This window comes from Mauremys reevesii, linkage group 4 (genome assembly GCF_016161935.1).
Source record: "Mauremys reevesii isolate NIE-2019 linkage group 4, ASM1616193v1, whole genome shotgun sequence".
Lineage (NCBI taxonomy): Eukaryota > Metazoa > Chordata > Testudines > Geoemydidae > Mauremys > Mauremys reevesii.
In genome coordinates, this window is record NC_052626.1 from 12350271 (window position 1) to 12494449 (window position 144179).

At 46.6% G+C, this 144179-nt stretch overlaps 2 long non-coding RNA genes across 2 annotated transcripts; one reads left to right on the top strand and one right to left on the bottom strand.

Annotated features, from left to right (window-relative positions):
* Window positions 1-25505: 25505 nt before the first annotated feature.
* LOC120405322 lies at window positions 25506-91154 on the bottom strand. Its single transcript, XR_005598494.1, has 3 exons — window positions 91059-91154; window positions 84354-84471; window positions 25506-26175 (listed from the first exon to the last, which is right to left on the bottom strand). It is a non-coding gene; the product is annotated as an uncharacterized LOC120405322 (long non-coding RNA).
* On the top strand, window positions 48135-53870 carry LOC120405323. Its single transcript, XR_005598495.1, has 2 exons — window positions 48135-48694; window positions 53682-53870. It is a non-coding gene; the product is annotated as an uncharacterized LOC120405323 (long non-coding RNA).
* Window positions 91155-144179: the final 53025 nt, after the last annotated feature.

Below are 144179 nucleotides of genomic sequence, written 5' to 3' on the forward strand. Positions count from 1 at the left end.
TCTGACAAACAGAGGCTAGGGACACCATTCCTTACTCTGCATCTTGAAACAGTACTGTATACATGCTGATGATGCGAATACATCCCAGGCTTACAAGGCATTAGCATTCTTCCTCATGCAGTGTATTTCATGGCTAATATTACTGGCACTCGTCAAGGAGTCAAGCCAAACCCGCTGATCAAAGCATCCTGGAGTTTTGGAAAAGTCTGGATCTGGATCAGGATCTGCACTTTGCATTAGGCCCCCATCTTTATAATGTGACAAACCAAAACTTCAGGCCGATTGCACAAAAATGGGCTATACCTGGAACCAGTTAGAGCAAATGGCCCAGGATAGAGGACTCTGGAGATCTGTTGTTGGCGGCCCATATCCCGACTGGGGTGACGGGCATGAATGAATGAATGATGATGAATGAAACCAAAACCCGTGTCCAAGACTCCTGACATTTTTGAATAGTTGGGATTCCCGTCCAAATGCTGCAGCTCAGGCCCAGCTGAACTCTGCGCTAGCTCTTGATGTTTGTTCTTCTGAACTGCTCTACTAACCTGCAGTGCAACACAGCTTCTCCTTAGACTTTATATTCTGTGGGCCTCCCTGAGCCTGGGTGAATAAATGGGGCCTTTGAGGGGTGCCAGTTATTGAGGGAAGATCTTGCCTACTTAGGGTTACGTTTTCACAGGGCCTGGCCTCTCAATTTGTGTCCAAAAATGCAAACATGCAGCATTGTTCTAACAATGTTAGTGGCTGCTCTTAGAAATGTGGCCCTGAGAATATGCAAGAGCTCTGCCTCTGTTATCCCCTTCCTGTGTTAGTTTGTGATGTTAGCTCCATTAAACTCTAAGGATCACATTTGTCTTTGGGAGTGCTTAGCACTCGTCCGCATGCAGTGTATTGCCTGGCGAATATTACTGACTCTAGTCAAGGGGGCCAGCCAAACCCTCTGATCAAAGCATCCTTGAGTTCTGGAAAAGTTTGGGGCATGTTTACATCTGCTTCCATTAAATGCACCTGCCGTGTTTGTGTTTGCATGCAAAGCTGGTAACGGTGCTGTCAGGCCAGTTCGTACGTGCAGTCCTGCAGGTAAGAGCACAGTCTGCCATCTTTGACATGCAACTGTAGATTCTGGGTTTGCAGGGTCAACGTTCTCACAAATTTTATGGGTTCAATTTAGGAAGCCCCTGAAAAATCCACACACCCACCTCAGCACAACGTTGTTGCTTTATTTGGTTTGCTGTCATTGCCTGAGCTGTAATAATATTTGGCCTGTCAAGAGACTTGCCCCATGCGCACAGTACAAGCATTGCGTGTTGTTCTTGGCCATGTAGCGAGGCTGTAATGCAGCAGTAACTGAGTGGTTGTATTTCATATTTGTATTAGTAAATCATGTTAGAGGAATTTGTATCCTTTCCAAGCGCTACAGGCTGGCAGGAGAGCCATGTCCTGTAAGGGGAGGGCTAGCTTAATGGTTTGAGCATTGGCCTGCTAAACCCAGGGTTGTGAGTTTAATCCTTGAGGGGGCCACTTAGGGATCTGGGGCAAAATCAGTACTTGGTCCTGCTAGTGAAGGCAGGGGGCTGGACTCGATGACCTTTCAGGGTCCCTTCCAGTTCTAGGAGATAGGTATAGTGGTCCCAGAGGAGAATAGCACTTGAGTTTCTCCCCTGCACCCGCTGGCCTGTGAGGACAGCAGGTGTGTGTGTTGCAGTGCCTTTGCCACTCAGCTCAACCACTGGAGATCCTGGGTTTGCAATCGGTGTGCAATGCCCTTGTCCATGGAAAGTCCTGCAGGCCTTCTGGACTGGGTGGGGAAGAGAGAGAGCACTCAACCTGAACCTGCTCATCCGGGACTCATCCGAAGCCCCAGGCTCATGCTGAAGAGAGTGGTATACACCACCAAGGCCCTATCACGGGCAGCACATCCTGGGCTTCCGCATTGCCATAGCGAGAGACATGTCGGTTCTGGTCAGTCATAACTAATGTGGAATGAACTTCCACAGGAGCTCAGGAGCACCACAGACCTGCCCACCTTCTGCTCTACGGGTAAGGTGCACTTCTTCAACCTGCCTTCTCTGTCCATCCCCCTGGGCATTTACAAAAAAACCCTACCAAAACAAAACGCGCCACTGCACACACAATTCTCCCCAAGGGAGAGGATAAGAGGGAACGAAGCACACGTGACAGATGTTAGTCACGTCGCTTAATGCATGACTGGGAAATGCTAGCTCCTGCGGTGATGAGGACTGGAGAAGAATCTATGTGGAACAGACCGATATAGCATTTGCCATCAATTTACAGAGTTTAAAAAATTGCCATAAATGCGTCTATTACTTTTGAATCCTGAATAAATGTGAGGAAGTTGCAATGTGCAGGTGGATTTTCCATGGAAAGAAAAAGATGATTAAATCTGCTCCGGTTGATAATGCTGAACTGGACTGTGACCAGTATTTGAGGTTTTACCGGTAGTGCAATGCTAGAGGGCACGAATCCTTAGAAAAAATATAGTCATGATACTATCTTGGGAAATCATAGAGAAGAGGACTCCCGAGTGTCTTTATTTTGCCTCTTGCTTACTATATCGTAATTGTTAATTTTGTAAAATGCTGAAATGCTCTTTTCATTGATAAAGCCAGTGTTATGCCAAAATCCTGGGAATTATATTCCAGCTGTGGGGCTCTGGGGACCATGCCTGTGTAGTCTTTTTCCAGTGTAGTTAAAATGCATCCATCATCTTTTATTTCCCCCAAAGAAAAACGTAACCTTTGTTGACGTATTATTATTCTGTTTAATGGGTGAGACACAAAACATTTGCATTTGCTGCCTGCAGCATCACTCTCTGGCTCGAACTGCTCTGAATGTCTCTGCTGAGTCTGGTGCCAATGGGTTATGGATCGGGAAGTTCTATGTGGAAACCACCTGTCAGGAATATTTGTTGTGAGGCAGGCAGTGTGGTCTACTGGTCAGAGCGGGAGACTGCGAGACAGACCTGTGTTCTGTTCCTGACTGCCACTGCCTCACCTGGGAAAGGACATAATTTCCGTTCACTTATTTGCTCACCTGTAAAACAGGGATCCACCTTTGTAAATTGCTTTGAGATCCTCAGACGAAATGTATTACAGAAGGGCAAAGAATTAGTCTCCTGCATTCTCCGCTCTCCTTTTGATCACTTTGTTACTGATTTATTCTTCTCTTCCTTTACTATCTCCACCTTCTTTCATTTCCTTTGGCCCCTCATCTTTGTCCTCCTCTGTTCCCCCCCACACACCCGTATCGTGCATTCCTGTCCAGGTGTCTCCCTCTCTATTTCGCTCATCTTCTTTTCCTCCTTCTGTTTTTACAGGTGTTATTGCAATCACATCTGACACTCTGCTGCCCCTTCATTCTCCTCTGCCTGATTTCGCTGCCAGGCAAACTGTTTGCTCAGGGACAACAAGGGAAGAGAGCCAAGTTTCAATTGTGCTCATATATTTACAGTACCGGCTTTTCTTTGGACCTCTCGTGCACACATGGAGCTGGATGAAATTTTTCAGCCAAAGCCTTTTTTTCCACTGAAAAATGCAGATTCAGGAAGATGGAAATATTTCATGAGTTTGTGCTGAATCCTCCATGTTGAAACATTTTTTGCTTTGAATTTTGAAATGAAACGTTTCTATTTTTCGATTCAAAACATCATTTTGTTTAGAACTTTACTTCAATTTTATTTTTAAAGAAGGGAAAAAGAAAATAACAGCCCTGAAAACTAAAAGAAACATTTAATTTTGGGTTGCATTTCATTCGACCCCAAACCATTTTTATTTTTCACATTTTGGTTCACAGATTTTTTTTTTTTTTGTTAAGTTTCATTTTGGGTCAATCCAAAACAATTGTTTTTTGGTTTGGCCAGTGAATTGAAAAATCAGTTATTTGTACAGCTGTAGCTACACATGTGGGCTTTCTCTCGTGTTGGTGCCGATAGTCACTGCCACATCTTAAATAGATGACCAGAACATTAAAAAACAGCTATTCCTTGCTGGCCTGATTCCCCATTACCCTGCACCATGTGTTGCTAGTTACACGAGTCTGATTTGGAAACATTTTCCACTCATAGCATTGCCAAACCCAAGCATTCAAAAATTGTTAGTCATCCCCCCCAAAATCATGATCAAGATCAAGACTTTTGTTTCTAAAGTTGGGTTTTTTTATTCATCTTTAGGTTTCTGAGCCTGTAGGGTATGTTTGGATCACATTTTCCAGCTTTTTCTCTGCAGCCATGAGGGTGACACACTGACTATTTTTTTAATGAATGCTGAAATTCTCACATAATCACATGACTCCAGGAGCTGGGACTTTAACAAAAACACGGAATCTCTTTTCCTGCTGACACTAATGCAGCCCTGTGAATCGGAGCTCCCCAGTCCTACAGTTTCTGCAAGGGCTAATGCATTTTGCAGCTAGTGAGGGAGGTGGAGAGAGTGCGTTTGCCCAGCAGGCTGCCTCCTTTCTTCGGTATCAAAGAGGCTGCCATCAGCCAAACATTTGCAGAGGTTTCCAGGGACTAATCATAATTATTCTTAATCCCTTTAGCTCCATGGTGAGCATGGCATGAACCACTGCTATGGGCTGCATGATGTAGGGAAGTCCCAGCCAGAAGCTTATTTAAAAGAGCCCCTGGGAAGAAAGCAGTTTTCTGATAGGACAGCGAGGGGCTTAGAGCCAATCTGTTGGAATCCTGCCATTTTCTTCTTAGCGACACCCCAAACCCCTGCTGCCTGTTCTCTGCTACTTCCCTCTGCTCTCAGGATGTGCTCTGCTCTCACGCCCTTCCCCTCGTGCCTGCCTGGCATTTCCGACATCCCCTTTCTAGCTCACCTGGCGGCCCCTACCCTTCTTGCTGAATCACCTTCTAGGCTTTCCTCCTCCCAGGTTTCTTTTGCAGCCTCTTCCTTCCCCAGCTGCCTGCCGGGTACTGTAATACCTGGTACACAAATGGTAATACAGGCTTCAGTCCTGCCTGTGCATGGGTGCAACCCCGGGAGTTATAATGCGCCAGCAACTTGAGAGGAATAGACCGTCTGCAAAGGCGAAGGCCATGGCTACACGTTCAGCGCTGCAGCAGCAAAGTGGTACTGAGACTGATGAAGACGCTCCATGCTGACGGGAGGAAAAAACCACCCCCGCAAATGGCATAAGTTACGTTGGCAGGAGAAGCTCTCCTGCCGACATAGCGCTGTGCACACTAGCGCTTCTCTCGCTGTCACTTACGTGGCTCGGGGTGGAATAGTCACATCCCTGAGTGACATAAGTGGTAGTGTAGACATAGCTTAAGAGAGGAGGAGAAAGAAAGAAACTTTCCAGAGGGCAGTTGCTTTGAATCGCCTTCAGGACAGAATGAGCCTGGCATTGCCAGATGCAACTGTCTGAGATTCACGGGGTCCTCCCAGGTGCATGCATTTGCAGGATCAGGGCAATGGACTGTTACACAATTCTGCATTCAGTTTGGAGGTGGGTAGTTAACATTTTATCGAGCAATCTAGTGCAATCTTGGATCACGCAAGCGATTGCTGACACAATGGGTGTCCGAGTGCCAGTCACATGTTGTGTATGTTGCTGCATAATAGATGATCCTATTTTTACAGGCAAATAGGAGCCCACACATACGTGTTTGGTTGACCAGATGGTACCATGTGAAAAGCATGTTTTCAGAAACAGCAATCATGGCAGTATGTGGGAGTTTCTCTGAGGGGTGGGGTAGATTGGGGAGCATAGCAGCTGCACTGTTAGGAGTAGAGCTGATTAAAAGATACTAATTTTTTGCAAAATAATTTTGGTGCTGCAGAAAAGGACCACATAATGTTGTTGTTTTTTTTAAATTTGTGAAAAAGAATTAACCAAAAAAGTTCAAAATGAAATTTTTCAGGCCTCGTCTGCACTAAAAACTTAGGTCAACATAACTACATTGTCGGGGGTGTGAATAATCCACCCCCCGATATGACAAGCTAACCTCTGAGGTAGATGCAGCAGGGTGGACAGAACACATCTGTCAGCCCGGCTAACGTCATCTGGGGAGGTGATCTGATGCTGACAAAAAAGCCTCTTCTGTGGCTGTGGGCTGCGTTTTCCCCTGTGCGGTTGTGCTGGCACAGCTCTGGCACTGTAGTGTAGTGTATATGGCCTCAGTATTTTCTCCCCCCTCCCCTTTTTTTCCTTCCCCCTTTCTATTTTGCCGCTAAAAAAAGAGGAGGGGCAGGGGTCAGAAATCCCCTAAACCATAAAACCAAAATTGAAAACGGAACCCCACCCCCTCCAAGCTTTAGTCTTATTGGAAAGGGGGTGAATTTTAAAACTTCAAGTTTCTGGTGAAAAATGTTGAAAAAAGGCCATTTTTCATTTACAAAAAAATGTTTCAGGCAAAATAAATGAGAACCGGCTCCAGTCAGGAGGGACCATTCCCCCTTCCCCACATTTCCCCAGCAGCGAGGTTCATTGGTTACTGTTTGTTTCTGAGTTTTGGGGGGCCCTCATGACTGAGCAGGATTGTGCCCGTAAACTGGACATATGTAATAATCTATGATCCTGATTGTGCAACTGCACATGCAGGCTGGACCTCGAGGATCTCAGAAGGTGACATCTGGTGTTGCTCTGCTGAGCCTGTCTTGACTCCAGAGAAGCATGAAAGCCAATGGGAGTTTTGCCACTGATTTCTGTGGGCACAGGAGCAGGGCCCATATTACTTATAAATGAGATGGTATCCGATGGAGATAACAGGAGCAAAGGCAAAGCTTGGGGGCCGCCCGATCCATGTTGTGATGGCTTCCTTTTTTTTTTTTTTACTTCGTGCATCATTCTTTAGCTGTGCCATAACACCAGGTTTTGGCTTATCTTGCAAACCCAGTTGACACAGCTCTAAAGTTACTTAAAGCCTTTGGTTTCCCAGCAGTCTTCTCAATCTGCTCTCCTATTTTATTTTCTCTTTGAATTTGACGAAACTCCTGGCTGTGATAAGACAACAAAGAGTGAAATATTCAAATCCGCTCGTTTGTTTGTTTTTGGGCCAAATTTGGAGTGAGAAAACCAGAGCTTAGAGGTGCTAGTGGGAATGGGATCACCTGGGAAAATATAGTTGCCTTTCATCTTGGCTCTGTCCCCTGTGGCTATGAGATCTTTCTGCTCCCAGCTGGTCTAACAGCCCTCCTCCCTTTTAGCAGTGGCTGTTTCATCACTGTGTCTGGGGAGGAACATTTAGCAGGGACCATATGACATGGAGCAAAAGTCGAGGGAACAGATGTTTCTCTCTCAGGGCGTGTGTGAGACAGGGGGAGGGGGGTTCTTTGCAAAGTGTTGAAAAGGGTATAAAATGCCTTTCAAGAGTTTAAAATCAAAGCCTGGAACAGCTTTTTTTTTTTTTTTTTTTGGTTGTTGACCACTATGTGAACCTGCTGACAACTACACACACACACACATTCATGAGTGCGAGCAGAGCTGCTTCTGGCTATTTGTGGGTGGTTTCATACAACTTTCATAACCTTAGACATTTGATTTTTGGCCCTGGAGTAATTCTGGGCCAAATTGGGGGTGTAAACTCCATATTAAGTGGTGGTGGAACCTCCACTGACTTTGACTGAGTTTCGCCCGTTTACATTAGCAAAGAATTTACCCTCAATTTCACTTCTTTCCTAACCCAGGGCCCCTCCCTAGAACACAGCAGGAGTGATTATTGGTATGAAACCTTGGTGGCTTCCATTAGCGAGTTGCCCTGTTAACTAATGGTGATACTCTCCCATCCCTGAGCCTTTCACTGATTTCCCTTCTCCTGATTCCTTTTATTTATGGGGTGTTTTTCTAGTGATAAGCATTTTGTTTCACACAAACTCCCTCTCCAAACCCTTACTTCTCCCCGATCGCTTCAGTTTCTTTTATAAAACTTTGTTTTCTTCTCTTTTTCTGCCTTCTTTTCATTCACAGCTCTTTCAAAAGAGCATTTTTGGTTTGTTTAGTGCAGTATTTTAGAATGCAGATCTGCTACAGACTGGCGGGTGGACTCTCTCCTGCAGATGTACGTTATTCTTAGCTAGTGGTTCACATAAGCTTAGCCCAGTGGCCTCAGGTTCTCGTCCGTTTTTAGTGTTTTTCCTCAAGATACAGGCCAAATTCCTCAGTTGATTTTTCTCGCAGTCACTGCTGAATTAGTTTCAGATCATGCACAAACCGGTCCCCGAGAAGAGGACACTGACTGTTCTTTAAAATCTCATTTTCCAGCTGCAAATTCAGCCATTCTACACTCAGATTCATAATACACTCAGCTGTATTAAGGGTTTGATCCTACATGATGCTGAGCATCTTCTGGAGGTGCTGAATGCTCTCATTTCCCAGTGAAGTCAGTTGATTCTAAGTTTCCATCTCAATACAGTCATTCAAAACTTAAAGTTGTTCTCGTTTTAGCTACTAATAAGCGCTTTCTCCTGTGGTCCCCTTTTTGTCTTCCATCTCTAAGAGCCTGTCCACAATGTGTCTGGAATGTGCTTTAACAAGGTTAGGCTAATCCACACTGACCGGCCAAACTGTGTTAGCCGAACCAGGGATCTCTTTGTCTAGTCTGAGTGCGGCTGGGGGTCAGACTGCTTAATCCGAATGTGGAAGGTGCTCTAGACTCAGCCTGTGTTTATACTGGACTTCTGTTTTCTTACCGTTTTTCCTGCCACATTAGCTCCGGTGGGAAACATTAAGAGAAAAGCCTAGTAGGACACAGTCCGTAGAGCACAATTTCCAAAGTTTGTTTAAACTAGATATGGGGCCCAAGCCAAAACCCCAGATCTAGATGCCACAGACTTTAATATCATTCAGAAACTAAACTGGGTTTCAGGTCTGAATCCATGTCCAAAACCCCTCCATTTCTGCTGAGTTCAAAATCAGCTCTGGAGCCAGACCTAGATTTTGCAGCTTCCACCCATCTCTACTTTAAACATTTTTATTCCCTGCTCGTATCATGCCAAAAGTGTTCTCAATGCTTCACGCACAGTTTTGAAGACAATTGCCCCAGCCCAAAGAGTTGACAATTTAGACCGACAATATAAACAGACAAACACAGGCTGGCTGGTTGACACAGCAGGTATGTGGGTAGAGAGATCACTGCAACTTATCATATGCCCTACTAGTTTTGCAGCTTTTGGTTGGTTGGAATTTTTCTGAAGGAGTAAAGAATTCCATCTGGTATCTAGACCCATGCCTGAGGACAAGGGCTAAGGAGGACATGTCTTTTGGAAGAAGTGGTTTGAAAAAGGGACTTGGAGGAGGAGAGGCTGAGACGCACACAAACACTCCTTCCTGATGGTGTTTAATAATGTTAGCTTGAAATGGTTTAAAACTTTTAACATTGGGCCAGATCCTCGTCTGGTATAAATCAGTGCAAACTCCATTGATGGATCTAAGCCAGTTTACATCCGCAGAGGATCTGGCCCAGTGTCCTTGCCCCAGAGAAGTCTGTGCCTTAATCTAGCTCCTATTCTTTTAACTTCTCTCTCTCTCTCTCCAGACTATGGTTCCTGTAGACGTCTGTTTTCCTTCATTCCTTGCAAACCTTCCTCAGAGCTAAGCTGCTCTTTCCTATGCGTATTGAGAACGGACTGTATTTGCATACTTCCACTATATCAAGCAGCACTAACTCGCTGAGCTTGAGTAATTTTATTTGAATCAATTTTGGGGTGAAATTTGTCTTTATAGGGCACAGGGGGGCTGGAACGTGACCCCCCACTTTTGAACATCCGTAAGAGCGAGCGATGGGAAGAGGGGGAAGGAGTGGAGAGGGGGGCGGGGTCTTGTGGCGAAGAGGTGGCGCAGGAGTGATGCCTTGGTGTGGGAGCAGGGTCCTGAGGGAAGGGGCAGTGCAAGGCAGGGGGCTTGGAGAGAAGGGGCGGTGCGGGGGGCGGGCAGGGCGATGATTCAGGCACCTGTGGCCCCCCTCACTTTCAGGGCACTGCTGGTGCTCCTGATGGGGCCCCTTTCATGAATGTGGGTTATAAACTGGCCAGTTTCTTAGCAAGCAGCAAATGGCAAGCTATGCTAGGCTCCTGATTACTGACATTACAACAGCAGTGAGTGAGCCCAGCTGAGATCAGGTGTTGTACAACTGCAGAGTAAAAGCCTGTCTCTGTCCTGAAGAGTTTCCAGTCTAAGGAGACCGAACAGGCAAGGGGGGAGAAGAAATGAAACATTATCTCCATTCTGTAGATGGAGACACAGAGATTAAGACCCAGATCTTCCAAGGGGGTTAGGTGCATAAGTCCCCTTGACCTCAATGAGAATTAGGCACCTAAACACCTTTGAGGATCTTGTTTAAGGTCCCAGAGGAAGTATATGATAGAGTCAGAGCCTTAAATCCTTTATCTCATGAGTCCCACAAGGCCATCCTCCCTGGGCCTCAGCCAGCCCACTGGCGTTGGAATATTCCAGATGATCTCAGCTAATCTGCAATGCTCTTGCTTGGATTTACTCCTAGTCACTGGAGACAATGAACTTCACTAGTTAAGGATGAGCACAGGCAGGCCAAGGTCAGTGTTTGGCTGAGCCTATAGGCCAGGTGGTTTTATGCTCCACCTCCTGAACTTTTTCAAACATCACGAAAACTCTAGTGGTGTACAGTGCTGCAACGAAGAGAGCTAGTACTCTGGAGAAGGAGGTCAGTTAATAGCACTGATAGTTCATATATATATTTAATGTGAATTCATTTTGTTTTGAAGGACCGGGTTCTAAAATGTAAAGGTTTCTACTGTGGGAAAAGCTGTGTTGCAATGCCAGTCTTTGGCTAGTGAGGTAACCAGCTTTAAGTACACCCTGAAGAGTTTCGCTAAAGTTAGGACATTCTTGGCACTTTCTTTTTCAGTATTTTTAGGAAATCTGATCTGCACAGCAGTTTGTCTTTGTTCCTGGTGTCTTGGACACGAATGTCAATTTCATTCCTTGCGCCTTTCTATGCTGCTGGCGGAGGCGGTATTATGGCAGAGGCAGGGACAGATGTGGACACCTTTGTCGATGCATAGGAGCTCTGCTCCTTCCCCTCCAGCACCTGAAGAGACAGACAGTGAGAATCCGAACTCTCCCTAGGGCAGTAGAAAGCAGGCAGGAGTGATAGTGAAAAGAGGAGCTTGACTAGCAAGCATAGGCACTGACTCTGTGGGTGCTCTGGGACTGGAGCACCCATGGAAAGAAAGTGGGTGCTCAGCACCCACCAGCAGCCCCACTGATCAGTGCCTCCCCCTCCCTCCCAGTGCCTCCCACCCACCACAATCAGCTGTTCAGCAGCATTCAGGAGGTGCTGGGGGATGGAGGAAGAGCGGGGCAGGAAGAGGTGGGGAAGGGGCGGAATGGGGCAGGAAGAGGTGGGCGGGGGCAGGAAGAGGCAGGGCTTGAGGGAAGGGGTGGAGTTGGGTGCAGGGCCTAGGGCAGAGCAGGGGTCGAGCACCCCCTGAGAACTGGGGAAGTTGGCACCTCTGCTATCAAGTATTGTCTGTGGGTTTCCCCTCATTCAACTTTGAGGATCACCCCTGTACCTTGCTTTCACTCGGCACCCCTCTTAGTAGGCACTGCCCCTGCTTTTCGGGTTGAGGGGCACTGGCTGGAATTCTCTCTGGGATTTAGCAGGCCGCAGTCTCTAGTTGGGTGGAGCTGCCAAGCCTGTTCTGAAATGTCGAGGCGCTCCCTGCCCGGCCTGCCTTTGAAGTGCTTTTGGGGAAAGCACAGGACATAAAACGCAAGGGTGATTCGCTGCAGCTGCACGGAAGGTCATGAAATGGGGGCTGAAACCCTTCCTGCAGCTGCAGCAGCACACGTTCCCATTTCATACGCTCCTCGAAAAGCTCTCTGAGGAGGCACGTGCCTTCCTGGCAATGTACACACCACTTCTCAAGAGTACTGGCAAAAGCAGGAACTGAGGGGTAGGAGTGGGAGGGGATAGCGAGGAAACATGCTCGATGAGGTACATCAGCACTGCACCTTTAAGAACTGAAGCCCAGATCCTAACTTCAATTGCAATTAACAGGTTAGGGGCGTATAGACCTCTGAGGATCTGGGCCTGACTGTTTAGTTGAACTGTCAATCAATAGTATAACTTCTGATTGGACGGGAAGCTCTGCAGCTCATCCCCAGTCACTGATCAGAGCAGACATAGGCAGCAATGTCATCCCCATGCACTGAAATATCATGATATTGGTTTAAAATAATGAGATTTAAAAAAAAATCCTTTTTGGGGTCTCTTGATTTGCCTTCTCTTTTTTGAGACTTTAGGGTTCATAGTTCCAAGCTTTTCTTTGCAACCATGAGGGTTAGCAACTTTTTGTACACACAGTGAAAGCTGAGCTTCTTATGAAATCACATGACTCCAGCAGCTCTGGCTTTAAGCAAAAGCACCAAATACAGTGAGAGTTTCTTTCTTAGAAGCTGTGTGAGCTCTCTCTAGTGGCGGGGGGAAAAAAAAGGTAATTGAGGGCACTTCGGCGGCAGCTCAATCGTGCTGCACCATTCTTCAGTGGCGGGTCCTTCACTCCCTCTCTTCCTCTTCGGCGGCACTTTGGCGGCAGCTCGCAGAGGAAGAGAGGGACTGAGGGATCCGCCGCTGAATTTCCGCTGAAGACCCAGACGTGCCGCCCCAGTAGTGGACGGAGCGCCGCCCCTTTGCATTGGCCACCTCAAGCACCTGCTTCCTTAGCTGGGGCCTGGAGCCGGCCCTGACTGGAACTGGTTCTGACTGTGATAAGAGTGTGATACACACAGTGCTTGAAAGAGACTGATCTTCATTTCCTGGACTCAGTCACATGACCAGCAGAGCCTATGTCAGGGTGCTGGAGAGGAGGTTATGCCTGTTAGCTGAACCTCAGATTGCGGAGGAACAATGCGGATTCTGTCCCAGCCATTGAACAATGGACCAACTCTTTGCTGTCTTGCAGATACTTGAGGGTCATGGGAGTTTGCTAATCTGGTCTTCCTCTGTTTTGTAGACTGGAGAAGGCATATGACCATGTTCCCAGAGATGTCTTGTGGGAAGTGCCATGGGAATATGAGTTGCTGGTGCCACTTTTGTGTGCTATCCGGTCCCTCTATTCTTGGAGTGAGAATTGTGCAGGGCTGCCCAGAGGAGGGGGGGGGCAAGTGGGGCAATTTGCCCCGGGTCCTGCAGGGCCCCCTATGAGAATATAGTATTCTATAGTATTGCAACTTTTTTTATGGAACGGGCCCCCAAAATTGCTTTGCCCCAGGCCCCCTAATCCTCTGGGCAGCCCTGCTGTTGTGTTCATATTCTTGACATTAGGTCTAGTTCATTCAAGGTGGGTGTTGGACTCTGCCGAGGGTGTGTCTTGTCCCTAGTCCTGTTTGTGATTTTCCTGGATAAGATATCAAGGCACAGCCAAGCTGTAGAGTGCATCCGGTATGGGGACTCGAAGGTGGCATCGCCGCTGTTTGCAGATGATGATGCCCTTCTTACTACGTCAGACTGCGATTTCCGACGTGCACTCGAACATTTCGCTGCTGAGTGTGAAGCAGCTGGGATGAGACTTAGCACCTCCAAATCAGAGGTCATGGTCCTCTCCTTGAAGGAAGGGGGCTGCTCTTTCCAGGTGAAGGGGGAGCAGCTGGCCTTATTGAACAAGTTCTTGTATGTGAGTGACAGCAAGCGTGAGTGTGAGATCAACCCGTGGACTGGTGCAGTGGCGGCAGCAATGTGGGCGTTTGTACTGATGTGTAATGGGGAAGCGAGAGCTGAGTTCTCGAACAACGCTCTCAGTTTACAGGTCACTCTACATCCCCATCCTCACCTATGGTCATGAACTTTGGGTAATGACTGAAAGGATGAGATCATGGGTAAGAGTGGCAGAAATGAAGTTTCTCTGCAGGGTGGTTGGGCTTACTCTCCAAGATAGAGTGAGAAGCTCGGTTACTTGGGAGGGCTTCAGAGTAGAGCCGCTACTCCTCCAGACCAAGAGGAGCCAGTTGAGGTGATTCGGGCATCTGATAAGGATGCCCCCTGGGAGGCTTCCGTTGGAGCTATAGCGGGCACATCCACTGGACAGAGGCCCCGAGGCCGATCCAGGACACACTGGAGGGATTATATCTCCCAGCTGGCCTGGGAACACTGGGGCATCCCCCAGGAAGAGCTGGAACCTGTTGCAGAGAAAAAGGAGGTCTGGTCCTCCCTACTCTCCATGCTGTCACCACGACCCTCTCCAGGAAAAGTGGCACAAAGGAAAAAGAAGAAGAAAGTCACATGACCAGGGTCAGCATGTTAGAAGATGAATACCTCCGTCACATCCACTGCCTCCCATTGCAATAACTGGAGCTACTGTAATGTACATCTTGGAAAGTCCACATTACAGACAGTAAAAAGAATGAGGAATACCTGTGGCACCTTAGAGACTAACAAATGTATTTGGGCATAAGCTTTTGTGGGCTAAAACCCACTACATCAGATGCATAACGAGACTAATCAATTAAGATGGGCTATTATCAGCAGGAGAAAAAAAACTTTTGTAGTAATCAGGATGGCCCATTTCAAACAATTGACTAGAAGGTGCGAGTAACGGTAGGGGGGAAATTAGCATGGGGAAATAGTTTTTACTTTGTGTAATGTCCCATCCACTCCCAGTCTTTATGCAAGCCTAGTTTAATGGTGTCCAGTTTGCAAATTAATTCCAGTTCTGCAGTTTCTCATTGAAGTCTTTTTTTTTTGAAGGTTTTTTTTGTTGAAGAATTGCAACTTTGAGTTCTGTAATTGAGTGTCCAGGGAGACTGAAGTGTTCTCCGACTGGTTTTTGAATGTTATAATTCTTGACGTCTGATTTGTGTCCATTTATTCTTTTGCATGGAGACTGTCCAGTTTGGCCAATGTACATGGCAGAGAGGCATTGCTGGCACATGATGGCATATATCACGTTGGTAGATGTGCAAGTGAACGAGCCTCTGATGGCAGGGCTGATGTGATTAGGTCCTATGATGGTGTCCCTTGAACAGATATGTGGACAGAGTAACCATGGGGGGTGTGAGTGATTGCTGGACCCAGACTAGAAGGGGACCAGTCTGTAAAAGGAAGCTCACTGGAACACCTCTGAGGGTGAGGTTTTATCTGTATTCAGTTTTCTTACTGTATTAGGCACACACTTGTGTGTTTTATTTTATTTTGCTTGGTAATTCACTTTGTTCTGCCTGTTACTACTTGGAATCACTTAAATCCTACTTTCTGTATTTAATAAAATCACTTTTTACTTATTTAACCCAGAGTATGTAGTAATACCTGAGGGGCGGGGAAGCAAACAGCTGTGCATCTCTCTCTATCGGTGTTACAGAGGGCGAACAATTTATGAGTTTACCCTGTATAAGCTTTATACAGGGTAAAACAAATTTATTTGGACCCCAATGGGAGTTGGGCATCTGAGTGTTAAAGACAGGAACACTTAAGCCGCTTTCAGTTCAGCTTGCAGTTTGTGGGACGTGGTTCAGACCTGGGTCTGTGTTTGTGGCCAGCAAGCATGTCTGGCACAACGAGGCAGGGCTCTGGAGTCCCAAGCTGGCAGAGAAAGCAGAGGCAGAAGTAGTCTTGGCACATCAGTTGGCAGCTCCCAAGGGGGTCTCTGTGATCCAACCCGCCACAGTGGTTACTCTGTCCACATATCTATCAACCAAAACGCCATTTACGGCGTCATCTTTTTGAGCCTGCAGTTTTGCTGCTGCAGCTTCAATCTGAGCTGGACCTTTGTCAGAAGCCAGGTCTGCAAACCATTTGAGGAATTCACACCATCGAGGTTAAGCTGATAATTTATCGGAGAAGTGTAAAACGCTTCTCCAGTGTACAAGGGGCCATAGTTCATCCGTGAATTACAGTCCTGGCATAAATTCTGCCACACAGTGAGTATCATCTTATTGACAGCCACTTTGCATACAACTTGTCAGCTCCAATGTGCCTGACAGGGGCCCGGAACATGCCTGTTTGCTGCTGAGAAATGCTTTCTCTTGACAATATTTTGGTTTGGTGCTGTTCATTTAACCACCCCTTTCCCCCCAATTTTTGCTGTAGGAACAATCTTATGACACAGCACCTTTTAGCGTTAATGTAATAAAGCTCCTAGTGGGTAAGTGATGCAGTAATAGCACTGCAAGTCTTTCTCGTAAATTACCTTTGAAGCAGTAATATCTTCAATGGGCGATTCTGTCACTAGACTAGAAATCCATTCACATTTCAAGGAGCCACCAGTGTACAGATCTGTGTCCATCAGCGGCAGCCCAAAGGCCATTGTAAATTCATTAGCTTCCTCTATGTAACTAACTGTGTATTGTAGTGGGCTTTCCCTATACACTGGAGTTAAATTACCAACACTAACATAGGGTGAGATTAAGGATTTCAAGCACTGCCCTGGAATCCTATGAGAGCTATTCAGTTCTTGGCTTCCTTTCTGAGTCACTGTTGACTCTCAATGTAATGGCCAAATCCCTGTAGCCAGCTGTCGATCCTAAAACCCCTCTTGAGCAGTGGTTGATAATGACTTTGGCCACCAACTGGCTGGACTGATGACCCTCCCTCTGAGAAAAAGAGGTGATTGATGCTTTCCACCAGCCTCCCTTTGGAAATCAAAGGCCTAGCATAGAGATAATGCGGAACCCAGCCAGGCTTTCATCTCAGAGCTCCCTAATGATGTGCTCCTAATGAACAGACCTTTGCTATGCAGATTCGCACATTGTCCTTCTTAATATTGTTGTATGCAGCCTTGTTGTAGCCTGTGGGTCCCAGGATATTAGAGAGACAAGGTGATATTTTTTTTATTGGACCAAGGTTGGTTGGTGAGTGAGACAAGCTTTTGTGCTACACAGAGCTCTTCTTCAGGTCCGGGACAGCTAAATACAAGGTGGAGCTGATTGTTTAGCATAAGTAGTTACCACAGATTTCAAGGGACTGTTCCATTCACCTCACCCACTTTGTCTCTCTGTATTGTTGTAGCAGCTCTAGGGGGTGGGGTGGGACCCTTAGCATATGAAAGCTGCCTCTTGCCCAGGACTACAAGCATGGCACATTTCAGCCATCCGGAGCCACAAGCTTCTGCCAAGTCGTGATGTATGAGGCATAAAGGTCAAAAGTTCTATTTGACAATCTGCAAGAGTCCGGAGGTTAGCTGATGGTCACTTCATTTGTGGTTGTTTGTCCCCAAATTGTCAAGCCGGTGTTCAGGGTTTGGTGATGGATCTGACTCCTCAATTAAAGCCTGACATTTGCCCCTTTGTTTCTATTTCTAAAGGGCCCAATCCAAAGCCCAGTGAAGTCTTCCCATAGACTCCAATGGGTTTTGAGTCCATCCTACATGGAATATGCAGCTTTCTAGAGCCTGCTTTTCCATGTTTGGCGTTATGAATATCTTACAGTTCCATGGGATGCTGCTGTTGCTGGGGAGAGCCTATGCTCCTGAGTACGGTCTGAAATATATGTGTCCTGTTTCTTGTTTACATCTCAGGTTCCTTTCCCTCGTCACCACACAATATTTACAACAGAGCTTCTTTGGATGGCAGATTGGAACAAATCTGAGTTGTACCAAGCGTATTCCGAGTCTGATGTGTCATAATCCCTTCTTTTAGCTTATCTAAACAAATAGCTAATACTTCTTGCGAGGCAGTCTGCTTCCTTGATGACACTGTTCTTTTAAACAAAAACCAAACAAAAATCTCTTAAATATTTCACTGTTTTATCAGAGTGGGGAGGAGTTATTCATCCAAGGGCTCAATCCTGCAGAATACTCAGCAGCCAGGGTCCAATCCAGAAAAGCACGTAAGCATGAACATCACCCTATAGAAGTCAATGGGACTACGTGGATGCCTGAATTACACACATGCTCATATGGTGTGCTGGATCACGGCCAGCGGGCTCAGCACCTTGCAGGATGGAGCCCTGGGTGAATAACTTGTTAATTGCCAATTTAATGAGTTTATTTGGTGAGATTTGGCTAATCTGATTAAATGCCAGTTTGTCCCCTCTGAGGTTTGCGCTACGTGCAGTTTTTGAACCAGTTAGAGGGTGTGATTTTAAAAAACAAACAAATTAGTTATATTGCTACAACGGCTAGTGTTATCCTTCCCAAAACCTCTTGACTGCTGACACCGAGGAGCCTGTGTGTTAGTGTGTATGTGTGTCTCGAAGATTCTGTGTGTGCCTTCTTGCTGCTGTGAGGGGGTGTGTCTCTATTATTCTACTCCTGTCCCCGTCCCCAGTATTTACGCCTCCTCCCCAGTTAACAGCTCCAGCACCTGCCTTTCATGCTGCTCCTGAATTTCCCAAGAAGTAGAGTGAAATTGACAGTCTGTTTCATTGCTGCCCATAGGGTTTTAGACAGCAGCAGTGAAAATGGACTGGACTGGTCAGCTTTCACTTGGCAGAGCTCTGAGCAGCAGCAGAGACACGGCAGCTGTCTGCCTGCAGACTCAGGATGGCAGCACTGCAATGATCTAAACACAGATCCCATTTTTGCTAGTGCAGGGGACTCGTCTATGCAAAGCATTAATTCTTTAAGAGCTTTTTTGTGATATGCATCTAAGTCTAGTACCTGACTGTGCCACAACACCCCTGCAAAGTAGGGAAATATCATCACTCCCATTTTACAGGTCCCAAAGTTGAAGCACAGAGAAATTAAGAGCCTGATTTCTGGAAGTCACTAGGAGCTGTGGGTTCCCAACAACTTTTGCTGAAGGTCAAACAGAGCCCGTCGCAGGTCCAGGAATACAGCCTAGATTCACGGAGTCCCAGGGGCGTGTTTTAAGCACAAGGACATCCCTCTCTCACTGTGGGGGGATTTAAGGCTGCTCAGCACCTGAGAAAGTCAAGCCTAGAAGGACTGGCTCATTAGAAATGATATGGAGCCTTTCTTAGTGACCTACAAATGGAGCCAGAATAAGCTCTGGCAAATTCGGACTCCGCAGAGGCGAGACCGCCCTGCAAGTTGCAGAAATATATTTTAAAGCCAGTTTCCTGGGGCTTTCTGCAGAGGGCTGCGAGGGGACTGACATTTCATTAGCGAACATCTCTGCTCGACTCACCGCTAATCTTAACCCTCCAGAGGCAAAATCTCAGTGTTACGTGGATAGAAATGCCGTTTTCCCCTTGACGGCAGTGAAACTGGGAGGCAAAGTAGAGATTGCTGCTTTCCTTAACTCTAGATGTAGAAGTTTAGGGCTGTGTGATTCCTTAATGTTTCTCACTGAAAAATCCTGCCTTAAAAACAGCACAGGTTTTGGGCATACATGGCATGGGACGTTGTCTTCCAAGGTTGTGGCACAGGATATTTCTACTTATGGAGACTATACCGGGCATAGACCCGTAGTGTAGATGCAGCCTATGCTGACAGAAGGAATTTTTCTGCTGATGTAGGAACACTGCCACCCTGAATGACATTAGCTATGCTGACAGAAGCACTCTTCCCTCCACATAGCTGTGTCTACACTGGGGGGTTGTGTTAGTTTAGTTACATTGGTCAGGAGCAACGAAAGCTCCCTAGAAGTGAGGGGGTCACTGGTGCCTGAACTGTGGCCCCGCCCCCATGGCATCCCTTCTCACTGAGGCTCTGCCCCCACTCGCTCCTCTCCACCTTCTCCCCACTGTTACTCACCCAGGGGTGGCTCCAGGCCCAGCACGCCAAGCGCGTGCTTGGGGCAGCAAGCCGCGGGGGGCCCTCTGCTGGCGCTGCGAGGGCGGCGGGCAGGGTGCCTTCGGCGGCTTGCCTGCGAAGGGTCCACGGGTCCCACAGCTTCAGTGGACGTCCCGCAGGTGTGCCTGTGGAGGGTGCCTGTGAGAGGTCCGCCGAAGCCGCGGGACCAGCGGACCCTCCGCAGGCGCCGGCAGAGCAGCCTCTGCACCTTGCCGCCCCGTGCTTGGGGCAGCAAAATTCCTAGAGCTGCCCCTGTACTCACCCTTATGGCTTAAAAAGTGGTGGGGCCCTGTCCCCCCTCCCCTGTTCCAGCGCCCCTGACATTAGTCAGGGGTGTGGATTTTTCATGCCCCTGACTGACCTAGTTATGATGATATCACTTTCAGGTGTAGCCCAAAACCTGTGTGTTAAATTGGCCACAGACTCCATGGCTGGGGAGGAAGGATGATGATGTGGTCTGCAAATCAGATCTGGGTTCCACAAACCTCCTCTCCGGTGTGACCGTGGGCAAGTTACCCCACCTCCCTGTGCCTCCATCCTCCATTTGTAAACTGGGGGTGATGATGTTGACTTCCTAGCCTCGCGTTGTCAATATTTCCATGTAGTTCCATAGACTGATGTGTACAACAAAATGATTTTATTTTTTTGCAAGCAGCCTGATTATCTTGTCATTTCCTTGGTACCAGAAAATCTGGAGGTAGAAAAACAGGCCTCTCGTATTTTCTTGCCGATACAATTTTGTTTGCAAAGTCATAGGGGTGTGAGAGCTGTAATTAAATGCGTCCAATCATAGAATACTATGTACAAGAAATAATATAATCAGATCTCCAGTTAAAATCATGAAAGCACAGATAGGTAGATGATAATCTCTGCAGGACAATGAATATTGGCAATGTCAGGCTGGGTCAGAGGAAGAAAATGAACCAACAAATCTCCCTAGAGGAAAGATATAATGCTAGTCACACCCCTCTGTGCAGAGAGTCCCAGCGGAAAAGGAAAATTAGCAGTTTTCACGGGCTTCTCCTGCGAAACAAAATTCAGAACCAAATGCTGCAGGGAACCATTTTCATTCTTCTGGAAAAGTTCCAAATTGAAAAACCTCAGGTCTCATGTGATAAAATTGATGAAAGACATAGCAGAGGGATAGAGTTCCCAAATCACTGTCGGCATGGTGGAAAGGAACTGTCCTGCTTTGCTGAAATTAAAGACAGATACTTGTTCTGAATCTTTGTGACTTCGGCCAACACATATGTTATTCCGATGGTAGCAAAAAAGCATCACCAACCAAATACTTGCTAAAAAGAACATAGAATCATAGAATATCAGGGTTGGAAGGGACCTCAGGAGGCCATTTAGTCCAACCCCCTGCTCGAAGCAGGACCAACCCCAACTAAATCTGTGAACATGGTTCACAAAAAGAAGAGAAATGGACAGGCTTCCTGTCTCAATAAAGGCAAACTACTGAACTACTGAAGGAGAAAGAGAGCACACTAATGCTCTCCATACTTACTGTAACCTTTGCTGTATTCAATTAGAGTCAACCTCCTGGCCCACCCAAGTAAATAGGCTTTGCAAAATCTGACTTGCCTGCCTGGTGCAAAGGTTGCGGATCTCTCGAGACATCTAGATAGACTTATGTGTAGTGCTGGGGAGGAGCGGGTGGTCATGGTACATGTAGGTACCAGTGATATAGTGGGGGATAGGAGAGAGGTCCTGGAAGCCAAATTTAGGCATCTAGGTAAGAGACTGAAATCCAGGACCTCCATGGTAGCATTCTCTGAAATGCTTCCAGTTCCATGCGCAGGGCCAGTTGGACAGGTAGAACTGCAGGGTCTCAATGTGTGGATGAGATGATGGTGTAGGGAGGAGGGGTTTAGATTTATTAGGAACTGGGGAAACTTTTGGGAAAGGGGGAGCATACAGGAAGGATGGGCTCTGCCTAAACCAAAATGGAACCAGATTGCTGGCACTTAAAATTAAAAAGAGCAGTTTTTTAAACTAAAGGCTGTGGGAAAGCCGACAGGTGCGGAGGAGCACGTGGTTCGGACAGAGACATCCCATAGGGGAGGATCTACTAATGGAGATTGTCTATGTCCTAGTAAGAAGGAGAGTATGGAAGATAAAATACAGGTAGGATCTGATGAGAAACAGTCAAATGAAAAAAAGTCTCATTCAATTATATCATGTAACGGGAGACAGCTAAAAAGTGACACGTTTTTAAAGTGCTTATATACCAATGCTAGAGCTCTAAATAATAAGATGGGTGAACTAGAGTGCCTCTTATTACATGAGGATAGTGATATAATAGGCATCACAGAAACTTGGTGGAATGAGGATAATCAATGGGACACAGTAATACCAGGGTATAAAATATATCGGAAGGACAGAATAGGTCATGCTGGGGGGGAGTGGCACTATATGTGAAAGAAAGCATAGAATCAAATGAAGTAAAAATCTTAAATGAACCAACCTCTACCATAGAATTTCTATGGATAGTAATTCCATGCTAGAATAATAAGAATATAGTAGTATGGATATATTACCAACCACCTGACCAGGATGGTGATAGAGACTGTGAAATGCTCAGGGAGATTAGTGAGACTATTAAAATAAAAACCTCAATAATAATGGGGGATTTCAATTACCCCCATATTGACTGTGTACATATCACCTCAGGATGGGAAGCAGAGATAGTTTCTTGGTACCTTACATGACTGCTTCTTGGAGCAGCTGGCAATTCTTGATTTAGTCCTAAGTGGAGCTCAGGATCTGGTCCAAGAGATGAATATAGCTGAACCACTTGGTAATAGTGACCATATCGTTAAATTTAACACCCCTGTGGCAGGGAAAACACCACAGCAGCCTAACACTGTAGCATTTAATTTCAGAAAGGGGAACTACACAAAAGTGAGGAGGTACAACATCAAAAGTAAAATCCCTGCAAGCTGCATGGAAACTTTTGAAAGACATCATAATAGAGGCTTAACTTATATGTATACCCCAAATTAAAAAAAACGTAGTAAGAGAATAAAAAAAGAGCCACTGTGGCTAAACAACAAAGTAAATGAGAGGCAAAAAGGTATCTTTTAAAATGTGGAAGTTAAATACTAGTGAGGAAAATAGAAAGGAGCATAAACGCTGGCAAATGAAGTGTTAAATATTATTAGGAAGGCCAAAAAAAAATTTGAAGAACAGTTAGCCAAAGACTCAAAAAATAATAGCAGGTTTTTTTTAAAGTACATCAGAAGCAGGAAGCCTGCTAAACAACCAGTGGGGCCGCTGGCGATTGAGGTGCTAAAGGAGCACTCAAGGACGATAAAGCCATTGCAGAGAAACTAAATGAATTCTGTGCATCGGACTTCACGATTGAGGATGTGAGGGACAGCGCCGTCCAGAGGATTCAGGGGGCCTGGGGTCTTTGGCGGCAGGGGCCCCCTGCCACCAAATTGCCACCGAAGACCCGGCACTTCGGTGGTGGGTCCTGGAGTGGAAGGACCCCCCGCCACCGAATTGCCGCCAAAGACCCGGAGCTGACCAAGCTCCGGGGGCCCGGGGCCTGCATGAGTTTTCCAGGCCCCCCGGAGCGAGTGAAGGACCCTGCTCCAGGGGCCCCAAAAAACTCTCGTGGAAGCCCCTGTGGGGCCCGGGGCCTGGGACAAATTGCCCCACTCCCCTCCCCCCCCGGATGGCCCTGGCGAGGGAGATTCCCAAACATGAGCCATTCTTTTTAGGTGACAAATCGGAGGAAATGTCCCAGATTGAGGTGTCATTAGAGGCGGTTTGGGAACAAACTGATGAACTAAACAGTAATAAGTCACCAGGACCAGATGGTATCACCCAAGAGTTCTGAAGGAACTCAAATGTGAAACTTCAGGACTACTGACTGTAGTCTAGAAACTATCATTTAAATCAGGTTCTGTACCAAATGACTGGAGGATAGTTAATGTGACACCAATTTCATAAAGGGCTCCAGAAGTGACCCCGACAATTACAGGACGGTAAGCCTGATTTCAGTACTGGGCAAACTGGTTGAAACTATAGTAAAGAACAAAATTGTCAGACACATAGATGAACATAATTTGTTGGGGACGAGTCAACACAGTTTTAGTAAAGGGAAATCATGCCTCACCAATCCACCAGAATTCTTTGAGAGGGTCAACAAACATGTGGACAAGGGGGATCCAGTGGATATAGTGTATTTGGATTTTCAGAAAGCCTTTGATAAGGTCCCTCACCAAAGGCTATTAAGCAAAGTAAGCAGTCATGGGATAAGAGGGAAGGTTCTCTCATGGATTGGTAACTGGTTAAAAGATAGGAAACAAAGGGTAGGAATAAATGGTCAGTTTTCAGAATGGAGAGAGGTAAATAGTGGTGTCTCTCAAGGGTCTGTGCTGGGCCAAGTCCTATTCAACATATTGATAAATAATCTGTAAAAATGGATAAACAGTGAGGTGTCAAAATTTGCAGATGATACAAAACTACTCAAGATAGTTAAGTCCCAGGCAGACTGTGAAGAGCTACAGAAGGATCTCTCAAAACTGGGTGACTGGGCAACAAAATGGCCGATGAAATTCAGTGTTGATAAATGCAAAGTAATGCACATTGGAAAACATAATCCCAACTACATATATATAAAATGATGGGGTCTAAATTAGCTGTTACCACTCAGTTGTGGATAGTTCTCTGAAAACATCCACTTAGTGTGCAGCCGCAGTCAAAAATCTAACAGAATGTTGGGAATCATTAAGAAAGGGATAGATAATAAGACAGAAAATATCATACTGCCTCTATATAAATCCATGGTATGCCCACATCTTGAATACTGTGTGCAGATGTGGTCGCCCCATCTCAAAAATGATATTTTGGAATTGGAAAAGATTCCGGAAAGGGCAACAAAAATGGTTAGAGGCATGGCGCATCTGTCATATGAGGTGAAATTAAGAAGACTGGGACTTTTCAGCTTGGAAAAAAGACAATTAAGAGGGTATATGATAGAGGTCTATAAAATCATGACTGGTGTGGAGAAAGTAAATAAGGAAGTGTTATTTACTCCTTCTCATAACATAAGAACTAGGGGTCACCAAATGAAATGAATAGGCAGCAGGTTTAAAACAAACAAAAGGAAGTATTTTTTCACACAATGCACAGTCAACCTGTGGAGCTCCTTGCTAGAGGATGTTGTGAAGGCCAAGACTATAACATGGTTAAAAAAAGAACTAGATAAATTCATGGAGGATAGGTCCATCAATGGCTATTAGCCAGGATGGGCAGGGATGGTGTCCCTAGCCTCTGTTTTCCAGAAGCTGGGAATGGATGACAGGAGATGGATCACTTGATGATTACCTATTCTGTTCATTTCATGTGGGGCACCTGGCACTGGCCACTGTTGGAAGACAGGATACTGGGCTAGATGGACCTTTGGTCTGACCCAGTATGGCCGTTCTTATGTGTTTGCACCATGTGGCTAGAGTACAGAATCCTTCCACCACCTCCACTGGAATGCCATTGGGGAGGTGCTCTGCAGCTGCTACAGCTACCAGTTCCACTACATAAAGATAGGGTTAGCTGGTAGATCCATGTAGCTATAGTATACACTGGTCATTGCATCACACCTGCCAACTTCCTCTGCACTGCCCTGGCTGGAACCCAGGAGTTCAGCACCATGCTGTGCCTGGGTGCAGAACCTGCTCCATGGGTTGTCCTTGGCTTTCCCACCCTTGCAATGGTGGAATCACACAAGTTCTGCTGCTTTTTGTGTTGGAGTGTGTGTGTTATTTTGTACATCGATTTCTCTCCTGATATAAAAAAATACCACGTGTGATCAGTGGTTCTCTTTTCCTCTAATTAAAACTGGTGCAGATGTGCCAGTTACAGCCACACAGGAATTTTTATTTATCTCAAAATGGCAATGTATTGTTTCCTCCAAGCAGCAGCATCTTGAAGCATCGTCTTCCAGCCTCCCGCAGGGCCCAGCTTTGAATGACAGCTCTACGCTCTGCCAAGAAAAATCAGTCTGCAGAAAACTCCCCACAGACTGGAGGTTTTCCCAAGGATTCAGCTGGGTGGCCCTGGGGAGCACGTCTCAGGGCAGACAAAAGAGAAAAGAATACCTGCCTCTCCGCTATCATGTCGGTGCGGGATAGTTTGCAGATGTGAGCTGTGCAAGGTCAGAGGTTAATAGAGATAAGTACTGTCCCTCTTGCCACTCAGCAGAGAAACACCCGACTTAGCGAGTGGCAAACGCTCCCCACAGAGCAGTATGCAGCTGTGCTAATGGCTGGTGCCGAGCATCCTGTATGTGAGGATTCAAAGGGGTTCTGCTGTAGCCCTTCCTTCGCCTCTCTGAATGGTTGACTTTCACTCTGGCTCTCTGCTGTTCCCAGTGTGAAATGGCCAGGCTAGGCCGCTGCAGTGGGCTGGGCCACTCTTCCCTGCTGGCTTGTGTGTAGGTCAGACCTGCTTCCCAGGAACGAGGGCTTTGATCCAGCACTGCTGCAGGGCACAAGCACCGTTTTGTCTCTAGGCATCTTGTCTGCATCTGGGAAGAGAAGGAAATTTCTGTACATGAGCCTTTCATCTGTGCTGAATGGGGCTTTGCAGCATGTTGACATAGTAGAAGGTGGTTATTTACGTAATGGGAAAAGGGATTGAAAAACCTCACAGGATTTTTGGTTTATTTGGGGGGGGGGTGGATCGGGGGGTTATTTTTAAAATGACGGTTCCTTGTTTTTCAGACATTTTGGGCTGATTTTTACCAGCTGAGAATCTGGCCTTTTATATTAACAGATCTATGGCATGGGCGTTTGTGTGCCTATAATACCATGTCGGATTAGCCAGGCATGTGTGACAGAGCTGAGTTTTCACACGTTTTTCATTTGATTTTTATCACTAGCTTGAGCACAGAAATTTCCATGCAATTAATCAGACGATGACATATATTTACTAGCAGCCAACGATTAATTCACTCATGGTTCTGATTATGCTGATGGCAAATGTATCCACTGCACGTGTAAAACTGAGCTAAAAGATGGAACAAGAGCTGAATTTCCTACTGACCTGACTGTGAGAAGCACATAGATCATCTGTCTGTATAGAATGCCGAGGGTACAACCGTGTCCCAAATTTTACAGTAATACATAGCTGCTTCATTAGCCCCTAAAACTGAATCAAAAGTTATTGATAATTAAAAGCAATAACCAGGCCTAAAGTACAAATGTGCTACGCCAGACCCTTTATTGTTTTCGTTCATTCATTCATATTATGGTAGGATCTAGGAGTCCCAGTCAAGAATTGGGGCCACATTTTGCTAGATGTAGTCAAATAGGAAAAGAGACTGTCCCTGCCCTAGGCAGCTCTCAGTCTGAATGTCAGGCAGGACTCACACAGACACACACACGTGCACCCCCCAGTCTCCTTCTGATCCGGATACTGTGGAAATGTAAGATCTGCAAAGAAGCCTCTGCTTTTCCAAACAAAGGCAAGACAAACACAGGACACCAAAGTCTAGAAGTGAACTCACGACATCACTGTAGCAAGCCCAACAGTTTAGAATTTAAAATCCCTGGAGCAGAGATGGAATCAAAATGCAATCGGCCCCTATGAATAAAAACGTACAGTTGTGGCATGCTGAAAGCATCCTTTGGGGATCATCTGGGAAGGTGATTTATGCTAAATACAAAATGCTTTTCTGCTCTTCCCACCTGAAATTGCCAGAACTGAACTCTGATTATTTCGCTGACTGTGGCAGTGAAAATATAGCAATTTTACTGTGTGAGAAGCTTTGGTTTGCTAGCCGTCCCTTCCTACTATAAATCAACGACGGGCAGCTGCATCCACTTGCTCCTTGGGATAGAAAAATATACCCTGCTGCTAGACAGCAACATAGGCTCCAAAAACATCATGGGATCAAAGGGCACTGAGACTTATCCCAGGCATAATCAAAACAAGCCCGCCAGCTCTCCTGAACAGTTTGTTTGTTTTAGCAGTGGCCATCCGTGTCTGTCCCAGCTGCAGGTGATGGATTTACCGGCATCATTTGTTCCATATCTTAGCTCATCATTAAAGTCTCTTCTTCATACATGAGCACCCTGATTGCAGGTATCTTCCTATAAATCTGTATATAGCGTGACTACGAGGATCAAAGTTTCAGATGTAATGCAAAGACAGCTCTAATCTATTTTCTGAACATGCTGGGGTCCATCTGGTCTATTTCATATGGGATGAAAGTGTAACCTTTCATTCCTCTTTATCTACCCACGAGGCCCTTCTTAAGGAATATCTATAGTGTTGCCCAAACTCTGTTTCCGGATGTACCAACAGCTGGGAATAGTCTTGGTGAAAAAGTACTGGGTTTTTTTCACTCCACTTAGACTTACTCCTCGGCAGGAAAAAGCATGTCCCTGATCTGTCCTGCTATTTTCTTCTATTGGCAATGCTTTATCCAGTGTATGAATTGCTCTTCATACTTTCTAAAATTAGATTACGCTTTCTTTGGAAGCAGAGAGTGAATGCTGTGCTTGTCTCCAGGAGGTCAAGCATCATTCCGGCTTCCCAGGAACAATCTGCGGAGCTGCCAAGTCGATTGTTTTTCCATGTAGTTTGCAGACTTTTGGCCTGTTCTACAGGGGAATGTACTGTTGTTTTCTGATGCTGCAAGCTTGGGGCTCAGAGCAGGGAGATTTCATGGGACCTCAGAAAATGACTGGTGTGTGGGAAGAAATAGCCCCAGCACTAAAATGTTTCAAAGCTGTCCTTCCCTCTGTCAATTTCACTCATGATTCTTGTTATTCTTTTGACTGTATCCCTGTTATATGAAAATAACCGGCAGCTCTTTAAATGTTGGTTATATAGTAATTGACTAATAGGCCCATGCTAACTCTAACATGACCAAAACAATATTTTCTATCAGGGATGGCTTTAGGCCGATTCCCCCCTATTCCCTGGAATCGGGCCCTGCGCCTTAGGCGCCTTTTTAATTTTTTTTTTACTCACCCGGTCTGCTCCGGGTCTTCGGCAGCATTTTGGTGGCGGGGGGGTCCTTCGGTGCCGCAGAAGACCTGGAGCGAGGGAAGGACCCCCTGCCGCTGAAGTGCTGCCAAGGCCCCGGACCGCCGCCGTTCATAAAGCCAGCCCTGTTTTCTATAGTGCTAGGGCTACAGTATACAGATCCCAAATGTCATAGAGCAAAGTATGTGTCCATCAAAAAGTGAAAATCAGGGCTTGTCTACACTGGCACTTTACAGCATTGCAACTTTCTCGCTCGGGGGGGTGAAAAAACAACCCCCTGAGTGCAGCAAGTTTCAGTGATATAAAGCGCCAGTGTAGACAGTGCCCCAGCCCTGGTAGCTACGCCCCTCATGGAGGTGGGTTTTTTTAGAGCGCTGGGAGAGCTCTCTCCCGGCGCTCTGCTGCAACTACACAAGCCATGTTAAAGCGCTTTAACGTTGCCAGTATAGACTAGCCCTTAGCCAATGGCTTGTACCACTGATGTTTAACTCCAGATACTCACAGGGCCCAGCTCTGCACTTATCCTACTGACCTGGGTATGAATGGGAAACTTGTTTAACTCCCCCATGTCAATTTCACTGAACAAGACCTTAATTGAGATGTGAAGCATGAAAAGAGATGCACACATGGAGTGCACATGCACACGCAGAGTCCTTGCACAACCATTAATAATCACAGGTTAGCTTACAGCGTCCTGGTAGAGCTGACTTGCACTCTTCATTTCTACATTTCATGGTACATTTTGGAAAGATAACTGTAGGCAAGCCCTGTCTCCTCAGTACCACTGGCTCCAGGCTTCAGCAGGCCTCTTCACTGGACTTACACAGAATACACCTAAGTGAGGAGGCTTTTGCATGAATTTTATTTCCCATTTCATTGATATATTGAATTTTTATGGGCTACAGTGTGGCGTGTTGGGGCCTGAGCCACCACTGACTAGTTAAAGAAACAGCCCTGACTGTGGGTAATATTGATTCTGGGTTTTTTGACTTGATGCCTAAAGACTGTAAAAGCTCTGGGTCAAAATCACTGCTAGCATAAGTGGGCAGAGCATCCGGATGTCCATGGAATGGCCTCTATGTCCCACCGGTGAGATGTACATTGTAGGCAGGCTGAGCTAGTAGAGGATAACGGCCTACTATTGTTACTAGTTAGGAAAACTGCTCCGTTGGCTAAAGGGTTATGCTTTGCTGATGAAGGTTGTAGGTTCAAACCCTCTTGATGGCTATAGTGGGGCATTGTTACACACCCACTGAGGCAAGTAGTGAATTTTCTCAAGAGGCAAACTGACCATTTGGATTTGATTGTCCAAGGCTTTGCTTTGTAACTTCTTGATCTAACGCAGCACTGTCCTTTCGTAATTAAAGCAGCAGACAACTGTTTATCAGATATAAACACTATTGCTACTAATTATTAGCAGTACAATTGTGCAGCGAGGACCCACACCAGATTAGCACTCCATTGCGCTTGGTGTTACGTACATGCCCCGTGTACAGTAAGAAACAGTCCCTGCCCCCAAGAGTTTACAGTCTTAGTAGACAAGACAGACAAAGGATTAATTAATCCCATATGACAGAAGGGAAAATGAGGGACACAGGGATTAGGTGAGTTGCCGAGGACACCCAGGAAGTCTGTGCCAGTGCCAGGAATTGACTCTAAAGTCTTGAGTCTCGGCACTAGTAGACGAACGACTCTAGTCTCGCTTTAAAATAAATCTCAGCTCAGGTCTCTGGTCATCACAACAGCAACACACAATTTCTTTCTTTGGGGCACTCAGTGGGCCAAGAGAGGAAAGTGCAGTTTCCATTGATGTAACTGACCTCGCTCGGGGTGACAGCTGGGTTTGAACCCTGGGACCTGCAGAAGTGAAAACGTGAACCTCACCTGCTCAGGCTAAAAGCTTACGCCCATTAGCTTACAGGACCTGCTGGAGAGGAGGCTCAGTAGTACATTTTATAAGTGTATTACACAGTCATGGGAGGAAGTACAGCATGGTGGTCGAGGCGCTGGCCTAGGAGGCTCAGGTTTGATTCCCTGCTTTGCCACTGACTTCCTGTGTGAGTATAGGCCTCAGTTTCCCCCTCTGTAAAAATGGGGTTCCTGGAAAGGAGAGGGGCAAAGTTAGGCTAAAATCTACTCGTTGAAATGATGCCCCGATGACTGAGTTGGTTGTGGGGGTGTCTACACAGTTGTCACTCTACTGCTGGAGAGATCTGAAGTTATGAGGTGAAGAGCAAAGGAAGAAGATTCCTTCAGGCTACGTCTTTACAGCTGGCCTCTTTTCGGCCCTTCCTCTGTCTGGTCAGCAGCAGCCATGCATACTTTAACAAACAATTTCTAAATTTTCAGTTAGCTGAATATTTTGAGCTCATGTGTTTAAGAGGAACGAGAAGGGTCATGTTAGCATCTCTCTATTCAACACAGATACTGTTCAGCCATCTCTCGCTTTTCTTATGGTGGTTACGGCAAATACATCAATTTCAAATGTGACTGTGTAAGATGTAATGGATCAGAGCCAGTATTTCAATAGTGCAATGAGTTCTCCCTCCTGGAGTCTCTATTGCCTGGCTTTGTAGAAAACCACAGGTAGACTATTTCATAAACAGCTGCTCCACAAGCTTCTAACATCACTAGGTAATAGTTATAATAGCAAATCAAAAGCAATTTCCGATTCTCAACGCATAAATGTGGTGAATTAGGCCCTAGATAATCCTTAGCTTGTTCAGATCCCAGCCCTGGGAGCATGTGAGGTGCGCACACTGTGTAAGAGAGAAAGCCTTCCTTTATCTGAGCCCTAGCGCGACAGGAAACCGGCGCGTAGCAATTAAATCACATGTTGCTGCAGCGAGCACAATACAATTAGAAATCTCTGCTGCAGGATGGACCCAAAGTCAATCAGCTAATACAGATAAAAACAGGCGTGCAGCTGCAGCAGGCTGAGCGCGTCCTTGGGAGACCTTCCCGAACGGTGACTGTGCTAAACGGAACGCTTTGCTGCTCCCCACCTGAACTCCCAGGAGTGATCCTCATTTCACGGACTGCAAGTGAAAATAAGGCAGCTTTATTGTTAGAACATCCTTGGTTTATCACTGCTCATTTCCTTGTCTCAATCAGCCATAGGCAGCTGTACGGTGCTCAAATTTAGGGGGACCCTGTTGTTCATCTTAGCCACACACGTGCTCATAGAAGCCTTTCTTTAGCCCTTGAAAATGCCTCTCAGAGCTCTGCTGTGTTGTTTAATGATGTCTGGATGGTGGTGATTTGGAGCCACCTGTTGGAAAGGGGGGTACATGTGGACTATGCAGCCTGGGACACCTTAGCAACTGCCATGCCTTGGTTCCTGCCAGGGGAAGAGCCAGTCTCTTCCATTCGCAGCTGTGCATGGTGTATAGAATTGGGATGAGTTGTTTGAGCTTTGTTTGATTTTCCCGTCCCCCCACCCCCCGAGTGGGGCAGCGCCACGCTTGTTCCAATGGCAGGACTACAATTGCAGCAGCATCCGCTTGCTTTGTGGGTAGAAAAGTATGCCCTGCTGATAGCACAGGAATTAGGGTACTGACATCAGAGGTTAGTGGCAATTTGTCCCAGGAATTAAGATACTTGCATGAGGTACATGGGAACTGTATTTCATTTTGCTAGCAGCACTGATACCCCTTCCCCAGAGATTGACCCTAGATCTACAGGTGCTCAGTTGGTGGAGCGCATCGGGAGAGGTGTTTGTACAGTGGTAGGTGCAATGGAGTTCTGATCATGAGTGGGGTTTCAAGGCACTGCTGGAGTGTAAATAACAAGAATGTTCCTTGTTCCTGACATTTGTGTTGGAGGGTCTGATGCTTTGATTTACAGAAGCTCAGAGCAGAAAATAGGGGAAACAAACAAACAAACCCTTAAACTAAGAGGATAAAAAGGCAGGATGAGACTTTAGTAAAAGCTAGCTGAAGCCTGTGTTATGAAGAATGTCAATTTCTAGTAACTACCAATAATGCTAGGATGAGGAAGGATGGCCCAGAGGTTAGGGCACTACTTGAGGCCTTAGAAGGCCTGGGTTCAAGTCCTTGCTCTATCATAGATTTCCTGGGTGACCTTGGGGCAGTTTCTGTGCCTCAGTTTCCCTCTGTCTAATGACAATAATAGCATTGCCCTAACTCAGAGGGGTCTTATGAGAATATACACATTATCGATTGTGAGGCACCCAGATACTATTCTGATGGGGATAGCTAGAAGACTGAGTTCAGGTTTTAGGCCCATGTGTGAGCCCCATGGCTAATGCCAGGCATGCAGTCTCTGGGAAATAAACCATAGTGTCTGTTTTAGCTGATGGGCCTTGATTTTTGCTATTTTTTGACTTGTGTAAATGGAGCTGAGGAGGTGTCAGAGAGACAGGCTGAGTTTTCAGTTGGGCCAGGAGACAAGTTGGGAGGAAATATCTGAGGAATCTCTCTGAATAGCATAGAAATTTTTGTGTTGTTGTTTTGGATGACCCAGAGCTAAAGTACAGAGGAGAAGAAGAGAAGAAGAAGAGAGAGGAGTGAGAAGCTGGAGGGAGGAGGGGAGAGAGGGGAGGAGGGGAGAGAGAGGCCAGGAGGAATGATGGAACAGTGCATGCTGAGTGCTAGAGAAGAGAGGAGATGGGAGAGATGAGATGAGAGCTGAGCTGAAGAGGCAAGTGGGTTTTTTTTTTGGGGAGAGACTTGTGTTGTGAGAGTGTGGTGTGGGTGTCCACGTGGGGGTAGAGGGGGTTGGTAGAGGCTCTGAAAATAGCTGCTGAATGTTGCATGTTGCATGATGGCTGCTGCTCAGGCTCCCTCAGGCTCCCCCCCAGCCCGCCCTGCAGCCCCAGGCCAAGCCACACAGCCAGCACCACCATTTTTACACACACACACTGCTGGCACAAGGCTGTGCTGTGGGTGAACTGTGCACTGTCACTCCAGACATGTCTGGGTCCCAGGGCCAGGAGAGGTGGGCCCCCCCTGCTTTGTTTAATCAGCAGCATCTGCTCTGTAAAGGCAGGAAGGCAGGACGGGCGGGCGGTAGTATTTAGTATGGCCCTCATAATAAAAAGGCTGGAGAGAAAACAGTTGAGGAGGAAGCTGTGGTAGAGGCTACAGATAGCTGGAGGCTTCTGCCCGGAGAGAACCTACAGGGAGCAGCTTAGGCTCCTGTGGGAGTCCCTAGGCTAGGGCCTGTTAAAAGCTAGCTCAGAAGGGACAAGAGCTGAGGCCAGATGGTGGGCTGAAGAATAGCCAAAGAGGGGAAGAAGCATGGCTGGTTGGGTTGGACTTTTGATGCCCCAGAAGGGGACTGAACGTGAAGTGTGACCTGGCCAGAGGGCTGAGTCCCCCAGAAGGAGAGAGCTACAGAACCCGATCGGCTGACAGGAGAGCACTGGAGCGGGAAGCATCCCTGCAATGCCGTGTTGTGGTGAGCATGCCTTATTGCAGAGAGGTGACTAGTAAGGGAAGGAACGAGCGCGGGCACAAGGGAGATCGGGAGAGGGGATGGGATGGAGTGAATGGGGGAAAGGGAGGAGCTAGAGGAGGAGAGCAGGCGACACACTTCTGGGGCTGTGATGGGGGGAAAAGATGAGAGTTGTAGGAGGGGAAGGGAAGGTGAGCCAAGGGGAGGGGCAATGTCATGTTGTATTTTGTCAAGTATCTTTTAGAAGAAATGGGTGAGATCCTGTTCAGAGAGAGAAGTGGAGGGAGGAGGAACGGAGGGTTTGAGGAGTGAGTCGAAGGTGGTGAGAAGGCAGCTGGGACCGCAGACAGATGGGACTGAACTGAGTCGGAGGCAGAGCTGTTTAGCGAGGACGAGGGCAGAGCTGAAGGAGGAGAGGATGAATGCGCAGCGGAGAAAGTCGGCCTGGTCACAGGATTTCCGCCAGAGATGCTCAAGCAGGAATGGAGGAATTGAATGGGGAGAAGGGGGTGAGCCAGGGCTGGGAGTTGGCAGGGCCTTGTGATGGGAGAGAGGGGCAGAGAGTCAAGGGTGGTGGAGAGTGAAATCAACAACTGGCTCAATAGAAGAAAGGGAGGGGAAGGCTGAGAGCAGATAAGACGTCCTCAGTGCTGATAGACTGGAAGTCCTGGAAAGGCCGAGCGACAGGATGTGGTGGCGTGATGGTGCTGCTGAAAGAGAGACCAGGTGCTGGCTGGGAGGGGGAGCTCACTGACAGATCAGAGAGAGCAGTGCTTTGTGAGGACTCAATCAAGTGAGTGGTCCTTTCGATGAGTGGGCACGTTGAACCAGGGCGTCAGGCCGAATGGAGAGGTGAGGGCGAGGGAGTGTGCAGCTCATAGGTTGTATGGGCCATCGACATGGAAGCTGAAGTCACTCAGGATGAGTGTGGCAGTTCCATGGATGCTGAGCAAGGTCGTTGTTTGAACAAACAATGTGCATTCCATTCTCCATTGGACAAGGGATAGAGGAGTCAGGAAATGGAAAAGCTGATCCAATCTTCAGAGAGAAGATGAGGGAAAAAGGATGTGAAACAACAACTCTGCATTCCATAGAAAAGAAATGAGGATGGATCACAGAAGGAACAAGCACCAGAGAGAAGCCAGTGAGGAAAATTCAGAGCAGAGAGAAGAGAAGAGGGGACAGAGAAGAGCAGGTGAATGCACTGACAGAGAACAGGTACAATGCAGACTTCCAGACAGAAGAAAGTACCAGAAACAACCACATAAAGGACAGAAGATCGGAGAGTACAGTTCTCTCCACATCTCACCAGACACAGAGGGAGGATGGAGCATCTGGGGAACAGAGCACAGGGAGACTCACAGATTGGAGACACTGATGGATGCAGGACCTAGAGCAGGTTGGGGGTGTGATTCCACATCTGAGGAGGGATTCATGATAGGGGAGAGGGTTCTGGACTCATCACTCTCTGGGTGGATGCTGGGCCCTGGGCGTCAGGTCACTCTGTGACGGAGGCGAGGATGGCTTTCTGCAGGCTCGACTCGCCACGCTGTGACGGAGCCATCCTGCCCTTTCCCTTTGCCCAAAGGCGGGAGATGCCAGAAACTCCTTGGGCGCAGACCTTCTGGACTGCCGAGAATGACCTTGAGCATATCACTGCCCCAAGGAGAGGGAGAGGGTAACCTGGGGGAAAAGCCAGGAGAGCAGGGAGGGGCAGGAGAGGAGGAAAGGAGGAGAAGGGGAGGGGGAGGAAGAGGAAGAGGAAGGAGAGAGGAGGCGGGGGAGGAGGGGAGGAAGGGAGGCTGGAGACTGACCTGGAGAAGCAAGGAGAAGGGGAGGAGAAGGACAGGGAAGGACAGGCCAGGGCTGGACTGCCCAGAGCTGGCCCAGGAGAGGGAGCTGCAGAGGGCTGGCTGGAGAGGCCGGGCACTGGGACTCAGGTGGGGGAATAAGGAGAGGGGGGCTGGGGCTGTTAGTGGGAGAGGTGGCTCTGTGGGGCTTACGGAGGGCAGGAGGGGCTCAGTGGGTTTGGGAGCAGACTGTGGAGAAGAGGCAACTGCAGCACCTGAGCTGAGTTCACTGGACTGGAAGACTGGAAGGTGCTCAGGGGGACTGGAAGGCAGCTTGCCTTTTTTGCTCACTGGTTGACTGCACTGTGCATTCTCTGCCCACTGGGGCTCTTGTAGCAGTCTGATTTGTTCCTGGCCGCCTGCCCTTACTATTTGCCTGTGTTTTCTCTCCTCCTCTCAGCCCTTTGTTAAATGTATACCCTTCCCATATCCCTCTTTTCTTCCTTCCGGTGGGTGTTGTGTTCTGTGGCTCCTGAGGGTGGTGGGTGTTAGTGGCTGTCTTGGTGTGCATCATTTTGGGGTGCTGCCCTGCTGCCTGCTTGCTCTGTGCCAGACTGTCTCTCCATCTTGCTAAATGGTGCACTGCAGACTCACCGCAGACTACAGAAGGGAAAGGGAGTTTGAAAGGGGGTGAGGCGCAAGGGATCCATCCAAAAATCTCCTCCCTTCAGGAGTGAGGAGAAGGAAGAGGAATCGTCGGTTCAGGAAAGGCCAGGGTAGAGACCCGAGAGGAGAAGGGCTGGGAGATTGGAGATGGGCTCCTGTCAAAGAAGGAGAGAAGAGCATCTTGCGGAAGGCAGGAATACTCCACCTCAAGAGTGGGAAAGCAAGGAGAGTGCAGGAGGGCTAGGCAGGAGTGAGGAGAGCTTTAAACTAGGTTCACCGGGGAGGGAGACCAGGGAGAGTAGGCTAAGGGAGAGGGGGGAGGACAGACCGGGAGGGAGGAGAAGAGGAAGGAGAGGAGGGAGGGACCTAACTCAAAATGCAAAGCGGGACAATCAGCGTGAGTTATCCTAGACGCCAATGCACGAAGCAGGAGAAATGACGGGAACAAGACAAGAGAGTCTTGGGGAACAAGCAGGAGAACTTGGTGTGATTGGAGGAACAGATAAAGACTGTTGTCTAGGATGGATAAAATGAGTACTGTCAGGGATGGATATACGTTGAATCAACAGGCAGGGCAGCTGCTCATGGGGGACATATGACTTAAAAGGGGCCACAGGTATGACTGTGCAAAATTCTGGAGTGAAACTGCAGAAAATCCTGAGTGTCTCTGGAGAGAGTAATGGACCAAAGAACCAGGTGGATTAGGCACGGACCAGGGGATGAGACAGGGCGAGAGGTGCAGAGGTTGGTTCCAGCAACTAACACAGATTGGACCGATGCACAGGTCCCTGCTGGGAAGCAAATTGGTGCACAGACATCTCAGCCCTGGAGCAATGGGGACACTTGCTGGGTTCTGCTAGGAAGTTTCTGCTGGAACAAGGGGGGGAAGAAACTCTGCAGGCTGTGCTGGTGGAAGTGCTGGAAGGGAAATAGTAGGGGAAGGCTGCTCACAAACAGGAGGAAATAGCAGAGGAGGAAATAGTGGATAGGGAACAGGTAGAAAAGGAAATGAGTAGAAAGCAGTGGCTGGGGACAAACAAAAACACAAAGAAGAAACAGATAGAACAACCAGGGGAACTGAGCAGACTGGACTGGGCTGGAACAGAAGGAGGGAAAGGAGAGGACTGGAATAACATGGGGAAGAAAGTAAGGAACCTGGGGCAGTAAAGAAAGACAGAAAACTGAGGAAGAAAAAGAAAAACAATTGTATGTGTAGGAAGAATAACGAAGTTGATGTTGCAACACTAACAAACAAAAGAAACGGAAAAGAAGAAGTGCTGACACAAAAGAAAAGCTTACAAAAAAAAGAAGACTAACAAGGGCAGGCAGGCAGGGTAAAAAGGCAGAGTGGGCAATAAGGTGTTGGGCAGGTGCTGAGTATACTTGGAGTTGCAGGGAGTTTGGGCTAAATTAGGAGTGCTAAGTTAGGGAAGGTATGTAAGAAAGTATGTTAAGGGAGATTGAAAGTGCAGGCCTAGTGATAGAATGTGGGAGAAAGGGAGTGTAGTCATGACAGAGAATGAGAGAGATGGTGTCACGCTTTTTTTGCTTCTCAGACAGCTTGCCTTAGGTCATGTTTTCAGACAGAGCTCACAGCTGGGTATGGGTGGAGGAGGAGTGGCTCTCTCTCTGTGGAAGAACAGGAAAGACGGGGCTAAGTCGCTGCATCGGGGGGTGCATGGGGGCTGATGCGCGATGCGCGAGTTGGCGATGAGGGCGGAGCCTTGATTGGATGAGATTGCAGAGCCATTGGCCCATTATTGAAAAAAAGGCATATGGAAAAGGGAAAAATGGTGGAAAAAGCTAAGAAAGGGGATGAAGATTGAAGGAAAGGAAGAGATCCAGGGGGGAGTCAAAAAACAGTCAGTCCTGGAGGGTCAGGAAAAGAAATCCAGGATCAATCTTCATCAATCAGGAAGAGAATCAATGGAGGGGGAGGGAAATCCAGGAACAGTCCACTCATCAATTCACAAAGTCTAGAACTACTAACATTAACAGATAATGCTTCACTGGTGGGAGATAACTGTCTGTGTGGGATGAAGTGGGACATGGATGACTATTACTTTTGAGTCGAAGCTTAAGTTTGATACAGAAAGATGCTGGACATTAAGGTGTGGATTGGAAGAATGTAATGTGGAAATGGACTGGGTAGTGATCAATGGTTCCATGTCTAGTTGGCTAGGGATCAATGGTGAGTTGGCCCAAGGTGGTGGCTGGGGCGGGCCCCAGGAGTAGTGCCAGGGGCGGTGTTGTGGGGGAGTTTTTAATATCTTCATTAGCTTGATCTGGAGGATGGTGTGGACTGGGGGAGGAGAGGTTGATAACTGGGAGGAGTGACTGAGGGGAGTGGGAGGGATTGGAGGTGATACAGAGGATAGAGGAAGACAACAGAGGAAGATTGGGCCAGAAATATGATGAGGAGGTTCACAAGGACAGTGCAGAGTCACTGCTGCAGACTGAAGGGGACTATGCACTGGCTGCTACAGACTAGGGACAGAATGGCTGGGCAGCAGTGCAGAAAGGACCTAAGGGGAGTCGGGTGTATGAATGAAAATGAGTCAAGGAGTCTAATGGCATTTTGGGTAATGGAAGGCTAATGGCATCCAGCAGATCAGGGATCATCATTTCAGCAGATCAAGGATGTGATCATCTCATTTCAGCAACTGTGAGTGTCAGTTTTGGGTACTTACCAGTTTTGGGCCCACACTACAAAAAGGATGATAAATTGGAGAGGGCAACAAAATGAGGCAGAAAAGAACAAAGCCGTGTTAGTCTGGTGTTAGTAAAGCAGCAAAAAATCCTGTGAAAAGCAAGAATATAACAGACGTTCTGCAGCAGGCTGTTTCACCTTCACTTCTTCAGATGCAAAGATACCCTTCTCAAAGAAGAAGGCTTGCATCTGACAAATGCTCTGCAACATTGCTACACATCATAGCAATCATGCCAGATGCTTCTACAAAAAATGATAAAAAATGAGGGGGGGGAGCTTATGAGGTGATGAGAGGTGAGGCTGGGGTTTAGTCTGCAGAAGAAGAAAGAGAAGAGAGAATGAATGGGAGCTTTTAGCTACCTGAAAAACTAAAAGAAGAAAGAGGATGGATCTAGACTGTTCTCAGTGGTAGAAGATGACAGAACAGAACAACAAGTAATGGTCTTGCAGAGCAGAGGAGGGTTAGGCTGCTGGATAAAAAAACTTTTTTCACTAGTAGGGTGGAATGAACTGGGAATGGAGGGTAGAGGAGGTAGTGTCCTCTCCTTCCTTAGATTAGAGGTTTTCAGGTGACACAAGCCTGGCTGGGATGATTTAGTTAGGTTTGGTCCTGCTTTGAGCAGGGGGTTGGACTAGATGACCTCCCGAGGTCCCTTCCAGCCCTGAGATTCTATGATTCTATGGTGAGTCAGGCCCAGCCCTAGATATTTCGCCATGTAGGATGGAAAACATTTCTGCCCCCCTCCTCATTTTCCCCCAAAAGGTGCAAACAAACAAACATAAAAGTCAAGCAAAACTGTTGTGCAACCTTCCCTGTGAAATAAACAGTGATGGTCGCCCCCGAATGTTGACTCCCAGCGTGGCCGTGCTGATCACCAGCCCCTCAGGCCAACCTGTGGTGAGGCGAGGAAGAGCCGGGAGGTGAGATCAGAGAGGAAGGCTGATGGGGAGGAATTGGGTGGCTGGCAGATGGCAGAGGGGGAGAGGAGAGAAGTGCCGGTGTGGTGCTGCTCAAAAGAGGACAAAAAGTGGGGATGAGGAGGAAGGTGGACTGGAAGTGACAGAGAGGAAAGAGGAGAAGCCCAACAACTCCTTCATGGTCTGATCCAAGCTGGGGAATGTGGGAGGAGAGGCCTCCACAAGAGAGGGGCGCTGGAGCAGTCGTGTCAGACAAAGGGATCGGGCTCTCTCTGAGGGCCAGGAGTGGGAGGAGACGTTGTGGATGGCTGTGCTATTTGAGAGATAGGGTGGGCATTCCAGAGATGACAAGAGAAGGGGAGTGGGGAAAGAGGGGTCTGAGCATGAGGGTAAGGATGGTACATGAGAGGGTCAGAGGTGATGGTGGGGACGGATGTGGGAGGGTGGGGAGGACCGGGAGGGGCAAATGTCACCAAAGTGAGGAGGAGGAGGAGCAGGGTATGGGATCTGGATTTGAGCTGGTAGGAGGAGGGGAGAGATTGGAGGGGAAGGGTAGGTAGAGCTGGTGGGTACTGTGGGGGGGAAGGCTAACCAGGAGGGGGGAATTCTACCAGTGGGGGGAAGGGAGGAGGAAGGAGGCAGAGTGATGCTGTGATTGCAGAAGAGGGGTGTGGTGAGGGCCATGGGTGAGTGGCAGATGGACAAATACTCAAGCCTGTGCCCTCGTAACACAGAGGAGGTTGATACCTCTCCCAGCGTTCACTGGACGCTCCCTTTGATGCGACTCTCCTGACTTCTGCAAGCTGGGCTTTCAGGAGAGCAAAGCATCTCAAAATAGATGTCAGGCCTTATCCAGTGTCGTCATTCTGGTATATTGCATCAGGATGTCCCAAGTGTATCCTACAGGAGGACATAATCTTAAAGGTAGCAGCCTCTGCTTGGGTTGGGGTTTCCTTTCACTGTATTGCAATGAACCCTTTAATCCTTATTGGTGCAAGTTGTCCCACATCTTAGCGTACACGGTGCAGTACCTCCCTGAGCTCACTGCTCAGCTCCCCACTTAGGAGGTGACATAGGTTTACTCTGGAAAGCTCAGATCTGATGCTGCATGTATTTCAGCCTGGGCCTCCTTTTTCCATCTGGGTTTCATTGTGGCATAAAGAAGCATAATGGCTCCTTTGTGAAACCAAGGTAACACCCCTACTCCAGACTCCATTTTGCTGTAATTTTCCACGGTAAGGACAAAGAGGTTCTTACACCTGGAAAAGCCTATATAAGGCTGATGCATCATCTCCATCTTGTCTTCAATCCTGCTTCTTACCTCTGGAGGGACTTTGCTACAACTGAAGCTCTGCACAAAGGACTGACTGACCCATCCCAGTGGGGGATGTACTCCAGAGACTTGATTTGAACCTGCAGTTTATTCCATCACTGCTACAAGCCTGAACTAAGAACTTTGCCATTACTGTATGTAATTGATTCCATTTAACCAATTCTAGCTCTCATCTCTACCTTTTTCCCTTTATGAATAAACCTTTAGATTTTAGATTCTAAAAAAAAAAAAAGAGCTTCTGCTGGGTTTAGTACCAAAAATCCTCCTAGCACCCAGCCTGGTGCTCTAACCTATCAAGCACACAGCCTCCTTAAACTTGGGTCGTGACAAGAAAACACTCTCAGGCATAGTGGAGCCTGTAACCATTCCTGTGCTAAACTGCAGATGCTCGTGCAACCAGCCAAGCCTGGGTTTGAGGTCCTGTGCTCTGGCTGCGTCTGTTATTGTGATCTGTACTGCCTAAGCCCTGAAAACCAGCCTGGGGACAGAGACAACTGACAATGTGTGAAACCACTGATTCCCTTGCAAACCACTGCTTCAGCCTCCTCTGCTGCACGCTGGTAAAGGACCAAGCAGGCCTAAGGAACACGTGCTTGTTCTGCGGAGATGCTGGGTGTGTGTGTGTGTGTGTGTGCGCCAGAAACCATCTCCCACCCAGTTGTGAGGGGAGCAGCAGACAGTGAGTCAGCGTCAGGAGGGGACGAGGACGCGCTGGGTCAAGCCTTCTGCCTGTGGAGAAGGATTAATGGACTCGACCTCTCTGTGCAACAGCTCCCACCCCTTCGCTTTCGGAATGCTGCAGCTGGCTAGTGGCTGACTGCAAAATCAGACACATGTGCGTAGGCTGGGTCTGTGGGCTTCTCCTGAGCCATCTGTGGCGTGTGTCACAGGCTGGTGGCTTTACAGTGCCTCAGATGGGCTGGAGGCAGGGCATCAGAGGACAATGAAGAAACATGTCTTGCCTTTTCACAGCTCTCCCCGCTCCCCCCAGCCTCCTCCTTCCCACATGCTGTGGCAGCGTTGCTAAATGCTGATGAGGCAATCTTTGGCCTCCCTCCAAGCTGTCATTTTGGGGATAATTATTTCAGGTTCTGAACAACGGACAGGCATTTTTGTGGGAAATGTTGGGGGCTCTGGTCCTGGCCTGCCTCTGTCTCTCTCTTTGCGAGAAGGACTGGGATGATTCCCTCCCCCCAACTCCCTTTCCCTTTTGCCCTTTCTCCATCCGTAGGGAGATGAGGGAGGGGCGGTGATCTGTCCAAAATCAAAGAAAAGTAAAATCGAGACCTCCCCCCAACTTCCTGCCCATTTCTAAATACTCCCCTCATCCAGCAAATGCAGAGAAAATCCCCTCTACTCTTTTTCTTGGCTGACAGAGGAATAAGCGCTAGCTAATCAAATAAGCACTGGAGGACTTTGCCTCTTAGCAGGACCGTGTGCTTATTTCTCAGAGCTTTCCTTACAAGACGCGAGCACAGCCTCCTCTCACGCCTGCCCTGAGCAACTCCCATCTCATGTGCAAAAGCCGCTGTGGTAAATTTCGGCTGAGAAGCCAGGAGAGGCCGCCCAGCTCCTTCTCCAGCCATCGTACGCCTGGCATTGGTTTCACGCGGCGTCAAGGACATTTGGCTTGCCAAGACCTCGTCAGCGTCTGCTGGAATGCTAGTTGGTGAAGCAATTTTGTGAGCAAGCTGACCAAGAAAGGAAGCGAAAAGACTATTGGTTATATGGATTTGCCATAAAGCATTTTCCATGGTATGGTTCTTAATAAGACACGTGGGGCCAGGTTTCCCGGAGGGCGCCGCTCCCTGTGTGACTCGGTATCTAGTGTATACTGAGCTTTTAAAACACTGTCTCTCAAGGCTTGATCCTGTATGTTGACTTTGATGCACATTCTGGCACTTATATACTTATATGCCCCCCCCCATTATCACAGTATCTGAGCACCTCACAGTCTCTACTGTATTTATCCTTACTGCGTTTCTGTGAAGAAAGGAAGTGCTATTATACCCATTTTACAGATGGGGAACGGAGGCACAGGCACAGAGGAGACTAAGGCCCAGATTCTCAAAGATACGTAGGCACCAGACTCCCATAGGTGCTGGAACTAGGGGTGTTGCTGCACCCCCTGGCTTCAAGTGATTTTCATCATATACACGGTTTACAGTTTGGTTCCATGGCTCTCAGCACTCCCACTGTACAACTTGTTCCCACACCACTGCAAACTCCTATTGAAACAATGGGAACTAGGCACCAAAACACTTTTGAGGATCTAGGCTTAAGCTTCTTGCCCAAGGTCACCCAGGAATTCTGTAGCATAGCAAGGAATCAAACCTGGTTATTCCCCAAATCCTAGACTAGTACCTAACCACTGGACTATGCCTCTTCTCCTACATGTCACTAAACAGGCTCTCTGGACGGAGTAATACAGGGATGCTATTTAGTCTGTTAAGGCATGATTTTAACCAGGGCTGCCCAGTGACGTTTTCATGCAGCCCTGCAAACGGCTGGAATGAAAACGCACTGGAATGGTCAACGCACTGGAAATCAATGAACGTCAATGGTACAAAATACAATTTTCTAATGTCTTCCAGCTTGGATGAATGTATCAATCCCTCCCCAGCACAGGGGCTGCCCCAAGGGAAAAGCCTGTTTGTCGCCCTTGATAACTTTAAGGCCAAGGTCAAATGTAGCACAAAATACAGGTTTGATCTTTCCTAAGCTGCTGGTCTCTCAGCCAGGGGTGGCTCTAGCAATTTCGCCGCCCCAAGCACGGCGGCATGCTGCAGGGGGCGCTCTGGCAGTTGCCGGTCCCGCGGCTCCGGTGGACCTCCTGCAGACGTGCCTGTGGAGGGTCCGCTGGTCCCGCGGCTCTGGTGGAGCATCCGCAGGCACGCCTGCGGGAGGTCCACCGGAGCCGCCTGCCGCCCTCCCGGCGACCGGCAGAGCGTCCCCCGCGGCATGCCACCCCAAGCATGTGCTTGGCATGCTGGGGCCTGGAGCTGGCCCTGCTCTCAGCGCTCTCCTGCCGGCCACGCCTCCTTGGCTATGGGGATCTGAGCTCCTCTGTGTGTGCTAGTGGCAGCTATGTGCGGTGATCGTACCTCTCTGAGTGACCCAGAAGTGACAATCCCCTGGGGGACTGGGGCCTTTCTGTTCCCCATCTTGAGTAAGGAGAGGGGGATCACCTGGTGCCATCTTGGGGGTGGGGTAAGACAGCAAAGGCTGGAGTAGTGTGAGCATTGGAACAGGGCTATGCAATGAGCAGAGAGGCTGGGACATTGTGAGCACTTAGCAAATAATACTGATACTAGTCAGTAGGCTGAGTGTGCTTCGGGGGAGTGTTTTGGGCGCAGCAGTGCATACATCAGCTCTAGCCCATGGCCTCCGCAGCTAATTCCAGTAAGAGGGATCTGATTTGTGAGCTGTTTCCCGAGGGTAAAAGCCTGAGGTCAAAAATCTGGAAGCTGTTAGTTTATAAGGTCTTTCATCAGTGTTCATCGATCATACCCTGCACGGTAGGGATTTGCAGACCTGAGCTCGCCTGAATGCAGGGGCTGCTCCCTCCGAGTGCCTCCCAGGCTGCTAGACATCCAGTAGGGGAGGGAAAAAGCAAAGCCATGGCCCTATCCAGCTGCCACACCAGCTGCAGAGCCTAGTGCAAGCTGCACCCTACTAAGGGCTGATGCAGCAGTCGTGCGCTCCTGGGAGCTCCCAGAGGTGCTGTGCCAGGCCAGCTTGAAATATAATACCTCCTGGAGGTCACCCTGGGGCAATGCAGCTTTGTGCCATCCCTGTAGCAGGCCTGTGCCTCTCATGCAAAATCCAGCCCACTGGTTGCAGAGGTCTCCACTAGTGGTGTTCAAGTCTGGTGTCTGGAAGCCTCTCCCCTAAACTTCCTGTGCTGGGAGTGCTGTTTCCTCTGGGTCTCTTGGAATAACAAGAACATCGTTTTTACGTGGGTGAAAGAGTAACTTTCACATGGTGAACTGCATTCCCGCTAACGCAGAGAAATTAGGGAAGAGCTGCATTATAGGAACCAATGTCTTGAGCTGCATAACTGGGCACACTCTCCCTTTTAGGGCCAACACTATTTCTCAAACAGTGATGAGAAGTTCCTTGAACCACTCTGATGACACAGCCTTTCAACAGGATAACCGACTGTCAGACAGTGCCCAGAATTTCCGTGGGATTAGATTTAAGGTGATGTCTGTTCTTCCATTATAAAATGCCTCTCCTACTCTCTCCCACCCTAAGGACCACAACAATTTGACCTACGGTTGCAACTGGCTATTTAAAGTCTTGGTCTCACGGTTTCCACACCAAGTTAAACAGTGTGATGGTACTTAGCACACTTCTGTATGGAGCAGCGAGTGGCTAACAAAAAGAGGTTGGAGGCTGCCCATCACATGGGGCTGAGGAAAACACTACACATTTCCTGGGAAGACAAAACAACACATGCAAGACAGAAGGGAGCTGCCACAGAAGGACACGTTAAATATCATAAAAGAAAGAAGCTTAGGTGGTTGGGACATGAATCCCATACAGAAGGTAAGAGACATGCTAAGTAAGCGTTAAACTGGGTGCCGGAGGTGGGAAAGTGAAAACAAGGAAGGCCAAAACCAGCAGAAGACAGTGACAGAGGATACAGAACATACTGGCATCCCCCGGGAAGAAGTACCACAAGTAGCGAGCGACCATAATCAGAGGAGGAACTGGACTGCCCGACGTGGCAGCGGCACAGAAGGAGCTAAGGTCTCTCTAACTCCAGGAGAGGTCCCTCACTCACACAGGATCAGGCAAACTGGGGGTCTAGGCACCTCCCACACAGTTGGCCCTGCCCCTCCTTGGAGGTTTCAGAGTAAAGATTAATTGGGTAGTTTACACCTCTTGGAGCTGTTGTCCTGGTCTCTGACAGGATTCTAGGTGCTACCATAGTAAAAAAAAATAGTAATATTGTATCCAGCTCGCTGCAGACTTTGGCATCTTTTATGCTCATGTCACATTTTCAAGTTTTATTTTGCAAAAAGGCTAGAAATGTATCTTTTTAAAGTGAAAGTTGAGACTCGGATCTCATCACATGACTCCAGAAGCTAGGGCCTTAAGCACAGGCATATGCCTTAATCTGGCCCTGACTCAGCAGTGTCCATGTAAACGGATGATGTGCAAGCCGCAGTACACTGACACCGGGCCTCAGCTCTGGCTTCGCGGGACCAACGACTGGATCAGCTCAGTCCTTCGCCTCTCTGCTGCGCCGACTGATATAGATATCAGCTGTCACTATGGTTCTGTGCCCATGCCTGATGCAAATGCCCCCTGACTTCAAGCCCATAAGGAGCTGAGACACCGACTCTTTTCGTATAGGCCAAACTGCCATCAGATGGCGGTGACTTGCATTCACTTGCTTCCAGCTGAGGCTATGTGCAAACTGATGACCTGGAGGTGAAGGGCTCTGCAAATTATAACCAGTCCCCTGAGACTTCCACCCCAAGTATGGATGTTAGGAATCATTAAAAAGGGGATAGAGAATAAGACGGAGAATATCTTACTGCCCTTATATAAATCCATGGTACGCCCACATCTTGAATACTGCGTACAGATGTGATCTCTTCATCTCATAAAAGATATTCTGGCATTAGAAAAGGTTCAGAGAAGGGCAACTAAAATGATTGGGGGTTTGGAGCGGGTCCCATATGAGGAGAAATTAAAGAGGCTAGGACTTTTCAGCTTGGAAAAGAGGAGACTAAGGGGGGATATGATTGAGGTATATAAAATCATGAGTGGTGTGGAGAAAGTGAATAAGGAAAAGTTATTTACTTGTTCCCATAATATAAGAACTAGGGACCACCAAATGAAATTAATGGGCAGCAGGTTTAAAACAAATAAAAGGAAGTTCTTCTTCACGCAGCACACAGTCAACTTGTGGAACTCCTTGCCTGAGGAAGTTGTGAAGGCTAGGAGCATAACAGGGTTTAAAAGAGAACTGATAAATTCATGGAGGTTAAGTCCATTGATGGCTATTAGCCAGGATGGGTAAGGAATGGTGTCCCTAGCCTCTGTTTGTCAGAGGGTGGTGATGGACAGCAGAAGAGATCATTACCTGTTAGATTCACTCCCTCTGGGGCACCTGGCATTGGCCACTGTCAGTAGACAAGATACTGGGCTGGATGGACCTTTGATCTGACCCAGCACGGCCATTCTTATGTTCTTATGAGTACAGGAGAATCCCAAGTTCACAAAAGCCTTGGGGGGCCACCCAAACCTTTTCTAAAAGGGGGGAAATGCCCAATAATTAATTTTCAGACCATGGAGGGGAGAGAGACACTGATTCAAAAATGCTAATGGAGCTTTGTTAAATGGGGTTTACATAGGGGGATTAAGGCAAATCTGGGGCTGTAGGCACAGCACGACATACCCCCATGTTCCCAGACCTGTACCATGGCTCTACTCCCTTTTTCTGGAGTGGCGAGGGCCTCCTCTCTCTGAGAGGCAGCCACAAGGGACTTTCCTATAACCCCCAAGAAGGGTAGCAGGACCCCTTCATCCACCGGGGAGCAACAGGGTTTTCCTTCCCCCCTCCCCACCTACTCTAGAAGTAGGGATGGGAGCAGGGGGAGGGGGGTTCTGGAACACTTACATCTGACTGTTGGGGTATCTACTGGGGTAGGTGGGCTCAGCCCACTTCCCTCTTCTCCTGCCACACAGAGTCCTACTGGGCTGTTATTGGTGGAGGACCCTCAAAGCAGTGGCTCTTGGCGTTAACACCTGTAGTGAGGCGGCCTGGTTCCCAGGCACCCCGGAGGACGAAGAACCCAGCAGAAGGCCGGACTGGGCGGAGCTATGGAGCTCTGATCCCGCCCCGCAAAGGGTCAAGCGCCGACCCGGAAGTATAAAGGTGGGACCTCCGAGCTCAGTAAGGCGCCAGCCGTCAGAGGGACCGGATGTCTGCGATCGAGCTCCTGCTGGGGAGGCAGCAGAAGGCAGCGACCGGCCTAGCCTTCCCCTCGCTCACTATCCCAGGGAGGCCTGGCCGAGCCTGCCCCGCGCTCGCTACCCCGAGGAGGACTGGCCGGGATCGCCCCGCTCCAGCTACCCCGACGAGGAGCCGAACCTACCTTTTGCCACCTACCCCGAGGACCCGCTGAACCCGTCCGTGGACACCCACGTTGAGGAGCCGATGGTGGTTGACCCCTATGCTGACACCACGACGACTCAGGTACTCGGTGAGGGGCAGTAGCCCGGGGGTAGCCGACCCCAGTCTGGCTGCAACACTGCCTGAACCAATGTCAGTGTGTTGTGGCCAGGATCCCCACTGACACAGCAGCAGGCTGTCTGCCGCTGTTAGGGCCCCGGGCTGGGACGCATAGGGAGTGGGCGGGCCTGCGTCCCCCCTGCCCAGGGGCGGCTCTAGGCACCAGCAAAACAAGCTGGTGCCTAGGGCGGCAAAATGTAGGGGGCGTCCCCTGCCGCCGGGGAGGGCGGGAGGCTGGGCCGGCGGACCATGGCTGCGGCAGGTCGACCGGAGCCCGGGACGAGTGGACCTGCCGCAGGCATGACTGCGGAGGGGGCGCTCGTCCCGCGGCTCGGCTGGACCTCCCGCAGGCATGCCTGCGGCACGTCAACCGGAGCCGCGGGACCACGGCACCCGCCACAGTCATGCCTGCAGCAGGTCCTCTCGTCCCGGGCTCCGGTCGACCTGCCGCAGGCATGCCTGCGGGAGCTCAACCGGAGCCGCGGGAAGAGGGGACCCGCCGCAGGACCGGGGAAGGGCGGCGCAGCGCACCGCGCTGCTTGGGGCAGTGTGATTTCTAGAGCCGCCCCTGCCCCTGCCACCCCACTCATGGGTGGCAGTCTCCCCCTCGCCCCGACGCTCAGGTCTAGGAGCCTGGGCTTAATGTACTGAACTATTGTTTGCTGCCCCACCCTGACCAAAGGCCTGGGCTTATATACTGAACTGCTTGCTCAGCCCCTGCCTGAGGGTCTGAGCCCCTGAACTAGTGTTTGCTGCCCCGCCCTGCCTCAGGGCCTGGGCTAAAGTACTGAACTGTTTGCTCAACCCTGCCTAAAGGCCTGAGCCTAGTTGACCTGCTGTGTTTGTTGCCCCGCCCTAAACCCAGGGCCTGGGCTTTAGAGGCTGAACTGCTTGCTCAGCGTAGTGAGGCGGCCTGGTTCCCAGGCACCCCGGAGGACGAAGAGCCCCCTCTCCTGACAGCGGACCCCCCTACACGACCCTATTGAGATGAATGGGGCTCTTGACGTGTCTCGGAGCTATTGTTTCAGGCTGTCTGCAGACTCAGACAGACACTGCTGTATCACTTATGCTTGGGTCACATGTTCAAGCTTTTCTGTGCACTCATGTGGGCTAGAAACCTATTTTTTTTTTTTAAATGAACATTAAAATTCTGCCCACATTGTATGATTCCAGGAAGTAGGGCCTAGGCACAAGCTTATTGTACCTATGGCTTAATCTGGCCCTGGCTAAAATTAGGGTTCTGCTGTACCTAAAAATATTCAGCAGAAGCTGAATCGACTGAACGTATGCTGGCTAGCAGAGGACATTCATTATACAATGAATTCTGCATTGCCATGACTATAATCCATGCAAAGCTATGCGCACTGGCAAGCGTAGCGCAGGAGGCAGAGGGACTTCTGATAATTTATACATGGTTACTGTTGCCAGGGAAACCACTTCACCTTTTTATTTCATGTGCCATCTCAATGCTCCACAATAACGGGCCTCTTCTGGAACTACACACAATCCAAAGGCGTGTCGAAAGAATTTATTAGTATAGTTGCCATTACAAGAAAAGGCAGATAAAAACACTCACTGTGTAGGAAATCAGAGGGGCTTTGGCCCTTTGTAGCTGGTGGCCTGATGGTTGGCCTACACTTCTTGTTCTGAATTCAGGCTTCAGAGCGACATGGCTGCATAGCAGCGCTTAGAATATCACGGTTGGAAGAGACCTCAGGAGGTCATCTAGTCCAACCCCCTGCTCAAAGCAGGACCAACCCCAACTAAATCATCCCAGCCAGGGCTTTGTCAAACCTGGCCTTAAGAAGCTCGAACGATGGAGATTCCACCACCTCCCTAGGGAACCCATTCCAGTGCTTCACCACCCTCCCAGGGAAATAATGTTTCCTAATATCCAACCTAAACCTTCCCCACTGCAACTTGAGACCATTGCTTCTTGTTCTGTCATCTGCCACCACTTAAACAAGGAATAAACAGCTAAAACAATCCCCAAATAAACTGAAGGTATTAAGCTCTGGCTAACACATTCCAAGGGCTTTTATTTAATTTGAGGAGGGGATTATTAGGAAAAATATTAGAAATTTGGGTTGGGGTGGAACGTAAAGTCAATTTGTCTCCTATTTTATCAAGTATCTATATAGATATGCTGAAGTGGACCAAAATGGAAAAAGATTCCTATAAATCCTTCAAGTCAGGGGGAAACTCAGCAGAAACTTAGCTGTGATGGGAAGTTTCACCAATACCAAATCATGTCAGGGCATCTTCTTCTGAAAAATCACCTGCCTAGATTTAAGGTTCTGTGGAAACAAAGTCTCAGTGTAGTGAGCATGTAAAGATGATGATGTCATGGGTCCTGCAAAGTGAAAAGAACTAGTGGAACAAAAATGGTAGTTGCGTGCCAAAAAACCAAAGCAAAACAGGCTTAAATGAAAGTGAACTTGCTGATGGAGTTTCTCTTTTTCCACAAGGATCCAGTGGGCTCTCTCTTTGGAAAGGTTTTGGCTCTGTAGCAATCCTCTACATTATTGTCCCTTAAATAGAAAATATTCCAGGTTTCTGACAAGTTGGCGACTGCTGGGTTGGATGGTTACAGGTGTTTTCTGAATTACAGCCCTTGGGTAGGGTGCCAACTTTCTAATTGCACAAAACCGAACACCCCATCCCGCCCCCCTGCCTCGCCTCTTCCCTGAGGCCCTGCCCCCACTCGCTCCATCCCCCCTCCATCCGTCACTCGCTCTCCCCCACCCTCACTTAATTACACCGGGCTGGAACAAGGGGTTGAGGTGAGGGTCTCTGGCTGGGGGTGCAGACTCTGGGGTGGGGCTGAGAATGAAGGGTTTGGGGTTCAGCAGGGGGCTCAGGGCTGGGGTAGGGTGTTGGGGTGTTGGAGGAATGTGGGGTGCAGGAGTTTGGGTGCAGGAGGGGACTCCAAGCTGGGCCAGGAGGTTGGGGTGTGGGAGAGGGTTCGGGGTGTGGGGTCCCGGTGGCACTTACTGCGGCTCCCAGGAAGTGGCTGCCAGGTCCCTGCAGCCCCTAGGCGCATTGGCGGCCAGGGATGCTCTGCACACTGCCTTCGCAACCGCAGGTGCTGGCCCTGCAGCTCCCATTGGTCACAGTTCCCAGCCAATGGGAGCTGACGAGCCAGCAGTGGGGCGGGGGCAGTGCATGAAGCCTCCCTCGCCGCCTATGAGTCTAGGGGCTGCAATGACCTGGTGTCTGCTTCCGGGAACTACGTGGAGCTAGGGCAGGCAGGGAGCCTGCCTTAGCCCTGGGCCCCCGCTGCGCCACTGGCCGGACTTTTAACGGCAGTGCTGACTGGAGCCACCAGGGTCCCTTTTCGACCAGGTGTTCCAGTCAAAAACTACATGCCTGGCAACCCTATCCATGGGTCAGAGTAAATTCTGAGTTCCCTGTAGCAGACACAGGTTCCCTTAAATGGTAAGATTAATGTTGGCTAACTGTAATGTTCTAGATGTTTACAACCACTGTCCATATCAGCATGTACTGTTTTCCCTATCTTGCGAGATGGTATGCACCAAACTAGAACATATGGAAAATGAACTGGAAGCATTAGCTCATGGTTTCTGATTGCAATTGCATTGTACTTTTTTGGGATAAGGTTGAATTTAACATGCCTTGCCAACGTAGTGTGGGTGAGACTGTGATCTTATTGAAGCCAGTGGAGTTACTTTAGGTTTACAGCACTGGGTTTACACCAGTATCAATATTAGATCAGTATTTGGCCAAACTGGGCCATACAGGATTTAAGACACAATCAAAGCCAATTATTTAGCGTCATATTTATAGTAAACATTTGTTCACATCATAACAATCCCAAATGATGCAGCTCTGCTTGGCACATGCTTGAGTTTATGCATCTGTAGAAAAGATCTGTAGCATCTGTAGAAAAGCATCTGTAGAAAATAATGGTTGTTGCAGGTCAGAACTGAAACCTACTGGCACAGTACACTTGCAATTCACTCCCCTGCACTGGCCAGAAATAGCCTGTAATTGTTGACCTTTGTGTTTAGGGTTTTGTGGTGGTCTGCATTGGATGGGTTTGATGAGGTGGAAAGTGAGACATTTCAACGCTGTTGGCCAGTTTCGGTGTGTTTTAATGTTCTGGGGTTAGGTTGCCTGCTGGAGTTATACCTTTATTGTATTAAAAGCTGTCAGGGTATTTAGAGCCCAGGATAGATGCTCTTAAAAGATACGTGTCTACATCAGAATAAATAAGATGACGCAGTGGATTAATTCACCAGATTTTGCCTGCTGGAGACTTGAAGAGCAAAAGTGAATGGAGCAGAGTTGTTCTAGAGTTAAGCACAAGTCTGTCCACATCACTAAATGAAGGCGCAGTTTGCCATAATTCACTAGGACCAGCAGTCTCTGCTGGGAAGATACCATGCATTGGACCAGCAGGGCTGTTGCAGGGGAGGATTTTGATGCACTGGGATGCTTGTGCTGGGCCTGCTCATTGTGTACATGGCACTAGTCATTGCTATCAGTCCTTTACTTTCACAGCCACCAAAGTCACCTTCCCATAAAACTAAAACCGAGTGTGAGCTGAGACATAAAATCAGTAACCCAAGCCCATTCCTGGGACAGTCTATAAAAAATTTAATTAACTCAAGGCATAGGCTTGGAAACTATGCATAGAAAAGGTCTCCTACCTAGGGCATCTAATCCTTCCCTTTGTATTAGTACAGGATTGTTCCTCCCACTATGCTCCTAAGAGCCTCGTTGGTGGTATTTATTTGGATGGGGTGACAGTCATGCAACACAGCTGCCAACAGCAATCATGAGCTGATTACTTGACAGAGCTGATTCTTGGCAGCTATAGTATTGGACTTATTTCTCTGGGACACCAGTTTAATTCAAGCCAGGTCCTAAGTGAGCTGCATTTAAATTTTTTTTATCCTAATTCCATAAAATATTTGCATTTTTTTAGATCAAGAGCGGCTGAGAATGAGCTGCCCACCCTCCACAACAGAACTCCCACTGATGTTGTCATCAGAGCATATGGCCTGAGCAACCAGCCTGATGATAAAGAAAAGAGGCCCAATTGTCTTCCATCGCAGCTGGATCAACTCCATAATGCAGAGAGAGTGAATCTATTAATTAAAATCAGCAGACTTCAGGCCTATGAACTTCAGCTTATGCTAGCAGCATGTCCACATATCATCACTGAGAATGTTAGTATTTCAGTGATCAAGATTTCTTGCTCTTTCTTCCATTTCATATTTGTGCTGACAACTATGGATGAAAAAGTCCTAGACCCCATTCTGAAAACCATTCTAGCCATTTGTAAAGCAGCATCCCCTTATGAGCCACAAACTATATATATATGATGCCTCCACTTAATAGCTAAGGTCTTGGTCCTGAAAGCTGCTCCCTCATGAATAAACACCTGTGTCTATCCAAGGGGCCATCTCTGAGGATCAACTTGCTGGATCAGGACTGATAAGGGGCTGATCCGTCAGCTATAAAAGAGTTTTCTAAAGTTTTCTTTTTAAAGAAAGAAGTTAGAAAATAAAAACAATTTTACCCTGGTGGGAGTAGTTAAGGGGGAATGGCCTTGGAACTAGATTCACTTGCCCAGATATTCCCTGAGTCAGGCACAGGGACTGTGGAGCTGCTCAGAAAACCCAGTCATTGTCCATTTCTGGAACTGGTTTAGGGAAATAAGCCAGATCAGCAGTCGAAGAAATGCAGGAGTAAGAGCCCAAGCTCCAAAGGAAACTGGAGCAAATGCTTTGATTTTTTTTAATGATGAACATATCCATAAAGGGAGCAGGAAGGGCAGGAGGTAACATGGAAAAGGAGTTAAGCTACCCCAATAACGGGGGCCAGATAAATACCTAGGTTGATATACTGAGCCTCCTTCCTGGTTCCTAAGTAAATTAAGTACATTCAAAACCTTGTCTGAAACTGCTCTGAAGTTATATCCTTATCCTGGATGTGGTCATATGGGTATAGTACATACAATGCTAGGGTTACATTGAAAGTGTCCTTCGTCATTGTGGCCACATTATAACCGGTGCCCTTGTCTTTCAGTGGCTGGCCACAGTGCACGTTTTTCGTGTACACTTGTTGTTAGTAGTCCATTGCTGACAATGATGACAGTATTGTCGCAATTCTCATCTATGGCTACATATATGACTCTGAAGTCTGAACCCTGATGCACGGTCGGTCACACTGAGAGCATGAAAAGTCCGTATCTATGATGTTTGATGATGCAGCTCTGTGGTGCCTTTCATGTGCAGTGTGGAGATGATTTCGTTGATCCTGCTCAAACCTGTAACATGCTGATCTTGTAAGAGACCACCAGTGAGTCCTATTCTGAGCCATTTACTCAAGTTCTTTGAGACTGATGCCAGCCCACTGGAAACTGCTCTTCAGGTTATCTTTGAAACGCTTATACGGACAACTCTTCTTTCTTTGCCCTGACTCAGCTCTCCTTATAAATCTGTTTTGGGAGGCGGTGGTCTTCCATTGTGATGACATATCCAGTCCATCTAAGTTGTGCTCTCAGTAGCATTTCCTCAATGCTGGTTGTGTTTGCCCTCTCACGGACTTTAATATTGGTCACTGTGTCCTGCCAGCGAATGCTCATTATTGAGCGGAGGGAGCACATGTGAAATTGCTGAAGCTGTTGAATGTGCTGTTTATAAAAAGTCCATGTCTCAGATCCATACAAGAGAGATGTTAGAATCACTGCACTGTAGATCTTCAATTTGGTAATCAGACAAATGTTGTGTTGGTTAAGGACTTTGTTCAGAGTCGATCCAGTACCTGGCTGGCTTTACTAATTCTGGAGGCAATTTCCTTATCAAGGGAACCGTCACTAGAGATGGTACTGTCCAAATACTTGAACTGATCCACATTTTTCAGCTGTGTTGCTTGGATGAAGATGGCTGGCGCTGGGGCATTGGAATGAGATGCTGGTTGGAACAAGACCTCTGTCTTACCAAGACTGATGATAAGGCCAAAGAGGTGGGATGCTTCAGAAAATCTATCAATGATGACCTTCAGGTCATCATTTCTATGGGCCTTCAAGGTGCAGTCATCTGCAAAAAGTGCCTCAAAGAGAATTCTCTCCACCATCTCAGTCTTAGCATTGAGTCTTCAAAGGTCAAAGAGGGAGTCATTGAGTCAGTAGTGGATGTATATCACCTGATCCAAGTCCTTTATGGAATGGATGAGGACACAGGCAAAGAACAAATTGAACAGCACTGGAGAAAGTATGCTGCCTTGCTTCACTCGACTGGAGATTTCCAATGCGTCGGAAGAGTCACCACTGGAGGGCACTTGCACTGTCATGTGGTCGTGGAACAGATGGATGGTTTGTATGAGCCTTCTTTGGCAGTCCAGTTTATGCCCATAGACCCTCTCTGTTGATTGTATCAAAAGCTTTGGTCAAGTCAATGAAAACTGCATACAGATTCATGCTCTGCTCTAAAGATTTTTTCTGGACCTGCCTTACGACAAAGATCATGTCCATAGTACTATGAGCTGGTCTGAAATCACTCTGCGCTTCTGGAAGACTCTCCTCACATATGTTTGCAGTGAGTCTGAAATGCAAGCTAGTATTTTCCCTGCTGTGCGGAGGAAATGCGTCTGTAGTTTCTGCAGTCAGCTTTGCTGCCTTTGTTTTTGAATAGTGATACAATAATAGCATCTTAGAAGAAATGCCACAAGACTTCATTCTTCCAAATGCTACTCAAGATGTCATGAAACACTTCAATAACCTTTGGTCCTTCTACTTTGTAAAATTCTGCTGGAATACCATCCTTTCTGCACGCGTTGCCAGAGTTTAATTGTTTGATGGCTTTCATGATTTCTTCAACTGATGGAGGTCGGTCGAGATCCTCTTTGATGCGTTTCTTGATCAAGGCCATGCTGGTCGACTGTGGATGCCCTATTGAGTAGACTATTGAAGTGTTCAGTCCATTTTTGTGTACACCAACCAACTACAATCCAACAATTCCTGTGCATTGCCTTATAATCTCCTTTGGAGCAATCCAGACTCCATCACAGAGTAGATCTGCACAAGACACACAACCACTTATTTTAGGCTTGTTTCTCCTGGGGTTGGTGAGAGCTGGGTGGGGAAGAGAAGGAAAATTGCAAATATTTGACTGGAAATCTAGCAAGATTAGAATAACATACACATTCCAGTGGTTATTCTACACTCTAACTGGAGGAAGGGTGGCCCAGTGGTTAGGGCATTAGCCTTGGACCTGGGTTCAGGTCTCCCTTTTGCCAAAGATACCCAAGTTCACACGGGGAAGTCACTTAAGGTAACATTTTCAAATGTGCCTACATGACTTAGGAGCCCACGTTCCATTTCAAAAGTGGCACTTAAGGCTCAAATCTTCAATGGTATTTAGGTGCCTAGCTCCTATACCTTTCAGATCTGGGCCTTTGGAGCCTAAATCCCATTGACTTTCAATGAGACGTATGCTTCTAAGTGTTTAAGGGCCAGATTTTTAAAGGTCCTAAAGATGCAGGTAGGTGCCTGGTGAGACGCACAAAAATGCCCTGGCACCTAACTCCCCCTGAAACCAATGGCAGTTAGGCACCTAGATGCTTTAAAAAACCCACTAGGTGCCTATATACCTTTAAAATTTGGCCCTATGTCATTTTCAAATAGAACTCAGGCTCCTAAGTCACTTAGGCATGTTTGAAAATCCCACCCTTAGTCTCTCTCTCTGCTACAGTTTGCCAGCCATAAAATGTGCGGATAAATATGTAGTAAAGATAGTGAGTCACTCAGATACCACAATAATGTGGGGCTCTGTGAGTATTATAGATAGCTAAAGAGGATTTGCTGTGATTCCCACATCAAACCTTAACGAACTTCATGGTGGATGAAGAACATTTCCAAAACTAACAAACTGTTCCACAATCCCTATGCTTTCCATCACATCCTTGGGTACAGATCTACGCCTGACAAGATGAAGGGTCAAACATGCCCCTGATTTATACCTGTTGCAACTCTGTTGCAGTCTGTCAGGATTGAATTTAGCATTAAGTGTAAGTGAAGAATTTATGCAATGGCGACACAGCTAAGTAGAGAGACATCTTGGGAATAGGAAAAATGCTACTGTGAAGTACAGTATTGTTTGGGAGAAAGGAGCCAAGGTAGTCAAATAATGTCTACCTTTACTGGCTAGTTATATACTGGAGGCTACAGCTACTTGACTAGTCATTTTACTGGCTGTCCACTACTGTGTTGTGAAGCAGGGACATAGCTAGACAATAAGTTAGAAGCAGCACATGAAGGCTCAAGGGACACCAGATTTAGTCCAACCACTTTTCCTATTCCATCAGCACAACTTCTCTTCAGGAGTGATGCTATTCCACATTTTCACTTGCACCAAAATTTGGCTAACTTTTCTTACAATACCATGAATGCCTACCAAGCAAAGCAATAGAATCAGCACAGGGAGTTCTTATTTAGGCTGACGTTTACTGATTTCTTTTGTTATAGATTTGCAACATTGGTTAACAAACGAATTTATCTGCTAGCTCATTCCAAGAATTATATTAACTTCAACTCCTGCCCTTAGCAAGAAGTCTCTTGAAATGTAATTGGTCATCATAGTATAACTGATACCAAAACTTTATATGGCCAAAACACTGGGGAACGTTCAGGCCCAGCTTATGTTCTCATACATAGGCGGAATCGATTTGAAGGCCGGAAAGGACTATTACGATCATGTAGTCTGATGTCCTGTATGACACAAGCCATAGAATTTCATCCAGCAATTCCTGCATCAAATCCAACAACTTGTCATTGATCTGGAACATATTTTTTTGAAAGGCATCCCATCTTTTGTACATATTTGCACGGAAATCCAGCTCCAATCCAGGTCATGCAATGTAAAGGAAACGGTTTCCTTGCTGAGCTCTGTGTAGAATCTGCCTCTCAAGTTGATTTCACAGTGTAACTGAAGAGCAAGCATATAATTTAGCTTTCTTGTTAGGCCCTTCACTCAGATTTCAAATAACGCCAGCATGGGGCCTTTCTCCCACTGTGTCGTCATTCTACAGAGTATTTCTATCATTAGTAATGATGTGCGGTGACACTGATTAAATGATGGACACGAGTAATCTCTTCTAAAGAAACACTCTGCTAATAGCGGATGTCAGTTTTCTAAACAACACTGACTTTAACTTGGTTTGAATTGCGTCCTGACTTAGAAAGGATTCCAAAAGCTTTCTGGGATGATGTTGCTGGAAAATAATGCCTGCGGCTACTATTGTGTCAGATTTTTAATCCCTCTTTTCATAAATTGGAAATGAAGAAATGAGTGTGGAACTCATCAAATGGTGTGTTGTATCACTGGGGAGCTGAGTGGTAGAGCCAAAGCTCGATGCAGCTGTTGGAGCTGCCCGCCTGTGTTTCAATTTCACCAAAATATTGACAAATGTGCCCATCGTGGAAGACATTTTAATTTCATATTTGTATTGGCAATTCCTTCATTATTGACATGGAGGTGCTAGAAAAAGCACGGTGAGCTCACACGCCTCAGCTTGATAAAAGGAGGTTGGAAAATGTTCCATCAATGCACACAACAGCACTGAGTCTCCAGGCAATTCATGTTGATCATCTGTTCTCCATAGAAAAAGGGGAGAGTTATTACGAGAGAATAATTAAACCATCTGAAAAGAGAAAAGTGTTGGCGGGCTGCAGCTTCTTGCACAGACCACACAACTGCTTGCTGAAATCAGCAAAAAAACCATGGCAGAGACGTGGAGACTGAGGGGGGTAAATATTACAAGGAATTTCTGTCTCCCCCTGCTTTCATGTAGTGGATGAGGAGGGATGAAGCAAGACAGATTGTGTCAGTGAACCCTATAAGCAAAGTGCTTTTAAAAATGGTGGTCATGACTCACCTGAGCATCTGTCCCATTTGCTTGTTAGGCTACTACGAGGGTTGTCGCCATGGTGTCAAAAATGGCCATTCAGATGGCCCGATTTGAGAGACATGTCTCACAACTTAATGTCATGGGCTGTATTCACTCTTCTTCCTTTGTTCATCTTGTTCATAGATTTTAAGGCCAGAAGGGTCCATTAAACTATCTAGTCTAATTTCCTGTGTATCAAGGCCATTACATTTCACCCAGTTGGTGCTGTATGGAGCCCAATAACTAGTGTTTGACCCAAGCGTGTCTTCCAGAAAGGCATCCGGTCTTGATCTGAAGTCATCAAGAGATAAAGAATCCATCACTTTCCTTGGCAGTTTGTTCCACTGGTTAATCACCCTCACTGTTAAAAATGTGCGTCTTGTTTCTAATTTAAATGTGGATGGCTTTAACTTCCAGCCATTGGTTCTTCTGTATATTTCTACGCTAAATTAAAGAGCCCTTTCCTACCCAGAATTTTCTCCCAATTGAGGTACTTAGGAACCAGATCCTCAAAGGTAGCTAGGCACCTAACTCCCATTGAATTGAAGGAATTAGGTGCCTAAATACCTTTGAGGATCTAGACTTTATTAACCATGATCAAGTCACCTCTTAATAGATGTAGTTCCTCTTTCTCTAAGTTCTCAGTTTTCTTTTCTCATCTGCCCCAAACCTTTTATTCCCCTTCTCATCTCTTCCTTTCCCACTCCTTTCTCCTGTCTTATGCTGTTCCATTTCTCCCTTTGATTGATTGTTTTTTTTTCCCCCAAAAAAATTCATTGTGTTATAATTTTCAGCCAAGGTTTCTGTGCTGCAGCTGCCAAGCCACCTCTGCCCCCTGCTGCACTCTCCCATTCAGAAGCAGCGCTTGCTGATCATCATTCGAGAGGGGAGATATTCCAATGCCATAACATTCTGAAAAATAAGCATTTTGAGCCAGGTCCAGCTTCCAGACAGAAGGTTATTGGAGGAGAGCTGCAGCCCATAGCAACTAGTGGGGGACAGAACCAGAGTCAAGCGTGAGGAAGTCTGAAAGGGAAAAAGGGGTCTCCAGCATTTCATGTGATACTCATTCACCCCTTCAGCAGCCCTACATGAACGGAGACCTGCAGTGGGTCTTCCTGGCCACCAGGGGCTGCTGTGGCACTTGTGCTATGCTGGCAGCTCGGCCGCCACTGTGCCTCCCTTCTCACTGCGCCCCCTGCTGGGTCCCAGTAGACAAGAGTTGCTGGCAGTGGTGTCAGCAGTGGGAGGGACAGAAGAGGGGGGCTCAATACTGGCCACATCTTTCCCCTCAATCTTGACCCTCTCCCCACCCAGCCACAACCCAGAAACCTGCCCCCCCCAAGACGCCTTCCAGGACCCACTTATCTCAGCACCCCTCCATTGCTGCCACTTTTTGTGCAGCTTCCGTTCCTACACCAGCCGCTGCCTGAGTGAGGCTGTGCTGACTATAAACTCTATATGCAAATTTTTGGCACCTGTGTAATGGGAGCACGTTAACTATTTTGCATAACGTCACACAGGGAGCTGCACAGAATGTAGCAGCTATGGATGGGGGCATAAATAGGGCCCCACTCTGTGCTAAAGGCCCTCACTGATATCTTCCTTTCTCCCATGCCGGAAGAGTCTCGACTCAGCTTTCCACAAAGCTGTTCCTAGCCAGACCAGACACTCCTACATAGCTTCCCCTATAGGGGGAGCAGAGACCTACAACTAAACCAGCATACAGGGAATTAATTCCCTCCTCATCCTGCTTGTTTCCCATCCATGAAGCTATAGGTAGGCTTGTGATCTTAATTAAGGTTACTGATTGGGGAAAAGACTCAATTAAGTGCTAGTACCCTGTGCTGCAGCTGCAGAGAGGTGCGTGGAAATGCTGAGGAGCAGGGGAGCAGATGCTAAAGGTACTAAACGCTGGTTGTTTGTTTGGTGGTTTTGTATTTCCTTTAAGTCAGTGTTGTCCTGGGTCACTCTGATGATAGTGCCACACGTGAGGGCTGAGATGCTACTGGTGCCCCTGCCAGGTTGCATGGTATTTTGGAGCTTCAGCTGTGTTGCTGCTGCACAAAATGCAGAGCCAAAAGCGAGGGAGAGTTGACAGGGTTTCTAAGGAGCCAGTTGTTCTAGATTCAAAACTTTGGTATTTCTGTGGATCTAATCCAGTAGGCTTTCCAGAGCATGTTATGATATTTTGGTTAGTCCCTTAACCATCCCATTGATGTGAAAGAGAACCAGAAATGCCCTCTGTGGGTGAGGAAAGTATGAGGGCAGGGATGTGTTCAGTGCTTTTGATTTTATGTGGTAGTGAATGGGGCCCTCCCAACCCTCTTAAGGTGTCTCCGATTGATTGCATGCCCTGCTTGAATGCCCAGCTCCTAGGAGGCCCCTAGTTCTCCCATGCTATTGTTTCATAAAGCATTAAGATTAAAAGGCTGTTTTTGCATCCACAGCATTGTATCCTTCCCTGCTAATTCTTCACTAGCAGGCCAGCTGCCATAGACTCCCACAATGGGCCTCATGTTGTTGGAAAGGACAGTCTTGTAAACTCATTCCAGTCTTCATGTGTATTGACTTCTGGTAGTGGGTGGAGGGGAGGGGGAACCTGGACTGTCTTCCTCCCTTACTAATGGAGACCTTCACAGTGATCTTAGCATCTGATAGTCAAAGGACAGTCTTAAGAAATGAGATTATAAGCTCTAGGGCTGGGACCATGTCTTCCTCTATATTTGTGCAGTGGGTGCCTGATCCTGAGTGAGACCTTGGAAGGTTACCCATGATACAAATTAAAATATTTAATGAGGCCATAGTCATATAGCCAGCTGATGTGAGCATGTGAGCAAGCTCATGTCAAAATGAGAACCTGCTCATGTATTTTTTATAGAGGTGCATCTGTATTCTCAGCCCCAATTTCACTGGTGAAATGGAGGCACAGAAAAGCTAAGCAATCTGCAAATATAAAACCAAAATTAATGGTGGAAGGAAGCGAGGCCTGCGTCAGCAGGTGGGGAAAACAACATAGGTTCTCCTTATCCCTGGAGGAGAGATTGGAGCCCTGATTCTTGTTTACAATCAAGGCCTCCTTAAGATTTTTCTGGCAGTGTAAAAGAGCCTTAAAGATGGTGTAGATATAACTTAGTCACACTTTAAGGCCACAATGGTGTAAAGGAGCTGTGGAGTAAATGTGAATTAGGCACCGGGTTTGCCTTTCCATTCACTGTCGCCAGTATGAATTGGGAGTATGTTAATGGAGTTCTGCGGTGTAAGTCTGAGATAAGTTTGGGCCATTACCTTTTGCTTTTATCTCTCTCTGCTGCATCTCACCCCCTCCCTCCGGGTTTATTTCTGTAGCTCACAGGCTGACACGGCAGCATAACTGCTAATATATCCGTCATTATGGGGAGGAGAGAGCAGACAAGGAGAGTGTAGGCGATCGCCTCCTTAAGAAGGTTATTCAATTATTAAAGGTTTAATCCTACAAAGAGAGGGGCTATCCATTTTTTTTCCCCAAAAGGATTTTGATAGAACAAGTGTAAACTGCTTCTTATCTTCATTCTAGTGCTGTCTCCAGTGAAAAGAGAGCCTGAACTTAAGACCATGAGAATCAGAAGTAAACATTCCCTGGAAAGTTAGAAAACATGCTGCCCTAATATATATATATATATATATATATATATATATATATATATATATATATATATATATATACACACACAGACATAGTGAAATGGGTAGTGATGCCAAGGTTTTATAAACTTATTCATGAAAATATGATACTAGTAAGGTAATCTCTGGTATATCTGTGACCCTGGAGAATGTGATTTGGTAGGTGTTCTCTAATGCATAACATCAAATGCAATAGCTAACCACGTTAGAAAGTTTTTTCTGAAGAGCGCTGGTCACATCTGAAGTGGGTGTTGTGTGAAGGTTTTACTTCCTGACAATAAAAAAAATGAAGTGATACACTATTTCAGTTAGGTGGGAGTTTAGTGGTGTTGTGGGAGTGCTTAGAGGCCCCGTTCAGGGAAGGGTCGGCTTTAGGAACTTGCAGTCTCGATTCGGCAGCGGTCCGGGTCTTCGGCAGCACTTCGGTGGCAGGTCCTACTCGCTCCGGGTCTTCCGCGGCACTGAAGGACCCGCCGCCAAAATGCTGCCGAAGACCCGGACTGCCACTGGGTGAGTAAAAATTAAAATGTTAAGCGCTCTTCCTTACGGTGCGGGACCCTGTTGGGTGCGGGGCACGATTTGGGGGAATCAGCCTAAAGCCGGCCCTGGTTCAGTGTCCCAGTGTGCTCTGCATACATAATGAAAAAACAGGTCCTGCCCCAAATAGGTTACAATCTGCAGTTAGTTGACTAGCCATCTCCCATTTGTTACCTTTTGAAACACGCTCCTTTGTACTCTCTCCATGCTGCCCTTCATGCTTGGGAGGGGCTCCCAAAACACACACAACTAATTCATTGTTCTCCTTCAAAAACTTTCCTTTGCTGTGATGCCTACTGAAAAACCAACCAACCAAACAAAAACTTGACTCTGGTTAGGTTGTTGATGTGCTCAAACCACTGCTGATCATTGACAATACTGCCTCGTTGTTTCCTTGTATGCCCACCCCGGTGCCCCTGTGTCTACCAGTGTCCATCTATTGTCTCTTGTTTTATACTTCAGTAAGATAAATAATTGTAGGTTATTTGAGACAGGTATTGTCTCTTTGTTCTGTATTTGTACAGCGCCTAACACAAACAGTGCCTGGCCTACAACTGAGGCTCCTACAAGTGACAACTATAAACATAATAAATAAGACACATCATCCTTGTGAGGGGTTGCTCACCGCTGGATGGTGCCACCTCCTGGTAGTACTGAGGGATTAGCTTGGTCAGGCCAACACCCCTTCCAGCTGGAATTAGTTTCTCCTCTGTGGCTTCTCTCTTGCTCGCAGGAGCCACAGCTGTCCTCTTTGTGATGCAGCCTTCCAGCCAGGTCACTATTGTGGTTTCCCCTTCTGTGGTGGGAGTGGATCAAGGTTCCTGCTCGCCAGCAGCATCAGGCAGTCTTCTGCTTCACTTCCTCATGGTGCCACTCCTGCAGCAGTTGGCAGGGGAAGACAGTCCCATCCTCTACTCCAGGTTCCAGCTCAGAGACACTCTAGTCAGCAGTCAAGGTTCATTCCCTGCACCTTGCTGCATTTCCCTCAGCCTCTTCCATACCTCATGGCCTTCCCCACTCCTTAGCGTTTGCCAGTCTCTTCACTCCCTCCTCCCAGAAAGTAACTTTAGGCAACTTGTCTATGCAGTCCCCAAAACACTCCTCCCTCTTCCCAAGGAGCGACTGGAGCCTTTCCCAGCAGCCCTTTCTGTTGCCATCTTCCTGTCTTATATATATGGTTATTGTACATCTGGGTTTTCCTGGACATGACCTCTCTTTTGGTCCTCTGATCTTCATTTGGGTCAGTTTTTGAAATATGAACAAATGTCTGTGATTTTTCCTTGCTCGTTCTTTTTCCAGCATTGTTTCTGGTAGAACTGCAATTTCCGGTGTGCCCTAACAGCAGCATGAGTGTTTACTGGTTTCCACTCTTACTTCTGCGCTGCTGGTGGTGGTGGCGCTGCCTTCAGAGCTGGGCGGCCGGAGAGCAGTGGCTGCTGGCTGGCCGCCCAGCTCTGAAGGCAGCGCTGCTGCCAGCAGCAGTGCAGAAGTAAGGGTGGTATGGCATTGACTGTTGAGTAGCTGGAAGGGATCCTGCTTGTACAGTACAACTTCAGGCATGCATCTTGCAAAGACTTTCATGGCTCCTTAATGAGCAATCAATCACTGCTGAGAAAGATACACTCTCTACAGAGAAATATGCAGGAAGAAGCACAGTAAGACAGGACTGACTGCATGTAAACAGATACATTTACATTTATTTTTTGAGACCATTACACGTGTTTATAAAGGTTAGATATTCAAAGTAGAAAGAAACTGTATACCCCTTCCCCCTCTGCCTGGCAGTGTCCTCCCCTTGGGAACTTTGAACTATGGTAACCCTACTTATATACTCGTGCCTGTTCCTGCTTCTTTAATTAGCTGCCTTCAGCCTAAAGCTCCCGCTGTTTTCAGCCTAATCAGCTGATTGGGCCCACCTGGCCCAGTTCAGCTCTTGCAGGGGGGCCAGTGTGGGCAGCACAATCCTAGACATCTAATTTCCAGACACTATGAACCCCCCTCCAGTCCCTTTAGTACAGTCTGTCTAGATGCACAATGAACTGTGGACTCTGACCTTTTCTCCGGGGAAGGCACAAACATTCAGCTGCACAGAGGAGGTAACACTGGCCACTCCTGCATTCCTGTCCAGTGGCCTATTGGCTGGGAGTCCAGACTTAGCTAGGTAAAGGTGTGTACCAGGCAGACACGTTGACTGCTTAGTCAAGCTGCTGTCTCCCCCCCATGTCAAGCAAAGGCCCTTGCATCTTGTTTGAAAGTCTTCCAAAGAAGGCAAAGTCCTATGGGAAGGATAATGTTATCTGAGTGATCTCGTACGCTATTGAGTTGACGGAAAGCTTGAGAATTAGCGTGAAATACCTTGTTTCCTTTCAGTGGAAGGGAGGCATGCCCAGGGGCTGTGCTATTGAATGAAGTCACTGTTTGATTGACAGATGTGGAACTTATTTATGTATTTTTGTTGGAACATGAATAACATAAATTTACTTCTGATATCTTGATTTCCAAGATTTTTTTTTCTTTATTATTTACATGTGCTGTGATTTCACATTCTGGCCATCTGGGTTGTAAGTAAGGAGAGAAAGGTGTGTTCTATGCTCCATATTGATGATAAAAGTAGGGCATTAGCTGTGGATTTAGCAAAGAATAAGACCAACGCATTAAAGCAGTGAGCTGCTGTGGTGATTACCTGCTTACATTGTGTGTGTGTGTGTGTGTGTGTGTGTGTGTGTGTGTGTGTGTGTGTGTGTGTGTGTGTGTGTGTGTGTGTGTGTGTGTGTGTGTGTGTGTGTACACACACGTACAGGGGGACAGGCGACAGAGCAATGTAGGAAGGTGGAAAAGAGGTTTGTGTAAAACAAAGCATATCAGATGTGCTGGGCTGGGCATTTCTGTACTGGGAGCCTGTTTGTTGCTGTTTCAATGTTGAGGAAATCTAGTCTCCGCCAGCTGCTGCCTAGAAATCTCCCCGCCCCCCCCCAGTGATTCACACTCTTGGTTTTTCTTTTAAAGGTATTTAGTTTGAAATAACAGTTCCATTCTATGCGAAGAAAAAGAGCTGTAGCTCATAGCTCAAGCTGCTCTTAAAAAAAAATTTGTTAGTCTTTAAAGTGCCACAAGTACTCCTTTTTTTTTTTTTTTTTAGTGGAGGGATAGTGGTTTGAACATTGACCTACTAAACCCAGGGTTGTGAGTTCAATCCTTGAGGGGGCAAAAATCTGTCTGGGGATTAGCCCTGCTTTGAGCAAGGGGTTGGACTAGATGACCTCCTGAGGTCCCTTCCAACCCTGATATTCTAAGAGATTATTTTAATATGTTTAGCACTTAACTGGTGCCTGCAAGCTAAGACTTTCAACAATTGGCAAATGCTTTCTACAACTAAACCTTTTTTGTCTCTCCCTCTGTTAAATTTCATTTTGATTTTAGAAAACTGTCTTTGCTGCTACTTCTCTGTTCCATGCTTTTTTTAAAAAACAAGCCCAACAACAATGCATTACCTGGCCTTATTCATCCTTGTCTTTTTATATCTAATGGATATTAATCGCCCAGGTTATTGTCACACAAGACTAGCAATTCCAGCATGCTGATTGGCCAACAGCCATAGCAGTATATTGGATACCTTTATTTTATGTCCCGATATCACCAAAACTATTAACTCATCTCAGCTTACAAAGGCTATTGTCCAATCAGAACACAGGCATCCTCTGGTATTTCACATTTTCTAACTATGTATTTTTCCATGTACCATGAGCAAACTATGTACTTTTAGCCTGGATAACTTTATCTTACATTAAGGAAAACCACCACCAAAGAGAACAAGTGTAAGAATCTGAGTGAGAGCACAGTGTGTTGCTCCTACTGACTGTTGATTCAGTGTTCTGCCCCCGGCAGATTTCATGGTTCAACTGTGCAGGGTACAAATAGGAGAGCTAGGAAAACCCTTAGGTTAATAACCCTCCTTTAGAGAGAGATCAGAGATCCCTTCAACAGCAGAATCAAGGGAAAGAGGGGAAATTTCTCTTAAGATGTAGAGAGCAAGTTCAAACAGGTTCTGGAGAAAGATCCACCACACAGCTCCTCCAGCAAGCTACTATGTGACCATATGCTCAACCAATAAATCATAACTAATCAGAACAAATACTTATTGGTTAGTCCCACCCCACTCTCACGAGGCTTGTCTAGGAGCTCCTCGATCCTTCTGGCTCTATAAATCGATGGTTGCTGCCCAGAGCAAATGTATCTAGGCTAGGAAAACTCATGTATTTTTAGAATAGTTCTGTTGCTCTCAATATACATGGTGGTACTATCTGGCACAAGAATATATTTTTTGTTTGTTTGTTTCCTATAGAAAAAAAACATTTTTTTTCCAACTTTTCATATCTAAAAAACTTAGATTTGTACAGCCTGCGTCGCAACCCCAGCACCACGTGACAGTCATGCTGTGACTCCACAGACACTTTGCCTCCAGCCTCATGCCTACCAGGGTACACAAGGCACAGTGACGTCCCAGCATGACATGCTCCCCCTGTCGTGTCTTATTGCATAAATATAGGTCAGCCAGTCTGCAAATCTCTTCCAGGAGTCAAGTTTCCAACCTCATAAATGTGGAATCTGTCAAGTCCGGGAACACAAGAACTCCAGGCCACTATTAGCCAATATGATGCCAATAAAAGACTCTCTAACCAAACCATGATAAATAATTTCACAAGTAAAGCAGCAGCATTGTAGTGTGTGGTTTGGAGTTGAAAGCCTCTGCAATGTGCTGCCAGAGGGCATTAAATATTATCACTGTGTTTGAGGCAGTCGCTTGCATAGCATTTCATTCTGCCTTTGGCACAGGGAGAGAAAGGGAGCTTTTCGTTCCTACACGCCCAACTGAAACTGGAAAGCTATCTCTGCACTGTTCTAGGACTGACTGACCTTTTTCTGAGCATGCCGCAGATTTTAGTGGTTTCGCTTTCTTGTAAACATGCCACACGCATTACATTATCTGTGTTAAAGATCAGCAGTTGGCTAAGCCTCACTATATGCTCACAAACACCATTTACATATGGCATGATAGTTAAGATCTTTACGTCCATGCCAGGCAACTAAATACTCTGCTGGATAAACTGCACAGAAAGGATATCGGAAGCTTCCCATTGAGATATGAAGAGATGATTGTGACTGGTTTAATTCAAGTTCCCCCTACCCCGTCCCCCTTTATCCCACCATCAAAAGTATTCATGATGAGAACATAAGAATGACCATATTGGGTCAGACCAATGATCCATCTAGCCCAATGTCCTGTCTTCCGACAGTGATCGGTGTTACACGCTTCAGAGGGAATGAACAGGTCAATTATCAAGTGATCCATCTATTGTCATCCAGTCCTAGCTTCTGGTAGTTGGAGATTTAGGGACACCCAGAGCATAGGGTTGCATCCCTGACCATCTTAGCCATTGGTAGACCTATTAGCCATCTTCCATGAATGTATCTCCTTTATTTTATTTTTTTTAAAACACAGTTATACTTTTAGCCTTCACAATGTCCCCTGGCAATGGGTTCCACAGGTTGACAGTGCATTGTGTGAAGAAATGATCTGGGAGTTTACATCTGATTTAAATCCCCCAGTTACTGATGGTGGTTTAGGAGAATTTGAGTCTTGTACAAATCCTTTCCAGACATCTTCATAGCCCCGTTGTGGGACATGTGGAAAGAAGCTTATCATGGCACAAGAAGTAATCATACTCTAACTGGTTACACCGAACAGAGACATTAATGGAACAGTAGCTTTCAAACACTTTTTTTTTTCATCCTGTGGACCATTTCGTTAGGAACTGTTCCTCTTGTGACTCATCACCCTTCTGATCTGTTGCAGCCAAAGCATTCTCTGTGTGTTCTCAGAGCCCTGAATTATTGCTTAAGTTGGTCCTCCTTGGAGATACCCAAAACAACACTAATTATGAATTATTTTCATAATAAAAATGTATTTGCTATTTTTGTTTCCATAGTTGTTATGGCTGGATTTTTTTTTTAACATTCATTCTCCTTTGGCAGAAACGTCTAGGTCTTCCTTTTGGCTTCTGCACTAGTGTCAGCTGTCACCACTGTTCCAACATAGGCTATTATACAAAAAATCAGTGTCACAAGATTTATGAAGCTCCCAATTTAGAAACTAAGAAAGAGGGGTGTAAAATCAACAATTTTTCTGAATAAGAGTGGATCCTTATCAGGCTTGGGACAGCCTGACTGATCATTTAAAGCTGTTGCCATTGGCAATAGAAACGTTTCTTGTCAAAAACTGATGTTATACAGTTTACAGTTAGGGTGCTTTAAAAATGCAAGGGCCTGATTCTGATCCTGAATTTGTGCATGACTCCAGTTAAAAGGGCTTAGGGAGAAGACAATTCCCTTAGTTTAATAAAACAGTCCTTTAGGATGAAATTCACCTTGGTCCTCACCTAGCTCCAGAGAAGCTAATGGAAAGACTTCTGTTGACTTAAATGGGAGTTGGATCAAGTTTAAATGGTGTATAGGATCTTCTATGGATCTTCCACACTGGAATGTATGTCACCTTGATTGAATCGGTCTGTTCTGAGGTGCTTATTTCAATATTTGCCATCTGAGCACCGGGTGGCTGGGGATATCATTGCATGCAATATTGCATAAAGTCAGCTATAACGTTGACATACTAATGATATTCTGTGTGAGATGTATAATGAGGTGACCACATTTCCAAGGTCAGAATTGGCTCTTCTAGGGCCAGATTGCAATATCCTTATTTAAGATGAACAGTTAGTACCTTACCATCTGAGAATTCCCATTGATCTTAATGGGACTATTCAAGGAGTAAAGTATTGCTCAGCACAAGTAAGGGTATTGCAGTCAGATCCTGAATTAAGAGTTTGCATTATAAACTGGTCACATCTTAGCATTATCCTGGCTAAATGAAGGGCAATAAACCAACAGTAAAGAATGATCTGCCTCCAGTTCTGTGAATGGCACTTCCAAATTTCCTTTGCATTTAATAAAGGGATTAAAATGCTTGAAATTGAATTAAATGTTTTGCTTTGTGTTGAATGAAACATCTCATTTGACCCAACACTATTTTTTTCAGTGATTTTTTGTTTTGTTTTTGTTTTGCCAACTAAAACCAAACCCCTTTGCTTTTGGTTGATCCTAAATGATGTGTTTTTTCCCCCCTCCAGTTTACTGGGCAAACCAAAAAATGGGGATGGGGATGAATTCAGTCAGCTGCACGGCTCTGCTCCACACAGGGGTCTTGCCCGTGTGGAGCTGGTTACAAGACTAGGGCATCATTGACTCTGGACAACCTATGTGTGGTGTCTCATCCTCAACTCCTACCTTTTATGCAAGATGATACCCTCCCCTCTCCACCTTCCTCTAGTTTCTAACCTTCAGTTAGTTTCTAATGTTCAGTTAGTTGTCTACTACTTGATATTAGCTCAAAAGATGTGTAGAACAGACAGTCCCCAGGGTAGCCATGTAGTCTGACACATGATATAGTAGGTAACAGTCTAGATGATACGCTCCACGTTCACTGTCCAACTTGGAAAAGGACAAAATCCTTTTCCAGAAATATAACTGCATGTGGTGATATGAGGAAATTTGAACTTGGTAAGCATGGGTGGATGGTAGGGAGGGATAAATGTGCCTTATAAAGCCATCTTTATGGCCCGTAGCTACCTATGGAAGCATTACAGGATTGGGGAGACTCATTCAGAAGGAACCCCTCCCAGTCCTTTGAGTGAGGTTTGGGACTTCAGCTGCTTCAGAGTGGCTGGCTGCGGTGGGACTTGCTGCAATACATCCCTGGCACTGAGCGTTCTCTGGGGATTGGCTTTCAGTGGAGCTCATTTGGGGAGACGGGGAAGAATTAATGGTATAAAACTTGTCAGTGGGGCAAGAGATGTCAAAAAATCATGCTAGTCTAATACCAGCCTGATTTCTAGTATCTAGTGCTGAGAGAGTGCCGGGTGGAGGGAGTTTCTCCGGGAGCTGGCCGCATGAGGAAAAGTGAGAGCCCTTCCTGGACATCCAGGGGTCATGAGGAGGGAAGGGAAAACATCAGGATGCTGTATTAAAGCACATCTGTCTGCAGCCTGGAATGGCAAATGCATTTTCAGGCACTCTTAATAAAGCTACAGTGTTTAAAAGTGCTGAAGGAGTACATTCCACCCTCAAAATATTGCAGCATGCCCCACCCGCCCTGCACTGTGTACACATGAGAGATGAGAATCACTGTATAGAACTGTGAGATGGAAGGAAAGGATTTATATGTAATGTGTCAGGATGATGATGTGGATTGCAGCTGGGAAAATGGAGCTCCGGTGCCTTGGGATGTCCACAAGAACCTGAAATGTTGTGTCTTTCAGTTTCCTCATCACTGGGACAGATTTTGTGGCACCGCTGTGGTGGCGTGCAGGGGCCAGAAAGGCAGTGGGATGCTGTAACTCAGGGGTCGGCAACCTACAGCACGCGTGCCACCTTTGACACACGAGCTGATTTCTCCTGGCACGCGGCTGCCAGCTGGGGTCCCGGCCCCTGGACCCGCTCAGCGCGCTGCCGGATGAGTGAAAGGAACCCCAGGCCGGCAGGAGGCTGAGTGGGGCCAGCGGCTGGGACCCCAGACTGGTGGCAGGCATGCCCCCCAGCTCTCCCCTCACCACGCTCGGGTTCTGCAGCTCCCGGGAGTGTGAGCCGCCGGGGTGTGGGGCCCTGAGCCTGCTGCGGGAGGGGCGGCAGCGGTGGCTCACACTCCTGGGAGCCGCAGAGCCTGAGCACGGTGAGGGGGGACCCGGGGGGCGCATGGGGACCACCACCCGCATGCATCTGCTGCAGGAGCCCCCCCTCCAGGCTTCCGCTTCACCGCGCTTGGGTTCTGTGGCTCCTGGAAGTGTGAGCCGCTGCTGCCCCTCCCGCATCTCCCCGCCCCCCGCTGCCTCAGTACTCCACATGGAGTTTTGCCTCCATGTGGAGCCAGCGTCTGACCGGCATGGGCATGGTAAGGGGAGTCCTGGGGGGCAGTCAGGGAGCAGGGGGAGGGTTGGATGGGTCGGGAGTTCTGGGGGTCCTGTCAGGGGGTTGGATGGGGTCTGGGAGTCCCCAGGGGTCTGTCTGGGGGCGGAGGTGTGGATAAGGGTTGGGGCAGTCAGGGGGCAGTTAGGGTGGGAGGTCCCAGGAGGGGGCAGTCAGGGGATAAGGAGCAGGGGGTTGGGGATTCTGACCGGGGCAAGCGGGATGGGAAGTGGGAGGGAGTGGATGGGGTGGGGCTAGGGCAGGGCTCTCCCCTCTTTTTTGATTGTTGAAATATGGTAACCCTAGGTGAGGGGGGAGCCAGGGGGCGCATGGGGGCTGGTACCCGTATACATCCACTGCAGCCTGCAGGAGCCCCTGGGGGGGCGCCGGGCCGCAGCCTGGGCAGGAGGGGCGGGGGGCGCAGCTGCTCCCTGCTAGTGGCACCGCCTTTGCAGGGCTGCCGCCCCCCTGCACTGCGCCGGCTCTTCCATGGCTGGGACTCGCTGCTGCCGCAAGCGGGACGCTCTGGCTCTCCGGTGCCTCCGGAAGGCGGCTCCTCCCTGCCGAGCTGTTGCAGCAGCCCAAGCCTGGCAAAGCCAGTGAGTGGACTCGAGGTGGGGGCCACCTGGGTCGGGTGGGGTGGGGAGGGCTCGCGGGGGGCTGTGCACCCTCCAGGGAAGTTCAGAGGGTGGGGAGGGGGGAACCTGGTCTGGGGAGCAGCCCCTGGGCATGGCTGGCCCCTGGGCAGGCTGGCCCCTGGGGTCTATAAAGACTCGTTGGGATTTGCCCCTCAATGAACCGATGTGTGTGTGTGTGTGAGGGTGGCGGGAGCAAGGTGGAAGTTTCGCCTAGGGCACAAAATATCCTTGCACCGGCCCTGCCCCAGGGGGTGCATGCACCCCAGGTTAAGAACCACTGCACTAAACTGATAAGATCTGCATTTTAATTTAATTTTAAATGAAGCTTCTTAAACATTTTTTAAAAACTTGTTTACTTTACTTACAACAATAGTTTATAGACTTATAGAAAGAGACCTTCTAAAAATGTTAAAATGTATGACTGGCACGCGAAACCTTAAATGAGAGTGAATAAATGAAGACTCGGCACCCCACTTCTGAAAGGTTGCCGACCCCTGTTCTAGGAAAAGCCTTGGTTATGTAGTAACTCCTTCTTCCTCTCTTCCCCGCCAACCCCAGGAAAAGCAGGATATCTGTTGCTAGAGATCAACTTTTTTAAATTAGTGGTGGCCACCCTTGGACTGAGTTCCTCACAAAGAGGAAGTCCACGAGGCTGCTTTAAAATAATTGAAAGCCTAGGCTGAAAAAAGCTTTTCCACCACAAAGAAAGACGAGTGCTTCAAAAACCTCCCCCACCCCCAGGATGGGCCGCGCTTTGGCTTCCGTGGGAGTGGTGGGGCTGCTGGATTATGATGATTATGATGAACCTCTAGTTTTCTGCATTGCACAAAACGCGCAGGCAGACACGGGCTCTGGCCCCATGGAGCTTATATAGTAGAGTCCAACACTGCACACTTAAAACGCCTCAGATCTGAGTGTTGCCAGGTGCATGTTTCTTTTTTTTTTTTTTTATTGCAACAGAGCCATGGCAAGATCTTTTACTAGGTGGGGTAACGACGGTATTGGGGCCTGCGGGAGAAATGAGTTTCACGGAGGGAGGGGACTGCAAGAGGATGGTTGTGTTGGGAATGAGGGGCAGGGGAGAGTGCTAGGTGTAAGCGGCAGGGAGGACGAGAGCACCAAGGCTAGAGGGGGAGAAGGATACAAAGGGAGTAAGGAGGGGTGGAAATAGAAGTAGAAAGAAATGGAATCAGAGATGTAGGCGTAACCCACATGTGGCCTGTCCCTTCTAGTGGCCCTAAGATCAATTGGTGGTTAATGAGTCTGCTGCAGCTTTAGCTAAGGGCCTCCATGGTTTTTAGCTCATGCACTAAGCTTCAGAGGTCCCAGGTTCGAGCCCGCCCGCTGACAACCAGGGTCTGTTGGCGTTACATAGGCCGAGTGAGACATGCAGAACCTTGTGTGTGGCTGGATGGGTGAGTAGAATTTTCAGCTCCATTCTGAACTTTCTAACCTCCTACAGGAATCTGCACTGAGGAAAAAGCATTGCCAGACAATATTAACTAACATTCTAATGAATGCCATGTTTAACATGACGTAGCAAGCAGTGTAGACCGGAACAGTCATGTCTGAAAATGTTAAATCGTCATGTTTTTTAACACAATGCTATTTTTTTTTCTTGACTGGACATAGGCTAACCATCTGGAGACTGATATGAGTTTCTGGCTTTGGTTTAGAGTTGGTTAAACTATTTGTGTGGGAACAATTTTTATTCAGGTATTTTTCCTGTGTGCTGGTTGTCAAACCAATCACTTATTTGATGCAGTTGTTCACTATTAGAAATTGTAGGGCCACTAGTATTTAAGATCGTATGACTGTTTGTAATGAGTATTCAGGTGATCTAATATTTGGAATTCACTATTTAGCATTAACTTCTCACTTAAATCACATGGTATTAGGTCTCTTCCCTGGTTGGATAAACTAATCTTAAGACATTTGTACGGACTCAACATTTGCTGTTCACCGATATCCATTATGAGTAAAATTAGGGCTTAGGAATGTTGAAAAACAGAAAAGAACGGGCTGTCTTGAGACCTAGACTGAAATCTTGGTGCTATTGAAGTAAATGGCAGTATGGTCATTGACCCCAGTGGGGCCAGGATTTCAGCCTCGATTTCTGACAGCTTTGGTGGCTTTGAATTCAACTCATCATGTTCTCCAAGCACATTTATTTATTTTATTTATGTATTTTATTTTTTGTATTGACTTTCTTTTTATAGTTAAGGAAAAAGATAAACCCATGAGGGAGACTGGAAGTAAAACTGACAAAAAGAACCTAGCTGATTTAGGAACCCAAGTCCCATGTTCAAAAGTGATGTAGACTCTTAGGCACCTAAGTGTATTTGGAAAATGGGATTTCGATTCCTTAAATCACTGAATGTATGCTTAGCGCGAAAAAAACCGAACACCCCAAACCTGCGGCAGTTAGTCTCAGAACCTGGATCACTTGACTTGGGCATATGGGCCTCATGCTACAGGACTAAAAATAGCAGTGTAAGCACTTTGGCTGGTGCTGGGACTCTGAGATCCTCTGCCCTGAAGCGATGGGGTGGGGGGCATACGGGATCACACGCCCCCACCCCCCTAGGTTTGCTGCTTGGCTTGCACTGAGTATGCTCACACAGACTGAAGATGCTCAGTAACACTGATGAAGTCTGCTGCCCTCACTTTGCTCCTAAAACCTATCAGAGAGGGATAGCTCAGTGGTTTGAGCATTGGCCTGCTAAACCCAGGGCTGTGAGCTCAATCCTTGAGGGGGCCATTTAGGGATCTGGGGCAAAGAAATGGGATGAATTAGTTGGGGACTGGTCCTTTGGACTAGATGACCTACTGAGGTCCCTTCTAACTCTATGATTCTAGCATGAGCCTGAACATCCACACTGCTATTTTAAAACCTTGTAGCACAAGCCTGAATCAGTTGACCTGGGCTCTCAAACTCGCTGCTGTGGGCTGTTTTTGGTTTGTTTTTTTTCTGTGTAAACGAACCCTTATGTGCTTTCAAAAATGTTTCCCATGTTTTCTTAGAATGGCAGCCAAAGGAACTGCTGGAAATCTGTGCCAGATTTCCAAATATTGGGCTAGATTCTCAGCTGGTGTAAATTGGCATAGTTGATGGAGCTGCTCCCTTGGATTTAAGAATGTTCCCAGTTTTTTCTTTTGCAAGCCTAATGCTCCTCTCTGGAGCATAAACATTGGCGTCTTTCCGGATCTGCTCTGCTATTACTGTCTGACACCATGACACATCTGAGAACAGTACCTAGAAGACAGATTGCAAATGCCCTGGAGGAAATCACTGTTCTCAAACTTCACGGGTGACAAAATATCATGTTCGCTCTACTTGGGAAAGAATGCTTATTTCCACACCTTGGCTCAGAAGCCTAACACTACAGGGGGAATATTTGTATTTCTTTCTCCTCTCAAACACTTTGGAATATCATTTCTCTGTGTTTGGGGATAGGCGCTCCAGATTTCTGTTTGCAGTGTTAGATTTGTGACTGCACAATTTATCTTTTGGAAAAGACAGTGAGCCGAACCCACAGTTGGTATAAATCCGCATAGCTGCATTGACTTCAATGGGGCTACACTGCTTTACACACAAAGACCTGAGGACCTTGCCTAGTGTTTTTTAGGTATTTTCTAAAGGATATGAATGCTTGCGTTGATGGGTTCTGGTGTTGGGATACCAGTCATGGTTCTCCCTTGTCCTCCATCTGTTGTGCTAGTCGACATATCCTTTTTCTTTATTTAAACGTGGGCACACACAAGTCCCTGACTCCTGGCTGTGATTCTCTAACAGCTGTTTAGATGTTGGGCTTGTCTGGAGATGGTGCCGCAGGCACTGGTGTACGGCTTCTTCCCACTTCCTCTTTTAGGCTGGCTGAGGAAGGATAGTGAAGGTTCGTTCACATTGTTCTCCTGAGCCAGCTTTTCTACTCCCGCGTCTCTCCATTCCATCTCATCTTCATCTGAAAATCCCCTGGCAGGCCCCATTCATCCCTGTGTTCCAGGAGCATCTGCTTGTATCAGACAGGACACAAGGCTGCTGGTGGCTGAAAGACCACCAGAGGGGAGCTTACAGCGGCACTTGCGTGTGAACAGCAGCACCTACAAAGCACTAGCTGAGGAGGGCGCATGTCCAAGGCATTGCATTGACTCCGCAGCTCCTGGCTGCAGGTTCTGCCAGTGGTGTTTGTATAGTGCCCATGGCAGAAACTAAAGCTGGTTGCCCCTAGCATGACCCCCCAGGGAGGGCAGTGGTGCAAACACAGCCTGACCTCCTTTTTGTGGGTAAATCCCTGAGATGCAGCTGGCCTAGCTGGAACGGGGGTGGGTGCAACTTTCAGTTCCCTGCACCAGCTGGGGTGAACCTAGGCTGGCATCTGAGCCCAGCCAGCAGGAGGGAGAGTACCCCTCTGAGGCACTGCCTTGGCTATTGAGGGTACGTCTGTGTTGCAGCTGTGATCGTGCTTCCCCGTGCAGGTATAGGGCCATGGGCTAGCTCTGCTCAAGCGAGTGCACTAAAAAGACCACTGTGCCTTGGAGGTGGTACAAGTGGCAGCTCAGGCTAGCTACGTGAGTACAACTGCCCCCCCCCCCCAAAAAAACCCTCCCAGACTCCCTGGGTACGTACTCGGGTGGCTACCCTGAGCTACTGAGTGCACTAGTTCAAGCAGAGCTAGTGAACGTCCGTCTACTTGGGCTGGGAAGCATGATCACAGCTGCAGTGTGGGCATACCCACAGTGTAAATGTCTCTTGGCCATTGCTTGGGCTACATGCTGCCACTAGTGGGACTCAGGGTGGGGGAAAGGATCCACTCATGTAGATCCCATTGTAGGATCGGGGCCTAAGAGTCCCTGTCCCCTGTGATCAAACTCACCTTAAAGGCTGCTACAGCAATGGAAGACCAAGCATTTGGCAACCCAGTCCCCAGTTCTGGAACAGAACTTTTCCTGCAGTGAGCTGCACACTCCAGCAGCTTTGCCTTCCATTAAGATGAATAGAATAAAATGAAAAGAGAATTTTTAAAATACATTTAAAGAGATTTTTTTCCCAAGTCCTTGATGTGGCAATAAATGTAATATATGATTCTGGGCACATCAGGGGAAAATAACTTCCATGTTTCTCATTAACTTGCAGGAAGACTGGATTGATTTTTTCCCCCATCTGCACTTATGGGGAATGATTCCAGGCTACTGGTGCATATTTTTATTTTATATTTAATAACATTATTTTACCTTTATATAGCACTATTCATCCTGAAGGATCCCAAGGTTCTTGACAAAGTAATTACAGTACCGTTGAAATGTAGCCACCTTTGGGATGGAAGGTGGCACCTAGGTGATCTCCTGGGGTTAGATCCTCATTGGTGCAAGCTGGCAGAGCTCTCTGGACTTTGATGAAGCTACCCCAACTAGAGATCTGGTCCTTGGTTTGTAGAGTGGTGTACAACAGTGCAAAGATGGGAAATGTAAATGTTATAGGATCACTCGGAAAAGAGATGCGAAAGGTGATTTATCATAACAAGGATCCTACAGAATTGGTTATAGGTGTATGGCAAGGGTCATGGAGTCTTCATATCCTTGAGTGCTCTCATTCCTTGAGGTTGACAGTTAAACCTGTACCAGAATTTGTTCCTGTAGCTTATTACAGACAGACTCCTATGCCCCTGGGCATTCCCACTTTCAGTTGTGTCTTTGCCAGCAAAACCAGAACTTCTTTAATCTCTTCTTTCTTCATTAAATTCACAGCTTTGGTAATTTTACAGACATTGTAGAATTTGGCTATGTTCCGTCCCATGGAATCACAAGGCAGCAACATTGTTTAAGCACCATATGGTTTTTGACAAAGTAAGGCTTCGGATCCAACCTAAACAGCTTAACATTATCAAAAAGCCCAAGCCGACTGTAGCAATAACAACCTCTGCTTCCTTTCCATAAGTTGTATAACAAGAGGAGGAAAGCTTTCAAACTGGGAAGGCTGCTGTGATCCTGAACAGGGGTTGCAGGGCTGAAGAAAGCCCTTTGTACCCTCTCATTACTTTCTTAGGACAAGAAGCTTCCACCTGGGCCACAAAGGAAGTCCAAGGCCAAGTCTGCTTTCACTTAAGATGTCGAAGAATACAGAACAGGTTTTCTTCATATTGTTTCCATATATGATTCATTTATTTGATATTTAGGATTTAATGAGGTCTTGCAGAGAATTCTACATGCCTCCAAGCTGGAAAGTATTTGATTGTCTCCATTATTCAGTGTATGTTGGCTTTTCCAAAGATTAAGTATTCCTGGCCCCACCTAACATGATCCATGCAAATTTTATTGGAGTACAGTGAATATATTTGGCATGAGTGTTTTAGTAACACAGGGAATGGGGAGGAGGGAGCCAAGTCTCGCTGAGTGTATGGAGCAAGAATAGAAAGATAGCAAATGAGTTTTGAACTCTCTCACTGATATATATACTATAAATTTCAACAGCTGATGAGTAACGTTGCATGGAATGGCTTCCAAAATGAAGCAGGAAACTAGAGTTAGTGTTTGTGACAGTGCCTTATAGTGATCAGAAATGATTATCCTATTCCTGCTATGAATCTAACAGTTGGCCAAGGACTCTGTCCTGAGTAAAAGCAATCAGCAGTCCAAATGCTTCACACGCATCTGCATTGCATTTGGATAACAACAATTAGACTATTACAGCTGCATCCCTGTTGACAACAATAGAAACCTTAGTCACAGAGGCTCTTGCTACTCCCTGTATCTTCCATTGAGAGAAGGGGTGGCAGAGAGGTGCGTGAAAGTAGCAAGGTGACACTTGTTTAAGTCTTTGCATCATCTCTTCTATTTAAGCAGCAATGGGTCCTGTGGCACCTTATAGACTAACAGACATATTGGAGCATGAGCTTTCATGGGTGAATACCCACTTCGTCGGATGCATGCAGTGGGTATTCACCCATGAAAGCTCATGCTCCAATACGTCTGTTAGTCTATAAGGTGCCACAGGACTTTTACAGACCCAGACTAACACGGATACCCCTCTGATACTCTTCTATTTACTTTACTTTTCTAGATTCATCATTTTGTAATGAAGGAATGTAACCTACAAAGACCTAATAAACAAGGTGTGGTCTGATGTTGAGAATACTGGGATCCCAACTTAGAGATCAACTCACATTTTAAAAAATCACCATTGTCTGTTAGGTGGGGAAGCACTGAGATACTGAAGTAAACAAAACTAAAAAGCCTAGAACTTTGCTCCACAAAAGCCGCACTGATAACTTATTGGAAGATGAAAGTGTTCAGAGGTGCTAAGACTGTGTCCATTTGCTATCCAGGACTAAATAAATCTTGTTTTGCTCATCACTTCTGCTTATGAAGTGACAAAAGCACCCAGCTGCAGCATTTCCCACCAAGCTGCTACCTAGCATTTGATAGCGGGGAAGGCCATGTTAGGAAGAGAGAGAGAGCCAGGGGTACTGAAACAATTTGTATAGTGGGGGTGCTAAGAGCCATTGAACCAAACTGTAAACCCTGTATATGATGAACCCTGAACCATTTTACGTCAGGGTGCTGACACATCCCCCCAGCACCCTTAGTTCCAACACCTATGGAGAGAGCTTGGTACTGAGGAAGGGGTTATCCCTGCAGATTGCCAATAGGTCAATCAACAAAGAGGCCCTTTACTTCAAAGCAGATCACAGAAGGCTAACCTTTGATCAAATGGGCTAGGTGAAGAAAGGTGGGGTGCTGAAATGGATCTTTGTCATCGTTTCTCTATTGGACCATGTGTGCTAATTTTGGGGGGTGGGGTATTGTGCAAATTGTACATTGGCACTGTGATAACAATGCTGACCCCTACAGGCAATGGTGGAAGCATTTTGCACTGTCAGACATGCCATCCTTTGGGTGAGATGTGAAGGAAATACCTTCTGTTCATCATGGTCCAACTGACAACTGGAGATCATATGGGTGAGTTTAAAAAAAAATATGAGAGAACCTCAGTGCTAATGCCAAAGTTCCAAGCAAAATGTGTTCTGACCTCGAAGCTGTGTGTGAGGTGTCCGCCATCACAAGTGTTGCATCATTGTACTTATTTAAATGTACGAAATGCCCATTCAGAGGCCAAGGGACTGTGCAATCACCAGACAAAGATCACCCCCTGCCACCTACAAACTGGTAGAACAAACTGATCCTGGTCTATCCACCCCAAAACTGTCCTCAGCTCTTCTGCTCCCTCCACACCTGCCAGCCTCTGCTCCTGAAGAAACCAGGGAAAATGGTTAGCTGTGTAATGAGTCTGTTAGGTTGCCAAATGCAGATGAAAAGGTTGAACATGAGTATCAGAATCAAGGACTCCTCACTAAGGGATGTCTACACTGCCACTGGGACAGGCAAAGCCAGCTGCAATGTAAATTTATAGTAAGAAACTAACAGAGACTCCTGTGGTACCTTTAAGACTAACAGATGTATTAGAGCATAAGCTTTTGTGGGTGAATACCCACTTCGTCAGTAAGAAACTAGGGACCTATTAGCTTGAGCCTCAGCCCACCACAACTGTTGTAGTCTCTAAGGTAATCATAACTAATGCATTTAGGGCTTTATAGGTCAAAGCCAACACCTTAGAGTCACTGGGATATTAACATGTAAGCACTGCGGATTGTGGACTCGCTGTGGGAAATGAGTACTTAACTGGTGGGCACTTCTGCTTCAGTTATAGTTTCCAAATGGTTTTAAGGTGTGTTAGATTTGTCTGACTTCAAGGTGACCGACACCCAAGTAATTGTGATGAGGTCCACATCCAAAAGAGATCAGTTTAGACTTCAACAAATGCAATGAGAATAAGAGATATGGTTGCCAAGAACCATCTGAACATCAGAAGCAGCTGGGAATCCAGCATGATGCTTCAGTGGCAAACCTAAATAACAAACCGTAGACATGCCTGCTCCATCAGTGGGGTGAATATAATCTGTACCACTTCTCCTGATACTCACATAGAATGATAGGACTGGAAGGGACCTTGAGAGGTCATCTAGTCCAGTCCCCCGCAGTCATGGCAGGACTAAGTATTAGACCATCACTGACAGGTGTTTGTCTAACCTGCTCTTAAAAAAACCTCCAATGATGGAGATTCCACAACCTCCCTAGGCAATTTATTCCGGTGCTTAACCACCCTGAAGCTTTTCCTAATGTCCAACCTAAACAGCACTTGCTTCAATTTAAGCCCTTTGCTTCTTGTCCTGTCCTCAGAGCTTAACAAGGAAAAATACGTTTTTCTCTCCTCCTTGTAACAACGTTTTAGGTACTGGAAAACTGTTATGGTGTCCCCTTCAGTCTTCTCTTCCAGTCTTGCGTATTATCCCACCAAGTCTCTGTGATGCCAATTATGTCATTGTTGTGTTTATTTACTAGCATTTTGAGTTCTTCCTGCTTATTCCCCATACTTCTTGCATTAGTATACAGACATCTAAAATACTGATTTGATTCCCCCTCCCCCCCATCGTTCTGTCTTGTCTCTCCCTTATTTCTGCTGTAACAGCCCATGCTCCCCCAGGATTCCAACCCTTCTTCCAGATCTCCATGTTTTTGACTTACCTGTGGGCTTTGGTTACCTGCTAATAATTGTTAATGGCTGATAGCTCCTCAGTCATCTCCTTAAGTATTAATTTTTTTGAGTTTCATATCATTGAAGATCTCTTGGTTAAGGTAGGGTGGTCTCTTGCCATGCTTCCTATCTTTCCTATGCAGTAGATAGTTTGCTCTTGTGCCCTTAATAATGTCTCATTGGAAAATTGCCAACTCTCTTGAACATCCTCCACAGCAGCGTTTTTAAAGCAGTTTAAGATTCTGCAAATTGAACTAAACCCCTCCGCTACATTGCTGCAACCCTAGTAAAGTCAACATGTGTGACTCTAGTTATAATTGAGCACAGAATCTGGCTCTTTGAATATTGAAAGCAATGAAGGAAAGCAAATTTTATTCTGTATGTATTATTCATTTGATTTCCACCGTGGAAGAAGAACTAATAAATGTGACTTAAATACACTTTAATTAGGTGTGTTCTTTAAAAATTCATATTGTATTTTTCTGAACTCCTTATGTTGTCACCAGTCAATCTGGTTGGGTTGTATTAGGAACACGTTACTAACGCATTACTTACCACTATATTTTATGCTTATTGCAGATGTTTGGCTTGAACACACAGGGGCCCTTGTATCCTGAAAACAGCAGCCAGCCTTTAGTGCCGGCTGCATCGGTCTGCTATTGGCGTGTAACTGCGCTGCAAATGTATTGAGAAGTACAATATTTGAGGATTAAATGTAGCTGCTTACAGCGTCAGGGTTGACCTCTCTCTGGTTTGGCTGCTAGAAAAAGAAGAGAGGCACTGGGACCAATAGGCTCATATCAGATAATTTTGCATTTGCAAAGCAAATAGTCCTATGAAATCCAGCTGGGCCAGGGAATAAACATATCTCAAAACGCTTCAGATACCTTATCTAGAAGGTACGCATAGGTTAGCGCATGGGGGGGGGGGGAGAGGAGAGAGAGGGTTTCTGTCGCTAGCTGCTTTAAATGCTATAGGTAGAAATAGATATATAGGATGAGTGTTCTTCTAAGATTCACAACCTAGTGCACTTTGGCCTATAAGAACAGTGGTGATTGAGTGAGGATGCTCATGTACAATTTGAATCATACACAGTTAGACACAATAATGAACAAGGAAGTCAAAAAGTGGAATAGAATCTGGCTTAGGTTCAGACTTTAGGGAGAAACCCGGAGGAACCATGCGGAGTTCCTGCACAGCATTTCCTCCTGAAGGGAGCTTTCAAAGGCCCATTGAGCATGAGAGGAAGAGGTCTCCTTACCTTTATGATGCAGGAGCTACCTGTGTGGACCTTCCCTTGGCCCCCTTCTTTTGGTAGCACAGTGCTTCCATAGTGTCATGAACACACAGTTCAGGGTAGCATAAAATCCCTCCTTTACCTGTAAAGGGTTAAGAAGCTCAAATAACTTGGTTGGCACCTGACCAAAAGGACCAATAAGGGGAGAAGATACTTTCAAATCTGTGGGGGAAGGTTTTTGCTTTGTGCTCTGTGTGGTGTTCTCCTGCCGGCAAAATAAAACCATCCCCAACAAGAGGCAGTAGCTTTGTGAGTGAGAAAGCGTCTCCTCCCGACAAAGCACTGTCCCCACTGGCACTTTTTGTCGTTAAACCTTTTGTCAGTCAGGGTTCCCCCCCTCCTCCCCCCCACACCCCTGACTGACAAAAGGTTTAACGACAAAAGTGCAGTGTAGGGAAAACCGAGATCTGGGTTGCCCAATTGCTTGCTTAACATAGGAGGGGAATGGGAGGATACTGAACCTGGTTCCTAAATTGTAGATAAGGAGAAGGGGTAAGTGCTGATATTCTTTCACACACACAGATGTCCTTGGGATCTGCCATTAAAATGTATCCAGCCCAAGCCTTCATGAAAATGGGACTGGGGTGTATCAAAAGTAGGGTAGTAACACCTACTGAGCTGGGTTCCTCGAGTTGGAATGGAGGTCCTACAGAAGGCACTCTTGCCCAAATTGAAACTATTGGGAGTTAGGAAAAGGTGAAACCATTTGGAATAAATTAAGGTTTGACTCAAACCTTCAGCCCAAACTCCAGTCAAACTTTTCTGAGGTTTCTAAAAATTTGGCTGAGTTGACTGTTTTTATTTTCAGGCCTCTATCTCAGGTTGCAATTCGGATCACCGAGAGGCTGTCACCACTTGTCCTGAAGTCCCAGTTGCATTACAGTGCTTTTCAGTTGTAGCTCCCAGCCTGGGATGCTCACAGGTTGCCTACAAACATGCAGGTCACACCCTGAGTGTCTGGATGCTAGACAGCCCTGGTTCAGAAAGATCTTTGTCTAAGCAGGTTTCCCACTTACTCAGTTTCCAGAAACTCAAACCCCCCTTGGTTGAAGGACCCATCTTTCTCAGCTTGCAAGCTCTGGTTTCTTGTGTCTGTCTAGTGATGGATGCCAAAGATGGCTTCTGTCCTTGCTTATCTTCCAAAGTTCAGTGACCTTGTTCAAAGAGGCAGGATGACCTCATGCTGGCTTTTGCTTCCTGTGAGCTTCCCATCTGCCTATATGTAAATAGGTCTTCCATTGTTTTGATTCCACCATGCTTAATTTACATAGGAGATACTGGTAAGTAGCTGTGACATTCCATCCTGTCTAGGAGAGATCCTGTTCTCCCTTTGTTTGGACATAGACTGTAAAGCCTAAAATCAAAGATTATTCATAATTCCTGATAGTGTTGTTAAATACATTTTATTATATAAATCACCAGTGTCATGGGTCTTTCAGAAAGACCCCACTCTTTTTTATAATACAGTACTATTGTATACAATCAGTTGATTCAATTGCTTATCGCTTGAGGTTCAGCCCCCAATCTTTATAGACCAATAAACCTTTTCATTGTATTCTTTGAAAAGTAAAACCCCCAGACCAAACTTCTCTCTCCTGCCGGAGCATAGATGCCATGCTACCTTTCCCCCATCCCCTTGTTAGCTTTGTTTACCCGATATATGTGAATATACCTTCATTGTCTCTTCCAGTTGATTGAGCTGGTTAGAGAAACAAATACACATTCCATTTACCAACTCCCCAGACATGCCTGGCTTAAACAGCTTTTAGTCGTCACTTCAGCACATATCCATAACTCTTATTACACAACATGCAAGGATATTAATGATCAGTGAGTTGTTAGTTTTCAAATGATACCTCCCAAGGCATATTCTGGACAAAGATTATTACAGTAACGTGTAGGGTATGACTACAGGGGTGCTTAGGATCCCAGCCTCCCCTTTCCTAGCTTTGGCTCCCACTGAAATCACTGGAAGTTGAGGGCACTCAACATTTCTCTGGAGACACTGTGCACCCTAAAGAGTCCGGCACATGGGGTAAAAGCATCCTACTTACAGGTAGTTGAACCCCTCCCCCGTCATACACACACACACACACACACACACACACACACACACACACACACATTTTTTGTCCCATGAAATATTTGAAGGAATCTTGTGAAATGAAACAAATTCATTTTTGTCTCATAACTGGAATTTTTTTTGCTTTTTTTTTTTCAATGTTTCAAAACTGAAAGAAAAGGGCCAGTTTGAAGCAAAACTAAAAGTTTTGTGGAATTTAGTTTAGAAATTTCCTGTTTGAAAAGGTTTATTGAAAATGACACTTTTCCCTGTAGGGAGGAAAAAACCTTGTTTTCAATACAATCCCCATTTTTCAGCAAGCAGAATTTTTGGTTGAAAATCTTCAGCCAGCTCTAACTTAAACTTTTAGCGATAGGCGGAACCTCTAGGACAGGGATTCTCAAACTGGGGATTGGGACCATGGTTATTACATACATGGGGGGGGGTCACAAGTCCACCCCCTCCCACCCCCACCCCCCCCTCCAGCATTTATATAGTATATATATAATATATATATTTTTTTTTTTTTTTATATGGGGCACTCAGAGGCTTGCTGTGTGAAAGGCGTCTCCAGTACAATAGTTTGAGAATCACTGCTCCAGGACATGGCACTTGATGCAAACCCATTGAAGTAAATGGCAATTTTATACTTTTTTGAAGCAGCCCCTATGCTTACAGAGAAGGGGCCTATATTATGAAATGTCATGTGGGAAGCTTGTTGTGTGTTAATGCAATGGTCACGGACCGAACTTGCTTATTGTAAGAGCTACTAATTGTTTAGTGATTCTTCTCACAGCTCAGAGGATTATTCTTTGTAAATGAAGGCTAGTGATAGTTCAGTGATCTCACACGGGTTAGATGCCCCGATGTTAACTGCTAGTTCTGAAAGGGGTTCACTTTTAACAGTAGGTGGATTGGATCAAATGCAAGGCCTCCTATTGTTACTAAGTAGATCATGACAGCATTAACTGTGATCATATAATTGTGCTGAGATGCTGACAAGCTGAAGTGTGTTGTGTGCTATTTTCCCTTCTTAGTCCTTTTTTCCATTGTCAAAGGCAGGTGTGTTTTGTGCGCTACTCTTTAATGATATTTATGGAGGTATATTTTCAAGGTTTTTGGTTAACGCTGTCCCCTTCCTCAGTCTATTCTGAAATTCAGCTGCATGTCTGGTGCATCATTTGTTCAATTATTTACAAGCCTGAATGAAGGCGAACTTCTCTATGCAGCAGCATATTGCGGAACAGAAGCACATAAATCTGTCAGGCAATCTAGCGGAGCTGGGGGGAGAGGTGTTAAACCAGCACATACCAAAGTACAGAACAAACTTTTAAATAAAAGTGTATGGCAATTGCAGATGGAAACCTAGCTGTGACCATAATCCTTTTGGAATCCAGGGAAGAACTAATGGAAAATTTGCTATTATGGATATTCCAGGTCTTAGCTATCAGGAAGTGCTGAGTGATTGCTTTAGTCTGAGTGGTTTGGGAACAAGTGCAGTAGGGCCATACAACCTCTTAAGCTGACTAAGAGCATGGCATCAGAGGCTATGGCTACACCACAGAGCTTACGGCGGCAGAGCTGCACCGATGCAGCTGCGCTGCTGTGGCATTGCTAATGCAGACGCTGTAAACCAATGGGAGAGTGCTCTCCCATCGACTTAATTACACCAGCCCCTGCGAGTGGCAGTAGCTGTGTTTGGTGAGAGAAGCTTTTCCACCAGCGTAGCATTGTTCACACTGGTGCTTAAGTTGGTATAACTTATGTCACTCGGGGGTGGCTTATTCGTATCCCTGAGTAACATAAGCCGTAGTGTTCACATAGCCAGACTGTGGATTTTTCTTGCAATATCTGGCTGGTGCAGAGGGGTCTTGAGGATACAGCTGAGGCTCACCATCTCTTCTTCCTTGCACTGTTTCTTAATGGCTGCAAATGTGATATTTCTCCCAACGATAATGCAAATGAAGCCTCCCTGGAGGCTGAAGGAATGATGCCCTTTGACTGAAGCCAACTATGGATCAAATAGTCCTTCCCTAGCCCTGAGTCATCAAGGGATCATGCCTGCAAAATGGCAGTGAGACACCCCCCACCCCCAAGTGTGCTTCCCACCTGATCTCCAGCACTGATGCATGTGTAAAACACTGGTATGGTGGGTCTGGTCTGTCTACAAGAGGATAATAGCCTACCATACCTACCAGCAGTCAGAGTTACTCCTTTAGCTCATGTGGCAGAGGTCTATGCTGTGGTGCTGCACATCCTGGATTCAAATTCCACTGATGACCTATGCAGAAGGTTATTGCACATGGAGCACTACCATAAAGCCTCTCAGGTGGCAGAAATGGGACAACATGTTAGAATTTATTTTTTCCCTTCCTCCCTGTAAGTATGTTTGGGCCCCCTGCAAGTACTAGATGAGCTCATTAAGAACAATATTATGTATAATGACATGCAAGGAATAACCTATAGGCTAAATTTCCAGGGAGTTCCACATTAAAGTTCTCTAACTGTAGCTTTCTGTGGGTGATCTGCTTATAACTCACCAGATAGTGCCTAGTAAGCATAGGCTAAAGGGATCACTAGTTCAGTTTTACATTAGAGGCAATCAGGAACAAGAACTTGGAACAAGAACCTCAATTTATATAGTGCAGTAAATGTACATGGCACATTACAGAGCACTTACGATTGGATTGCTGCCCAAGCTTTGAGCTAGAGTTATTTGATTCATGTATGATATAGACAGTAAATGGACAAAATACTCCAGTTTACCAAACTATTATGTGCTTGTCAATTAGTTATATTGTACCACAGGGCAATAAATGTGTTTTAAAAAAATCAACTAGACTTAACTGAACTGAATTACCTTGTTAGTTTTTTCGATAAAACTGTTATAATCTGTTAATGATGTTACAGCAGAAAGCTGTTTAAATTCAGATCATATCTGAGTTTAGTAGGGAATCACTGCACTAGGACATGTTTTGAACAATCTTCTCTAAATCAACTTGCTGTCTTTTTTTTACTTTGCTTTGAATGGATAGGGAATATGTTTGTTTCCAATATTGGACTTTATGCATTGAGCTTCTATATCTTTTAAGCAAACCAACCTGGATTCCTTTCCTAGGCATTCTAGGGTCCTGTATTCATTAAATGTTAAGTTATTTCTTTTAATCACCTAGAGGCAAATTGACTGTTCTGTCCTATTAATCAAAGTTATAGTACCACATGCTCATAATGTCTCCATGTGCAGATGGTTAGCTATTAATTATTATATTATAGCTCTGTAACTATAGGTATAATGTAACAAACGGAACCAGTGCGTCCCCTTCTAATGGCTGGCTCGCAGATGAGAATAGGAGTCTACTGCTGCTATTAGCTAATGGAGTGACTCCTTTAGCTGAACTGGTAGAGGCTCGTGCTGGAGGTCCCAAGTTCAGTCCCCACCAATGACTCATGTTAGGGGTAGGTGATCATTACAGACAGTCCTTAACAAATGTCTTTGAAAAGGTCCCTGTCCTGAAGAGCTTACAATCAAATAGATCAGACAGGTGCAGACCATGCTGGGGAACACTGCACCGCTTGCAGGCCAAGCAAACGAAGTGGGTTTGAAGGCAGGGCTGGGAAAGGAGCTTTGCTCACAGGAAGGATGAGGCTAATCCAGGCATAAGGAGCAAGTGTCTGGGTAGAAGAAAATGGTATGAAATCAGGCATGGGAGGAGGAGACAAAAGGAGGATTACAAGGAATGGTGGGAATGGGGGCAGAGAAACCCCATGGGGGGAAGCTGTGAAGGGTGATGTATAACCAACCTACTGGACTATGAATTAGTGACTCACAAATAACTGATTTACCAGCAGCCACGTCAGGTACCAAAGAGCAGCACCGTCTCTGACATCACTCCTGGTATTACATCCTCTCCTGCCTGTGGTCATTCCAGGAGCATCCACCACCACATCATCCAATTACTGCAGTCTCTACAAACCCCACCCCTCTGCTTTCAAACTCCTCCAAGTCATTAGAGGGATTGTGAGGAGCAGAGCTAGGGTGACCAGACAGCAAGTGTGAAAAATCGGGACGGGGTGGGGGTTAATAGGTGCCTATATAAGAAAAAGCCCCAAATATCGGGACTGTCCCTATAAAATAGGGACATCTGGTCATGCTAAGCAGAGCTCTCTTTCCTTTTTCTGTGCTATAAATAGCTGATCTCTTTGACCAGTGTCTTTGTGACACCAGATGTAAGTCACTCCTCCCTTAATTAATTTGCATTGTGCAGCCCCATTGGTTGAAATGAAATAAGTTGCCCAGTGAATGAGGAGATAGGCGAGGACAGAGAAAGATGAACTTCTTAGCATTCAAAAGACTCTGGTTGACTTGGCTAGAAAAACAAGAGCTCTTTGCACACATACAAGTTGTGGAGACTTTTCTACATCCAGATCAGAAGCTAACTGTCTGAGTTCAGAGAAAATTCATTCAGGTGCACACAGGGGATAACGATCATATAGATACCCAGGTAGCTCAATCCAAGATGGGGACCATGCTGTCCCATAGCCCTTCCCCTACCTATCTTGTGCTTCTTCAGTTCCTCCATTTCAACTGCTATTGGAGCCATACTTACCTATTGCCTGCTTTGTTGCTCCTGTACCCCTTGGCCTGTCTATTCTCCTCTTTACTCTCCAGTACTGTTCTTCACACACTCCTGTCCTCTCTGCATTGTACTGCTTTGTCCATGCTCAGCTATTGTCCTATCAACTGCTCAGGTCATTCTTAAGTAGCGGTATTTCGTGACACCGAAGGTACCTCATCCAATCACTGCCTAGTCCTCTCCAGTTCATTTACATACTGCAGTTGGATTGGCTGAAATGAGTCATTAAGAGGGCTTTACTGTCAGACATAGTTGAGGCCCCAGGACACTGTTTCATAGCAATACTTCATAGCACATCGGCAGGTCACTGGTTTTCAAATGACATCATTTCCATTGAAATTGATGGAGAAAAAGCAGTGTCTTTCAGCAGAAATGCATTCAGAGAGGCTTGAGAAACTATCAAATAGATGCTTTGAGCATGTGTAGCGCACTGGGCTAGAACACTTCCCCAGGATTTAGTGGAAAAGTAGGGTTTGTGCCATTGTTGCAGAGGTAAGCCCTCCATCATTGCAGCTTATGTCCCAAAGGCAGGTTAAAAGTGTAAAACAATCCCTTAAGAACAAACACAACATATGGTTTCATCAACACAAATGAAAAGCAATTATCCCAAATCATACCCTTAATTTATAAGCAGTCAGGACATTTTGAGAAACTGAGATCTGATGTTGCTGTATCAAATTCCTGTGAATTCCACTGGGCATTGAGCACATGAGATTATACTGTGCATTGAGCATGTCCTTGTTAAATCTGCTGGCTACTACCATTTTATTGCTCTCCTGGGGGTTTATTGAGTTTATGCTTCCAGTCAAAGGCAATGTTTTTGCAGCATCTTTGGTATACTGGCCACATGAGTCTGTCTTCAGCTGACAGAATTGTTAAGCCGTATGTTTTGCTTACATCCTTTGTTGCCTTTTTTGTTGATCGAGGTGCCAGTTAGGACACCATGCAGTTGTAGTGAATGAAATCAAGAATGGCTTCTACGATTGCGTCCAGGATAATTTGCTGTCATAGTTGATTGCAGGCGCAAAATGAGAGGCCACTTCTGAAAATTAAGCCCGTAAAGGGTAAGCCTTCCTTATAGTAGCACTGGTGATTTGTGTTTGATTCTGGTGTGTGTAGTTGGAGATTGGGGGAACTGTCAATGGATTTTATTTTTTTTAAATCCTTTGATCATGTCACGTGAGTGACAAACACCTACGTTACGTATATGGAGTTGCACTGATTTTGTGTCTGGAATCAGAATGTGGCCTATAGGCTCTGCCTGATATATCCTCTCTGCAGTCTGAATTATGCATAATTCAACACAGGGGAGTTATCATACGCTGATCACTAGAGCTATCAATGAGAAATAATTTTTTAAAAATCTGTTTTGAAACTTGAAAAGATTCTTCGTGTTATCAGTGGAAAACTGACTGGGCTGCAGAGTTTGATTTGACATTTGGGTGTTAATGTATTGGGAGAAGAAAGAAACCAAGATTTTTGAAAGCAATGAAGGGCATGTTTACACTGCAGCTGGCAGTGAGCCTCCTAGCCAGGTAGATATACTTGTGCTAGTGGGGCTAGCACTAGTGCACTCAAACTAGCTGTGTGGACGTGGGAGCAGGCTTGGGCTAGCCATGTGAGCTCAGACCCGGGGGTTGGGTGGACTTGAGTTCGGGTGGTTAGCTGCCAGTGCTACCATGTCCACACAGCTATTTTTAGCAAGTTGGCATGAGCCCCACACCCTACCCAGGTGAGGAGACTCACTCCCAGTTGCAGTGTAGACATACCCTATGTGATTTGGGTTCTCAATTTAAAACACCTTTAAAAGCCCTGATTTATCAGAGCTGGGTGTGCAGCATTTTTGAAAACCAGGCCCCTTTCAAATGCGCCGGGGTGGGCATCCAAAATCACTGACGACTTCTGAAAATTGTGGCTAGTTTGTTTTCTTTCTCGTAGGGTACAGCCACACAGCAAACGAAACCCCACAGCAGCGAGTCTCAGAGCCCTGGTCAACTGACTCAGACTCGTGTTGCGGGGCTAAAAACAGCAGTGTAGACATTTGGGCTTGGGCTCTGAAACCTCAAGGGGGAAGAGTCTCGGAGTCTGGACTCCAGCCCAAGCCCGAATGTCTACACTACTGCCTTTAGCCCCACAGCGTGGGTCTGAGCCAGTTGACGCAGGCTCTAAGACTTGCTGCCGCAAGGTCTTTTTTTGCTGTGTAGATATATCCTTCAATCTGGTGATGGTATCAGATGAGCTTCCTTAGAATTAAGCCCTTCCCAACAGTGTGTTTCAGCAGAGGCATGCTAGTCCTCGGAGAGAAATCCAAAACTCTGAACTTTATAGAGCTTGTGTAGTTGTCTTATATGAAGTCACAAAGCAAGCTGGATTATGGTTAAAAACTCTACTTTATCAAGGTCAGGACAAGATATGTTGGTCAGCCACATCTAGTGGGTCATGAGAGGGATAAAACTAAGCTATTTTCTACCTCATTTAAAAAAAAAAAAAGGCTTAAACTGAAAACCTCCGTGATTCTCGGCACACCATCTGGACTGCCCTGATTCTGCCAAATTAATCCCTATCATAAATGTGGATCTGGTCTGTTTCATTGTTGGTTTGGTTTTGTTTTGTTTTTTTGGTCAGATCTGCACTTCAGAAACACATGGTCAGTTTTCTGGCAACAGCTAGCCTTCTCTCTTGGGCTAAATTTAACTGTCGTTTGTCTATTTTTAAATGCAAAGTGCCTCATTTTTGGTATTAAACTCTCAACAGGGTTTACTGGTCATCTCCCTGACAGTACTGGAGCACTTTTTGCAAACCTTTGTTTCAAAAAGCAGAGCTCAAGGTGTATATGCAAAAATCTCATGCACCCCAGCACTTGTGCAGGCAAATTGGTCCTTTGTGTATCCAATGGTGCAGGTATTTGTGTCCGTGGCTGAAGAATTTGAGTTAGCATTTCTGTGCCTTTACAGTTTAAAATCAGACCTAATTTTTGACTTAGACTGTTTTGAAAGAGTAACTCAATTGAAACCAATGGAGAACCACTGCTGGAAAACAGGGGTTACTGCAAAATCGAGTTTGTCCATGAACCTTATTTTTGTTCTAGAAGATCAGTCTCAACATATGTCAGTGAAATCAGCGTATGTCACAATCTAAACAAACTTCTCACATGTTGGATGGGCAATTTCTCTTCCAGTGCATTTAATCAGGCATGGTGTTCGAAAGGCAGCTAATGGAAAAATGCACTCATTTTCCTTCTCCCAGAATATGATGTTTTAACAGATGATCCTAGATTTATTCTTGTATATTTCTCAGATAACTCATGGCGGGGCATGGTGCTTCTCATTTCCATCGCTTGGAATGCCGCTGTGAAGAAGAGACGGGTAAAACTGTACCCAAAGCAAATAATGCTGGAGCACCATTATATCTGGCACAGATGAAATGCCTTCCTATCTTTCTGCAATGTGATTCATTCCTTGCTCTGTGGAACCAAAGCCCGTTCGAGCATGTCAGAAATCTACATCATGCTCTGGAGTGCTCTGCTTTGCCTGTGGATCTCCGGTTTAGCTGACAGCTGTGGGAAAAGAAGAAAACGCATGCAGCCAAATTACACTCTAATGACTGCATGTGTGTGGCCGTGGAAGAACGAAAGTGATTCCAGCAAAGAGTGGAAGTTTATTCCAGCTAAGGTTAGCATTGTCGTGTTCTTGATACTTCCCCCACCCTCCGTTCCTTGTTTTTCTAGTGGTATAATGTGGGGTGGTGTTCTGCTCTTATGCCTGGATCCTGCCACCTTTCAGGGGCTCTCCCAACCCAAGTCTAGATGGATCTTATGGATCTAGAAATCTTCCCTTTGCTGCTGGACAGCATTGTACTTTCAGAGACTGAAATGTGAAATGAAAGCTGCTGTCAGGCTTTAAGTGTGTAAATGTTGCCATCACAGTTCAGGGCCGTGGCCCCTGTATTCCCCCTCTGTGGACTAGCAAGGGCACCCACTCTAGGCTCCCAGCTCCTCCGCTGTCACCTCTTTTCATAGGCGGCAGGTTTGTATAATTTTTGGTGGGGCCCAAAATGGTGGTGCCCCCCCACTCCCGCCCTGTAAGCCGATATAAAATGAAGCTACAACGCGTCAGCACCACAAGATTACAAGGGTCAATTAAAAGTGGAAAGTCAGAAGCAGCACTTGCCTACTTCAATATACAGTATTATATTTTGTTGTACCTGTTGTGATGAAGTGGGAATGTTCTTAATATTTTCTCTGAATACTGTGTGGGTGCCCCAGTTTCCCTGCAAGATGCCAACTGAAGGTGTTGGGGACAAAGAGATCAGGTGGCCTCCTTGTCCGGAAGAGACACAGAGGCCAGAGGAGGGAGTGTCAGTTTGGAGCTGGCTGGGGAAATGGGGAGAGACTCAGAACTTGGTTCTGGGCTCCCCACCCCGCAAGATGGACCTGACCGAGGGGTTCTGTTTTCTGTACCAACAAGCTCTGTTTAAACTGTGTTCCCATCATCTAATAAACCTTCTGTTTTTACAGTCTGGCTGAGAGTCACATCTGACTGCCGAGTTGGGGTGCAGGGACCTCTGGCTGCCCCAGGACCCCGCCTGGGCGGACTCACTGCGGAAAGTGCATGGTGTGGAAGGGCAAGCTGAATGCTCTGAGGTCAGACCCAGGAAGGTGTAAGCTTCTTGCCCTGGAGACAGTCTGCTCAGAGAGGAGGCTCCCCCAGAGTCCTGACTGGCTTTGAAGGAGTGGTTCCAGAGCATCCCAGCATCTCCTTCCACCCCATGCACTTCTCAGAAGTCCACACAGGCACTAACACTCCCTCCTCTGGCCTTTGTCAAGAAGGCTAACATCATTTTGGGCTGTATAAGTAGGGGCATTGCCAGCAGATCGAGGGACATGATCATTCTCCTCTATTCAACATTGGTGAGGCCTCATCTAGAGTACTACGTGCAGTTTTGGGCTCCACATTGCAAGAAGGATGTGGAAAAATTGGAAAATCCAGTGGAGGGCAACAAAAATGATTAGGGGGCTGGAGCACATGACTTCTGAGGAGAGGCTGAGGGAACTGGGATGGTTTAGTCTGCAGAAGAGAAGAATAAGGGAGGATTTGATAGCTGCTTTCAACTACCTGATAGGGGGTTACAAAGAGGATGGATCTAGACTGTTCTCAGTGGTAGCAGAGGACAGAACAAGGAGTAATGATCTCAAGTTGCAGTGGGGGAGGTTTAGGTTGGATATTAAGAGAAACTTTTTCACTAGGAGGGTGGTGAAACACTGGAATGGGTTACCTAGGGAGGTGGTGGAATCTCCTTCCTTAGAGGTTTTTAAGGCCCGGCTTGACAAAGCCCTGGCTGGGATGATTTAGTTGGGAATTGGTCCTGCTTTGAGCATGAGGTTGGACCTTATGACCTCCTGAGGCCCCTTCCAACCCTGATATTCTATGATACTCTAAACTGACCACCAAATTTAAGTTGCGTGTTTTTCCGGTCAGGTGAGGACTCTGGGGCAGGGCTGGGGATAAGGAACTTGGGGTGCAGACATGCTGCCCCAGGTCTAGGCCAAAGAGGACTCCTCCACCCTCCTGGCAGCAGCAGCAAGCTCCAGGAGGGACCCTCCTCTCCCCGCAGTTCACTGCACATGCTCCTAGGGTCCCTCTCAGGTCCAGAAGGCCCACTCGGCCCTATGGTGGGTACCGAGGGGAGGTTGCCATCACGTCTGGCCTCCCCTGCTGCCACCCCTCACCATAGCCTCACTGGGGATGGGGCTGCCCCTTGCCCAGCATGGTGCAGGAGTGGGGACTGCAGGGTGGTAGCTGGGAAGGGGCACAGTATCACAAAATTCACCTAAGCCCCAGCTGCACAGGTCTAGGAAGCTCCCCTCCCCAGTGGTGTAGCCAGGTTCTAACATCAGGGGGAGCAAACATATCCAATTACTAAAAAAGATGCCAGCCAACATATCCAATTACTAATCAGGTAGTTCTATAACAGGCTGCCCTGACCCCATCACCCCCTGAAGCACAAGGTAGGGGTAGGCACCACCATGTTGTGCAACAAACACTTGACAAAATTACTGGACTTAGTGACGGACAATGCAGGCAGGTGGGTATTATGTCATTCAATCATTCAACCCATAAAATTGCACACATTTTGCCTCAGTGAAATTAAATATCTAGAGAATTACTGGGCCTGTGATGATGATGATGACCAGGGCTTGCTCACCTGTGGCTCCCCCTCCCTGTGCTGTGGAGGCACAGCCAGGCAGGTCTGCATCTGCAGGCAGGCACCCTGCCTCAGGTGCAGCTCCCATGGGCCCTGCTAGCTACTAGACTGGGAGCCTCCCGGCCAATGGAATGGGCTGGGCTGGGCTGGGCTGGGGGGCGGAAGGCAAAGGGGGAGATTGTAGGGAGCTTTGGAGGAGGGGAGGCAGTGGGGGAGGGGAGTGGGCTGGCACAAAAGGGAGGGCTCTTTGGAGAGGAGTGACGGGGCACAGGGGTCATTGGGAGTCTCTCGAGGGGGCAGAGGGTTGTGTGGGTCTCTGTGGGGCAGGGGTCTGTGATGGGCGGAGCCAGCTGCAACCTGGGTCTGCTCTGCGGGGGGTGTTGCTATAGTCCCCTCAGGAAGCCCCCCCCATCCTGTGTATTTTATACCAGCCCCGGGGTGCCCATTGCTGCTCCTTTCCCCACCCACGACTCCATCTGTCTGTCCCCACATCTCCCCCGGCTGTGTCCGTCTGTCTGTCCCACAACTCCCTGGCTGTGTCCTTGTGTCGCTCTGTCCCACAACCCCCGGCTGTGTGTGTCTGGCTGCCCCCACCACCCCCGGCTGTGTGTGTCTGTCCCTCTTCCCCCCCGCTGTGTGTGTCTGTCCCACAACCCCCTGGCTGTGTCCTTGTGTCTGTCTGTCCCACAACCCCCGGCTGTGTCTGGCTGTCTGGCTGCCCCACACTGTGTGTGTCTGTCCCACAACCCCCAACCCCCTGGCTGTGTCTGTTTGGCCCCACCAACCCCCCCCCCCCGGCTGTGTCTGTCTGTCTGCTCCCCGCTGTGTGTGTCTGTCCCACAACCCCCAACCCCCTGGCTGTGTCTGTTTCTCCCCACCAACCCCCCCACCCACCCCGGCTGTGTGTGTGTGTCTGGCTGCCCCCACAGCTCACAGGCTGTGTCTGTCTGTCTGTCTGTCTGTCCGTCCCCCCTCCCCCTGTGTGTGTCTGTCCCACAACCCCCTGGCTGTGTCTGTTTGTCCCCACCAACCCCCCCTCCCCGGCTGTGTGTGTCTGGCTGCCCACAGCTCACAGGCTGTGTCTATCTGCTGCTCACAATGGCTGCCCAGGGCTCAGCCGCTGCCCATGGCTCGCTCCCCCTCCCTGCTGTGGAGGCGTGGCCAGGCAGCTCCGGCACTGCTCCCGGCAGCTCCCATTGGCTGGGGTTCCCAGCCAATGGGCTGGGAGTCCAGTCGCTCCTGAGGCCCCTCCCGGGAGCTGCCGCTGCGGTGAGTGAGAGCGCCAGGTGTTGCAACGTGGGGACCCCCAGCACAGGGCCTGGGGCCCAAACATTGGTGGGGCTGAGCCCAGCTCCTGGATTATTGGTGGGGCCTGGGCCCCACGGGCCCATATAACTCGCCGCCCCTGCCTCTCTTGGGTGGAGACCCATGTCTCTTGCCCTCCTGACCAGGATTTTTCCAGGCTGCATGGTTCCCTGCCTACGCTGTGTTATTTCCAGCAAGCCAGATTGCCTAACCAGGCAAGTGACTGTGCTTTGTTTTCTCTTCAAAGGCTATAAGCAGCCTAACTGCCCACAGTTATAGGTTTCCTCTCAGCTCTTTCTAAGCAAGCACATTTTATTCTTAAAGTGAAAGCATTACAGAGAAAACATACTAAAAACCATATAAGTTCCTATATGCATGCTACCAGAGGTCACCATCTCTATGGGGTCTAGTAGGCAAAAGTCCTTCTAACCCTTCACAGGAAGGATTGAGGGCCCCTGTTGGATAGAAGGTCCTGTCCATTTACTGGATCAGAAAGAGGGCCCTGAGTCAATTTAAACCAGGCTATCTATCCCAAAGTCCTTTCTTTGTCTGTTGGTCTCTGGAGAATCCAGTTTGAATTGGCCTATGCAAGCCTCTCCGGGCAGTGGTAGCTCTCTGGAGGCGTCACAGCCTGAGATAATTTGCTAATCACCCCCCCCCACACACTCACTGTTCTTCATTCCTGAGGAGATGTGGTCACCGTCCCCCAGGGGAGGTGGGAGGAAATCCTTGTCTCACAATGGTGCATAAACTTAATACAGGACGATCTCCCAACAATATAGCAGGAAATTGCCATCGTTGTCTCAGATGCCCCATTCCAGATCAGTGGTGTCCAGATCTAATTGTATCATATGAGCCTGGGTATATAATTTTACCCCTAGTCTGTAGACCCTGGAAATCCTCACTGGGAAAATTGTAGGAGTAGCTGAATGGATCTATACGTAGGTCTCTCACTGTGCATCTTACCTTACCTTGGGCCCAAATTTTCAAACCCAAGTATCTAAAATTAGTATCCCATATCCACATGTAAGCACCTAAATAAAACTGACCTGATTTTTAGGTTTTCTGAGTGCCCACAATTGCCATGGTATTTAGTGGGAAAAGCAGGCCACTTCTGTCAGGCTCCTAAATTGACATTTAGGTAGCTAAACTTCAAACACAGAGGCTTGAAAATATTGCCTTAACAAGGCAGAGGTTTCTTCTGTTCTGGATGGATTCTTCTCCTCCCTTCATCACCGTGGGATCTGAGCACCTGCCAGTACTGCTGTAAGTGCCATGACTCACATCTGTAATGTGTGGCTCAGCCTCTCTCCCTCCTCCTCTTCCCAGGGGGAGAATTTTGTGTGTGTGCAGTGTAGGGGTTTGGCCGAGTTGGATGGGGTAGGGGGCTAATGCACATGCTACTCTGAGTTTAGGGATGGAGAAGGCAGGGCTCAGAGGTGCACCTTGCACTTGGGAGCAGAAGGTGGACAGGTTTATCAACGGTGAAAGCCTTTCTTTAAAATATCGCGACAACATGCAAGCCTGCTTTATAGGAATCAAAATGACAAGAGCAGGAAGTCTAATGGATTGACTAGGTAACGCCGTATACAAAACTGTCCCTGTGGGGAATATCTTCTTTCCCCTCATTAGTGAGATCCTCCTGACGTTAGTCATGGGCCAGAGAGGGCTGAAGTAGAAGAGTCCTGCTCCTTCCTGTTTAATCTTGTGGGTTTTTCCCAGATTTGTTCAAGTGAATCTAATGGCTCAGCTGTTTGGCTTTGCAGAACTCTTGCCAGACCTCTGTTCGGCTGCCTTTGGACCCACGGACCTTGCCTAGTTTGTTTTACCGAAGTGTCAGCACAAGACTGAGGCAGGCCAACTGTGCTAGTAACACACCTCGGCCCAACATGCTAATTACAGGGCTTGTGGGATGGACAGCAAGGAGGATGGTTTTTGGTTGGCTGAAGCATGGAGCTTCTACTGCTCTTTATGTGGAATGTGAAAACATCCTGGCTTACAGTATCTGTGCATTAGTGGAGAGGCCAATGTGCTGTAATGAATGAGAAACTCAGTAATTTGCCACAGAGTTGCTATAAATCAGAACTGAAGAGATGTCCAGGCTGCTCTGGACAATTGTTTTGCAGACTCTCTGGAGTCTTTGAATTAATCTCCCACAACCATCACCACTGCCCACAAACAGAGCCTCTTATTTGGGCTGTTTACTCTGAAGTTAATAGATTAAATCTAATGGCTTCCACAGAGAGATGAAATCCTGGCTTCATTGAAATCAATGGCAAAGCTCCTATTGACTACAGTGGAGCCAGTGTTTCACCCCCCAGCCTGTACCCGAGCTTTTTATATCCCTCACACAGTTCTGGCATGTGTCCTTCTACTCTTGGCCTATGTTCTATTCTTCTCCCATTTCCAGCACTCCCACTGACAGCGAGCTTGTGCACAGATCAAGGCTAGAATATGGCCCATTGTCAGGGATTTCTGCTTTACTACAGTATTACCACCGACTCCAGATGTATTATTTGGGGGAGTTTGCAAGCGCTCAGAGAGATCCTGTTGAGTCAGCTCTGAAGTGGGCTCGGCTTCTGGCAAAATGTACGAGCCCAAAAACGAGGAGCACCGTTGAACTCCTATATCAGCTATCGCAGGACTGCAACTGGAGAAGCTGGTTCCCTGTCACTGGGTTCTGTCCTAAATTAAGTTTCATGGGGAAAGCATCAGCAGTCTCACTTCACATAAAGGGTTACTGTGACCCTAAGAACTCACTGCCAGCTGGCAAAGGCTTCACTGTTCTGTAAAAGTAATTTCTATTAGACCTGACAAGCTCACTACCCTGAACACGCTGCTGTTGTGGTATTGATCTATAGAGAATGTTGTCTGAGCTCTTCAGTGAAAGCCAGGATCATGCTGGTGAAATTTAAAATATCATGGTAGGTACAAGTTATGCCTACATACTGAACATGTGTTATACCAAGGTGTTACTCCCCAGCAGAAGTGGAAAAACTGGTTTCCTGCCAGACCAGAGATGTTTACACTTCTATCCCTTGAAATGTAAATGAAGCCTTGTGAGCCAACACACTGGAAGCCAAATCTGTACACACAGGAGTATATGAAGACACCTTGGAGCCAAATCACCAGAGACTCGATGAGGGGTGGGGAGGTGTTATCCTGACTCTGAGCTGCAAAGACCATGAACTTTGGGGATATAAGGGGAAGGCAAAAAGGCAGCCCTTGTCCATCACTGAAGGAGCAAAAAAGACAGTGCTTTTTGCCTCCAGGAACATTGGATCCCAGCCATGTGGGTTGGCAGAGGCAATGAGGGGGGGCATGCAGGGTCACATTCTCCCCATATCTTCCCCTCCCCGGATTTCTACAAGAGCTGAGCTGTCTTTGCAGGGCTTGCTCTGCTCGGTCTCCCAGGGATGCTCCAGGGTGCCGCCTCTGCGAGAACCCGGCTGGGGAGGCAGCAGTGGCCCAGGACCGGAGGTCTCTGGGGAAAGCGCTGGGAGCAGGTTCCCTCTGCTCAGTCTGAGTTAGGGGCATTGCGCGGGCCTCTGCCCCATGCAGTGTTGGCGAGGGCGCAGGAGCTCTGGGGAGAAACTTTGTTGCTGTGAGTCTCCCCTGCCTGGGCTGGCCAGGCGCTGGTGGGATTGGCTGCCCTGGCCCGGGAAGGTGGGGCTGGAAGGTTCCTGTACCCAGAGATGCCCCTCCCCCCAACCTTTAAATTGTGGCCTCCCCCCCATCAACAGTTGTGTTGCCTCTGTGGGCTGCTGATGCTGGAAGATTGCTCTGGGTGAGCAACTACTTTAGACAAGGATTTTAGCCTATTTTAAGTTGTTTAGACTCTAAGAAGCGTGTTACATCTTTTGTTTTATATGTAACCAGTGGTGGTAGTTGCTCACTATCTCTTGAATCTTTATCTTTGTTAGTAAACTTATGTTTCTTTTCACTACAAGTTTGATTAGTGTGGTGTTTATAAAGGAGCTGATCCTGAGTGGTGCCAGTCAGGTTGTGTGTACTCGTTCCTTTGGGGCAGCTTACCTGCACAGGCGGAGTTTGACTTCTGTATCTGGTGGGGCAGCTCCATTCAGGCCAACGAGGGTGCATGTGTGTGTGGGGAGGGGGAAATTCCATGGCTGTCTGAGGCTTGCAGTTTAGGGGGGCAGTGTCCCCCCAATTACACCGCTGATTATCTGGTCATTTCTATGAGCATCCGGTGACAGGCTGCAATGCACCAGGGAGTCGGATTGGTTTGTGCTTGTCCCTAGCCGGATCTGGGGGGAACGAAGTCTGCAGAGGCGTGGAAGGCAGCACTTGTGTGGCTGGAGGCTGTTGGTTTCAAGGAGCTGAACTACAGCAGGTACCAACAAGGCTGTTTCATGCTACGATGGACAGGTAGTGGCAAGGTGCTGCACAACCCCTGGGAAGCATCACTGTGACATAGGCCTATGCATCTGAAATCAAACACAGCACTCTTATCAGCTGCCACCTCCATAGATCCAATATCGGGACTAGAACTCGTGACCTTTGGCACAAAAGCCTGCGTAGGGAACCTTTACTAGAACAGGACTGAAATATTCCTTCTGGTAGAGAACAGTAGCATGTAGGCATATGTAGACCAAGGCCCACTGTGCACTTACAGCTGTGCAGAGGCCAGGGCTGCCCAGAGGATTCAGGGGGCCTGGGGTCTTCGGCGGCGGGGGCCCCCGTTTCGGCGGTAATTCGGTGGCGGGGGGTCCTTCCACTCCAGGACCCACTGCTGAAGTGCCCCGAAGACCTGCGGCGGAGGCCCCGGGCCGCCGAATTACTGCCAAAGACCCGGCACTTCGGTGGCGAGTCCCGCTTCGGTGGTAATACGGCGGCGGGGTGTCCTTCCATCCCAGAGCGGAAGGACCCCCTGCCGCCGAATTGCCGACGACGACCCGGAGCGGAAGAAGCTCCGGGGGCCCGGGCCCCGCGAGAGTTTTCCGGGGCCCCTGGAGTGAGTGAAGGATCCCGCTCCAGGGGCCCAAAAAACTCTCGTGGGGGCCCCTGCGGGGCCCGGGGCCGGGGGCAAATTGCCCCACTTCCTCCCTCCCCCCGGGCGGCCCTGGCAGAGGCTGAAAAACGCTAGCCAGTCAGAACGGTGGCGTCTGGCACACACTTTGCCCAAGGGTAAATAATTACCCAAGGTGAAGACCATCGAGCCGTCAGTTATTACACCCTCTCTCCTATTCTGTTTTGCTATTCTTAGGACTAGAAATTCAGACTACAAAAGGCTTTTCAGAAGTAACATTATTAACCAGTCTCAGTTTTCTTGTTTGTTGCTTAGCATTTGTGCTGTCACAAGGGCCAAGAAGTTCCCACTGTTTCCAACTCTTGCGAGTGTATCATAGGACTCATTGGCATTTTGCTGAAAGCCCCAGCTGCTGGAGTCAAGTGATTATATGAGTCTCTCAAGCTTTTGTTCAAAAAAGATAAACCCTTGTGGTTATTGAGAAAAGTTTGAAAAACAAGTGGACTCTAAAGGCTCAAACACCAAAAGGCAAATAAAAAGGATTTAAAATATATTATTTGTTTTTAAAAACACTCATGACTTTTAAGCCAATGTCAGGATTGTGGGTCCTGAGTCATGATTTCTGAATGCTTGAGGTTGGCAATACTAGAGTACACTGCCAGAACTGGAGATCAAGGTAAAGTGGCTACTGTTTTTATAAATGCTTTAACCTAATAAAAGGATTCTCTAATGTATTTTATGAGATCTTTAACTGTAGAGGGAGTGATGCTTTCCCATTGCAATGGCACTGCTGTGGAATACATTTCTTGTAGACTCACGCTGCTATATTACATTTCATGCATGGATCTCGGAATACCTTCCTCCCCCATTTCCCTGGGCTTTGACAGGAGATGGTTTCCCTTTCCTCCCGCAGAGAAATTTCCTTGGTAGCTGCTAGTCTGTAATATCATATTCTTTAAAACAATTTATGGATTGTTTTCAGGCCTATGCATCCTGGTTGTATTTGACATTTTGTCAAAACACTTCTACATTTTTCCACAGGTTTGCAGTAAAACTTTGCCTGGTGCACTAATTATCAGTGGTATAATAACTGCTCAGGGAAGGAAATGCACATCTGGATTAAGAGAATGTGTGTTATGTTTCTCTTCTTTCAGCACCGCTATTCACCCAAGTGCTTCACACCAAACATAGGTTTCCTTTTTATTTGCAAACTCTAAATTCACAGGGCCTGATTCTCATTTACTTCACTCCTGCCCTTAGGATAAAAGAGGTGGGCCAGGGCCAACCTGACCTTAGTGTAAGTTAAAGCAGTCTCAAGGCTGCTATAACTTATGCTCTGCTTCCTAGTACCACCTCTGGGCCATGGCAATCAGAGAATAGCCATTGCACAGTGTTCTTTGGCCACATCTCTAATCAGCTGTGTCAGGCCATGGGAGTAGAGTTTGTGCAGAACCATTACACTAGTTCTGCGGTGGCTGGGAAACCCCCCTGCACAAGATATATTGGGGGGGGGCATTTCTGTCTACCTTAAGGCCTCTTTTATGCTACCAGATGATGGAATAGGGTCCGATTGTAATAGAAAATTGGGCCCAGTGTTTTTGATTTCAAATGGTCTTGCAGGTATTTCAGTGTTTGTCAGCAATGCTCAGAGCCAGCCCAGATCTGGTGCCCTTTAGTCTGTTTGGAACAACCAAGCGTCGAGGAATGCTGTGAGCTGAGGTCTCTGCTGGAAGATGGTCCTGACCCTCACCTGTGAGGGTTGATGGTAAGAGCTGGGAGAGCGTCTGGAAGCTGGAGCTAAGCATGCCGTTAAAAGACATGCTACTCAACTTGTATTTTCTGGACAGTTTTATGATGTTGCTTAAGAAAGGAGATGCCTGTTTGCTGCACTCTGCGCCCATGTCTGACCCAAGTTGCACTCACACTACTGCCAAAGCGTAAGGCAGGGGCCATAGTGAGGAAAGAGAAAGCTCATACCATGAGCTAACTCTGATGGAAAGCAGGGACGGTGTGAATGCCAGGAGGAGTGTCCCACTGTAGGGCACAATTAGTACTGGCTCATTGCACAGCCCAGCTCAGGAGGGGGCCACATTAGTCTAAAGTTCATTCTTAATGGGGAATGAGTCATTTAGCAGCTATTTCTCTACACATCTTTCACATCCAGCGATTAGCACAATACTCACCAAACTGGCACATACAATGCAGAGCTGTCACTGCCCCGAGAGACTGAGGACTAGACTCGCTATGGGCTAGTACTATATGTGACTTGACTAAGTGTCCATGCAGGCAGCTAAAGGGAGTCAGAACTGCCCCCTACATGAACTACCCAGCTCTTAGGTCCAGGTGTACAGATATAAGGGCTTGTCTACACAGAACAGCAATGCACCCTACAGAGTTGTGATTCCTAAAGCATACTAATGTATTGTGCGGTAATTGGTCCATGTAGACCCTATATTCCCTACTGGCTGCAGGGAATACTGCACAGGAACCAGCAGTACCTGTAATACGCCCCCTAGTGAATCTTCTACAGAAGAAGTTTGTTCCTTTCCTTTTGTACTGATTCGTGGACTGTGTGCTGGATAATAACATGAGATGACTTCATTCCTATTGAACCAATTTTGCTCTTGTAAAGCAGCTGCTTACAGAACTGTTCTTACTGCACTTTAGCATTTCTATCCATGTGCACATAAACTAGGGTTGCCAATTTTGTTTGGATGTCTTCCTGGAGGCTTCATGGCATGGCATCATCTTTAATTAAAGATTAATCTTTAATTCCTGGAGACTTCAAATCAATCCTGGAGGATTGGAACCCTAACACAAACTGACTTCCTGATACCTTTTTCAAACTCTTCCCTCCTGCAACCCATGCTCCTCCTGCCAAGTTCCATACAGTTTGCTACACCTATGCAAAAGCAGTCGAGTGGGCCTTCATTCCCAGCTCTGTAACAGACATCCTGTGGGACTGGGAACAGGTTACTTAATCCAAAAATATTCAAAGGATACGCTTTAGGATGACTCAGTTTTTGGGTGCCCAACTTGAAACACTTCAGTCCTGATTTTCAGAGTTGCTGAGCACCCATCGCTCCCATTGGCATCAACTAGAACTGAGCGTGTTGAAAAATCAGACCCTAAATAACTTAAGCAATGGAAGCACCCAGCATCCAAGGACCCTTTTTTGAAAAATCTGGTCTTACTCCCTCAGTGCTATGTTCTCTTCATCTGTAAAATGGGAATAATCCCAGATAACTAAAATTCCTCAGTGTCCATAATGTTCTTTAAACTTCTTGGGTGGAAGATCCTATTAGACTTAATATTTTACAGTAATGGTGTAACTTCTTAACATGCCTTGAAAGTCACACTTATGTTTCTCATCAGTTGCCCTGACAACCATCACTACTTCTCCCCTCTCCGCCAATCTAATTCTCTTTTGAAAATATGGAGTGCTGGAGCTACTTAAAAAACATGCACAAAGTTGAGTCAAGTTTCCTGACCCCATTAATAAACTCTTGACTTGGGAATCATATTAGAGTAGCTATGACTTTGCTGTTTGTTTTGTTTTGTTTTATTCCATTAGTGAGGGTGGGGAACTTTATCATTGGAGATATAGTCATTTTGTATAACAGCTTAATGAATTAAAAGCAGAATGGCATTCAGTAAGAAGCATTTAACTGGTAGCTTTTCTGTGTGAAGACAGCATTGCTGCAGAAGATACCAGGCCTGGTTCTGTTCTAAGTTACACACGTGAAAATTTGGGAAAATTCACTCTAGTGGAGTCACACTGGAGAAAGTGAGATCAGAACTGGACCAAATGAATTGCCTTGCACCTTTCCTTCCTGTGCAAACATGGCTAGTTTCAAGAAGTTCTATGGACCATTATGCCACTGTCAATGTCACGTGGCAATTGACAGCCTCAATGGCCCAATAGAACTGCCCACTTCAGAATTCATTTATATAAATCTGCAATGAACACAGATCACCATTTGTTCTCTTGGAACTGAACTAACCACCAAGCCCCTCACCCTCCAAAGTAGATAAATGGAGCATTCTGTGGTTTGCTGAGTGTCAGACCCTGAAAGAGGGAATATTTAAAAAACACTATGGAGGCTGCCTCTGCTGTGTAGGCATTGAATTTTGCAAGACTAAAGATCCACCCATTGTTTTGGGTCAAAACTCCACTCTGCCCTTCCCCATCTCATCACCACTGTGTAGGTACCAGCTGTCTAGTGCCTTTCATCCCAGCTGTGTAGTCCCATGAAAGAATTAGCTTGTGTGACACTGGATCAGCAGGGAAAGGTGTGCAAAATGCTTCAAGAAGAGTATTCATTTTGTTCAGGATAAGTCGGACTTACAGTGTGTCCCAAGTTTGTGGATGGACATGAAATTTACAGGTATCACCCCTGTTCACCAAACTGATCACTTCATTCCTAGACCCCTTCCGTAGTGAAGTCAAAAGCTGCATTCAAGATCCTTACTGGAAGAAAGTGTTCCCAGGATGCTTCACCAGTGCTATGGAAACTCATCATTTACTGTATGTGATCAATGTAAAGCTTATCACTGATGGCTCATGAGTGAGGATGCTCATAAGTTAATCACATTTGTAACACCCTGGGGACTCAAAGGACCACGTTTGCTGCCTGTATAAACCAGACCAGCTCCACTGAAATCAATGGAACTGTACTGGTTGGCATCAGCAAATAATTAGGCCCAAATCTTGTGCATTGCCAGGGATTTGGCCAACATGTGGCAGATGTAAGGAAAGCGTCTGAACCTGTGCTCTGAATTGGTACAGAAAGTCCTCTTTCTAAATGCATGTCTTACTCTCATGCAAAGGGTCTAACTGATCGCCAAATTTGGGGTGAGGAGGGAATTTTCCCTCTGGTCAGACTGGCAGGGATCTTGGGGGTTTTTTGCCTTCCTCTGCAGCATGGGGCGTTGGATCATCTGCTAGGATCATCTGGGCATATCTCACCTGATCAATTCTCTGCCATTGCTGGGGCCTTGGGCATTGGTGGCACCTCAATCTCACCACTTCGTTTGTGGCTCACAGTTTATTCTCCTCATGTCTGAAATTGTTCAACCTAATTAGAGTCTTTGGGCTTAATACAGAGGTATCTGAGTGAAAATTCTGTGATATACAGGAGGTTAGATGACACTGTCTGGTCCCTTCTGATCTTAGACTCTGTGAAATTGTGAGACTGGGGAGGGGGGTGTCAAATTAAAACCTGGTCATTGTGACATCTTTAAAAGAGCATTGGCCTGCTAAACCCAGGGTTGTCAGTTCAATCCTTAAGGGGCCCATTAGGGAACTGGGGTAAAAATCTGGGAATAAGTCCTGCTTTGAGCAGGGGGTTGGACTAGATGACCTCCTGTGGTCCTTTCTAACCTTGATAGTCTATGAAAAGAGTACTCTGATATCTAGGAAGGCTGATAACAAGCTAAGGGTATTGAGCTGGGTCTCAAAATGTGACCACCATTCAAAATTTGAAGAAAGAAGACAAACCATTCAAGAGGTTTAAAAGCAAACAAGCTTCCTGGGATACTGTTGTGGGTTCATTAGTGACTCCTCTGATATTGCTAAGCCTTATGACTTCTTAAAAGGATTTAGGTGAGAATAAACCAGTTCACAAAACTTAAAGCGGACTATCCAACAACCAATCAACTAGGCCTAGCAACTGGTATTGTATTCAGAGAGTCTGGTCTTCCATTCTCCTGGAAAAGATCCATCATGACTAGCATAGGAATGTGGCAATCATCTGTTTGAGACTTTGTCCTCAGACTTTTGTCCTGTCGTTGGCATGAAAAGACATTTGAAGGATTCAACAGAACTCTATTAGTAAATGAAAAACAACTGTTATGTTATGAAGATTGAGTGAGAAACAAAAGTCAAATTGGACGGACTGCCTAACGTTAACCAAGAAATGCATGCTTCTAACTGCGCCAAGCATGAAACAGCTAGCTGATCTCCATTTTTCTTGCTGCATGAGCAGTCTCCAAGGTTACCCGGAGATAACGTTTTTGACTTCCTAGAGAACAAAGAGGGTGATAGTTGTGCCAACTGTGCAGACCAAGGGAGGGAACAGCTGAAAAGAGTCTGAAATTTGTTATGGAAAACAGTAGAAAGTCATCAGCCAGAGGGCAAGCTTATTACAACCAGAACTTGCCAAAACCCTTAACCAGTCCCCACTGATTTTCTGATGGGCTTTGAATCAAGTCCTAGAACTGAGTATTTTAATTGAAATGGCACAGTGTACATATTAGAGGACAGACATTAAACACTGCTGAATAGATATGGTGTCATTTACAGCTCATATTTGCAAGACAAACAGAACAAAATTAAATTCTGAGCCCTGTTAGTTCTGCAAAAACTTCTGCCATCTATATCCTGGATGTTATGAATGAAGAGAGTGATCCAAGCCTTCTTTATTTATTCCCACTCTCACGGATATCCATATTGCATTAGCAAATATCATTCCATCACCATTTTCTTTGCCTGCTGTGTACATTTATCAATCAGTATATCAGTAATTCATATGAATGTCTGGAAGGATAATTGCATTTACCAAACAGGAACTGAATTTATCACTGGGGAGATAGATGACAAATAATGAAGTACATGCCTTTTTATTGACACATGTAGAAGCTATTTAATTTGGGATATTGGCTATAGGAAAATTAAGTCTCTTAAATAGCTGCTTCTTCAAAGAAACAGACTTCAAATAAAGTGCATTATTAACACTTTTATTAAAAGGTAAATTTCTTGCCTTAGTCAGATTCTATATCTTTTTTTAGAACTGTGCCCTATTAATTCTGTACTCAACATGAATTTAGGGCCTGATTTTCCTCTGGTTAAAATCAAGAGGAATGTGAATTTAGAATGAGGTTCTACGTATGAATTTTGTTGCATATCTTTTTCAGTGGCCCGGTATGCTGACTTACATATACCCCGTAATCCAGCAAAGTACATAAGCTTATTGACATCAGTGGGATTACTCATGTGGTTAAAGATGGGCACATCCTTGGGTCCTTATTTTTATAACTGTTGCTGACTTTCTTGGGTTAGGCACACAATCCAAGAACTACTCTGTAGAGTTCATAAACATCACTCCTGCCCTGTTAATGAAGTATAAGTATTGGGACAGGAAGGACATGTAATTATAGCAGAAGAAAGCAGGATGCATAAGACTGTGGGCAATTATTCCTCTTTTAGCCTTAATAGCTGTTATACATATGAGCCAAGAAGAATTTAGACCCCTGAGATGGTGAAACAACTGAGGCTAAGCATCATGGAAGAAAAGGATTCAGACAAGAGGGACTCATGAAAAAAATAAAACCCAAAGATCAGGTTGAGACGGATTCTTACTGGGCTTCTGATACCAGTTCTGATCTCACTTAAATCAGTTTTACAGTAGTGTAAGTCCACTTCAGTGACCAGACAGTTGACTGCAGGGCCCCCGGAATGGGGGCACAGATTGTGACATGGCCAGAGGGCTGTGTCATGAAGAGGACCCTGCGGACAGTCCTTGGAATGGCATGGGTCTGAGAGCAGATGTGATGGTGGGTGAGGCACCATCAGGAGAGGGCATACCGATCTGCGGCGCTAATCCCTTAAACAGCCAGCAGAAGGCACCAGTGTGGAGAGTGGATCCCCATCAGAGTGTCTTCACTGCTATTTTAACCCAAATTGGCTAACTCCAATTAGCTAATCTGAGTTAAGAACACACCTTTGTTTTCAATGTGGAGTCTTGACATACCCTCAGGCTGTAGAGATACACCCTGTTCTAATCTAATCTAGGAGGAAGGCTTCCATGAAAACTGCAGGAAGTATAATTTAGAGGATGCACGAGCCAAGACAGGAATCCTTTCCTTAAGATCCAGTCATTTGGGGGGCTGAACCCCCTGCTACTTCTATGAGAGGGCAAATCTCTTGGGCATGATACAGTCCATGGAGGAGACATGATCCCGTCCCTTTACGTAAATTTCTAATGCTATAATGTGAAAAGCAGTAATTTTGAAAATGCTGCACGGTACGAAATCAGTGCTCAGCATTACAGAGAGAGCTCTGATGTACCTGTGCTTCTCCAAAGGCCAGTTACAATCCACATCATTTATGTGGAAAAGTGTTCTTAGCAGGGTTGCCTTTATTTTACAGAGAATAGTTTTTGATGGAGTTCTGTGTAAGAAGTGCTCAGAGGCTTTGAGACTCTCGCTCTCCCTTTTTTTTTTGTATGTGGTGGGATCAGAATTTGTTGTCGTTGTTGTTGGTTTTTTTAAAAAAAACACTAGAAAAATGTTTATTATTAAAACCAAGCCAGCCAATGGGTAATTACAGCACCAACATAACTGATGTGTGGAAAGATATTTTCTGTGTTATTACAATAGTCTAGGAACATAAGAGATTGCCTTCTAATAACTTCCATATGACCATGGATTCAATTTTGCTCCAGAAAAGACAAAGACCAGCAATGCAGTCTGACAGCAGTCTGCAGGATGGGACCCAGAATGACATGGACGTGGTTCTATGGCAATTAAATATTGTCAATAAAAGCCTCAATAAAATCACCAATAAGCTACATAGAAAGCACCTACATCTGGATCTTGTACCACTCAGATCAATTGTAATTTTCCCCTGGACTTCAGTGAGAATAAGATCAATTGCCTAAACCCCAATTCAGCAATGCACTTAATCATGTGCATGCTAGCGTTGCCAACTTTCTAATTGCACAAAACCAAACACCCTTGCCCTGCCCCTGTCCCGTCCCTTCTCTGAGGCCACACTCCCTCACTCCAGTACCCTCCATCCATCGCTCGCTTTCCCCCACCCTCACTCACTTTCACTGGGGTAGATGGGTTGGGGTGTGGGCTCCAGGGTGGGGCCAGAAATGATGGATTCAGGCTTTGCAAGGGGGCTCCTGGCTGGGGCAGGGGATTGGGGTACAGGAGGGGGTGAGGGCTCCAGCTGGGGGTTCAGGCTCTGGGGTGGGGCTGGGGATGAGAGGTTTGGGGTGCAGAAGGCTCCGGGCTGGGGCCAAGGGGCTGGAGTGCAGGAGCAGGCTCAGGGCTGGGATAGGGGGTTGGAGTGTGGGAGGAGGTTAGAGGTGTGGGGTCCAGGAGGGAATTTGGGTGTGGGAGGGGGCTCAGGGCTGGGCAGGGGTTGTGGTGTGGGAGGGGGTTCTGACCTGGGGCAGGGGGTTGGGGTGCAGGGGTCCAGCTCAGTGGCGCTTACCTCAGGTGGCTCCCGGTCGGCGGCGCAGCAGGGCTAAGGCAGGATCCCTGTCTGCCCTGGCTCTGTGCTGCTCCCAGAAGCAGCCGGCATGTCTGGCCCCTAGGCAGAGGTGCGGCCAGGCAGCTGTGCACACTGCTTGGACATGCAGACGCCACCCCTGCAGCTCCCATTGGCCACGGTTCCCAGCCAATGGGAGCTGCAGAGCTGGCACTGGGGGCATGGGCAGCACATGGCCCTTCCCTGATCATCCCTGCACCTAGGGACCGGACATGCAGGCTGCTTCTGGGGAGCTGCGAGGAGCCAGGGCAGGCAGGGAGCCTGCCTTAGCCCTGCTGCACCGCCACCTGGGAGCCACCTGAGATAAGTGCCTTACCGCCTGAGGTAAGCCTGCCTTAGCCCTGCTGCGCCACCACCTGGGAGCCGCCTGAGGTAAGCGCCTTACCACCTGCCTTAGCCCTGCTGCACCGCCACCTGGGAGCTGCCTGAGGTAAGCGCCTTACCGCCTGCCTTAGCCCTGCTGCGCCGCCTACCGGACTTTTAACGGCCTGGTCAGCAGTGCTGACCAGAACTGACAGGATCCCTTTTCGACCGGGCGTTCAGGTCAAAACCCGGATGCCTGGCAACCTTAGTGCAAGGGTGTGCAGAATGCTTTGCTGAACAGGAATAGGAGTGTTTAAATTTAAGCACATACTTAAGTACTTTGCTGAATTATGTGCCTAGCAGAGGGATCCTGCTCCCACTGAAGTAATGGAAAATTTTTAGCAAATGATTTAAGTGCTTTTCTGAATAGGACTGCATTTTAAGCAGGTGTGTATGTACTTTGCTGAATCAGGGCCCTAATGAACTGACCATAAAGTAAGCTATGACCTCGATGTCTGCACTAATTCCTCAAGTCAGAGTATAAAAGTGGGCCTGGCTCCAAAACTGCTCTTTCTGATCCATACATGTGACATGATATGGGCTTTTTTAAACATGTTTTTCTTTCTGATGTTCCATCCTCCTGCATGTCTCTTTGCAGAGTTAATTTCAAATTCACCTTTCATTTTTTCCGTACATAGAATAAACTGCTGGGTGGAAAGTTAATAGGTTAATAAGAGGCAGTTTCTGTTGTTTTACTGTAACTATGTTGCAAAGTATGTTTAAATGCCTGTCAGATCTTATCAATGGCACCTGTTTTTCTGAGGAGGCCTATGATATAGCAGGAAAAAATTGCAAACAGAAGCATTGTAAATGAAATGGCAAATTTAGCCTGTGTAATGTATAGAATACTAATGAGCGGTCTGATGGAGCTGCTGAGCATTCATGCATTTCAGGCACAGAACAATGACCTTGTTCAAGGCTCTAACAGAAAAGAGTCCTTGCACTTGGAAACACATAGATGACTCTGATTAGGCTACAGCCACCTAACCTCTCTGGGGACCTTCACATCCAGGCAGTGTGAGATTAAAGGGCTTGCGCTGCAAGCTAGCACCTGAATTCTGCTCACGATCGGTGACACTTTTTTTTGCAAAAAGGATTGCCTTCATTGTCACAATATGCTGGATCCTTTTTCATATTAATAATTTCCAGATTGACGCTACGTTCCCTGCTGCAAATGCAAGATGGTCAATTATTCTACTTTAATTCTGCTTCTCTTAAAGAATCTAAAGGTTCTTAGATGCATCTATGGACAATGAAGTAATGTGGTGGTATATTACTGTTTTGCTTTTTAAAAAAAAAAAGGTAGGACAGAGCTGTTTCTCTCTATGTGGTGCTGTAGCACCATTGTGCTTTTGAAAAAGCAATTTTTTGAACGCCTTTGTTTCTAGCATTAGTGGTCAAGTGAATGACACGTTTTGGCATGTGTTGTACAAGCCTGCCACATGAACGTCTATTTAATTTGCAGTGGTTTATGAAAATGCTGCAAGTGTCCTCATTGGGCAGGTTAATTTTTCTCACTGCTGCTCAGAAAGAGGTGATCACTTAAGAGAAGAGAATAAAAATCACATTGGGGAATATTAACAGAGCAGGAAAGATGTTTAATAAAGGTGCTTTTTAATTTCTTTTACTAGAAAATTGAATGTTTGCATTACCTGAGATGAATAATATTAATGTTTGTTTTTCTGTTCCTGTTTGTCTTGAATCTTTTTATAAGTCCTGTAAGACTTCTACTCCAACTCAAGGAAATTATTATGATGCCTTTCCATATAAATGGGGCAACCGTGCCTTTCCAGTGAGAATGACCTTTATTTTATATTGAAGAGAACAAAACAAGGAAGAACAAAAGGAAGGTCTCCAAAAGAGAGCATGGTATTTGTGTCTCTCCCCCATGTGGCATGCTATATCACTACACAAAATGGCATCCAGCCCTTCTGGCAGGGAGAGCAACTTCTCTCAATTGAAAGGTACAGCACACAGCAAATGTTTACAGGCTACGTACACCACCGATGTGTTATACGTACTGTCACACCTCCTGATGGTAGCCTTGTAGCCTTTGGTCATCAGCCATTACATTAAGTTCTGCCATTATTCAGCCTGCTCTATTTAACCTGGCTGCTAGGTTCTTTTTTCTTTACCTACTGGTTTTTGAGCCTTGTGAGTGCACTTGGGTCACATGTTCATGTTTTTCACCACAACAAGAGCTAGACATTTACCTTTCAAATAATGAAAGTTAAGATTCTCACACATTCACGGTACTCCTGCAGCTGGGGCTGTAAGAATACAACCACTTCCTGCTGCCTTTGTGATAAAACAGTCACACTTGGCAATAACTCTAGGTATCTTTAATTAGGGCACCTGCAATTACAGACCACTTTCGAAAACATAGGATTTCCCACACAGTGTCTTGCATCCGACGAAGTGGGTATTCACCCACGAAAGCTCATGCTGCAAAACGTCTGTTAGTCTATAAGGTGCCACAGGATTCTTTGCTGCTTTTACAGATCCAGACTAACACAGCTACCCCTCTGATACTCCACACAGGTTGGGAACCACGGGATTGGTCGGAGGTAGGATTTGAGGAGACATTTGAAGGAGGAAAGAGGCTTTACTGATCAGTTCAGGAAGACTTTGGGCAAGTCACTTAGTCTCTGCCCTTCAGTTCCCCATCTGTAAAATAGGGACAATAGCACTGCCCTACCTCACAGGGATGTTGCGAAGATAAATCTATTAAAGCTTGTGAGGCACATGGATACTATGGTGATGGGAGCCATATAATATCTTAGATAGATGAGATGAATGTTCAGCGCCTCAGGGGTAGTGTGGAAAAAGCCATGGAGTAGCCAAGCCCGCTCAGAACCAGCCATGGCTGAGCTGCTTGGTTGGAGCAGAGGAGGTACAATGCGAGACAAGAAGAGAGGGTCACTGCTGCTATCAGAACGTATAAGGAAATTTTTTGTTTTGTTTTGGCCAGAGTGAGTTTATAGGATTGTTCCTTGTCATTTGAGATCTATGAGGGGGTGGGGGGGGAAGCACTATATAAGAGCTGGGTATTATTATTACTGATTATTATTTGTCAGCATGTTCAGTGACTGTGTGCATACCCTTCTAACTATGCTATGGTGGTATGGAGCATTGTTGGGTTTGGTATAAAATCACTGGATGGACTTTAAAAGCTATGTTACCCTGGAGCCAAGTCAGAAATTTCCCTCAGAAATAATATTTGAATTCCCCTCACCCCGAGCTGCTGAAAGAAGCTCTGTGTTCAAAGGTAAGGATGTGGCTGAACAGCTATTGAAAATATGCAATGTTGTAGAAAATAAATGGGTTAGAGACGCAATAACTCTCGGGTCAGTTTCTAGTTTCTTGAGACAGTCAGTTCATCATCACGGGGCACTGAGTGTCTCGTTAAACTGACATCCACAATATGTAGCTTTTTCAGGGGAACACGGAGGGGTTAGTTAGAAAAGAAAGCTGGGTGCGGATGGGATGTGAAATGCTCGTTCTTTGCAGTGCGAGTCAAGGGCATGAAATGGGAAAAACGGTCCCTCAAACTAATCGCTCTTTGCAAGTGCAGTAAGAGGGCTTAAGCAGGTTGCTGGAGCTCTGAAAGCTAATCCTAATTCCACTCCACAGCTTTCTGAGAATGGCTCAGCTGTAGGCACCGGCCAAACTCAGTGCAGGGCGCCAAGTGCAAAGAGACTATCTGACTGCACGTGTTTACACCCAATCTTCTGTTTTATACTCCAGTGACTGTAATCACCGCAAGCATCCCTCTCGCTTGGCTGGCTGATCAGCTAGACAAAGGGACTAAAAGGCTGGTCTCCAGCTCCTCTTCCTTTAAAAACTTGGCAGGCAATAAGCAGGCACAGAGGAAGGATGGTCTCGTGGTTGAGGCACTTCTGGGCTTTTCTCCTGTTTTGCTGCTTGTTCCTCTCTTGCTCTGTTTGATACCATCATTGTGCTCTGTTCTCTCTCACGCTCCGTGCACTTTGTGCATCAGTGACCATGCTTCTTGGCAGATAGTTCTCAGATAGTTTTGTCTAAAAATACTTGTTTCTAACTTCCTAATCTTCACTTTTAAGTCCCACCTGCCGGCTCCACCTTCTCACCCCTTCCCCAGGCCTCGTTCCATTTTTGACAGGAAGGTAAATTTTGTCAGCATCAGGTGGCATTTATAGGCCTTCATCTTTAAATGATGATTTAACTAATTGCCTGGCCTGCTTTCTCCTTCATCACCGAGACTCTGAACAGGGATGGGGAGAAGTTAAATGGGCCCTGGGCTCCTGGCCAGCCTGCACACTGCGTTGGAGCTGGCCTACAAGATGCACTATGTGGCATACATGGTGATGGGTAGTGTTTCCCCTGGGGGAGAGGGGGCAGGAGAGGTGGATTTTCCAGGGTAACTCTGCCCAGTACCATGTAGGGCAATGAAACTTGTCCACTAGGTGTTAGATAGGCTTTTCTCAGCCCTAGGCTTGTGGGAGGGGAAAGACAAATGGGGAGAAGAGGCCACACAACCCAACAGACCCCTTTCTTGAAGTGCAGTGGCACAAACTATGTTGGTAGCCCCACAGCCGTTGGATGTGGGAGGGGAGGAGCAGAAGCAGGCAAGATGGCTGCCACCTGAAAAGCTATGGCGGAATCTGGCTGGTCAGGCCTGGAAAGCTTCAAGAGGAGAGGTGGGTAATGGCTATTGCCCCTCTCCTCCAAGTGTTCCAGTGAGCAACTTGGGGGAGAGGGGACTGAAGTAAAAGAAGTGAACAATGTTGTGTGGGTTGGCCCCGTGGTTCCCGTGGAGATGAGAGTTCCACTGAAGGGGTCTGGGTCGGTTTGCTGAGTGGAGGAGGAAGTTGGAGCCCATGCCTGGGAGCTGTGAGGGCTGAGCTAGTGGGTAATGGGGGTTAATTTTGGAAGTAGTATGGTGGGTAGGGGGTGTGCTGGGAGGCCGTGTGCCAGCTGTATCCCTGGCAGCATTTCAGCTGAGTCAGTCCTAATGATTCCAGGGGGCACGAGGGTCATGCACTCTGGGGTGGGTGATGCTGACACACTTTAACTGGGCGTACTTACCCCCTGCTCATCTCTGCTGTCCAGTGCCCAAGGGGTACGGTTGCCACCTTTCTAATGCCACTGGGCTGCACAGGTGGGGTGACTAGACAGCAAGTGTGAAAAATCAGGATGGGTGTGGGGGGTAATAGGTGCCTATATAAGACACAGCCCTGAATATCGGGACGGTCCCAATAAAATCAGGACATCTGGTCACCCTATGCGCAGGGCCACGCACTGCCTGGAGCTGCATGAACAGCCTAGTCCCAGAGGAGCTGCGGCTTCATTGCCCCCTTCCTTCCACTTAAGGTTGCCACTTTTTCCCCAGACCAAAAGAAATGGACGTCAGGCCTTGTCAAATGGTACCCAGGCACACAAGCCGAAACTCAGGCTGTCCGGCTGAAAACCTGACAGGTGGCAACCCTACCAAAGAGATCCAGCTCATGCCCTCACTGTACTGCTCCTTCATGGTGGTGCTGGCGCTCTCAGTTCCCTGGGGGCCTAAATCTCCTGGCTTTTCATTGACTTCAGTGGAGCTATTCATATCCGGCAATGGGAGAAAAAAAGGCACCAAGAAGGCAAGGTCTGGGATTGTGGCTTGTCCCGGTATTGAGGTATAAAAAGTCTGAATGGGCGAGTGCAGCTTTTGCCCTCTCCTCTGCTTACGCAACTGTGCAAGGCCAGTTACCATCTGCCCCCAGGCTCTGCTCCATCACACTGCAATTTTTATTCAACTCCTTCCACTATTCCCCAAGAGTCCTTTTCTTTCAGTAACACACAGTCAGCCCTGTCTGCGTGCACCTGCAGTATTGGTAGATTCCTCTTTCAAAGATTCAGGGTATGTCAGTCATTGCTAAGTCCTCTGAGGTCTTTCCCTGTCTTTTCAAACACTGCAGACTTGTGATCTGCTAAACTGTGTCCAGTTTCCACTGTAGCTTGCTGTAGAAACCCCGTTTTCTCTCTACGTGGTAAGCCTATGTCTGGAGCCCTGAGGCACCCGTTTGATTTAGCAAGGTCAGTTTCTCGGCCTGAGAGAAAAGTAGACTTCACATAGTTTGCTACATCTTTAAAGCGTCTGGTTATTTGTGGATGCTTGGTTCTGTGGAGGGGGACGTGCAAACCTGTTGAGATTACATATGCTGGTAATTATTATGGGTACAGTTTTGAAGGTTTCCTCCATTGAACACTATGCTACAGAAGCAACATCAGACACAGCCTTTGCTGAAAGGAGTGTCAGCAAGTGAGAAGCCAAACTTGTTCTTCTCCACAACACACAGGAAAACCAGTTCCAGCTCATTTGTGATCTTCTGCAGAACAGGAAAGACCTTTTTTTGTTGTTGTTTGGCTAGCTGAGAACATAAAATGCTTTACCTGCCTGTTTGTAGAGGCAACAGATCCTACTTGCACGGCTACTTTACTCCTGTTGATTTTGGAATGGGTAGGACACCTCCTTTAATGAGAGCTATTCATAATGGCTTCCTTAGACGTAGCTTTCTGTGGTCACAGAGAGTCCTGTGCATACCTAGTTTAGGTGCTGAGCCATCAGCAGAAACAGAGCAGCTGTCAGACCACCCACTCTCTCAGCAGCCCATGATAGGCCCTTCTCTTTGCTCATCCACCGTGCATCTTGCCTGTCCATCCATGGGTTGACACTGGTGCTGCGGGGTTTCTAATACCTCCTATCTCCGTTTCTTTTGGTGCATTCTTGGAATAAGAACATAAGAACGGCCCTACTGGGTCACGCCAAAAGGTCTATCTAGCCCAGTATCCTGTCTTGGGACAGTGGCCAGTGCCAGGTGAATGTTTGCATACGCTGCAGCAGCCTTTCATCCTGCGCCACTTGTAGTAAAGAGGAGCTTTGTCACTGACTTTAATGGGAGCGGGATCAAGTCCTCATTCAGCCACCATGAACATCCTGCAGCAATCGGAGACCCAGGTCACAGACAGGAAGCTAGATGGGAATCTGCATGTTTCACTTTGTCTAAGGTTCCACTGAACCTTAGGCCAGCCCAAAGTACCCCATTGTAAAAGAGGTGTTTTCAGAGACGCAGGTTACAACCTGACATGCTGTGGTGCCCCTAACGTACTCCCGGGGGAATACTGCGCACAGGTAGAATTCATGTCCCTGGAAGATTTGTTTGTTTCCCCACAGAATAATAGATTCTGATGGGGAAGCAAAGGGTCACTACAAATGGGGTCACGCACCCCTCTGTGGCAGAGGTCCCGAGTGGATGCATCGGTTCGGGTGTCAGGAGCAGCCAAGAGAGACATAAATCCCTGCCGGGGTGAGGGGGCTGGGCATGCGTGCTAGACTCTGTCCCTCTCCCTCCCCCCCAGGTTTTGCGCTGGAGGTCTGCTCATGGCGCATGCCCCAGCCCCAGCCCCAGCTCTTACCTGCTGCATTGCACAGCCAGGTTCCCCCCTCCAGGAGTCGGGGTTCTCTGGCTGCGGCTCACTGGGTCAGTTTCCTCCACTGCACTTGGGCCTCTGGGGGTGGGCCAGGCAAGGAAGGGGTCAGTCAGGATGGGAGGGGGGAGCACAGAGTCCACTGTGGTAGTAGCCTAGGGTACAGCATGGTGAGGGTGGGAGGGAGCACAGGGGACCCGGTGCGGGTGGGAGGAAGAAGCAGAGGGTTCCCAGTAGTGGGAGGGGCATTGGCGCCTGGAGTGGGGGCCAGTGGGGTGGGAAAGGGGAGTTAATCTCCCAGCAAAGGGAAAGGTGAGGACCTAGGGCTGTGCCTTGAGGGAGCATCCTGAGGGAGGGGGAGCTTAAGAAGCGTGGGGGCCTAGGAGCAGCTAAGTGGGTCTTGGGATCTGTTTGCCCTCCAAGAAGCAGGGAGCACCCTCCCCTCTCCCTGGGAAGAGTCTGGGGACCGACCCCACTAAGCCAATGCAGTCTCTCAACTGGACAAACTGCTCTCTGCCTTCTTCCCCATCTCTCCTACTTTAGGGTGATTCATACCTTGATCCTGCGGTAAGGATCTGTGAGGGCACAGGGGTTTCTTTAACCCTCTACTCCTGGGGGGAATCTTTTTTGTTGTCTGTGTTGTTACAGATCTACTTGCTGACCGGTGTTTTGAAATAAATTACCAAACTAATCGAAACTGGCATGATTATATTGTGTTATTTTGATAAAATATGCAGAATTTTGCAAAATTTGTAATTTTTTTGCCACAGAATTCCCCCTGGGTGTACAAAAGTACCTGGTGAATTACTTGAGCAGGCTACGTCCAGAGACTTTACTGAGAATTGATCAAAGATCCTAAACTAGTAGGCGATACGCCAGCTAAAGGAGATTATACTGGATTCTGGATAGCTAGCTGAGAACACAGCCGGTTGGACACAAGAAAGGAAAAGTAATACGGTGGAGTTATTTAAGAACAATATGCACATGTCACAAAGTGACTAAAAGCATTCAGGACTCTAGGGAACTCTGTGGAATGCATGTGAAATTCAAAATGCTTTCCATGCACGCTGCAAATGCATAGTGTGCTGAGTTGAAGATTAGACTGTTTCAAACCTTGGTATATCCAAGCTCTGCCTTACCTGCCTGAATGGCCGTGGGCAGAATGAGCAGTGTCACCACACGTGTCCTGGACATTTCTGATGGATGCCAAGCTCCCATAATTTGTACAGATAGCTTGTGCTCTGATCTGAACTGCTGTGACTTGGAACAGACTGTACATCTTTTGTAAGTGGGAGGTCTGAGTTGTCTGCAGACAGTCTAACTCAAGAGAGATCTTATTTTTTGAATATATCTCATATTTATCCAAAGTTACTTTGACACCCATTCTGGAGACAAGTTCAAAATACATCATTAAAACAAAGCGAGATGGCTGATATATATAAAAATGCAGAAAACTTCCCCAGTGCAGCGCACTATGGGAATCTGTTCTTTTATAAGTTTGCACTTGTATTAAATAGGCATGTTTCTTTGATAAATCAGACCTCTAGAGTGGAGTGCAGTTGAAAATTACCTCTGACAGGAGACACAAGCACCTTAGTAATCAGATAGGTAGTGAACATCACATTTGAGAGAGTGAAAACATTTCTTAAAAGTGACTTGCAAAGAAAAGGAATGGGCTTGTCTTTTTGTTGTTTGTTTGTTTATGATGTGTATATATAGAAGGTGTCAGGGTAACCCCCCCACACACACACACACTCTAAACTCTAGGGTACAGATGTGGGAACCCGCATGAAAGACCCCCCCATAGCTTATATTCTGCCGGCTTAGGTTAAAACTTCAAGCCACAAATTCCCCCCCACCCTCCGCCCTCCTCGTCCTTGGACTAGTATTGCTGCCACCACCAAGTGATTTACACAAAAATTCAGGGAAGAGTTACTTGGAATCCCTATCCCCCCCAATATATTCCCCAAAGCTCCTTTAACCCTGTTCCTGGGGAGGCTTGAGAATAAAATACCAACCAATTGCTTCAGCACAACCAGACCCTTTGTCTTCAGGAGAAAACAAGAACTTTTATTATAAAGGAAAAAGTAAAAGAATCACACCTGCAAAATCAGGATGGAAAGCAACTTTACAGGGTAATAAAAAGATTTAAAACACAGAGGATTCCCCTCTGGACTCAGCTTCACAGTTACAAAAGCAGGAATGAAATGACCTCCATAACATAGGGAAATTCATAAGCCAAAACAAGAGATAACCTAACGCATTTCCTTGCCCTACTCACAGTTTCTGTGGTTTTAGATGGATTATTCCAGGTATATTTTTCAGGAGATATTGTGCCTGCTTGGCTTCTCCCTCTGTCTGGAGAGGGAACAACACACACAACAACAAAACAAATCCTTCCCTCCCAGATTTGAAAGTATCTTCTTTCCTCATTGGTCCTTCTGGTCAGGTGCCATCTAGGTCATTTGAACTGCTTAACCCTTTACAGGTAAGGCAATCCAGTACAGCTGCCAAGGAGGGATTTAATGCTACTGAATGGGCTGGCATACATCAAGGTTGCTACCCTTCCCCCTATATTCATGACAGAAGGCCTGAAAAATACCTGTCCCTCCCCACCTTTTTTTTTTTTCCTGTTTGTGTTTTACATTAGAGATTCAATTATTTTTCTACACTGAGTTGCCTGGAAGATTCTATGGACAACTGGAGAGCTAGTAGTTTGAATACCTGAGAAATGCCAAGCAAAGAGAAACCATTTTTATTCAGACTGTTTGCCTGATTGTTAACATCAAGAATACTTGGGAGAAAACCTCTTCGTTAAAGCTGCAGTACCCAAATCACTTAAGGGCTGAAAAAGCCATCAGTCTGTATAGTCTTGCAGCAAGATAGAATGTAATATCTCTGACATAGGTTTCTGAAATAAGCATGAGACTGCCCTATATCCACCCAGATTATAAGAACAGCAACAAAAAGGACACAAACCCAAACTTCATTTCCCTTTTATGAATTGCTTTTAAGGAACCAAATGTTAAAGGGCCAAATTCAGCTCAGCTATACTGATGTATAAATCCTGATTAACTCCATTGACTTAACTGGCATTAGTCTGTGTTTATGCAGGTGCAGCTGAGGGCAGAATTTGATCTAAGTTTTTGCATTTCAGTTTATGAACTCATTGTTTGCAAAACAAAAAGAGGTGTATTGTAAGACATGGTGAAAAAAGTTGTTAACTTAAAATTCAGAATCATTATGCTTGAGATGGACTCTTTTAACAAGGCAGAGGTGGAGATGTAGTTACAGACAATAAAACAGCGAGTGCTTTGTTTTCCAAATTTCATATTGATTGCATCTGGCCCCAAATCCAGGGTCGTGTTTGTTTGTTTGGAGGGAAGAGCTGAGTAACCAAATAGTCCACGTAAACATGTCACTAACATGGCAGTACGATAGGCGCCTTCTCCTCCGTTGCCCTCCATAGATATGCACATGCCAAAAGCAATTTATTTTTCCTTGAATAATGTTTTTTAGACTCTCGAATGTGGGGGTTTTTAGCTGCTTCCTGGCAGTGGTAGAAAAATACACAGCCATTGTTGGCAGACTTTCCAAAACAGCATCTGTTTTAACTCCATATAGAGACTCTCTCCTTGTGGAGGACACTTTGAGGCATGACAAGTCTTTGGCATTTGAATCTATATTCTGCGTTTAAAATTAAGGCCAGATTCTGCCACCCTTAAGTCATGTTGAGTGGTACTTTACTCCAGGCGCAGTTCCATTCACTGCACTCAGAGTAAAATGCTGTTCAGCATGGGTCCTGCACTGGTAAGAAGGGCCAGATTGACAACCCTGGTACCTGAAATCCTTGCTGCGACTCCAGAACAAGGAGAGTCTGGCCAACAGCAATTGTTTTTCCCAGACAGCTTCACTACGGTGCCTCACCCTTGCCCTGAAGGGACTGTTGCTAGGTAGAAGGCCCTTCAGTCTCCATGCCTATTTAAAGCCTTGGCTTCTCTGCTTGGTCTTCCAGCAGTGGCACCAAACATGACAATTTTTTGTGTGATGTGGGCACTTGTCCACACAAAAAAAGTCAGAGTTCACCAACTCGCTTGCCTCCATATGTCACCAAACAGCCATTAGATAGTAACAAATTTTGGTTACTGGTGACTGAGGTAGGATTTGAACTGATGAGCTGACAGTGAAAAAAAACTCTGGTAGTTTATTGCTAATCCCCTACACCCTACACGAAGCACTAATTTGTAGAGTTAAACAAGTCAGAAGCATACCTGTATGTGTGAGCCTGGTGCAGCATTAACTCAGTTTGGAAGGAATGGCTTTATTAATATCAAGGAATTAAATTTGCAGAACACTGTTCAAAGATGCATGAGCAAGGCCATGGTGTGTTACTGGCGCAGGGATACATCAAAAGTGGCTTACGTTACTATTCTGATGGTTGTATTGAGCAAAGTGGCTTATGTTACTTTGCTCATTACAAACATCATAGGGACAATGTAAATCAAATCTCCTTGCACACGCATGATATTAACATTACCGTAGCTTCAGGAGCCCTCCATTAAGAGGTGGGCCCCATTGTGCACTACATACTGTACCTACACGTAGTAAGAGACGGTCCCTGTAAAGTTTACACTATAGACAGGCAAAGAATGGGGAAAGGAGGTATTATCATTTCCATTTTCAGTGCGGACCTCAGGCAAAGACAGATTAAGTGATCTGCCCAGTGTCATAAGGAAGTTTGTGGCAGAGGTAGAAATTGACCTCAGACCTCCACTGACTTAACATCAAGCCTACCCTTTCTCCCGAAGCACTTCACAAAGCAAGGAGTTAATACTAGGCATAGAATAGCTAGGTAAAGTAAATGTGGTAGTCATTATATCCTCAGTGGTAGTTCATAGCCTTGGACACTAGAAGCTTTTTAATTGAGAGGAAGAATGTTGGCCAGAAGGCTAGGGTTATAGATCACCTCTTCTTGTCACAGTGCCATGGGATAAGCTAACTTTTCTTTGGCCAGCCATCAGAGAGATGCTACAGGGACTTGGTTTAACTTAACTCCTCCTCCCAGCATGACTCTCCCTTGGGATGTACTGATCGGTTCTCGTGCAGACAAATAAAAAGGAGGATGGTGGTATTACATGTTCCTGGTCCCAAACACAGAGAGATTAAAAACGCCATTGGTTTTTTGCGCTATTCAGAGTGAATTTGGGAATTATTTTTAAGTTGTTTTTAATTCAGTGTCACCTTAATTTATATCAATGCCATTGAGAGACAAGCTAACCCAGTGTGACACCCCCACCCCCACCCCGATTCCAGCCAGTGTCTATGAGGTGGGATTCTGACTGGGTCTGGAAAATAAGTGCCTTGTGGAGATTATTTTAAACAAAACATGGAGTGGAGACAGGCTGGGAAAAGAATCTTTCAGGAGTAATAAGTTCTGTTACCACCCAAGGCTGCTTCTCCTTGGCAAACAGTCTCAGCGAAGCCAGAAGGACGACTCATGTGACCAAGGCAAGCAGGACATGGTGCTGGCCCTCAGTGTTTGAGAGAAGGTGCAGGGATACCCAGTCCCCAGTAAACAAGGGATTGATGCCAGTTCAGCTTCCTCCTTCCCTTCCACAGGTGCTCAGGGGAAGGGCTGTAGGCACAGTTTACCTACTTCGGGCCCCACACCCTGGAGTTACAGTACTGGGCTGAACCCCAAACAGGGCAGTTTTAATGTGTCCCTAAAGTGGCTGCACATGGAGCACAGAAACAGAGTAATTCTCCCTTCCCACATGTTACTGCCCTCCATCTTCTGTCTGCTTCCATAAATGCCACCTAAGCTTGTTTCTATCTGTCTATGACCCACATTACTGTAGTATCTGAGCGCTTCACTGTCTTAATGTATTTATTCTCCTAGCCTACTTGTGAGGTAGGGAATGGCTATTGTCCCCATTTTACACATGGAGGCTATGTGATTTATCCAAGATCACACAGGAAGTCTGTGGCAGAGCTTAAAATTGCACCCATGTTTCACACATCAAAGGCTAGCACTCTAACCACTGGCCTATCCTTCCCCTTGTTGCAGCCTCAGTCACAGGAGACAGGTGAGAGTAGGAGGTGTGTACCCGATACTCTCCCCTCGGAATGGGCAGGGAGAACTGGGCCATGGATCTGCCTTGATTCAACCCTGGCACTCCTCCTAGGGTAGCTGTTTTGCACTACTGTCAGGAATCAGGTGTGACAGGATCCCCAGGGTGCAGCCTGGGACCATGGGTCCGCTGTGCCCCCATGACTCTCTCCAGCCTGGGCTGTCTCTCACAATGCCTTGCTAGTGACACGCAGCAAACCCCTCCAGGTGCTGTCGTCACTCAGCACAACAGCATGTGGAGCCCCACACCCAGCTAGACTGCATGAATGCTCCCAGAGCCGCTCATGAATCACACAGGGAAAGGCACCCGCCAAATCCCCCCAGCTCCCAGCACTGTACCTCGGGGCTACACCATCTGGCACTGCTCAAGACGAGCCGTGCAAATGTATTAATTGGTTCACCACTTCATCAATGGAAAGTGGATACCCACCAGCTTTTGCAAACCTGAGAAGATTACTAAACACTTCAGGCAAACTCACTGGTAAAGATAAACAGTTAAACAAATTTGACTACAAAAGATAGATTTTAAGTGATTATAAGTGATAGGCAAAAAGTCAGAGTTAGTTACCAAAGGAAAATAAAAGATAAGCCCACAGTCTAAACTCTTAACCCTATTCGCCTGGGCAACATCTAACTCAAGCAGTTTTTCTTATCCCACTGGATATTGCAGTTCATAGGACACAGGTTTCACCCTTGAAACCGGGACAGTCTCCTCTGTTGGAGTCTTAAGTCTTCTGTGTCCTTGTTGCTTGCAGCATAGGTGGGGGAAGGAGAAAGGCCAAGGATGGGGCTCCTGTGTTCTGTTTTATACCCTCAGTCCCATGTGCTTGGAGAACACAAGTCCAGGTATTTCTGGTGGGCATTGCTGAATCCCCAGGCAAGGTTGAGCAGTTCCCCTGGTGTGGTCTCATGCAGGTGAGTCATTGCATTGTAGCTCCCTTGCTGGACAATGGCTGTTGATGGGTTGTTTGACACCCCGCCTGGGTGTTGGTTACTTTCCTTGCTGCTCTCTCTGGGGAGTTAATATCTGGGCTGATTCCCCAATTTACAGCATGTTTTAGTGACCACCATACAACACAATTCTCATAACTTCATATGCATTAAGGATATACACATATGGATAGAGAAATGGCTTTCAGCCGATCATAACCTTCCCCCGATACCTTACACAGCCTGCTTTATGTGCAATAGCACAATTACATATAAAAATGAGGAATATGCAGGTTACAGGGCGTTCCCCCAAGGCATAGAACTTCACATCAGGGCCTGCAGCAGAGCCAGTCTCCGGACAACCTAACGAGCACAGCTGGCCTGTAGTAGGCTGCCTGATTGGCTATACTGCCTGCTCGTGGGAAGAGGCAGCAGACCAGCTCTTAAGCCCAAGAGCAGCAGCAGTTATGTGGCTGCTCGAAGCATTTGCCCACAGCTGGGATTGCTCCTGTCTTGTTCCTGCCTCGGCTCCAGCCTTATCTCATTCCAGGTAACGTGTTCTGATCCTCCGCTCTGATTTGTGACTTTGGCTCTGACCCTTGGCTCAGGCATCTGGCCACTGACTCCTGCTCTAACCCCTTGGAATGACTGTCCACATCCTTGTCACTGACAACCATCCCTTACGGTAACTTGTTTTACTTGGGTGCTATACGTGCTGCTAGCCCTTGAAGAAGAAACGTTGCTGACTGCAATTGGCTTTTTCTTTCTTTTGCCCAGGCATTCCACCATCTTATAGGGGGTGTTTTTTCCAGTCAACTTTATAGCCGGAGTGGGACTTTACTAAACAGTGAAACAAGTTACAATAGAAAATAAAACCTGGAATTAAAAGAATAGAGAGAGATACTGCAATAATAAAATGGCATCTGTATTCCTCATCCATAGGCAGGGAAAGATTATTGCTATTTTTAACAATGTCGCCTTTCTTTGACAGGAGGAGAATTCCAGCCGATAGCCATGATACACGGCTTAAAAGCATTGCTCTGGTACAGAGCGAATATAAATCTTGCTATAAATTAAAGATGGACCCAAATGAAAATTGCAGATCCAAATGTCATTGAACTTTGGGGGGGATGTTTGAAATCTGACCCAGGCTGTGGAACTGTGCAATTTCTCATGAGTGTATTTATAATATGCCCGTAAATATGGAGTCTGGGTGTCTAATATTTACAAAGGCCAGATCTAAACATCCCTAAATTTTTGGGATGTTCAAACACTGGTCAAAATTATGTGAATTTTGAACTCTGCTATTTCAGACTTTATTACCTAAAAATAGTTTGGATTCTCTCCTTAATAAAGGTCCCAGAGCTGTCTAGGTAGAGAGAGAATCATTCTGGAGGATTACAATGAATTGGTGGGTCGAATGAGATTGACTGATATTGGAAAAAACCCACGGTCACTGAACAGGGCTCAGCTTGGCATGACTGAATTAAATCTTCTCTCGATCAGCATTTCTGCGCAAAATGAAAAGGTGAATTTTTCTCTTTTTTTTTTTATTCTATATGCTATCTTCATATAAAGCTGTAGGAAGCTTGTTAGTCACCCAGAGGCAAACTAAAGGTTAAGGTGTGCCTACATTAGCAGTAGCAAAATACAGCCGACCAGTGAGGGGGGGGAGGAAAAGGGCCTTATTCACTGAAGTCAATACAACTATGCTGCCTTATGCCACTGGTGAATGTGACCCCAAATCTCTAACACACAATTCCATACGCTAGTAATTCAGGAATGAATATGGGATCTATTTGCATTTCAGGCTGCTGGGATTTGTGAGCATGGCTCCCATTGGAGTCTACTTGGAAGGATGCCCGCAAATCCCCACTGAGATACATATAGACTATTGTGTATTGCACATTAATGCAATATAATTATGTTGCACTGGAAACCTTTCAAGTTGCCATTCATCACTCAGAAATCGTCTTAAACCAGTTTGTGCCGCTCTCATGCTTGAAAGCGAATTGTGCAAAATTGGCAGCCATAACTGCCACCGTTATTAAGCATATAAAAGCCCTTTCATTGTAGAGTTAGTGGTTTTACTGTAACTGCCCTAGCTCATCAGTGAGAACCATAATTCTTTGCAAAGATCTATAAATCACCAGCTGGAACATCCTGAGGGTCTGACTTTCCAAGCATGTGTGACTCTGGCCATAGCTATAGGATCACTGCTCTATTCCCCCAGTGTACAATAAAGAGCCAGACAGCTGGACTAGATTGATAATCTCCGTGAAACTCAACTCGTATTGCATTTGCACACTTCCCAGACAGTAATATGGCCCTAGGAAGAACCCCAGCAGGAGCGGTGACTCTTGACTATGAGTAATACTTGCAGTGGTGTTTGGAAAGATCTGGTTGTTGTACTGGGTAAGCTCATGAGAGGCATAATTACAACAGCAATGTGAGAGAGCTGATAACTAATATCTCTTCTTTCCCATGGCCTTTGGATGTTCCTGGGTCTATGGCAGAATTACAGTGGCTGCAGAGCAAACCTCTGTGCTGATGTGCCAAATTACGTGTTTAAAAATAATTCAATAGTGACATAGTCCAAGCATCCATTGGTCATAATTTTTTCCTACTAGCCATAAAGTGCTTGAAACAAGGAGGATAATCCCAGCATTTGCTAGGAAAGGGTCAAAATAAAATACCTAATTCAAATATTTAGGTAGGCATTGGTCCTCTAGTTCACACAAGCTTGAAATCCGCTCCTGTTTGTTCAACAACCACTATTTCAGTGAACAAATATCCATATAGGTAACTAACAGTGAGAACTATAAAACCACAGAATCACCTCCAAAGGGAAATGGTTGAAGCGTCTTTGGTAATTTTAAATGGAAAAATCACTAAAAATATACCCTATGGATGATATCCTGGCTCCATTGTCTTCAGTCCCTGATTACAGTGGGACTGTTCACTTGCTTAAAGTTAAGTATGTGCTTAAGTGTTTGCAGGATTGGGACCTTAATTCACAGTCCTGGCTACTGGGGGTGGAGAAGATAAACTAGGTCAATGGCTCTCAACCTTTCCAGGGTACTGTACCCCTTTCAGGAGTCTGAGGTCTTGCTTACCCCCAACTTTCACCGCCATAAAAAGACAAAAGTGTCTCAGTCCGCTATTACTGAAAAATGGCTTCCTTTCTCATTACCATGTAATTATAAAATACATCAACTGGAATATAAATATTGTACTTACTTTTCAGTGTATAGTATATAGAGCAGTATGAACAAGACGAAGGTTCCTAACCATCAGAGGAGTGAAGTTCTGGAACAGCCTTCTAAGGGGAGTAGTGGGGGCAAAAGACATATCTGGCTTCAAGACTACGCTTGATAAATTTATGGAGGGGATGGTATGATGGGATAGCCTAACTTTGGCAATTAATTGATCTTTGATTATTAGCAGGTAAATATGCCCAATGGTCTGTGATGGGATGTTAGATGGGGTGGGATCTGAGTTACTACAGAGAATTCTTTCCTGGGATCTGTCTGGTGAGTCTTGCCCACATGCTCAGGGTTTAGCTGATCACCATATCTGGGGTCGGGAAGGAATTTTCCTCCAGGGTAGATTGGCAAAGGCCCTGGAGGTTTTTCGCCTTCCTCTGCAGCGTGGGGCATGGGTCACTTGCTGGAGGATTCTCTGCACCTTGAGGTCTTTAAACCATGATTTGAGGATTTCAATAACTCATACATAGGTTAGGGGTTTGTTACAGGAGTGGGTGGGTGAAGTTCTGTGGCCTGCATTGTGCAGGAGGTCAGACTAGATGATCGTATTGGTCCCTTCTGACCTTAAGTCTTTTCTATAAGTCATTGTCTGTATGAAATTTTAGTTTGTACTGACTTCACTAGTGCTTTTTTTGTAGCCTGTTGTAAAACTAGGCAAATATCTAGGTGAGTCGATGTACCCCCTGGAAGTATCCCCAGGAGTACGCATACGCCTGGTTGAGAACCACTGAACTAGGTTACCAAGTCCAGCTTCTTGCCATGCAGAAGACTGCTCTCTACACCACATGAATTGATTTTTGCCCAGTGTAACAGGATTCTGTTTGCAGCAATTCAATATAACCCTGTAATCTGAAAAACATTTGTTTATTGTTAAAATGGATTCATGCCTTTAAAAAATGAGAACTTCTGGGGTGTGAGCAATAGTGCTGAAGAGTAAATTTCAAAGCTTTCTGCGCTTTGATTCGTTCTGCAGCTTACAGTATGTCCTGATCAGCACTCTGCTGTGGCTAATGTGTAATTTAATTTCAGATCTAGGAGCCTAAAACAGCAGGGATTTTTCATTAGACATCAGAAAATAGTGGGTTGATTATGCTGTCTGGCGCTCTCTCACTCTCTCTGTGCACACGTGCTTACAAGAATAACTGGTGAATCTAACAATAGAGAAAAATATAAACAGCTGGGAAGTGTCCTGAGCACATGCAAAATTCCAGACGAGAAAGAGCAACAGTAATAACTGTTGTGTTGACAAACATGTCAGCGTTGCTACTTTCCCACAGCAACGATGAAATGATGGCACGGAAAGCACATTATTACAAAATCCTCTTATAATCAGGCTCCACTGTCTAGAATGCTTGGCGCAGCCACCTGAGTAGCACAGGCACCTTTAACTGAAAGGAAGAGAAGGACAGTCTGGTAGTTAGGGCCTTATCATTGCACTTTAGGAGCCTTGGGGTCAATATCCTAATCTGCCACAGACTTCCAGCGTGACACTGGGCAAGTCACTTAGCCACTGTGTGTCACAGTCTCGGGGTTCATTAAAAAACAAACCACCGAATGTGAAAGTGATCAAACTGGAGAGCATCTCTGAACTGCTGCATACAGCCTTGTGGTGTTCCCAACCCCCGTCTCCAAATTCCTATATTCATAGTACTGTCCCTTATGAGGGACCATCTCTAAATTATAATCTTCTACAACCATATCTCTACATCTTCCCTCTTTAAAAAAACAAAACAAATTAACTCTATCTATAAACAGCTAACAATAGAATGCCCAGATAGCAAGTATGAAAAATCGGGACAGACAGTGGGGGGAGTAATAGGGGCCTACATAAGAAAAAGCGCTGAATATTGGGACCATCCCGATTTTATAGGGACAGTCCCATCTAGTCACCCTAGCTAACAACTATCTAATAACACGTGTTAAATTCTCAACCCATATAGTACATTTCCATAAAAGCAATGTGTCAACTACCTAGAGAGGAGAGGTTACCAGCACATCACCTTCGAGTGAGTCTTGACCACTCACTTTCCTCAAATACCCCTTCTCCAGCCAGGTTAGCAAGTCACTATGAGTCTTTCAGGACATGTAATTTCACGCTCTGATCTTCTCAGTATCAGCTTTTCATTAGAGTCTGAGTTGTTCTCATGTTCCTTGACTATTTCTCCTTTGTGCATTGATGATAAAGGATCAGACAGATGGGAAATGCCAGAGTCCACATCTACTGTCTATGTGTTGGAACTTTCTGGGATTACTTGTGTCCCCCTGATCTGTCTGGACTACATAAGATCTTGGATACAGCTGTTCTTTAATGGTACTCCTTGGTCCCAAGTATTAGAGTATGCCTGAGGAATCACACCTCTATCAGCTGGGCCAAAATAATATTTCTGCTTCCACTTCTGATTTTCTTTCATCTTCTGTATGGCTTCATTGTTATGAGATTTCAGTAGGTTCTCAGTAATTGGTAAATTAGTTCTGATCCTTCTTCCCATTAACAACTGAGCTGCAGAAAAGCCATTCTCCGGGGTCCTACTTCTGTAAATCAGTAACGCTTTATACAAATCACCCTGTAGTGAGGCAGTGTGGCTCCCCGTTGCCCCAGAGGGGGAAAAGCCCATCTGGAGGCCGAGTGGGCGGAGCTAGGGAGCTCTGAGCCCGCCCCTCAGAGGGTCAGGCGGTGACCCAGAACTATAAAGGCTGGCCCTCAGAGCTCCGTAGGGGCCCAGCCGCCGGAGAGACCAGATGTCCCTAGCAGAGCCCGTGACTGGGAAAACCCCGTGGCCCAAGGCAGCAGCCCAGACTGGCTGGACCTGCCCTGCGCCCGCTATCCGGAGGAGCTGCCAGACCTGCCGACCAACCCCTGCCCCGACGAACCCATGCTCCTGGATCCCCCAGAGGCCAAAACCAGGACCCAGGTAGGCCCTGATGGGGAGTACGGAAGTAGCCTGGGGGCAGCCGACCCCAGTCTGGCTGCAGCACTGCCAGAGCCCATGTCGGTGTGTTGTGGCCAGGATCCCCACTGACTCATCAGCGGGTCTTCTGCCACTGCTAGGGCCCCGGGCTGGGACACAGTGGAGTGGGAGGGCCTGTGTCCCCCCTGCCACCCCACTCCTGGGTGGTAGACTCCCCCTCTCCCTGGCCTGAGGAGGCTGGGGCCTATCGCTACTGCTCAGCCCTGCCCTGACCCCACCCTGACCTAGGGCCTGGGTTTATTGCTACTGTTTATACTGCCAGTGCTCAGCTCCAGCCCGAGGGCCTGAGCACCTGACCCAGTGTTGCCCCACCTTGACCCAGGGCTGGGTTTACCGTGTTGCTTCCTGTTACAGCAAGGGCTGCCGAGGGAGACCCCACGGCCAGACTAATTCCCCAACCTCAACTGTGTGTAGTGAGCCGTTGTGGTTCCCCGCCGCCCCGGAGAGGGTCGAGCCCTGGCAAACCCTTGTACACACCCTCACTGTAAAAAGTCTTTTCTGTAAGGTTCTTTACTGTCCATATAGACTTCCTCACAAGTCCATTTGTTTGGGGGGTAATTTGGACTTGATGATTTGTGATAAAATCCCAATCTATGCCAAATTGCCTAAAATCTGCGCTGGAAAATTGTGGCCCATTATCACTAAAGACTTCATCTGGAATTCCACGTCTGGAGAAGATTCCCTTCATGGCGGCTTTCACTGACTTCCTGTTAATACTCTGCAGCATGCACATTTCTGGATACAGGGAATAATAATCTGTGACTATTAAATAAGCCTTTAATTGCCTCGTAAACAAGTCAGTGCTGACCTTCTCATAAGGCTTTTGTGGAATTGGCTGAGGTCTCAGTTGCTCTGCCTATTGGCATGGTTTGTATTTCAAACATGAAAAGCAGTTTCCTACAACATTAGTCATGTTGTGATTGATCCGTGGCCAATACAGCACCTCTCGTGCTCATTGTTTGCACTTCTCAATTCCTAAATGACCCTCGTGGATCTTCTGTTGCATTTCTTTTCGGAGGCTCTTTGGAATGAAAACTGGACTGCCTTTGAAAAGCACAGTAAGATCATGTCTCCGTTACCGTAGTCTCTGATACTTGGACAGTAACTGCTTATTTCTTCAGGCCACAGTGGCAGGAGGCTGCCAGAGAAGTCCTTAATCAGCTCCTGCCACTCCAGCCCCGATCAGGGAGAAAGCTGGCAGAGCTGGGGAGAGAATCCCAACCTTGACTCCCACTGCAGTGTTCAATCTGCTGGGCCACGTTGCTCCAAAGATTTTATAGGGACAGTCCTGATTTTTTGGGCCTTTTTCTTATATAGGCTCCTGTTACCCGCCCCCCACCCCCGTCCCGATTTTTCACACTTGCTGTCTGGTCACCCTAGAGGAGCCAAACCTGCTGCAAACCGTCTGAGGGGTACAAAGGAGGAGAATAGTAGCAAGTTTCCCTCCCCAAGCTTCCTTCCCTTCCCCTGATCTTGTGACAGTCCCTCCATCCCCACTCCACAGGAGCTTGCTAGAGTGTGAGGATGAAGGCAGGGTGGTGTTGGAGGGGAGATGGCTACTGTCCATGTTATCATCTGCTCTTATGAGTTCCCTCCTTGATAACATGGGGGTGTTGGGTACGGGGGAGCAGCCACTGGTTAGCTATTGAGGGTGGGGTCAGGTAGTGGTGTAGAGGTGCTAAACCTTTGGGTAACCTTCCACTTTTCTCTGTGAGTGCTCTGAGTGATTGGTAAATTCCTCACAGATCTGAGGACATGCTGTTGTAGGCAGGGCTGGCTCCAGGCACCAGCGTAGCAAGCAGGTATCTGGGGCGGCCAATGAAGTTGGGTGTGGCACGTCCGGCCGTTTGGCAGCAATTCAGCAGTGAGGCCGTCACTCCCTCTTGGAGTGAAGGACCTGCTGCCGATTGCGATCGTGGCTCTTTTTTGTGATTGGGGTGGCAAAAATGCTGGAGCCGGCCCTGGTTGTAGGAGGGGATTTCACACCATTCTCTTTGTTTCTGTCCCTGTCGGGGAGGAGAGAAGGATTGTTCAGGAAACAGTTGTGGCCTCCCCTGGTGTCTTTGGGGGTCTCTTCTGCTCTGGGGACAATTTGGTCCAGCGAGAACAAGAAGTGGGTGGGGAAAGAATGGCCACATTTTAGATGATGGCTTCACTTGGGCAAACCTCAGTGCATAGGACTTTTGTTTTGCTAGCTGGACTCCTAGAACTAGGGAGGCACTTTAAATTTGAACCCCAAAGTTCTAGATTCAGGATCTATGATTCTAGTTTGGGTCCATCTCTACTTGACACTTAAAAAAAATGGATAAAATGTGTCTAGGAAACAATATTAGAAATCCTTTAAAGAATGACTGCGTGTTTGCTTAAGAAAGTACTCTTCAGAAGAACAAGCTGTGTGTTAGAGGACACATCTGTAGCATATCTGGCCATGGTTCCTATGCTAAACACTGCAATGACTTTTAATGATCAGCAATTGACTGAAACACACAGGAAAGTGGGAGTGTGGGGGTAGGGGGCTGGGCTGTCAAGCAATGTTTTTTTAATTTTTTTTTTTTTTTAAATAAGTGCATCTGAGCCAGGAAAGTTACTTTCTTGGCTGCTTCTCCCTTTGCCCTTGAGTGTTTAGTCTTTATGTAGCCACCTGTATGGAGGGTAAAAGGGATTTAGTAAATAGCAACCACATCTACTTTCCATTGCATCCTGCACATATTAAGGGGGAGACCATCCACCTCAGCAAATGTTCAATGCAGCTTTTATGCATTGGATCCAGCATATACAGTAAATATGACACAAAAGCACATTTGTGTTTTGTTGCCCTCAGAAACGTGGCATTAAAAAAAAAAAAAACACTAGAGTTTCAAAGCTTCCTCCTATAAGCTGTCTTATTCCACATGGGATTCTGGGCACCGCGAGGCCTCGCTGGCTCAGGAAATGTATTTACTTTTGTAAACCAGATAGCCACAAGGCAGGAATTCACAGTAAACCTAGCTTCTTAGTATAGAACCAATAAAACTATGAGCACCTAGGGCAGTTGCAAACAAGGGCTTCATTTACAGAAGGAAAAGTGTGATTTTTATATATGTATATATAATCATAGCAATACTTGGCCACAGGAAAAGAGAAAATAGCCCAGATGAATGTGGGGTAGGAACAGCAAACTGGAGTCTTTCTGGAAAGTCTAATAATCCTGCATTATTTTGCTAAATTATATTATCATAACTGGTCACTTTGCCTTCCTTTATTGTGTTAACAGTAATAAAAATTCCCCCTTTGTTTCTGGGTGTTAGAATAGTTGGACACAGTACAGAAAGTAGAGTTGCTTGGATGCATATCTTGCTTTCGTGGGGTTATTTTTCTCATCAGTGATGTGTTTAATTGAAACCTAGATGAAATAATGAGATATAGTCAATAGTAATGAACTGGTCATTTAATCTGGTTTTGTGGCATCACCAACCAGCAAATTTGTGTTTGGAAAAACAGTAGATGAAAGTAAATCCAAATAAAAATTCTTAATACACCAGGTTGCTCCAAGAGGTTTTAGCTCTCTTTCCCGCCCCCCACCCCAATCATTTCTCAAGATCAGTGCAGTGTTGTGATAATTGTCGTGATGGGCCAGTGCAAGAAGACATAGTGTGTTTGCATTACTGATGAGATTACACAGAGATCACCAACACAAAGACAAAATTGGCTGGAAGAAATGGCTGTAGTATGTTTCATGTCCCCTAGTTAGTCACAAAACCAGCATTGCCAACTTCAAGAGATCAAAAGTCATGAGTCAGACTCCCCCCGCCCCAAAATCATGACATTTAAAAAAAAAATTGGCCTAAAAGCACAGTATAATCTCTTGATTTTTAGGTCAGTCTCCCCCTGCCCATCCCAGGGTGTGTGCATGTAACAAATGTCACCCGCTCTCCCACATGAACTAGATAAGGAGATTTTTGGCTCCTGCTGCAACAGCTCTTACCCCCACATCTGCCTGTATCTGGCCCAGTCCCTCTGTCCCCCAGACCTCCCATCAGTTCTCTCTTCACTCAACCACCCTCAATTCAGCCCCTGCTCAGTTCAGTCCCCCCAGCTCCCATCATCACCACCCCACCAGTTCAACCCCCTAACCCATCAAACCCCACCGCCCTCAGTTCACCCACCCAGCACTCGCCCCATCTGCTCAGAACCCACCATCAATACAGCCCCCCTACACCATCGGCCATCACCCTTCTCACTGCAGCCCCGAGCCTCACCTCTGCTCCTTAGGGTTCTTCCCCCTCGCCAGGCCTGAGGGGTAGGGTTGCCAACTCTGACTGAAGCTATTCTGGGAGATTTTTTTCCAACTTTTTTTTTAACTATCCTATTAAAATCTCCAGGATTGCTTTCAATAGTCACCGGGAGATCGATGCTGATTCCGGGAGACTCCAGGCCAATCCGGGAGGGTTGCAACCCTACTGACGGGGCTGCAGTGCGGGTCCCCTCTCCCATTTCCCAGGCTGGCAGGGGAGCAGCCACCCGGGGCTGACAGCTGGAGACTTGGCCACACCTGGGGGAGCTGACAGGATTTCTAAGTAAAATTAAGCCCCACTTTTAGAATTCTCAAATGTCAGGATTTTTATTTTCAGTTTATTCAATTGCTTATTTGAGGTTTGCCAAGCCCTCCCTCCCTTCTTTATATCTCAGATGAAGTTTCTCTTCCCTGCTGGGGTGTAGCCATGCTGTCTCTTTCCCTTCCCTTCCACCCCCTCCCCTCTCTTGTTAGCTTGATAGCTTTGTTTATCTGACATGTAGATGAATTCTCATTGTCTTTCAAAGTACTTTGAAAGTAACTGCCTGGTGGAGAAATCACATTCCTTTATTTAGGGTGGGGTTTGACTGGAAATACATTTTAAGAATGCTGCGGCTAGGGGAAAAATTGTGACATTTGAGTTCTATCGTGAGTAAGGCTTAATTGTACTCAGGAATTGTGAGTACCTCTCGCAAGCAATTCGTGAGAGTTGACATGTCTGCAAAACCCATTCCAAAATGCAGCAAGAGTGGGGGATATTATGTAACCTTCGAGGGAGCATTCAAAACCAGTGTTACGTTGACTAGTAGAAGAAGTTGAATTGCATTGCATTTTCTCTTGCTGCTTAAGCAAAGGGGGATGAGGTGTGCACCAAGTCACCTGCTCTTTGTGGAGCTGGGAGCTACTGCAGAAAGGCCTGGAATTTCCACCCTGTGGAGTGATGCAAACAAAGGAAGCAGTGAAAGAAGCAAGGATGTGGTGCTGGAGAAGTTCCAAAGGGGAGGTATTGTCCAGCAGTTAAAATAGAAGGAAAAAGGAGGAGGAGCTCTAACTACACCAGCCAATAAGGAGGGAGAGGGCTGCTTATCCAACCCAAAGAGAGGAAGGGGGTCCCGTCTGTCCTTTTCAGCATCTTTCTGACTTCAATTCACTCCCTTAGTTTAACTCCTGATATTATCTAGTTGTCTGTCTGGGCAGTTACACTAGCACCATCAGTATCTAATACCTACTATGTATTTTATTTAAAAAGTCATCTATAGTTCTTGTGGGAAAAGCTGGGTGAGACATGAGTCTTGCATTTGGGTCTGAACCCAGTGAGCGTAGTAACCAGACTTCTTCTAATAGTTTAGGTCTCACTTCTGTTAAGGCCCTGTCTCATGCACTCATGGAGAGCATGTTGGAGAGATGATCATTTCACTGGGCCCATGGAGTGTAGCTAACATGACAGGCCGTGGTTGGGGAGGGAGATAGGGCCAATCCCGTCGAAAATCAGGACTAGGCCTTAAGCTGCACTCTGTACTCAACAGGAGCCAATGCAGAGAGTAGAGCACTGGGGTGATGCGTTTACTGGTGACCTGTGTCACTAAGCAGACAGGCTGGAGCTTTTTTTAGAACATGTGATTTCATTGGAACTCCTGTCTGGAAACAATCCTGGAGGTCACACGTGCATGGATCTGGCTACTGTGGCTATCTGGACATCTGATAGCAATAGGAAATCTGCGCCCTGGGGTTTTGCTTAGATTGATTTAACAATCCAAGGGCAGATGGCCTTGATGGAGGGAGATGTTGTGGATTAGGCAAATTCTTCTGAAGTTCTTCCTCTTCCCACTAACATCACTTCCATCTTGCCTAGGTTCAGTGATAACCAGCTGCTCTTCACTTAGGTGCTGAATATCCTTTGTCCAGCAAAGCACACCCAATATCAGAAAGGCGCCTATTGTCCTTAAAAAAGGTGAGAGGAAACCTGCTAAAGTGAGAGCAAGTTTCAAAAACTTACTTGGGGAGAAAGAAGCTGATCACAAGTGACAAGAACTAAACTAATGGTTTTCAATGCAGAGACATCCCCCACCTCCCCCACCCTTGACTTCACTGAGCTTTGGATCTGGCCCTACCTTTTTAATGTTGTTCTGGGGGTGAGGGGAGGAAGAAGTGAATTATGTTTTATAACTTTTTTTTTATTTTGGACCTACATGAGAGTGAAAAATAAAAAGCATTCATGCAATATGTGAATTTTCCATTGCGAAAGCTTGTGAAGTTACTCTTGTCAAACTTACATTCCTGTGCTGTATTTCAGGTTCTGAAACGTCCAGGTTTTGGATACAGTCATTGGCTACAATCTTAAGTTCATTTGTTTTCTTCTTTTTCCAAGGAGCGATTGCTGTGTGTGTTTTCTGTGTTTCTTGCTATTATCAATGATCACTTTCTCTGGAAACATTTAACCCAGACAACATCTTGTTTAATAATTAGCTATAAAACCAAAACCCTTTTTTTTCTTAACCAGGTGAATGCCTTATCTTAACATGCAATAAAAGGAAGCCAGATAGCTATGTATTTGTTAGTTGGATTATACGTTATAGTCAGAGTACATTTAGAAGCAGTTTCTCAATGGTTAATAATGGATTAATGGATCTCTTGACAAATGGTCAATCAATTGTTAGAATCCAACGATATTGTCTGTAGCCGTGACTTGAAACCATCTGTTACGAGCCTATCCATAGAAGGTGTTATAATCTATAACATATGCTATTTATGACTATAACATGCTTATAACCTCTAATCATTTTAACCCTCTATAAGCTATTTATAAGTGTAAACTTTATATAAAGTGACCTTTAATTTTGTGTGTCACTTGTGAGTTTTAAATTGCTGTGTGTACTGCTCTGTTATTCCCACTATTTCAGAAACTCTAAAGTATCAAGTGTTAGAGCAAGATGCTTCCTTTTCCCAAGTACCACTAACAAGAGCGGAACTGTCACTAATGAATGTGTTTATTAAAGAGAGATGTTCTTGGAAGGCAATGTCACTGAGACCCTAAAAAAATTTAAGTGGGAAGACTACATCCAGTTATTGACCTGATTTCATCCACACTTGTGTCACAATAATCTTGTGGCAATCTCATGACAGATTAATTAAAAAGCTTCTTAGATAGCCACCTCTCCAGAATTGCTCACATACAGTATAGATATATTTTCAGTGTTTACTGCAATAATAGCCCATTGTAGAATATTAGGTACAAACACTATTATATTGACACCATGTCTTAAAAAAAGTTTTCCTCTTATAATGGCAAATACAGGAGAAGCTTACTCATAAGGCCATGTTGATAAGCATTTCTTAATGGGTATTTCTCTGTTAATATGTTTTTCCTCATGTCTTTAGGAAGCATTGCCGTTCATGTTCCCATAGGTGACATATTTCTATATTAAACACACAAGCCATGTTAAAAGAGCGCTATTAAGTTTCCAGCGTCAAGCTCTCAAAAGTTAGGAAATGCCAGAATTCAGGCTGTGTGCGTAACCTTAATTTGGCCCCCACATGCATATGCATTATAATACAGTCTTTAATTACACGATCACATTCTGCTTTTTCCCCCAAAGGACCCTTGCCTCATTCAGTGCACAGAATGGACATTAACTGAGCAATGAGCATCTGACAGTGTGAACTGTTACATGGGGTGGGGTTGAGGAAACCAAGAGCTGACTCCAATTAACCACTGCTCTCAGAGCCTGCTGGGAGTGGGAGAGGCCTGGGGTCTATATATGCCAGACCCGGCTCATTTGAGGGAGAGAGGGAGGGCAGCGGCAGCACCCAAGGAGGCTGTATGCTGAAGGAGTGCTGGGCTTGGAGGGAGAAGCAGTTCCAGAAAGTGGCAGGATGAGAAGCAAATGCCTGTTGGGGGACGGGGGAGGTACTGAGTTTGGGGAAAGTTGGACAGCAGCTTGGGTCTGCCTTGCCAGGAAACTGTGGGCTTGCCTGAGAGGTAAGGGAACTCCTGGGGAAAGGGGACTATAACTTTGGGTGTAGATAATGATGATAAACTGAATACTGAGACCCACCTTTTATAAATATTCCTACAATCTCTCTAGCATACTCCCCCACCCCCGCTGTGGTCAGATCAGCCTGGCCCACCAGACAAGAGCTTGGTGACAGGAGCTGGGGCTTAGCTGGAGGGCCAAGTCACCTTAGCAATCATCTGCCAAACTCCCTGCGGCTGGTGCACCAGCTCACAGAGCTACTGCTACATGTTTTGGTTTTTCCCTCCATGTTCAATGTGTGGCCCTAGGCCTAATTGACCATGCACTGTCCAAACCCTGTTCTGAAGACAGAATGACTAATTCCCATAATGGCTTTTCTATGGTGCTCCTTGCTATAGTGTCTGAGTGCTTCAGAAACACCCATAAACGTATCTCCACAGAACACCTGTGAGATGAGGGGATGTTGGTCCCATTTGACAGATGGAGAGCTGAGTTACAGAGAGATTAAGGTCAGGAGGGTTCACTAATTTTGCATGCTCAATTTGCCTAAAACCTGATTTTTTTTTTTCCGCCACGAGTACTTAGCCTGACATAGCACTTTCTGTATTCAGGGACAGCTCCTGCTGAGTTCTTTTACAGCTGTCAGTGCTTGGCACTTCTGAAAATCAGACCCTGAAGGTGGACCCCTAGTGAGGGTGAGGCAGGAAGTTAGTGACCACCTATGGAAAGATCCATTTCAGTGACCTGCCCTGTATCCCACAGGAACTCTGTGTCACAGAGTCTGTCTCCCTCATGGCTCCTCATCCCATCTAAGTTTCTGCCCCATCGGCTGGCTCCCAGTCGGTCCCTTGCCCCGTTTCCCATGCCAGTTTCCCCCCCAACTCCCACTCCCAATTTCCCTCTCCCCTTTCCTGCCAGCCTTCAGTCCCAGTTTCTACTCCCCACTGTTCCTCAGGTCTGGCTCTTGTTCCCTTTGCATATGAGTTGGCCCAATGTGGGGGCAGGGGGCAGACACTTAAGAGCACAGGAGAGAGAGGCTCTCTGTGCTCAGTTCTGGTGCCAGGACCTAGCATGTCCCGGAGTAGTCTTGAGTTGTAATTGCAGGGAAAAGTCCTGCTCAATCCCAGGCTGGAGCATGCCCAGTACAGCTGGACTCTGAGGGGAATTTAGTTGCTAAAATCGAAGAAGTCCCTACCAAGCACGTGTGATCTGTGATTTCTTTTTTTTTCTTTTCCAAAAGTTCATAACTTGGCCAAATGCTGGCGGATTTTCATGGGGATGGCCAAAAGCACAGCCTGACTCAACCCCACCCACCCCCTTTGAGCTCCTGACCCAAAACATGGGGACATTAGAATTCTTTTTACCTGGGCAAAACAAAGTATTATTCCCTATCCATCACCTTGGAAATGGCTGAACTGTTTTTGGCTGAGGTTTTCTCAAAAAATGCATCTCCACGCAGCATGGCAAACTTCAGCCAAAACACATAAAGCTTGGTAAAGTTATAAGCAACCGAAGACCGGGTCTTATCATGGAAAACTTTGGGCGGCCTTCATAATAGGTGGTGCTGCTAGCCCTGCCTATAACCCACAAGTTTTGTGGGTCTATAAAGCGTGTTGACAATCTACTCTTAGTCTTTGTTTCTTCCACATAGATGGTGAAATGTCTCTTTGGATGTCCTGAAGTGTTTTGCTCAATATTGTAATGGGAGAGGAGGAAGTTGACTCTAGGTTGCTGGCAGCTCTTCTGCCTTTCCTTGAAACACAGTGTCACGCCGAGCCTTGAAATCCTAATACGTTTCCCATGTAAATATAGTCTTCCATGGCGACATTCAAGTGCTCAGTGGCTCCCTGAATCAGCCCTAAGGTGTCTCAAGTTAGACACCCAAAACCTGAGGTATCCCAATTCTGTGGCCACTTTTGTAAAACGTTGGTTTTGGTGCCTGAAGTTCAAAGGTGCTGGAA